The 144,179-nt window shown below is 35.1% G+C and overlaps 3 protein-coding genes and 1 long non-coding RNA gene across 5 annotated transcripts in view; 2 read left to right on the top strand and 2 right to left on the bottom strand.

Annotated features, from left to right (window-relative positions):
• The first annotated feature begins 33,844 nt into the window (after positions 1 to 33,844).
• ogfrl1 (opioid growth factor receptor-like 1) lies at positions 33,845 to 54,389 on the top strand. 2 transcript variants are annotated; one of them, XM_081351427.1, is made up of 8 exons: positions 33,845 to 36,464; positions 37,983 to 38,069; positions 38,277 to 38,355; positions 40,909 to 40,941; positions 41,442 to 41,520; positions 47,560 to 47,626; positions 48,141 to 48,286; positions 50,948 to 54,389. In XM_081351427.1, the coding sequence occupies exons 1-8, from the start codon at positions 36,270 to 36,272 to the stop codon at positions 51,432 to 51,434; spliced, it is 1,173 nt and encodes a 390-aa protein (XP_081207553.1). In that variant the 5' UTR covers positions 33,845 to 36,269; the 3' UTR covers positions 51,435 to 54,389. The 2 variants fall into 2 exon arrangements, with proteins under 2 accessions (XP_081207553.1, XP_081207554.1); XM_081351428.1 differs by lacking the exon at positions 40,909 to 40,941.
• Positions 54,390 to 58,910: 4,521 nt separating this feature from the next.
• Positions 58,911 to 75,909, bottom strand: LOC308682009. Its single transcript, XR_014029096.1, has 2 exons — positions 75,373 to 75,909; positions 58,911 to 61,648 (listed from the first exon to the last, which is right to left on the bottom strand). It is a non-coding gene; the product is annotated as an uncharacterized lncRNA (long non-coding RNA).
• Positions 75,910 to 77,881: 1,972 nt separating this feature from the next.
• Positions 77,882 to 85,597, bottom strand: asrgl1 (asparaginase and isoaspartyl peptidase 1). The gene is made up of 7 exons (XM_081350928.1): positions 85,470 to 85,597; positions 83,981 to 84,173; positions 83,733 to 83,875; positions 83,319 to 83,473; positions 81,942 to 82,063; positions 81,245 to 81,355; positions 77,882 to 78,234 (listed from the first exon to the last, which is right to left on the bottom strand). Exons 2-7 carry the CDS (start codon positions 84,165 to 84,167, stop codon positions 78,017 to 78,019), a joined length of 936 nt encoding a protein of 311 aa, XP_081207054.1. The 5' UTR covers positions 84,168 to 84,173; positions 85,470 to 85,597; the 3' UTR covers positions 77,882 to 78,016.
• A 1,745-nt stretch (positions 85,598 to 87,342) lies between these two features.
• rims1a (regulating synaptic membrane exocytosis 1a) overlaps positions 87,343 to 144,179 on the top strand; it is a gene marked incomplete at its 5' end in the record, with an annotated part of 74,652 nt that continues 17,815 nt past the window's right edge. Inside the window, 19 exon segments of the mRNA XM_081351651.1 lie at positions 87,343 to 87,509; positions 89,221 to 89,295; positions 108,328 to 108,559; positions 129,990 to 130,291; positions 130,460 to 131,280; positions 134,434 to 134,474; positions 135,356 to 135,466; positions 135,672 to 135,771; positions 137,305 to 137,428; positions 138,002 to 138,048; positions 138,177 to 138,292; positions 138,381 to 138,511; positions 139,078 to 139,249; positions 139,334 to 139,487; positions 140,810 to 140,866; positions 142,063 to 142,240; positions 142,322 to 142,417; positions 142,827 to 142,889; positions 143,511 to 143,588. Of these exon segments, the coding sequence (XP_081207777.1) occupies positions 87,343 to 87,509; positions 89,221 to 89,295; positions 108,328 to 108,559; positions 129,990 to 130,291; positions 130,460 to 131,280; positions 134,434 to 134,474; positions 135,356 to 135,466; positions 135,672 to 135,771; positions 137,305 to 137,428; positions 138,002 to 138,048; positions 138,177 to 138,292; positions 138,381 to 138,511; positions 139,078 to 139,249; positions 139,334 to 139,487; positions 140,810 to 140,866; positions 142,063 to 142,240; positions 142,322 to 142,417; positions 142,827 to 142,889; positions 143,511 to 143,588 (3,065 nt within the window).

A 144,179-nucleotide genomic window follows, 5' to 3' on the forward strand; every position in this document is an offset into this window, starting at 1 on the left:
GGTGGTAATGCGGTCACGACGCGAAGCGGAGTGGCCGTTCACCTCGGGTGTGCATTATTTTTCTAATAATTCAACGGCCTGAAGTCAATTATTCCGCTTATACTACAGTTACCACACCTCGAAACATTGTTCAGATTACGTATTTCAAGACGTTTGTAAAGTTTTTGTCATTAAAACGCTCTTGTATGTAGGACTAATTTCTTACGCATCTAGCAAACCAATGCCTCCGTTGCGAATTCCAAAACGTCATTTTAGAGTTAGTAACGGAGGTTTGAGCCACTGATAGCAGACTAATGCTGGGACACACGACTAGCTGACACATTCTCTGACTGTTTTCATCGACTGCAGCAGATTTTAAACAACGACTTTGAACACAGACTGAACGCGCTGAACACGCGTTTGGGCATGATCAGACATCAAATTACATTCATAACCGGCCTTAAAGTGTGTCCTCGGCTCGGCTTTATGCAGTTATTAGAGAGAGATGTTGCAATAATGAGACAGAAAAGCATGTGCGTCGATATTATTATTTATTTATTAATTCAATTCGTTTTAATTAATTCGTTCATTCTTTTTTTTTTTTCATTATTGACAGATGACAGTAGACTATAGCCAAAAAAAAAAAAAAAAAAAGCCTTTTAACAAGTAAGGCCTATCAATAATTATTTATTTGTTATAATATCTGCAATAAAAATCCGTGCTGCAGGACTATCCATTTATTTAGCCTATATTCAGTTTAATTTTCTATTGATTATAGATAGGAATGTCCTTTATTTATTAAAATTAAACTGCATGTTTCCATTGATTGTGAAGCTAGACATTGAAAATTGCAGATCAAGCGCATGCGGCTGCATGTTTTTTCTTGTTATGAATTGTATCCTATTTTCCGTTATTACCGTTAACTACGCGAAGTGATATGGAACTGTAATGCGGTCAAGACCTGCCTGGAACTACTTTAGCTGTGCGTTTCCCTGAAAATAATGCACACCTAAGAACGTTCATCAACCAATCAGATTCAAGCATTCAACGGCCCTGTAGTATAAAGTATAATAATACATTGTGTTATACCTTTATTACAGTATAATAATACATTGTGTAATTATACATTTATTACAATGTAATAATACATTGTTTTATTATACATTTATTACAATGTAATAATACATTGTGTTATTATACATTTATTACAATGTAATAATACATTGTGTTATTATACCTTTATTACAGTATAATAATACATTGTGAAATCATACCTTTACTACAATGTAATAATACATTGTGTAATTATACATTTATTACAGTTTAATAATATATTGTGTTATTATACATTTATTACAATGTACGAATACATTGTGTTATTATACCTTTATTACAGTATAATAATACATTGTGTTATACCTTTATTACAGTATAATAATACATTGTGTAATTATACATTTATTACAGTGTAATAATACATTGTGTTATTATACATTTATTACAATGTAATAATACATTGTGTTATTATACCTTTATTACAGTGTAATGATACATTTTCTTATAATACTTTATTACAGTGTAATAATACATTGTCTTATAATACCTTTATTACAGTGTAATAATACATTGTGTTATTATAAATTTATTACAATGTAATAATATATTCTTATTATACATTTATTACAGTCCCATAATACATTGTGTAATTCTACTTTTTTACAGTGTAATAATACATTGTCTTATAATACCTTTATTACAGTGTAATAATGCATTGTGTTATTATAACTTTATTACAGTATAATAATACATTGTGTTATTATACCTTTATTACAATGTAATAATACATTGTGTTATTATACATTTATTACAATGTAATAATACATTGTGTTATTATACCTTTATTACAGCATAATAATACATTGTGAAATTATACATTTATTACAGTTTAATAATATATTGTGTTATTATACATTTATTACACTGTACGAATACATTGTGTTATTATACCTTTATTACAGTATAATAATACATTGTGTTATACCTTTATTACAGTATAATAATACATTGTGTAATTATACATTTATTACAGTGTAATGATACATTTTCTTATAATACCTTTATTACAATGTAATAATACATTGTGTTATTATAAATTTATTACAATGTAATAATACATTCTTATTATACATTTATTACAGTCCCATAATACATTGTGTAATTCTACTTTTTTACAGTGCCATAATACATTGTGTTATTATACCTTTATTACAGTGTAATAATACATTGTGTTATTATACATTTATTACAATGTAATAATACATTGTGTTATTATACCTTTTTTACAATGTAATAATACATTGTGTTATTATACATTTATTACAATGTAATAATACATTGTGTAATTATACATTTATTACAATGTAATAATACATTGTTTTATTATACATTTATTACAATGTAATAATACATTGTGTTATTATACCTTTATTACAATGTAATAATACATTGTGTTATTATACATTTATTACAATGTAATAATACATTGTGTTATTGTACCTTTATTACATTATAATAATACATTGTGAAATTATACCTTTATTACAGTGTAATAATACATTGTGAAATTATACCTTTATTACAATGTAATAATGCATTGTGTTATTATATATTTATTACAATGTAATAATACATTGTGTTATCATACCTTTATTACAGTATAATAATACATTGTGAAATTATACCTTTATTACAATGTAATAATACATTGTGTAATTATACATTTATTACAGTTTAATAATATATTGTGTTATTGTACATTTATTACAATGTACGAATACATTGTGTTATTATACATTTATTACAGTATAATAATACATTGTGTTATACCTTTATTACAGTATAATAATACATTGTGTAATTATACATTTATTACAATGTAATAATACATTGTTTTATTATACATTTATTACAATGTAATAATACATTGTGTTATTATACATTTATTACAATGTAATAATACATTGTGTTATTATACCTTTATTACAGTATAATAATACATTGTGAAATCATACCTTTACTACAATGTAATAATACATTGTGTAATTATACATTTATTACAGTTTAATAATATATTGTGTTATTATACATTTATTACAATGTACGAATACATTGTGTTATTATACCTTTATTACAGTATAATAATACATTGTGTTATACCTTTATTACAGTATAATAATACATTGTGTAATTATACATTTATTACAGTGTAATAATACATTGTGTTATTATACATTTATTACAATGTAATAATACATTGTGTTATTATACCTTTATTACAGTGTAATGATACATTTTCTTATAATACTTTATTACAGTGTAATAATACATTGTCTTATAATACCTTTATTACAGTGTAATAATACATTGTGTTATTATAAATTTATTACAATGTAATAATACATTCTTATTATACATTTATTACAGTCCCATAATACATTGTGTAATTCTACTTTTTTACAGTGTAATAATACATTGCGGTATTATACCTTTATTACAGTGTAATAATACACTGTGTTATTATACCTTTATTACAGTGTAATAATACATTGTGTTATTATAACTTTATTACAATGTAATAATGCATTGTGTTATTATACATTTATTACAATGTAATAATACATTGTGTTATTATACCTTTATTACAATGTAATAATACATTGTGTTATTATACCTTTATTACAATGTAATAATACATTGTGTTATTATACCTTTATTACAATGTAATAATACATTGTGTTATTATAACTTTATTACAGTATAATAATACATTGTGAAATTATACCTTTATTACAATGTAATAATGCATTGTGTTATTATACATTTATTACAATGTAATAATACATTGTGTTATTATACCTTTATTACAATGTAATAATACATTGTGTTATTATACCTTTATTACAGTATAATAATACATTGTGTAATTATACATTTATTACAGTGTAATGATACATTTTCTTATAATACCTTTATTACAATGTAATAATACATTGTGTTATTATAAATTTATTACAATGTAATAATACATTCTTATTATACATTTATTACAGTCCCATAATACATTGTGTAATTCTACTTTATTACAGTGTAATAATACACTTCGGTATTATACCTTTATTACAGTGTAATAATACATTGTCTTATAATACCTTTATTACAGTGTAATAATACATTGTGAAATTATACCTTTATTACAATGTAATAATACATTGTGTAATTATACATTTATTACAATGTAATAATGCATTGTGTTATTATACCTTTATTACAATGTAATAATACATTGTGTTATAATACATTTATTACAATGTAATAATACATTGTGTTATTATACATTTATTACATTATAATAATACATTGTGAAATTATACCTTTATTACAGTGTAATAATACATTGTGAAATAATACCTTTATTACAATGTAATAATGCATTGTGTTATTATACATTCATTACAATGTAATAATACATTGTGTTATTATACCTTTATTACAATGTAATAATACATTGTGTTATAATACATTTATTACAATGTAATAATACATTGTGTTATTATACATTTATTACAATGTAATAATACATTGTGTTATTATACCTTTATTACATTATAATAATACATTGTGAAATTATACCTTTATTACAGTGTAATAATACATTGTGAAATTATACCTTTATTACAATGTAATAATGCATTGTGTTATTATACATTTATTACAATGTAATAATACATTGTGTTATTATACCTTTATTACAGTATAATAATACATTGTGAAATTATACCTTTATTACAATGTAATAATACATTTTCTTATAATACCTTTATTACAATGTAATAATACATTGTGTTATTATAAATTTATTACAATGTAATAATACATTCTTATTATACATTTATTACAGTCCCATAATACATTGTGTAATTCTACTTTTTTACAGTGCCATAATACACTGTGTTATTATACCTTTATTACAGTGTAATAATACATTGTCTTATAATACCTTTATTACAGTGTAATAATACATTGTATTATTATACATTTATTACAATGTAATAATACATTGTGTTATTATAACTTTATTACAATGTAATAATACATTGTGTTATAATACATTTATTACAATGTAATAATACATTGTATTATTATACATTTATTACAATGTAATAATACATTGTGTTATAATACATTTATTACAATGTAATAATACATTGTGTTATAATACATTTATTACAATGTAATAATACATTGTGTTATTATACATTTATTACAATGTAATAATACATTGTGTTATTATACATTTATTACAATGTAATAATACATTGTGTAATTACACATTTATTACAATGTAATAATACATTGTGTTATTATACCTTTATTATATTATAATAATACATTGTGAAATTATACCTTTATTACAATGTAATAATACATTGTGTAATTATACATTTATTACAATGTAATAATGCATTGTGTTATTATACCTTTATTACAATGTAATAATACATTGTGTTATAATACATTTATTACAATGTAATAATACATTGTGTTATTATACATTTATTACATTATAATAATACATTGTGAAATTATACCTTTATTACAGTGTAATAATACATTGTGAAATAATACCTTTATTACAATGTAATAATGCATTGTGTTATTATACATTCATTACAATGTAATAATACATTGTGTTATTATACCTTTATTACAGTATAATAATACATTGTGTTATACCTTTATTACAGTATAATAATACATTGTGTAATTATACCTTTATTACAGTGTAATAATACATTGTGTTATTATAAATTTATTACAATGTAATAATACATTCTTATTATACATTTATTACAGTCCCATAATACATTGTGTAATTCTACTTTATTACAGTGTAATAATACACTTCGGTATTATACCTTTATTACAGTGTAATAATACATTGTCTTATAATACCTTTATTACAGTGTAATAATACACTGCGGTATTATACCTTTATTACAGTGTAATAATACATTGTCTTATAATACCTTTATTACAGTGTAATAATACATTGTGAAATTATACCTTTATTACAATGTAATAATGCATTGTGTTATTATACATTTATTACAATGTAATAATACATTGTGTTATTATACCTTTATTACATTGTAACAGTTCTGAAAGGCTGTTCCATTTTTTTGTATTGTAATGCTACTCCCCACTTCAAGGGGGTCTAGGGAGGTTTCTATAGGAAGGGCTATCCTTTTAAAAGAGACAAGTAAGAATGTTTAGGAGGTATTGTCATGTCTTTGAGTGTTTGGCTCAACTGAGATCGACGCAAGAAACCCTATTATGAGGAACCTTATTGGTTCTACAGCTCAATGTAAGTTGTGTATATTTTGTAATTCTATGTTTATTGTATTTGTCAATTGCATATTTTGATTTGTGTTTGCCTGTTTATTTAGAGGGTTCTTTTTTGACTTCATTCTATTTGGACACTTCATCTGGACTTTGTTGTGCTCTAATTCTACGGCTACGCCTTTGTTTGTTTCCCGGACTGGTGGTTGATTTATGATTTGGACCCCTTATAAGTTGGACTTCTACTCATGGATTTCTATTGAACTTTTGGAACATTGTAAACACGCACCAGCTGCCTGGACTACTTCTGGTATTGTGAGAAATTGACTTTATTTCTGCCTGAACCTGAACTTGAGTTGAACTAAAAAGTTCTTGCATAAAGAATCCTCTTTCTTGTTGTATTGAGTTGCTGATAATATTGCTTTTGTGAATTATATAGTAATGGTTTGGGTTATCTCACAAAACTTTAAATACACTTAACTCTCATCTTAGATGAATGGATCCCCTTCATTTAGTGTGTAACCAAAATTAGAAATGTTACAACATTATAATAATACATTGTGAAATTATACCTTTATTACAATGTAATAATACATTGTGTTATTATACATTTATTACAATGTAATAATACATTGTGTTATTATACCTTTATTACAATGTAATAATACATTGTGTTATTATACATTTATTACAATGTAATAATACATTGTGTTATTATACATTTATTACAATGTAATAATACATTGTGTAATTATACATTTATTACAATGTAATAATACATTGTGTTATTATACATTTATTACAATGTAATAATACATTGTGTTATTATACCTTTATTACAATGTAATAATACATTGTGTTATTATACATTACTATGTATAATACATTGTGTAATTATACATTTATTACAATGTAATAATACATTGTTTTATTATACATTTATTACAATGTAATAATACATTGTGTTATTATACCTTTATTACAATGTAATAATACATTGTGTTATTATACATTTATTACAATGTAATAATACATTGTGTTATTATACATTTATTACAATGTAATAATACATTGTGTTATTATACATTTATTACAATGTAATAATACATTGTGTTATTATACCTTTATTACATTATAATAATACATTGTGAAATTATACCTTTATTACAGTGTAATAATACATTGTGAAATTATACCTTTATTACAATGTAATAATGCATTGTGTTATTATACATTTATTACAATGTAATAATACGTTGTGAAATTATACCTTTATTACAATGTAATAATACATTGTGTAATTATACATTTATTACAGTTTAATAATATTTTGTGTTATTATACATTTATTACAATGTACGAATACATTGTGTTATTATACCTTTATTACAGTATAATAATACATTGTGTTATACCTTTATTACAGTATAATAATACATTGTGTAATTATACATTTATTACAATGTAATAATACATTGTGTTATTATACATTTATTACAATGTAATAATACATTGTGTTATTATACCTTTATTACAGTATAATTATACATTGTGAAATTACAACTTTATTACAATGTAATAATACATTGTGTAATTATACATTTATTACAGTTTAATAATATATTGTGTTATTATACATTTATTACAATGTACGAATACATTGTGTTATTATACCTTTATTACAGTATAATAATACATTGTGTAATTACACATTTATTACAGTGTAATAATATATTGTGTTATTATACATTTATTACAATGTAATAATACATTGTGTTATTATACCTTTATTACAGTCCCATGATACATTTTCTTATAATACTTTATTACAGTGTAATAATACATTGTCTTATAATACCGTTATTACAGTTTTATAATACATTGTGTTATTATAAATTTATTACAATGTAATAATACATTCTTATTATACATTTATTACAGTCCCATAATACATTGTGTAATTCTACTTTTTTACAGTGTAATAATACATTGCGGTATTATACCTTTATTACAGTGTAATAATACACTGTGTTATTATACCTTTATTACAGTGTAATAATACATTGTCTTATAATACCTTTATTACAGTGTAATAATACATTGTGTTATTATAACGTTATTACTGTATAATAATACATTGTGAAATTATACCTTTATTACAATGTAATAATGCATTGTGTTATTATACATTTATTACAATGTAATAATACATTGTGTTATTATAAATTTATTACAATGTAATAATACATTCTTATTATACATTTATTACAGTCCCATAATACATTGTGTAATTCTACTTTATTACAGTGTAATAATACACTTCGGTATTATACCTTTATTACAGTGTAATAATACATTGTCTTATAATACCTTTATTACAGTGTAATAATACATTGTGAAATTATACCTTTATTACAATGTAATAATACATTGTGTAATTATACATTTATTACAATGTAATAATGCATTGTGTTATTATACCTTTATTACAATGTAATAATACATTGTGTTATAATACATTTATTACAATGTAATAATACATTGTGTTATTATACATTTATTACATTATAATAATACATTGTGAAATTATACCTTTATTACAGTGTAATAATACATTGTGAAATAATACCTTTATTACAATGTAATAATGCATTGTGTTATTATACATTCATTACAATGTAATAATACATTGTGTTATTATACCTTTATTACAATGTAATAATACATTGTGTTATAATACATTTATTACAATGTAATAATACATTGTGTTATTATACATTTATTACAATGTAATAATACATTGTGTTATTATACCTTTATTACATTATAATAATACATTGTGAAATTATACCTTTATTACAGTGTAATAATACATTGTGAAATTATACCTTTATTACAATGTAATAATGCATTGTGTTATTATACATTTATTACAATGTAATAATACATTGTGTTATTATACCTTTATTACAGTATAATAATACATTGTGAAATTATACCTTTATTACAATGTAATAATACATTTTCTTATAATACCTTTATTACAATGTAATAATACATTGTGTTATTATAAATTTATTACAATGTAATAATACATTCTTATTATACATTTATTACAGTCCCATAATACATTGTGTAATTCTACTTTTTTACAGTGCCATAATACACTGTGTTATTATACCTTTATTACAGTGTAATAATACATTGTCTTATAATACCTTTATTACAGTGTAATAATACATTGTATTATTATACATTTATTACAATGTAATAATACATTGTGTTATTATAACTTTATTACAATGTAATAATACATTGTGTTATAATACATTTATTACAATGTAATAATACATTGTATTATTATACATTTATTACAATGTAATAATACATTGTGTTATAATACATTTATTACAATGTAATAATACATTGTGTTATAATACATTTATTACAATGTAATAATACATTGTGTTATTATACATTTATTACAATGTAATAATACATTGTGTTATTATACATTTATTACAATGTAATAATACATTGTGTAATTACACATTTATTACAATGTAATAATACATTGTGTTATTATACCTTTATTATATTATAATAATACATTGTGAAATTATACCTTTATTACAATGTAATAATACATTGTGTAATTATACATTTATTACAATGTAATAATGCATTGTGTTATTATACCTTTATTACAATGTAATAATACATTGTGTTATAATACATTTATTACAATGTAATAATACATTGTGTTATTATACATTTATTACATTATAATAATACATTGTGAAATTATACCTTTATTACAGTGTAATAATACATTGTGAAATAATACCTTTATTACAATGTAATAATGCATTGTGTTATTATACATTCATTACAATGTAATAATACATTGTGTTATTATACCTTTATTACAGTATAATAATACATTGTGTTATACCTTTATTACAGTATAATAATACATTGTGTAATTATACCTTTATTACAGTGTAATAATACATTGTGTTATTATAAATTTATTACAATGTAATAATACATTCTTATTATACATTTATTACAGTCCCATAATACATTGTGTAATTCTACTTTATTACAGTGTAATAATACACTTCGGTATTATACCTTTATTACAGTGTAATAATACATTGTCTTATAATACCTTTATTACAGTGTAATAATACACTGCGGTATTATACCTTTATTACAGTGTAATAATACATTGTCTTATAATACCTTTATTACAGTGTAATAATACATTGTGAAATTATACCTTTATTACAATGTAATAATGCATTGTGTTATTATACATTTATTACAATGTAATAATACATTGTGTTATTATACCTTTATTACATTGTAACAGTTCTGAAAGGCTGTTCCATTTTTTTGTATTGTAATGCTACTCCCCACTTCAAGGGGGTCTAGGGAGGTTTCTATAGGAAGGGCTATCCTTTTAAAAGAGACAAGTAAGAATGTTTAGGAGGTATTGTCATGTCTTTGAGTGTTTGGCTCAACTGAGATCGACGCAAGAAACCCTATTATGAGGAACCTTATTGGTTCTACAGCTCAATGTAAGTTGTGTATATTTTGTAATTCTATGTTTATTGTATTTGTCAATTGCATATTTTGATTTGTGTTTGCCTGTTTATTTAGAGGGTTCTTTTTTGACTTCATTCTATTTGGACACTTCATCTGGACTTTGTTGTGCTCTAATTCTACGGCTACGCCTTTGTTTGTTTCCCGGACTGGTGGTTGATTTATGATTTGGACCCCTTATAAGTTGGACTTCTACTCATGGATTTCTATTGAACTTTTGGAACATTGTAAACACGCACCAGCTGCCTGGACTACTTCTGGTATTGTGAGAAATTGACTTTATTTCTGCCTGAACCTGAACTTGAGTTGAACTAAAAAGTTCTTGCATAAAGAATCCTCTTTCTTGTTGTATTGAGTTGCTGATAATATTGCTTTTGTGAATTATATAGTAATGGTTTGGGTTATCTCACAAAACTTTAAATACACTTAACTCTCATCTTAGATGAATGGATCCCCTTCATTTAGTGTGTAACCAAAATTAGAAATGTTACAACATTATAATAATACATTGTGAAATTATACCTTTATTACAATGTAATAATACATTGTGTTATTATACATTTATTACAATGTAATAATACATTGTGTTATTATACCTTTATTACAATGTAATAATACATTGTGTTATTATACATTTATTACAATGTAATAATACATTGTGTTATTATACATTTATTACAATGTAATAATACATTGTGTAATTATACATTTATTACAATGTAATAATACATTGTGTTATTATACATTTATTACAATGTAATAATACATTGTGTTATTATACCTTTATTACAATGTAATAATACATTGTGTAATTATACATTTATTACAATGTAATAATACATTGTTTTATTATACATTTATTACAATGTAATAATACATTGTGTTATTATACCTTTATTACAATGTAATAATACATTGTGTTATTATACATTTATTACAATGTAATAATACATTGTGTTATTATACATTTATTACAATGTAATAATACATTGTGTTATTATACATTTATTACAATGTAATAATACATTGTGTTATTATACCTTTATTACATTATAATAATACATTGTGAAATTATACCTTTATTACAGTGTAATAATACATTGTGAAATTATACCTTTATTACAATGTAATAATGCATTGTGTTATTATACATTTATTACAATGTAATAATACGTTGTGAAATTATACCTTTATTACAATGTAATAATACATTGTGTAATTATACATTTATTACAGTTTAATAATATTTTGTGTTATTATACATTTATTACAATGTACGAATACATTGTGTTATTATACCTTTATTACAGTATAATAATACATTGTGTTATACCTTTATTACAGTATAATAATACATTGTGTAATTATACATTTATTACAATGTAATAATACATTGTGTTATTATACATTTATTACAATGTAATAATACATTGTGTTATTATACCTTTATTACAGTATAATTATACATTGTGAAATTACAACTTTATTACAATGTAATAATACATTGTGTAATTATACATTTATTACAGTTTAATAATATATTGTGTTATTATACATTTATTACAATGTACGAATACATTGTGTTATTATACCTTTATTACAGTATAATAATACATTGTGTAATTACACATTTATTACAGTGTAATAATATATTGTGTTATTATACATTTATTACAATGTAATAATACATTGTGTTATTATACCTTTATTACAGTCCCATGATACATTTTCTTATAATACTTTATTACAGTGTAATAATACATTGTCTTATAATACCGTTATTACAGTTTTATAATACATTGTGTTATTATAAATTTATTACAATGTAATAATACATTCTTATTATACATTTATTACAGTCCCATAATACATTGTGTAATTCTACTTTTTTACAGTGTAATAATACATTGCGGTATTATACCTTTATTACAGTGTAATAATACACTGTGTTATTATACCTTTATTACAGTGTAATAATACATTGTCTTATAATACCTTTATTACAGTGTAATAATACATTGTGTTATTATAACTTTATTACTGTATAATAATACATTGTGAAATTATACCTTTATTACAATGTAATAATGCATTGTGTTATTATACATTTATTACAATGTAATAATACATTGTGTTATTATACCTTTATTACAATGTAATAATACATTGTGTTATTATACCTCTATTACATTATAATAATACATTGTGAAATTATACCTTTATTACAATGTAATAATACATTGTGTTATTATACCTTTATTACAGCATAATAATACATTGTGAAATTATACCTTTATTACAATGTAATAATACATTGTGTAATTATACATTTATTACAGTTTAATAATATATTGTGTTATTATACATTTATTACACTGTACGAATACATTGTGTTATTATACCTTTATTACAGTATAATAATACATTGTGTTATACCTTTATTACAGTATAATAATACATTGTGTAATTATACATTTATTACAGTGTAATGATACATTTTCTTATAATACCTTTATTACAATGTAATAATACATTGTGTTATTATAAATTTATTACAATGTAATAATACATTCTTATTATACATTTATTACAGTCCCATAATACATTGTGTAATTCTACTTTTTTACAGTGCCATAATACATTGTGTTATTATACCTTTATTACAGTGTAATAATACATTGTGTTATTATACATTTATTACAATGTAATAATACATTGTGTTATTATACCTTTTTTACAATGTAATAATACATTGTGTTATTATACATGTATTACAATGTAATAATACATTGTGTAATTATACATTTATTACAATGTAATAATACATTGTGTTATTATACCTTTATTACAATGTAATAATACATTGTGTTATTGTACCTTTATTACATTATAATAATACATTGTGAAATTATACCTTTATTACAGTGTAATAATACATTGTGTTATTATACATTTATTACAATGTAATAATACATTGTGTTATTATACCTTTTTTACAATGTAATAATACATTGTGTTATTATACATTTATTACAATGTAATAATACATTGTGTTATTATACATTTATTACAATGTAATAATACATTGTGTAATTATACATTACAATGTAATAATATATTGTGTTATTATACCTTTATTACAATGTAATAATACATTGTGTTATTATACATTTATTACAATGTAATAATACATTGTGTTATCATACCTTTATTACAGTATAATAATACATTGTGAAATTATACCTTTATTACAATGTAATAATACATTGTGTAATTATACATTTATTACAGTTTAATAATATATTGTGTTATTGTACATTTATTACAATGTACGAATACATTGTGTTATTATACCTTTATTACAGTATAATAATACATTGTGTTATACCTTTATTACAGTATAATAATACATTGTGTAATTATACATTTATTACAATGTAATAATACATTGTTTTATTATACATTTATTACAATGTAATAATACATTGTGTTATTATACATTTATTACAATGTAATAATACATTGTGTTATTATACCTTTATTACAGTATAATAATACATTGTGAAATCATACCTTTACTACAATGTAATAATACATTGTGTAATTATACATTTATTACAGTTTAATAATATATTGTGTTATTATACATTTATTACAATGTACGAATACATTGTGTTATTATACCTTTATTACAGTATAATAATACATTGTGTTATACCTTCATTACAGTATAATAATACATTGTGTAATTATACATTTATTACAGTGTAATAATACATTGTGTTATTATACATTTATTACAATGTAATAATACATTGTGTTATTATACCTTTATTACAGTGTAATGATACATTTTCTTATAATACTTTATTACAGTGTAATAATACATTGTCTTATAATACCTTTATTACAGTGTAATAATACATTGTGTTATTATAAATTTATTACAATGTAATAATACATTCTTATTATACATTTATTACAGTCCCATAATACATTGTGTAATTCTACTTTTTTACAGTGTAATAATACATTGCGGTATTATACCTTTATTACAGTGTAATAATACACTGTGTTATTATACCTTTATTACAGTGTAATAATACATTGTGTTATTATAACTTTATTACAATGTAATAATGCATTGTGTTATTATACATTTATTACAATGTAATAATACATTGTGTTATTATACCTTTATTACAATGTAATAATACATTGTGTTATTATACCTTTATTACAATGTAATAATACATTGTGTTATTATACCTTTATTACAATGTAATAATACATTGTGTTATTATAACTTTATTACAGTATAATAATACATTGTGAAATTATACCTTTATTACAATGTAATAATGCATTGTGTTATTATACATTTATTACAATGTAATAATACATTGTGTTATTATACCTTTATTACAATGTAATAATACATTGTGTTATTATACCTTTATTACAGTATAATAATACATTGTGTAATTATACATTTATTACAGTGTAATGATACATTTTCTTATAATACCTTTATTACAATGTAATAATACATTGTGTTATTATAAATTTATTACAATGTAATAATACATTCTTATTATACATTTATTACAGTCCCATAATACATTGTGTAATTCTACTTTTTTACAGTGCCATAATACATTGTGTTATTATACCTTTATTACAGTGTAATAATACATTGTGTTATTATACATTTATTACAATGTAATAATACATTGTGTTATTATACCTTTATTACAATGTAATAATACATTGTGTTATTATACATTTATTACAATGTAATAATACATTGTGTAATTATACATTTATTACAATGTAATAATACAATGTATTATTACATTTATTACAATGTAATAATACATTGTGTTATTATACCTTTATTACAATGTAATAATACATTGTGTTATTATACATTTATTACAATGTAATAATGCATTGTGTTATTATACATTTATTACAATGTAATAATACATTGTGTTATTGTACCTTTATTACATTATAATAATACATTGTGAAATTATACATTTATTACAGTGTAATAATACATTGTGAAATTATACCTTTATTACAATGTAATAATGCATTGTGTTATTATATATTTATTACAATGTAATAATACATTGTGTTATCATACCTTTAGTACAGTATAATAATACATTGTGAAATTATAACTTTATTACAATGTAATAATACATTGTGTTATCATACCTTTATTACAGTATAATAATACATTGTGTTATACCTTTATTACAGTATAATAATACATTGTGTAATTATACATTTATTACAATGTAATAATACATTGTTTTATTATACATTTATTACAATGTAATAATACATTGTGTTATTATACATTTATTACAATGTAATAATACATTGTGTTATTATACCTTTATTACAGTATAATAATACATTGTGAAATTATACCTTTATTACAATGTAATAATACATTGTGTAATTATACATTTATTACAGTTTAATAATATATTGTGTTATTATACATTTATTACAATGTACGAATACATTGTGTTATTATACCTTTATTACAGTATAATAATACATTGTGTTATACCTTTATTACAGTATAATAATACATTGTGTTATTATACATTTATTACAATGTAATAATACATTGTGTTATTATACCTTTATTACAGTGTAATGATACATTTTCTTATAATACTTTATTACAGTGTAATAATACACTGTGTTATTATACCTTTATTACAGTGTAATAATACATTGTGTTATTATAACTTTATTACAATGTAATAATGCATTGTGTTATTATACATTTATTATAATGTAATAATACATTGTGTTATTATACCTTTATTACAATGTAATAATACATTGTGTTATTATACCTTTATTACAATGTAATAATACATTGTGTTATTATACCTTTATTACAATGTAATAATACATTGTGTTATTATAACTTTATTACAGTATAATAATACATTGTGTTATACCTTTATTACAGTATAATAATACATTGTGTTATTATACATTTATTACAATGTAATAATACATTGTGTTATTATACCTTTATTACAGTGTAATGATACATTTTCTTATAATACTTTATTACAGTGTAATAATACACTGTGTTATTATACCTTTATTACAGTGTAATAATACATTGTGTTATTATAACTTTATTACAATGTAATAATGCATTGTGTTATTATACATTTATTATAATGTAATAATACATTGTGTTATTATACCTTTATTACAATGTAATAATACATTGTGTTATTATACCTTTATTACAATGTAATAATACATTGTGTTATTATACCTTTATTACAATGTAATAATACATTGTGTTATTATAACTTTATTACAGTATAATAATACATTGTGAAATTATACCTTTATTACAATGTAATAATGCATTGTGTTATTATACATTTATTGCAATGTAATAATACATTGTGTTATTATACCTTTATTACAATGTAATAATACATTGTGTTATTATACCTTTATTACATTATAATAATACATTGTGAAATTATACCTTTATTACAGTGTAATAATACATTGTGAAATTATACCTTTATTAAAATGTAATAATGCATTGTGTTATTATACATTTATTACAATGTAATAATACATTGTGTAATTATACATTTATTACAGTTTAATAATATATTGTGTTATTATACATTTATTAAAATGTACGAATACATTGTGTTATTATACCTTTATTACAGTATAATAATACATTGTGTTATACCTTTATTACAGTATAATAATACATTGTGTAATTATACATTTATTACAGTGTAATAATACATTGTGTTATTATACATTTATTACAATGTAATAATACATTGTGTTATTATACCTTTATTACAGTGTAATGATACATTTTCTTATAATACTTTATTACAGTGTAATAATACATTGTCTTATAATACCTTTATTACAATGTAATAATACATTGTGTTATTATAAATTTATTACAATGTAATAATACATTCTTATTATACATTTATTACAGTCCCATAATACATTGTGTAATTCTACTTTTTTACAGTGTAATAATACATTGCGGTATTATACCTTTATTACAGTGTAATAATACACTGTGTTATACCTTTATTACAGTGTAATAATACATTGTGTTATTATAACTTTATTATAATGTAATAATGCATTGTGTTATTATACATTTATTACAATGTAATAATACATTGTGTTATTATACCTTTATTACAATGTAATAATACATTGTGTTATTATACCTTTATTACAATGTAATAATACATAACTTTATTACAGTATAATAATACATTGTGAAATTATACCTTTATTACAATGTAATAATGCATTGTGTTATTATACATTTATTACAATGTAATAATACATTGTGTTATTATACCTTTATTACAATGTAATAATACATTGTGTTATTATACCTTTATTACATTATAATAATACATTGTGAAATTATACCTTTATTACAATGTAATAATACATTGTGTTATTATACCTTTATTACAATGTAATAATACATTGTGTTATTATACCTTTATTACAATGTAATAATACATAACTTTATTACAGTGTAATAATACATTGTGAAATTATACCTTTATTACAATGTAATAATGCATTTTGTTATTATACATTTATTACAATGTAATAATACATTGTGTTATTATACCTTTATTACAGTATAATAATACATTGTGAAATTATACCTTTTATTACAATGTAATAATACATTGTGTAATTATACATTTATTACAGTTTAATAATATATTGTGTTATTATACATTTTTTACAATGTACGAATACATTGTGTTATTATACCTTTATTACAGTATAATAATACATTGTGTTATACCTTTATTACAGTATAATAATACATTGTGTTATACCTTTATTACAGTGTAATAATACATTCTGTTATTATAACTTTATTACAGTATAATAATACATTGTGAAATTATACCTTTATTACAATGTAATAATGCATTGTGTTATTATACCTTTATTACATTATAATAATACATTGTGAAATTATACCTTTATTACAATGTAATAATACATTGTGTTATTATACCTTTATTACATTATAATAATACATTGTGAAATTATACCTTTATTACAATGTAATAATACATTGTGTTATTATACATTTATTACAATGTAATAATACATTGTGTTATTATACATTTATTACAATGTAATAATACATTGTGTAATTATACATTTATTACAGTGTAATAATACACTGTGCTATTATACCTTTATTACAGTGTAATAATACATTGTCTTATTATACATTTATTACAGTGTAATAATACATTGTGTTATTATACATTTATTACAATGTAATAATACATTGTGTTATTATACCTTTTTTACAGTGTAATAATACATTGTGTTATTATACATTATTACAATGTAATAATACATTGTGTTATTATGCATTTATTACTATGTAATAATACATTGTGTTATTATACCTTTATTACAGTGTAATAATACATTGTTTTATTATACATTTATTACAATGTAATAATACATTGTGTTATTATACCTTTATTACAATTTAATAATACATTGTGTTATTATACATTTATTACAGTGTAATAATACATTGTGTTAATATACATTTATTACAATGTAATAATGCATTGAGTTATTATACCTTTATTACAGTGTAATAATACACTGTGCTATTATACCTTTATTACAGTGTAATAATACATTGTCTTATTATACATTTATTACAGTGTAATAATACATTGTGTTATTATACATTTATTACAATGTATTATTATACCTTTTTTACAGTGTAATAATACATTGTGTTATTATACATTATTACAATGTAATAATACAATGTGTTATTATACATTTATTACTATGTAATAATACATTGTGTTATTATACCTTTATTACAGTGTAATAATACATTCTTATTATACATTTATTACAGTCCCATAATACATTGTGTAATTCTACCTTTTTACAGTGCCATAATACATTGTGAAATTATACCTTTATTACAGTATAATAATACATTGTGTAATTATACCTTTATTACAGTGTAAAAATACATTGTCTTATTACACCTTTATTACAGTGTAATAATACACTGTGTTATTATACCATTATTACAGTGTAATAATACATTGTCTTATAATACCTTTATTACAGTGTAATAATACATTGTGAAATTATATTTTTATTACAATAATACACTGTGTTATTATACCTTGAAATTAAACCTTTATTGTAATGTAATAATACATTGTGTAATTATACCTTTATTACAGTGTTAGTATACCTTTATTATATACCTTTATTACAGTGTTATTATGCCTTTATTACAGTGTAATTATACATTTATTTCAGTGTAATAATGCATTGTGTAATTATAGCTTTATTACAGTGTAATAATACATTGTGTACTTATACATTTATTACAATGTAATAATACATTGTTTTATTATACATTTATTACAATGTAATAATACATTGTGTTATTATACATTTATTACAATGTAATAATACATTGTGTTATTATACCTTTATTACAGTATAATAATACATTGTGAAATTATACCTTTATTACAATGTAATAATACATTGTGTAATTATACATTTATTACAGTTTAATAATATATTGTGTTATTATACATTTATTACAATGTACGAATACATTGTGTTATTATACCTTTATTACAGTATAATAATACATTGTGTTATACCTTTATTACAGTATAATAATACATTGTGTTATTATACATTTATTACAATGTAATAATACATTGTGTTATTATACCTTTATTACAGTGTAATGATACATTTTCTTATAATACTTTATTACAGTGTAATAATACACTGTGTTATTATACCTTTATTACAGTGTAATAATACATTGTGTTATTATAACTTTATTACAATGTAATAATGCATTGTGTTATTATACATTTATTATAATGTAATAATACATTGTGTTATTATACCTTTATTACAATGTAATAATACATTGTGTTATTATACCTTTATTACAATGTAATAATACATTGTGTTATTATACCTTTATTACAATGTAATAATACATTGTGTTATTATAACTTTATTACAGTATAATAATACATTGTGTTATACCTTTATTACAGTATAATAATACATTGTGTTATTATACATTTATTACAATGTAATAATACATTGTGTTATTATACCTTTATTACAGTGTAATGATACATTTTCTTATAATACTTTATTACAGTGTAATAATACACTGTGTTATTATACCTTTATTACAGTGTAATAATACATTGTGTTATTATAACTTTATTACAATGTAATAATGCATTGTGTTATTATACATTTATTATAATGTAATAATACATTGTGTTATTATACCTTTATTACAATGTAATAATACATTGTGTTATTATACCTTTATTACAATGTAATAATACATTGTGTTATTATACCTTTATTACAATGTAATAATACATTGTGTTATTATAACTTTATTACAGTATAATAATACATTGTGAAATTATACCTTTATTACAATGTAATAATGCATTGTGTTATTATACATTTATTGCAATGTAATAATACATTGTGTTATTATACCTTTATTACAATGTAATAATACATTGTGTTATTATACCTTTATTACATTATAATAATACATTGTGAAATTATACCTTTATTACAGTGTAATAATACATTGTGAAATTATACCTTTATTAAAATGTAATAATGCATTGTGTTATTATACATTTATTACAATGTAATAATACATTGTGTAATTATACATTTATTACAGTTTAATAATATATTGTGTTATTATACATTTATTAAAATGTACGAATACATTGTGTTATTATACCTTTATTACAGTATAATAATACATTGTGTTATACCTTTATTACAGTATAATAATACATTGTGTAATTATACATTTATTACAGTGTAATAATACATTGTGTTATTATACATTTATTACAATGTAATAATACATTGTGTTATTATACCTTTATTACAGTGTAATGATACATTTTCTTATAATACTTTATTACAGTGTAATAATACATTGTCTTATAATACCTTTATTACAATGTAATAATACATTGTGTTATTATAAATTTATTACAATGTAATAATACATTCTTATTATACATTTATTACAGTCCCATAATACATTGTGTAATTCTACTTTTTTACAGTGTAATAATACATTGCGGTATTATACCTTTATTACAGTGTAATAATACACTGTGTTATACCTTTATTACAGTGTAATAATACATTGTGTTATTATAACTTTATTATAATGTAATAATGCATTGTGTTATTATACATTTATTACAATGTAATAATACATTGTGTTATTATACCTTTATTACAATGTAATAATACATTGTGTTATTATACCTTTATTACAATGTAATAATACATAACTTTATTACAGTATAATAATACATTGTGAAATTATACCTTTATTACAATGTAATAATGCATTGTGTTATTATACATTTATTACAATGTAATAATACATTGTGTTATTATACCTTTATTACAATGTAATAATACATTGTGTTATTATACCTTTATTACATTATAATAATACATTGTGAAATTATACCTTTATTACAATGTAATAATACATTGTGTTATTATACCTTTATTACAATGTAATAATACATTGTGTTATTATACCTTTATTACAATGTAATAATACATAACTTTATTACAGTGTAATAATACATTGTGAAATTATACCTTTATTACAATGTAATAATGCATTTTGTTATTATACATTTATTACAATGTAATAATACATTGTGTTATTATACCTTTATTACAGTATAATAATACATTGTGAAATTATACCTTTTATTACAATGTAATAATACATTGTGTAATTATACATTTATTACAGTTTAATAATATATTGTGTTATTATACATTTTTTACAATGTACGAATACATTGTGTTATTATACCTTTATTACAGTATAATAATACATTGTGTTATACCTTTATTACAGTATAATAATACATTGTGTTATACCTTTATTACAGTGTAATAATACATTCTGTTATTATAACTTTATTACAGTATAATAATACATTGTGAAATTATACCTTTATTACAATGTAATAATGCATTGTGTTATTATACCTTTATTACATTATAATAATACATTGTGAAATTATACCTTTATTACAATGTAATAATACATTGTGTTATTATACCTTTATTACATTATAATAATACATTGTGAAATTATACCTTTATTACAATGTAATAATACATTGTGTTATTATACATTTATTACAATGTAATAATACATTGTGTTATTATACATTTATTACAATGTAATAATACATTGTGTAATTATACATTTATTACAGTGTAATAATACACTGTGCTATTATACCTTTATTACAGTGTAATAATACATTGTCTTATTATACATTTATTACAGTGTAATAATACATTGTGTTATTATACATTTATTACAATGTAATAATACATTGTGTTATTATACCTTTTTTACAGTGTAATAATACATTGTGTTATTATACATTATTACAATGTAATAATACATTGTGTTATTATGCATTTATTACTATGTAATAATACATTGTGTTATTATACCTTTATTACAGTGTAATAATACATTGTTTTATTATACATTTATTACAATGTAATAATACATTGTGTTATTATACCTTTATTACAATTTAATAATACATTGTGTTATTATACATTTATTACAGTGTAATAATACATTGTGTTAATATACATTTATTACAATGTAATAATGCATTGAGTTATTATACCTTTATTACAGTGTAATAATACACTGTGCTATTATACCTTTATTACAGTGTAATAATACATTGTCTTATTATACATTTATTACAGTGTAATAATACATTGTGTTATTATACATTTATTACAATGTATTATTATACCTTTTTTACAGTGTAATAATACATTGTGTTATTATACATTATTACAATGTAATAATACAATGTGTTATTATACATTTATTACTATGTAATAATACATTGTGTTATTATACCTTTATTACAGTGTAATAATACATTCTTATTATACATTTATTACAGTCCCATAATACATTGTGTAATTCTACCTTTTTACAGTGCCATAATACATTGTGAAATTATACCTTTATTACAGTATAATAATACATTGTGTAATTATACCTTTATTACAGTGTAAAAATACATTGTCTTATTACACCTTTATTACAGTGTAATAATACACTGTGTTATTATACCATTATTACAGTGTAATAATACATTGTCTTATAATACCTTTATTACAGTGTAATAATACATTGTGAAATTATATTTTTATTACAATAATACACTGTGTTATTATACCTTGAAATTAAACCTTTATTGTAATGTAATAATACATTGTGTAATTATACCTTTATTACAGTGTTAGTATACCTTTATTATATACCTTTATTACAGTGTTATTATGCCTTTATTACAGTGTAATTATACATTTATTTCAGTGTAATAATGCATTGTGTAATTATAGCTTTATTACAGTGTAATAATACATTGTGTACTTATACCTTCGTTACAGTGTAATAATATATTGTGTTATTATTAGTGCTGTCAAAGTTAGCGCGTTAATAACGCGTTAACGCAAAATCATATTAACGGCACAAATTTTTTTAATGGCTGATCAACGCAGCGCATATTTTCTGTTTGACCCGTTGCCCAACCCTTAGTTGAAGAAATGGAGATACACAGTCTTGCCAATTTAGCGACATTGCAGACCCCTTTAGCCATTTTTTCCCTTCAAAAAAGCGCCCAAACCTTATTTATTTTCTGAGAATCGCCGGTACTGCTCTCCCAGCACGCGCGCGCACCCCCCTCTCTCTCTCTCTCTCTCTCTCTCTCTCTCTCTCTCTCTCTCTCTCTCTCTCTCTCTGCGTCTCGTAGTATCTTTAATTCAGTTAAACACAGATATTATGTTGCTTCTCTAATTTTACATGCAAGTATAGCCGAAATCACAACACAAATATTGTCTTTATCTTATGTGTATTTGATTTCATCAGACGACAGCTCGATTATCAGGATTTTTGTGCAGATTAACGTCTTGGAAAGGAGAGCTGGTTATGTTTATTGGGTTGCATTTCAGTCACTATTTCATATTCATTCCGTTGTTTGACAAAAGAAACAGTAAAATATACCAATGAAAACAGTTTTATTCAGAATTTAGCTTCATTAAAATGGGCACATAGACAGACAAACTAATGTAATAATAAATAATAAATGTACATTTAGCAGTTTCAGAAGAGCTGCCCTGTCATGCAAAAATCTAAGCATATTTGTGTTAGTAAATTGCTCAGTGCAAAGAAAGAGAATAATTAGAATCTGGTATTTCTTTGTTCTTTCTACATGTGTCTAATAGAACAAGTTCTTTGAAAAACATCTATGACCTTTGAAACATGTCTTGTCTTCATGCTCTATGTTGACTATGGTTTCAATAATAAACATACATTTGCATAAAGCATCCATATTTATCCATGCCCATGTTGATTTAGAGTATTACAAACTTGAAAAGTTTTAATTTAAGGTACATTTAGAACAAATAAAAAATGTGCGATGAATTGCGATCCATCGCGAGTTAACTCATAACAATCATGCGATTAATCGCTATTAAATTTTTTTATCGATTGACAGCCCTAGTTATTATACCTTTATTACAATGTAATACATTGTGTAATTATACCTTTATTACAGTGTAATATATATGTGTAATTATACCTTTATTAAAGTGTGATAATACCTTTATTACAGTGAAATTATACATTGATCACCACATTTCTCAACACATTAAGTCATTTTACGATGCGATAAGGGCTCCCCCTCCCTACAAAAGCCAGTTTAACCACTGTTTGTAAAGGTAAACAACGCTGCGCAAGATGCTGAGGTGAACATGAATACGGAAAATGTGGAAACATTGTGGACCCTAAGTGTAGCAATTGTGGAGGAGCTCATAGTGCAGGGTACGGTGGGTGCCAGGTTAGGAAAGAGGCTTAACAATTTTAATTTGTAAAAGTAACAGATGGACTCACTTATGTGAAAGCAATCAAAAGTGTGTTGAGAGAAGATCAGCAGAAAGAACAAAACGATTCTTATAAAACAGTGATAAAGCCGTTTGATAATCACTGTAGAATGAATGACAAAACAATGGTAGTAGATACAATTATTCATTGCTTTTATGGCAGTAGTGATTAATTGCTCTGTGCAAACAGATAGCAGATCTGAAAGGATAAGAATGATAATAAGAGTGGCTGGGAAGTACTTGGAAATTGAAGGAATAACAGTCGAACATATAAATGAGATTCTTAATATACAGGCGAACAACTCGTAGGCACCATGTGGGACTGGTGGATCTTGATGGTTTTTATCCTACTGCAATGGAATGCAAGAAAGCTTAATAGGTAACGGGCAAGAGTTTATTGATGAATTAGAAATAAACCACATGTAATTTGTGTTCAAGAGTCATGGCTCAAACCTCACCTTAGTTTTGTTGTTCAGGGTTATACGGCTTTAGAAAAGTGAAATGGATTGTAGATATGGCATCAGGGAGAAGTTCAGTTTTAGATTAAACTTTTATGTCTCAAAATCTAGCTAGAATTAGTGATAGAGAGTATTGAATAATACTTGTAATGGGTGATCACTTTCCTATAATATGCAAATTAGGTGTTGAAGTGGATATAGCAAATAGAGAAATAATACAGGTGGAAATTTTAAAAAGCAGATTGGAATATTTTTAAGGACAAAAGTGAAGAAAAATGGCTTGCTTTAAATGATGTAAATGAAGACATTGAGGATCTGCAGAAGAGATTATTGGAAAAATACAGAAAAGTATTAGAAGAAAGCAGTCCCCTGGTGGACAGAAGAATGTAAAAAAGCAATAAGGGATAGAAACCGTGCAAAGTAAGGAAAACATTTGTATGCAAAGTAAGGAAAACATTTGTATTCGATGATTTTATTAAGTATATAGTAGAGTGCACAGGTTAAGGAAAGTGATAAAAGATGCTAAAAGAAAACTTTGGAGAGAATTCTGTGGTACTATAGGGGAAAAGACGGACATAAATGATTTATGGGGAATGATCAGAAAGATGGGTGGAATCCAGAGATGTAATAACCTTCCTGTTTTCATCAGTGATGGTAACAGTGAAAAACCCAGAAATTTTGAGGAGGAAAGATGTTTTTGGATCCGCTACGGATGTATTATTTTCTCTATTTGAATTGTGTTAGTGGGATTAGAAACCTATCGGATATATCATTGAGCATTATTTTAAGACTTTTTAACAGGATATGGATAGAAGGAAAGCTTCTGTCTATTTGGAAACATGGAGTCATTGTTCCAGTAGCGAAGCCTGGTAAGGATCAGTCTAACCCAATTAATTATAGGCCTATAGCCTTAACATCAAATCTCTGCAAGATAATTGAAAAAAATGGTTGCAAGTTTATGAGATTGAAAGTAAGAATATGATTTATCCTCACCAGAGTGGTTTCCAAAAAGGGAGAAATACATTGGATTCAGTTATATGCCTAGAAACAAATATAAGAAAAGCAATAGTAAATAAGGAAGTTTTAATTGGTGTATTCTTTGATATTGAGAAGGCATATGACATGATGTGGATGGAGGGCTTTTAAATGAAAATGGAGAAAATGGGATTTAAAGGAAGGATGTATAACTGGGTAATGGATTTTATGATGGATCATACTATTCAGGTTAGGGTGGGGTCATCATATTCGAAAGTTTACACAATTGATAACGTTAAGATAGTGTTAAAATATATAAAAAATTCACAGAGAACATATGTTCACATTCATGGCAAAATTCAAATGGGACCAGAAAATAATTATTTTCTCCCATTCACTTGCTTTGACGATTTTTCAACCTAGAGGTCCAGGGGGATTAGCAGAAGGGGCGGGACTTACCAGCTCTATAGGGGGCAACAATTGAAAATGGTTTACTGGATATCAGTAAAAGGACACAAGAATAGTCAACCTGTTAAATATGTTCTTAAGAACTGCTGGGAATATGAATATTACAAGTAGCCAGTTTTGGATGGGATGCTAATAATGAGGCACAAATAATGGTAATTATTGTAGCAATATCAGCTATACCTCCATGGTTATTTCTAAAGATTTGTTGAAACAATAATTACATCAAGAGTATCAGTGTTGTACTCAAATACTGACAGCTCAAAAGATCCTGCATCTGGGCATACAGCTGCAGCAGTAGTAATTCCACAGCTGGACTTTAAAATAGGTGAAAGAACATCTAATTTCTTACCTGTTTACTCATCAGTATTGATTGCTATTCAATTGCCACTTCATTGGGTGGAAGAGGTACATTTGCCTCAAGTTGTTATTTGTTCTGATTCTTTATCAAGACTTATAAGTCTGAAAAATGGAAAATCTAACTCAAAACAGGAATTCCTGCAGAAACTCTTCAGACCCTGTTTAGAATTGATCAGTCAGTAATAAAAGTCTTCTTTTTGTGGATTCCTGCTCATGTGAGCATTGTGGGAAAGGAAATAGAAGATGAGTTGGCAAAAAAGGCTTTAAAGTATACAAGAATTAATGTTAATGTCCCTCTGGGGAAAGCTGAAATGAAGGGCTTAATTAAAAAGATAATTAAGAATAGATGGCAAGAGTTGTGAACACAGGAAGGAAAGGGAAGCCACTTATATAAAATAAAGAAGTAGGATATGTGAGAGAAGTTTGTGGCATAAGAAGGGATGACACAATAATTTCATGACTTTGTATTGGACACACAGCTTTGAATCAGTCACTTTTTAAAATAATTGAACATAACACAGGATTGTGCAGTATATGTGGATTTCCAGAAACAGTCGGACATGTTCTTCTAAAGTGTGCTGGTTATAATGAAGAAAGATCTCAGCTCATAAAAGAGGTTAAGGCTGTAGGAATAAATAGGTTAACATTTATGGAACTTGCTGAACAATTATTAATAGGTGACTACTTCTTTATTAGAATATCTTAAGAAAAATAACCTAACCCTAACGTTTGATTAGAAGAATTAAGAATGTATTTTCCTTCAATGCTTCACACTCCACTCCAGTAGGTGGCGGAAACGCACCAAAGCTGGTTTGCTAACTGCCATTAAAATCAGAAGAAGGAAGATAGGGTGTTTCTGATTAAACCCACTGCCTATTGCTCAATTAAATAATCACATTGCTGAGTGTTTTTAAAAAGTTTTGTATTTTGTTTGGTTTAATAATTTACATTACATAGCATGACTCTTACTCGGCTTGTAAATTAGCAGAACTTGCACGCAACCACTTCAAAACTGTTCACAAGCTTCTATGGATTTGATTTTGGTCGGCATTTGTTGAAATAAATATCGTACGTATCGTAAACGGTATCATTTGCAGGGAAGAGAAGCTATTTTCAAAAGGTACAGGTAAGCAGGTATCCATATTCATTTCAGTATCAGCAGCTGCAAAATGGCATTAAAGGGATTAAAGGGATTCGCCCAAAAATGAAAATGCTGTCCTCATTTACTCACCCTCATGTTGTTCCAAACCTGTATGACTTTCTTTCTTCTGCTGAACACAAAAGAAGATATTTTGAAGAAAGTCGGTAACCAAACGACTGATGGACCCCACTGACTTCCATAGTAGGAAAAAAAATACTATGGAAGTCAATGGGGACCAGCAACTGTTTAATTACCAACCCTCTTTAAAATATCTTCTTTTATGTTCAGCAGAAGAAAGGAAATCATACAGGTTTGGAACAACATGAGGGTGAGTAAATTATGACAGCATTTTCATTTTTGGGCGAACTATCCCTTTAAAGGCAACAACTTTTACAATTTAAAAAAACGATCAAAGTTACGTAAATGATAATAGCTCCTTGTGGTTTCTCAGTTTGATCGATTTGAGCAACCAAACGACGCAAAACATAGGCATTTTGAGTTTGTGATAGTCCTTCCCATGTAGAAAATCGCTTCCTGCCCTCCATCTGCATTTCCCGCCACAGCAGTGACGTCATGTGCAAACAAGATGGTGTTGACTTATGACTTTGCACATGGTTTGTCTAATAAAAACACCACATAGACATATAAACATCATTAAAAACTTGATTTTCACCACAGGGGGTCTTTTATATTATTATTATATAAAGTTGTTGCAATGTTTGTCTAGCTATAGGTCAATTATTTTTGTTGTTGGACTGTTTTTCTTAGCAGAAACTTTAGGATATACAGTTTACAGGTAAGGTTATAAAACAATTTCCTCCGCTTATTATCCCTTACAGACTTATTTCATAACATAACCAGATGTGTCGCCATCATCATATTTTAAAATGATAAATCAACTCGTAATTAGTATTGTGTTTATGGCATCATCTTAATCACTCATTAGACCAACTAGCCTACTGAGCTTTGTGGTACAGTACAGTATAAGTTCAAGGGTCCCCAATCCTGACAGCTTCACTCAGGCCTGTAGCTTCTGTCAGACACAGCATTTGGTGAGGCAGGCAGTCATTGAGCTGCCAACAGCCGTCCGACCCATTTAAATTAGCTTTGGATGTCCACCAAGAGATTTAAGCTTTCTTCAGCAGGTCCTACATGCTGACTCATGCATGCTCCTTACGGTTCTATTAACCGATGTGAAGCCTAAGTCATTATTATTTTCGCCTCCTCTTTAAACTTCACCGCCCACCTTTCCTCATTCTGCTTGTTGCTTTGTTGTTTTCCTCTCACATAGCCTGGCACAAATGGCTTTTGTAATGAGAAAACAGCTATAAAATGCACAATGGCTCCCAAAAGTGTCAGGCAAGCAGTTTGCTATAAGTATGATTGTAAAATTGCTCAGAAACGCCTCTTGATTTCTTTCCTAACTCAATAGACATCCCTTCGGTGGATGGGATTGAACTGGTCTAAATGCCTGTTACACATGTACTGGCCATCAGGAGCACCAGGACTTCCCCGGTGGGCTTGTCGAATAGTGTGCGAAAGGCGAAACGAACGAGGGAGACCTCCTCGATATTAAGTGCTGTTTTTTAATTGCAGCTCATAGAAAAATCTAAAGGCATATACTTCAAAAGTGTGAGGAAACGGCACTTGCAGTTAGTGTTTTTCAATACACATTCCATATAGTTTATTATTACATTATTATTATAAAAAAACATTACGTAGTGAGGAGCATGATTTTACCTGAATTAGTAGATTTCAACTCTGTTCTAAGCATGAACTATATAACTTCTCATTAGGGCAACTAAAGGATAATTGAACAAAAGAGCTTTAAAACCTGCATTACATTAAAACCAAACTATCAATAAATTTAGTTCTGATTAATTTTAATTGAAGCAAACTTTTAATTCTATAAGATCCTGATGAAAGATCAGAATCAGTATCTTAAATAAATCATGATATTGTTGCAATAAATTTACTTTACTGCATCCTAGCTCAAATGCTTTAATTATTGTCAAATGTGAATTTATTTGACAAAAAGGGCAATATTAATTTTGTAAACCCTGTAATTTTATCCCTTAAAACTAATCTTTGATCACCAACATGGCATATATAAAAGTTTTTTTTTTCCTGTGAAAAATATTTATTCATGTCTTAAAATAGCTTTCTTCCTTTAGTATACGCGGGTCCACGAATATACAAATGAGCCCCGCCTCCACTCATCTACAAGTCGATGTATCAGAATGGTAATGCGTTTTATGAATCGCTCTCTACAACGTCGGACACAAAACACTAATTAAGATGATTAGCCCTTTGCTTGACTACGTTATCAAACAGCTAATAATGTGTTGCTAATGTTTCACAAAACATGTTCCCGTTCGCCATCTTAAGGCCAATTCACACCGCGCAGACAAACGCCAACAAACAAGTTGGCAGTTGGATTTAGAATTTGATGAAAAGCCACAACTGACGCCAACGAACACAGTCAGTCAGGTGAAAACCCTGACCAGCGCCAACAAATGCAGTTTGTGAGTGGATGAGTGAGTGAATGAATGAGAATGTCAGCTTGGTATGTCGACAAGCTTTCAGTAATCTCGAATCCCCTCTTGTACAGGCCTCAGAAACAGTTGCACTGATGGGCCTGTGTCTCCCAGCCCCCAACAGGCAGGAAGCAGCAGAGCATGACTTGTGATGAAGGATAATTACCCCACAGTCACTGGAGAGCATATCCACTTTGCTAAAGTCACACACACACACACACACACACACACACACACACACACACACACGATTCATGCTGAAAGGAGAACAGAAGGCAATGAGAGAGATCGAGAGGAAAACTAGATGGAAAGAGACAAGAAGAGGCAAAGTGATAAATTAATGATAAATGCTCTATAGCATGAACAATAGAGAGAGTGAACTGGGAATCAGTACGTCCATTATTTAGGATTGTGAGCGACGTGAAAGGAAAAAGATTTCAAGATCAAGATTTAGGTCTGCTGATGATCTTTAGTCATAATTGTTCTTCCAACCATTTAATGTAAAAAAGAAGTCGTCTTAAGAGGCTTGACTGTGATATTCTCCTCAGTCACTCAAGTCAACAAATGTAAGATACATCAAATCTGGCCTCTTTAGCCATGTTGAGTTGAGGTCTGATTTGAGATTGAAAGGACTGAACTTGCTCCTCACACATGATCATGCTTGACGTACTGTGCAAATGACTTGCAGTTGACCTTGTCACACCAGCTTCTGCAGCTCACTGCGCGTGCTTCATCTCAAGCCTTTTTACAAATGGTAGTGCCATCTAGAGGCCTTTTAAAAATGCATACATCTTCCTATAAATAGAAAATGTATGCATCCAACATCATGTAATTGATTTAGCCTTTGAAAATGTTTATGCAAGCTCTTATTTTCAAACTTTCAGGTTCATTTTGAATTGCTTACATTGAGTGGGCTGATGAATAGAAATTTGACAAGAGGAATTTCATGCATTGAGAATCTGGTGAATGATTCTGGTGATTTCTATTCGATAAGTTATCAAATCGAAAATATTGAGAGCGAGACACCTGACTGGTCTTGATTTGTTGATTACATTGGTTTCAAACCTTTTTGACTTTAAGGCACTCCCTGTTTGAGAACTACTGTTAGGGAAACATTATCTAATTTAGCCACTTAAAATGTTTGTGCAAGCATTCTAACAGAAAATATAAGGTTGTAAAACAGACAAGATTTGTATGATTTTCCCTTTCTTGACAAATAACTACACTAATGGATTTTGTAGATCCATGTTATTTGTAACAAGCATGTGAATTATTTGTGTGTATTCACTTGTTCAAAATCTATTAGCTTTTTTCAGATCTGTGACAATATGACAAACTTGAAATAATGCATCACTTATTTTAGTAGCTATAGTTTCAATAGATGCTTCTTCATTTGTATTATACCATCTACCATTGAAAAGTTTGAAGTTAGTAAACTTTTTTTTAAAGAAAGTAATAGTTTTATTTAGCAAGGATGCATGAAATTGATTAAAACAGACAATAAAGTTGTTTAATGTTATAAAAGATTCCTATTTCAAATAAAGGCTGTTCTTTCTTTTCTTCAAATAATCCTTAAAAACTCCACAACTTCAACATTGATAATAATAAGAAATGTTTCTTAAGCACCTAATCAGCATATTAGAATTATTTCTGAAGGATCATGTGACACTGAGGAGTATTGGCTGCTGAAACTTCAGATTTGTCATTACAGCAATACACAACATTTTAACAGTAACTATTTGTCACGTCGAGCTCTCAGGGACAAAAGAATGCAGGATCCAAGTGCAGAGAAAATTTTATAGAATAATAACAAATAAACAAAACAACCAAATACAAGAAAATCCAGATAACCAGGGAAAAGACCAGACAAAGAACACAGGAAACACAAGGGCTTATAGGGAAACATTAACCAGATAAGACACAGCTGAATGTTATCACAACACTCTAGAGCACAGGCAAAGGACACTGGGAAATGAAGTTTGCAATACAAAAATCCCCAAATCAGTGAAGAGGAGATCAAGAGCACTCCAGCGGGTGGATGTAACAATGTTACTGTTTTTATCCCTTTCATGCATGAATTATGATAACCTCAGTCAGGATTTTTTTTTCTTATGTGTTTTTATTGCTCTTGGGGCATGACAATTTTGAAATGAAAAATTTCAATTTTCAAAATTATGAAAAACATTCATGAAATGTTATTTTATTTTACACAGATTTTTCAAAGAGATTTTCAGCATGCGTTTATGGTTTAAACTGAAGAGATACTGTATTAAACAATACAGTAATAACACAGCAATATTGTGTGTATTTAACAAACCAATCCAATTATATAAAATCATGTGAACACTATAAAATATATACAAAAAATGTAAATGCGAAATATTGCAAAGGCAATCTTCCTACAAGTTGACCTTCACGTATCAGAACTCAGAACATGATATCAACATAAGAAGACTCGATTCAATCAGAGATCTCTACAGCTTCTCAACTAACCCAACTCAGATGCTCCCTCCAGTGTACCAGATTACATTTCTAGCGAGGTGTTTTCGATCTCATCTGAAATTAGTGTTACGAGTAAAGTAATGTATTAAGTAACATGCATTATATAATCAGATTACTTTTTGATCTAACAAGTTAAGTAATTAATTACAAGTATTACGTAATCAGATTACTTTTTGAAGTTACGAGTAAAGTAACGCATTACAAGTTACATGTATTACGTAATCAGATTACTTTTTAATCTGAGTAATGTAACGCATTACAAGTAACGCGCATTACATAATCAGATTACTTTTTGATGTTACGAGTAATGTATTGCATTAAAAGTAATGTGCATTACGTAATCAGATTACTTTTTGATGTATGTGTAAACTGTAAAGTAATGCATTACAAGTCACAGACATTATGTAATCACATTACTTTTTTGATGTTAATGCAAATTACATTCTAATAACACAAATATATTTATTTACAGTAAAAAAAAAAGAGTATATTTCAAAAACAACAGTCACAGTAATAGTATGAATTGTAGCTTAAATATGGCCATTGATGCATGAGGTCCAGATGATTAATCAGAATTTTCTCCCAATCTAAAATCAATACTTGGGAAAATTTAACTGTGATATGACTCATTTATTGCTTGATGCTACAACATTTTTTTTTACCTGCAAGAGTCTCCTAGGATAGAAGGAATGGATGGATTTCCTGGAGCAACTTGGCATTTCTGACTGACCATTGGCCATCTTGGTTTGGAGGGGGAAAACGACACACAACGGCTTGCTACTTGATGGCAATGTATAGGGTTATGCACCCATGGTCTAGTGTAGAAGTTGATGTGCAACAATGCCATAAAAACCCATGCAAATGCAAGAAAATGCTTTTTGAATAGCTGTCCACTGTAGTGACCTCTATGCACGAAAGGGATGGCTTTAATCAAATAAATGCAGCCTTAGTGAGCATAAGAGACATAAAAATAAATAAAAAATTAACATTTTTTTACAGGGCCCAAGAATTGAGTGTACAGTAAACCACAAAAAGGTATTTTACAGGATTAATGCTGCACAAACAGCATTATAATGCACTTAAAAAGATAACAACTATAAATAAAATATTATTTTATAACTTCAAAATACTTTTCATACAAATCCAAAAACATTAGCCTAATGTGTCCAAAAATGACACAAAAAACTTCGGTATTAAACATAATGCAATGTCATAGATCACAATTTTCCAAATACACAAAATTATATTAACTAAATCTCAAAAAAGTTAATATTCAGACGAAATGACAAAATAAAAAAATAGCGTTGCCATTCATTAAAACATGAGATTTTGTGTCATCTACGGTCACGGAAAAAAAAAAATTAAGGTGGGGAGGGGGGGGTGCATCTTACACCGACTTACCCTATGTATCGATTTTTTACACGTTGCAACGATACATCGTATATCGCTAATCTTTTGGTCGATGTATCGATCCATATTGATGTATTGTTACAACTTAAACCCCTAAGTGCGAGCACATCATCTTCTTCCTCATCATCATCTCGTGCTGATCTCTGGGCAGAAGGGGGTGTGTTCTCATCAGAGGGCTGGAAATCCCCCCATTAGTCACATAAAAGCGACCCGAACGGCAGCTTCACATCATATTAAAGCTCGATCCTGTGCCGAAAGAGGACTTTTAACTATGTAGGCACGGAGGACAGGGTTTAAATGGGCAATCTGACGGGCAGCTGGAGATATAAGGAGCCGAGCACAGTGGAAGAATGCGACTCGACGTGGGAAACGGACTCGGAGAGCGACGAGCATCAGCCGGGAGGAGAGGAGGAGGACAGCGGTATCTCCGAGTCTGTGAGCCCGGCGGATGCCGTCAGAGGAGCCGCACAGCTGGATCACGGACCACCGCAGGTGCCTCTCATCATTCACGAGCACTAAAAGATAACAAAAGAAAAAGGATAACAAGTGAAAACGGTCATTTGTCGCATCTGTAGGAATTGCAAGCGTATGACACTGTGGAGTAGCTTAGCCTAATAATTGGTTTGTCAACCTATTACCATTAACATATAATTATTCTAAAATTAGACATGTGCTGCCGTAAAGAACACAACGTTACACTGAAAAGTGTACATTTAGAGTAAAATATTGGCTAAATTCCGAACAGATGTATCCAAAATAGTTGGAGTTGTGATGGACTCTATGTCGTGTCGTTATTGTCCCGGTAGGACAAATGGGCTACCAATTAATTTTAGTTATCGGACGTTGGCTTTGTAACATTGGTAATTGTGCTAATATTAACACAATTAAAGAACATTATGTTAATAATAACTATTTTAAAAGTGTCCCACAAATTTGACCTATATTTGAAGAACCTTTTACTTTTGGCCTTTCAGCATTTTGGTCTATATATTTATGCCTATTTAATTTAGTCAGATGTATTAATCAAATTTGACCAAAACAGTTGAGCATTTTTTAGATTTAGTTCCTCATACATACTTTCCTCTATCATGGGGTACTGTGGTGACCCCTTGTAATTTTCTCCTAAAAAAAACTTGAAGTCAAAATAACCTCCCCTCCCTCTTGCACGAACAATGCTCTTGTTTCACTTGTATACACAGTAGATCACAATAGTGTAGTAGTAGTAGTAGTAGAAGAAAATAAAAAAATAATGCAGATGTATCATTATACATGAGATCATTTAAAACACCAAAATGATTGAAATTAACCAGAAAAAGGGAAGAAGTTGTGTCACAGTTGAGTTAACTTTGGTTAAAAGTGGGAGCATGGGTAAAATCTTTGCCCTTGTTAAAAGTCATTTGTTTTAAAATGGCTCATGTTCTCTCAATATTTCTGGATTTTAAGGCCACTGAGACTGTGACCTGTTCAATGTGACCTATTTCCTCAAGGTAAATTTGCTCTCTTGAATTTCCTGTCAGCAGAAGAAGGAAATTGGATTTTTATTCATTTGAAACTAAGATTTTGATAACAGTTTATCACACACCGTAATAGTTTTTTTTTAAACCATGCATCAAAGACCATTATTTAAAGCATTTACGTAAGTGAATATAATGTTATTAATTAATAAGCTTCACAGGCATTTCAGTATGTCATTGGTCCCAACAAGCAAACAGCTTCATGTTGTGTGTAGAGTGCAAGCCTTCTGTGCTGTGCTTTCACTCAACCGTAAAGATGTTCAGTGTTTGAACATTACAAGAGGCTGAGAGCTAAAAATGGTCATGAATTAGTTAGAAAAAAGTACATACAGTAGTCTACAAAATGGAGCTCCTCTCTCCCGTCTAGAAGCATTTGCATCCCAGTGGGGAAGAGCAGTGACAATGTAGCTCAGATGCTGATGAGTGAAGTCATTCATACTCTCTTTCACTGCCTATGTAACCGTTCCATTCCTCTCACTCTCTTCCTCTCACACAGTTTGGTGACATAATGGAGTCTTCCACTAGGATGAAGAGGAGCTTTTATGCCGCAAAGGACTTGTACAAGTATCGCCACAGTTATCCGGTAAAGAATCACATCTACTCTCTTTAGATTTCTCATGCAGAGCTCGGAGGCCGATCATCTTTGAATATGAACGTTTCCAGTAAATATTGCCGTATGGTCAGAAGAAAAAATAGTTGAGACTAGATGTACAATTGTTTTTGTTTTTTTGCTCTCTCACTCTCTCTGTATCTTTTTGTCCTGTTTTTATTCTGGGATTTTGTTGCTCAGAACTACAAGGAGCCTCGTCAGCCGAATGAATATCTCAATCTGAGATTCTATCTGAATAAGATCCCCCTGGTGCCAGACGGTGAGTGTGTGTTTGCTTATATATTTTAATGAAAGAAGCATAAGACTGTACAGTGGGATCTGGACTGAAAAGCAGGCTATCACTTACACTATATTGCCAAAAGTTTTGGGACATCTGCCTTTAACATTCCATGTTAATCTGTAGGGTTTAATATTGAGTTGGCCCACCCTTTGCTGCTAAAACAGCTTCAACTCTTCTGGGAAGGCTTTCCACAAGGTTTAGGAGTGTGTTTATTGGAATTTTTGACCATTCTTCTAGAAGCACATCTGTGAGGTCAGGCACTGATGTTGGATGAGAAGGTGTTCTATCGGGTTGAGGTCAGGACTCTGCGCAGGCCAGTCAAGTTCATCCACACCAAACTCGCTCATCCATGTCTTTATGGACCTTGCTTTGTGCACTGGTGCGCAGTCATGTTGGAACAGGAAGGGGCCATCCCCAAACTGTTCCCACAAAGTTGGGAGCATGAAATTGTCCAAAATTTCTTGGTATGCTGAAACATTAAGAGTTCCTTTCACTGGAACTAAGGGGCCAAGCCCAACCCTTGAAAAACAACACCACACCATAATCCCCCCTCCACCAAACTTTACACTTGACACAATGCAGTGGCCTACCACTTCGTGGCTGAGTTGCTGTTGTTCCCAAATGCTTTCCCAATTGTTTGTAGAAGCAGTCTGCGTGCCTAGGTGCTTGATTTTATACAACTGTGGCCATATAAGTGATTGGAACACCTGAATTCAATTATTTGAAGGGGTGTACCAATACTTTTGGCAATATAGTGGTATGTTTCTTACAATTCCTTCATATGTGTGCATTTTACTTCATCCTCTGAATGTGTCAGGAGTGATATGCTCTAAATGTTCACTGCATTGTACCATAGTTGAGGGATTTTTTTTTTCACAAGAGCAAGTCTGTTTCCTGTATTCTTTAATAATTAACTAATATTATTGCTATTCTTTCCATGACAGCATTGTATGGTGTTCAAAATGTTTGCCAAACAAATTTGCTTTATTGTTTTTAAATCACCATTATATTAAAGGAACTTCCTCTCTGGAAGTCCCTTGATTCTCATAATAAGACTGTGAGACCTTAATTGTTACTTGGGGAAATTTTGTTCACAGTAATAACAAGCAGCCACTTCAGGAAAAGAAGCATTGGTGGAAATAATGATCTGGGCTGGTAATTCAGCAAGATTCAAACCATGGATCCTTGATCCAGAGAGTCATCTTAAAAAAAAACATTTTACCCATGATTATTATAACGCTTCAAGGAATAGTTCAGCCAGAAAATGAAAATTCATTCATATAAGTCATTATTTATTTGTTCCAAATTTGTGTGCTGTTATAATGTACATAATCCACTTTTTACAGTACCTACAGATGTCTGTTATGAGATTGAATCATTATTTTGAGTAATTCCTTATCAATTAATTGGTTTATGTGATTTACAAAACCATTCTGAATCATTTGTTCAGTTCAAAGACAGATCTTGCTGGATTGGCTGATTAATGAAAACAGTTTAAATTGAAAAAAATAATAAAACATTTTATACTTTAATACTGCTGGATTGGATCTTATTACCCGTGGTCAATATGACCTGGCATTATTTACAGAAAAGTGTATCCTTCTGTTTTCTGTATCCATGGTTTTGAACAACATTAGGTCTGGGTGAGTAAATAGTGACTGAATTAAACATTTTGGTTGATCTATTGCTTTAACCTCCATGTTGCACTGGACATGTTCTGAAAATTGCTGTAGAATAAATGTGTCGGTCTAAAAAGAGATTTTGCTAAAGGCAAAAAGTGTTGTCAGTCCCACCTACAATATTTTATCTGCCAACACAAGAATATTACAGTACACAAAGACATGGACATACATACTGCAAGAACATTTTTACCTAGACAAACATAAAGCAGTTTTTACAACTGAATACACATGCCAGCTGGTGTGAAGGAAGAACATGGGTTCTGGAGTGCTTCATTAGCTGAATGTTTTCCCTGCGGGCCACTTTAAGCAGGCAGACAGTGAAGACATCTCAGAGGAGCCATTTATTGGTTATTGTGGGCATGTTTGAGAATTAACTGAATCTGTTGTGCAAGCATTTAATGGCAGCAACTGCTTCACTGCTGTTTGTGTAGGACACACACGCACTCTCACACACACACACACACACACACACACACACACACACACACACACACACACACACACACACACACACACACACACACACACACACACTCACAAACACAACGTGCCGTTCTCTGTGTCCCCCAGAGATTTCAGTGTTTCCATGTCACAGATGACCTACACCTCTATTTACACTCTGAAACAACACACAGTCCTGTGTGTCTTCTTAAAGTGATAGTTCACCCAAAAATGAAAATTCTGTCGTCATTTACTCACCCTTTTGTCATAAAAATCAAAGCTGATATAAGCTTTGACTTCCTTTATTTCTGTGGAACATTAAAAGAAGATATGTTGATATGTCAAAAGGTTTTTTCTCCATAAAATGGTCACCAACATTCTTCAAAATACCTTCTTTTGTGTTCCACAGAAGAAAGAAAGTCAAGCAGGTTTGGAACAAATGGTGAGTAAATTATGACAGAATTTTCTCATTAGCATGTTAATGTGTTCATTAGAGAATAAGTGATGTCTGACATGAGAATGAATCATTTTTCACAACGTTCATAAAATAGACCTGAATGATTTGATCACAAATTTCACTTATTTGTACAACTTAAATGATCAAGGTTCCAGTAATTCTCAAGTTAAGAGCTTGTTGGAAGAGAAGACAAATCAATAACCACTTAAATTTTGGTATGCTCATTGTAAAAAATCTTTTGGACTACAGATTTGATGGCGCTTTTGCATTCTTTTTGAGACTGTCTGCATGAAAAAGAATTACCAGGACATTATTCACAGTTTGACCTTTGATTTTCCATGGAAGAAATAAAGTCATAGGCATTAGAAAAAATCTTGACAGAATTGTAATTTTTGGGTGAACAGTCTCTTCATTAGAGTTTTAAGAGACTAATTCTGAGCTTGGCCCTTTGTGATGATTTATTCTTTTTCTCTTTGTCCCCCCAGGTATTTATATTGAAGAAATCCTCACTAAATGGAGGGGAGACTATGAAAAACTAGAGCACAATCATACATACATTCAGTGGTAAGACATTTCATCAATATTCAATCATCAATATTGCTTGACGAGCAATAAAGTGCATAGTCAGTAATTGCTTAATAAGGCTTAATGACTTATTATTAGACTTCACAAATTGTTATTGGCCAGACACTTATTATTAAATTATTATTATTGCTTGTTGAAAGAACATAGACAGTCACATGCTAATATGCATGAGGGATTTTTGGAGGGGGGATTAGATATGTTTTTCAACTTCATCTTCTTTAGATGCAAATCCTGTAGATCAAGGCAAAAGCGAACAAAAGCATGAAAGTAGACAAAGGCAGTGATAAAGACAAAATCAGCACAATTGTGGTATCTGCAGGTCAAGGGGTCAGTAACATCCTCTTTGGCGACAAAGGATGGTCTTAGGACTACATTGGATAAAAAAATTCTTTAATGTTTAACGTTGCTTAAATATTCATGGACCGCTTTGGCTGACATCATCTCTTTAGTAACTGAAGAAGCTTTGGGGAATGTCTATGACTTGAGGGCATTTTTTGATTAAATGGTCCATTTTCCTAACATTGAAGAGGCAAACGATAAAGGTTTAATCTTAATGGCAGAAGAAAAGTGCAACCCACATTATAGGAAAGAATGTATGTAAGCTTTTCTAAGAATTTGAGATTAAATCAAGCATGATTAATTTAACATCTTGCAAGCACTTTAGTGAAACAGCATCCAGCTGCTTGGGTGCATCATAGCTTCGGAGACATGAAAATGCATATTTCATATTCGTCTTTTAAAGCTGTTGGTATCAGAGAAATACCCAACATTTGGATTTCGATGATGATTATATCATTGAGGAAAAAGAGGAAATTAATCTTATTCAAACTGCAGTTTGTGCATAAGATAAGGTCTAATGTGTGAATTGTTGAAGTACAATACGTGCCTGTATTCGCCTTTTGCTTCTGTTGGCCAAACAATACAAATTGCTTTCTTTTGGCCTTATCAGATCTTTAAAGCTGTTCTGTTTGTAGTCCTAAAACCTGGAAGAGAATTACCATTCGCGGGGTAGAAGAGACTTTTCAACATGACTAATGTCATTTTTTAAATCAATATGGGCTTAAAAAATTATTTTTTGTTAAATAATGATTTAAGTTACCACAAGCATGTTCTTGACCAACTGCTGATATTAGCAACATTTTCAAAGCACACAACAGGTTCAGTATTCACACTTGAGGTATAAATGTGTGTAATGGATTTATGTATCTCAAGTAAAGTTAAAGCTGCAGTCCATAACTTTTTTTAAATTATTAACTTTTTTTTTTTTTTTTACTTTTTAAAAATGATCCAAAATCATTTTTTTTTAGCAAGTACATAACCAGCCGGTGTTCCAAACTATCTGCTTGCCTTAGCTGGATTCAAAACGGTAAACTTATAATAATGTTTTTAATTCCAGTGGTACTGGTGGATTTCGGCGGGAAATTTGAGCATGTCTTTGCGTCATTACGTCACATCTGTACACATTTTAAGGTGTCTCGGCTAAGACCAACTTTTTTCCCTTAGTTGGTCAGAACAAAAGTGGATGTTACTTACTTGTTCAGATGACATTTTCTGGTAAAAATTCTTATGTTGGTCATAGTTCCAAAAAGTGGAATCGGACAGTATCCACACCGGCGCTGTCACTGACAGCCGCACATTCTCCTCAAAACATTGGATTCATCTGCGCTGTGCCGTGCCGAGGCACAACCCACGTAAAGTTGATAATTCCGCGAATAACTGCAATTGCAGATTTCGAACAGAGATTGCGACAAAGAGGAAAAACTATGGACTGCAGCTTTAACCACAGACCTTATTCTAATCAGTAAAAAAACTGCTAAAATTAGCCTTTAAATTGACGTCATGTCATTTGCTTTTTTGTTTAATGCCTTAGTCATCCTACTGTATTTCATCCTCTAATTCTTTAAAAAAAAATATTATACAATACCTATGACACTAATGAAGAAACATGTAAACAGTAATGAATTAGAATCTGCTCACAAGGTGATTTTCAGCTAACTTTGAAGGCCGTATGAAGGTTGAACAGTGGTTCTACAGTACGTCATGTGCTCTTGTAAAGCTCTTAGCTGGGTGTCGTTACATCTCACACACTCTTATAGCTGAAGCTCCAGTTCGTTCTTGTCTGTGCTGTGAGGGTGAGGAAGAGGGGGAGGACATGATGCCCCGAGCCTGCGTGAAATAACAACACGGTTCTAAAATCAGGCTTCGCACATATGCTGCCAATCGTACCTCGGCACTCCCTCCTGCCGAGGAAAAAGTGATTAGCTTCTCTCATTCCCCCTTACTAATTTTTTCACACTCTGCATGCTTGCAGGGCTATTTGCATAATATCAATTAGCGAATGTAAAAACACATAAACGGTGAGTGATTGTAAGCAGACAGGTTGCTAGCATTTTGCCTCTTTAAGTAAATAAAGACGAGATGACAGTGAAAGCAGAGTTGCCAATTCCACTTATTATATGCAGGGGTGCAAACAGCGCGCTTTTCGGCGCCTCCCGCTTTTTTCTCGTCAGTTTGGGTGACTTGTGTGAATCGTGCAGATCCGAAGAGTTTTTTTTTAAGGAGGAGGGGGGGGGGGTTCGGGGGGGTTGAGAGGGTCTGATTATAATTTAACCAACAGTAATTCTGGATTGCGTCCACCAACAAGTAAATAGGAAATAAGCGAATCAGAACACTGCGCGCCAAACCAGCATTATGTGCGCAAGCGCGAACCACTAACGTTAGTGTTTCTGTCTCACTCTGGATCTGCCACTGCATCACATTTCTCTCTGCGTGGCGTGGAGTATCCGTTTTTATGTCGGCTCTCATGTTAACTGGTTAGAGCTTGTGTTAGAGCACAATGCCTGCGTGACACACACACTTCTCGAGCCGCGCCGAAACCGCGTGCTAGAAATAGAACCGCAACCGACGCCTATTTTTCACGCGACACGCAAGAGTGTTGGAAGTTTTCAGACAAAATAGAAGGCGCAAAATACATATTAATAAATTACATTTTGATGCTTGAAAGTCTCTCGGTTTTGACAAATGCATATATAATTGTAATTTAAAAAATAGGCCTAATTATCGATTTTCAAATATTGCCCCTGTCAATAGGCCTACAGAACGAAATATTCTGTAGCCTATTTTGCCGTCAATACTGCCGACGTTGTCTTTGCTGTATCAGGCTATATATATTATGTTTAACATCCAAATGTAGATCATCTGTCGGCGCACAGAGCCACGCAGTCGCAGACAGCACGTGAAGTTCGTGAACACCGAATTCCCTTTTCTTTCTTATCTATTTGTGTTTGAACAGACATGTGCACGAAAAAATAAGCCAGTGTCCGTCGCTCAACGAGTTTCCCCGTAAACGCAATCAAAATAAAATGGATGCGTGTCATTACCGGTATTAATATGTATATTTGGCCTTGTTTTTTTAAGAAGTCGCTTATAGATTTGGGTAATCGTGGGTAGGCTCTTTTTTTGTAAATAATATCTTATCAGATAGACAAGGACAAGTTGGCTTGTGTACAGTACGTGTTTTATGAGTTTTGAGGACAATAAAATCACCATTTGCCAGGGAAGGGACTTCATTTAGGCCTATTTCATATAAAAATTTAAAAAAGTATTTTTGTGCATTTTTAATAACAATAAACGTTAAACTTTTTTTTACTCTGCCAAGTGTCGTCTTTGAAAAGAGATCAAACTTAAGTCTGTGCTCTACAGCGTTCAAGATTTACGACAGTTTAAATTTGGAAATTGAATTTTCAGGTCTATGCTCAAAAAGTGAATAAATGGATTTTAAATACAGTGTAAATATAATTTAGTACCATAAAATCCCCTAAAAATACAAAATACGAAATAAAAAAAAACATGATCGAACTAAAATATAGTAGGCCTACATTAATTTCATTGAGAAAATTTTTTGGTCATTTTTGACCGACACGTGAAGAGCAACAGAGGGTTAAAGAATAAAAGAGGATCTATGTTTTTGACAGAACATAATAGAAAACATGAACTAAATCCCTTAAAAATGGTTCCCTGTGCAGACTGCGTGATGTGTCATCCGTCCTTCGGATGAGACGTTAAACCGAGGTCCTGACTCTCTGTGGTCATTAAAATTTCCAGGATTTCCTTCTGAAAAAAGAGTAGGGGTTTAACCCCGGCATCCTGGCCAAATTTGCCCATTGGCCTCTGTACATCTGTAAGCTGGTGTGTGATGGGTGTTCTGGTGCAATATGGCTGGCGTCGCATCATCCAGGTGGATGCTGCACACTGGTAATTGTTGAGGAGATTCACCACTTCTATGTACCCAGAAAAGCGCTATATAAATGTAACAAATTATTATTATTATTATGTGCGTATGCCCCACCAACCAAAATCAGGGGTCGCTTATTTTGGGCTTGTTTTTTCAGGCCAGGTCACTTTTTCTCTAGCAAAATTTGACAACACTAAGCGAAAGCTTAACTGCTGTAGCAAGCATCCGGCCAGGACTTCATGGCTTCAGAGAGAGAAAAGAAACAAGGGAATGTTGTAGATCAGGGTTCACCAATCTCTGTCCTGGAGGGCCGCTGTCCCTGCAGAGTTTAGCTCCAACCAGCTCCAACACACCTGTTTGAAAGTTTCTAGTTTGCCTAGTGAGACCTTGATTAGCTGGTTCAGGTGTGTTTAATTGGGGTTGGAGATAAACTCTGCAGGACAGCGGCCCTCCAGGACTGAGATTGGTGAACCCTGTAAATGTAGATGAAGAGTAGAAGGGAAAAGAAAGATGTGCCAAGGTTTGCGGGTTGTCCTTCGCTAGTGGCCAGCAAGATGTAGGATCAAACTGCTGACGGAGAGAAATTTACCCTTTATTGAATTTGTGTGTGTGTGTGTGTGTGTGTGTGTGTGTGTGTGTGTGTGTGTGTGTGTGTGTGTGTGTGTGTCCTTTTTCTTTTTCTCTTTCTTTTTCCTTGATATGAGTTTGTCAATGGTCGGTGCCAATACTGATATCTAGGGAACTTTGTATGGTTGATATACTGTACAGCTAATATATGATGTAGGCTAATACAATGAAATTCTAGCAAATTACTATATTCCTGTAGTTCAAACAGTAGAGCATAGCACTATTAACGTCAAGGTCATGGGTTCAATTCCCAGGGTAAAATGTACACCTTCAGTGAAATGTAAGTCTCTATGGATAAATGCATACAGTATATATTTAATATATTTCTTTTACTTCGTCTCGCGGTCCTACCCCAAAGCAACAAATAAAATAAAATTCCTTATCAAAATTTATAAGGAAAGACAAGTATTTTATTTAGGCTTGGCTTGTAGGGAATTCCAAACCTGCGTATATTCAAACGCACATAACTATAGAACCCATTCTAAATGCTCATGTGAACGCCATCAGCGTTTCTCACAGGTTCGCGTTTAAAGTCTGTGTAGAGAGAATGGTGTCGTCTTAGCGGCCCCTAATTTAATAACAAATGATCATTGCGACGGAAGCAAATCAATTAAAACTAACTTTAGATGGAAATAACTCTGCTGTAAAGCCGAAACAATCTCTGTTACCTTAAATTATACGCTTATCTCTGTAAAGCTGCTTTGAGACAATCTACATTGTTAAAAGCGCTATATAAATGAAGATGACTTGACTTGACTTGACTACTTACTCGAAATTAATCAAAATGTTGCCTGTAATACCAAAAATGTTTGCAGATGTTTATTGTCCAATGTTGTCAGTTGTTTCTGTAATTGATAAGTGAAGTTCACAACGTAATTTCGGGAGGAGTGAACCCATCTAATCTTTCAATTAACTGCCGGACCATATAAGCAGCCGCACCTTGCTCTGGTATCAGCTGTTTTTGCATCCCTCCACCTCCACCAATATAATTTAGGCATCTTGCTACCATACTCATCATCCAAGCATTAGTAGTCCCACTGGGGGGTATATCTAAGCTTAACACCTTATTAGCTTAAAGATTATATGGGCAAAGGAACTTGTGAAATAATAATTAATTCTGAGGCAGATCCTAACCTGTTTCTTGACTGCTGTTACAGGCTCTTCCCACTCAGAGAACAGGGCCTGAATTTTTATGCTCAAGAACTCACTCAGGATGAGATAAAGGTATGTTTCTAAAGTCAAACACCTCCTTTCAAGATCTGAAAGAACAGTCAAGTCATATACTGTACATTCTTAAAAATAAAGGTTCTTCAGTGGTTCTTCGTATCAAAGAACTTTCTTCTTTGTAAGAATTTTTTATTTTATTTTGCTGTTTAAACCAGAGAACCATATTGCCAACTCAAGACCTTAAAAAAGTTATTTTAGACAGAGTTTAAGATATAAAATTTGAAGTACTTTAAAGTTCTGGTACATAGAATAAACAACTAAAGAATAAAATGTTTTTATATATATATATAATATATTAAGCTGTAAAATCCTTTGGTTCTAATTGGAACCTTTATTTTTAATAGTGTGTTATCATCTAGTCAAAGGTGTCAGAACATCTAAAAATAGGGTTTCAGGCAGTGGCACGTTGTGTTTTAGTGTCGTCCTGCCTCTTTTTGTATTTGCCCTTAAATAACCTGCTGCAGTCATTGTGCAGATCACCTTTTACAGAGTGACTTTTTGATGTCAACAGGAATTCCAAAGCACTCGAGAAGCCAAGAGACGCTTCCTCCTAGCATATACGATCATGTTGGATTTCTTTGGAATCAAACTCCTGGATAAAAATGGGAATGTGGCTCGGGCCCCAAACTGGCAGGATCGCTTCCAGCACCTGAATGAGTGAGTTTTCTTTTCGGTTTGCTGTTTTTAAGTCCTTTTTACTCTATAATTCCTTTCCTCTGATCTTTATGTTCTACTCCACTTGCACCAGTTCTCTTTACATTCCCTAATCTTAGTCTCCTGTCTCCTGCCATATTTAGCGTGCTTCAGTCCAGGGAGTCAGCATCCTTAGTCTCCAATCCCTAAAACACAATTTTGGTCATGACCCTGACTGTACCGGCATGTGACCATCTCATGCATGGGCCAGAGAAATGGGTCAGGTGCACAGAGGAGGATGAATAGAGAAGAACTGAATAGAACTTTTACATTTAGAGAGATGGTGAATGTGAGTGGGGAAAGAAATGTAGAGACAGTTGGAAAGGAGAGTTGAAAATGAGTTTGATGAACGCATGATAAGCAAGGAGGGAGCGAAAGAAAATCCGCAGTGCAGCGCGCTGAGTGGTAGACATAGATGACTGTGCGTATCTGTCTGTGTGTCATTGCCCCAGGACTGTGCCATAGAGGACACATATGTGACCCTGGACCACAAAACCAGTCTTATGTGTAATTTTTTTAAAATTGAGATTTAGACATCATCTGAAAGCTGAATACATAATCTTTCCATTGATGTATGGTTTGTTAGGATAGGGCAATATTTGGCCGAGATACAACTATTTGAAAATCTGGAATCTGAGGGTACAGAAAAATCGAATTATTGAGAAAATCGCCTTTAAAGTTGTCCATTTCTATTGGCGATTGTGCTGCCTCCATTCACAAAAATAAATGTTTTATATATTTAAGGTGGGAAATTTACAAAATATCTTCATGGAACATGATCTTTACTTAATATCCTAATGATTTTTGGCATAAAAGTAAAATCTATAATTTTGACCCATACAATGTTTTGTTGGCTATTGCCACAAATATACCCGTGCAACATAAGACTGGTTTTGTGATCCAGGGTCACATATTACATTACAGAGAGGCACCGCTTGATGAACTTTGTCTGCAGTGTGAATGGGCCCGTACCAAAAGCTATCATTTTGAGAACGCTGAGTTTATTATCTTACACTGGATCTTAAAAATGACTCCTTAATGAGTTTTTATTTAAAATAGCAATCCATTTCAGATCAATTTACTTGAGAAGCAACACTGCATAAGATATTTAGGCCTGTTTTCAAGTAATGCCATTTAAATGTAATTGTTTTTGGATATACTGCACTGTCAGATGTTTTAACTTATTTTAATCTTGTTTATACTTTAAACAAGTAAAAAATCTGCCTGCACTTTGCAACTACATGTCAACTAACTTTTAATGAGGTTTTATTAACAAAGTTCGGGAGGAGCACATTCAGATAATTAACACAAGTGGAGAGCACTCAGCAATCAATGGTAAGAGGTATATATACACTCAGCAGTCTCACCTCAATCCATTGACAATTTTGCAGCATCCCCCCACCACCTCTTCTCCACGCTTCTAGTCCTAAACACTTACATACAGGGGGAGTACTCTGGGTTCAGGCCGAACTCCGAGCTCGGAGCTCTCCCCCTGGACAGCACGCCACATACAGTACGCATTAAATTTTACCCCCTCAAATTGTATGTACTGTATGTGTGAACTCGTGAATTAGAGTATTAGTAGACTCCCTGCTTAATATCTGCTAACTCTTTATTGTGATGGTCCTCCAACAGACAATCTACTAACTATAAGTAACTTTGCAAGTACATGTCAACTGATTCTAACCCTAACCCTACCAGTCTACTAATACTCTACTAACACTCTAATGAGTGTTAGTAGACATGTACAGTAGGTGCAATGTTACTTATAATCAACAGAATGTGTTAAAAGGACCATAGATTAGCCAAAACAACTTAAGTAATGTCAAATAAATGTCAGTATCCCAAAGTTAATTGGTACAGTGTCCTATTAATTAATTAATTTGTAAAGTGTATATAATATGGAGGGTTCTTAATACTTAAAACTAGGTCACATAAGTAAATATTTTGTGTATTTTTTTTAATATATGGTATATTTTATTATTTTGTATTGAGCAAGTTATATTGTTAATACAATTAAAGTGTGTCAAGGCATGCAATATACTATCAAATCAAATCAAATCAAATTTTATTTATAAAGCACATTCAAAATCAACCATGGTTGGCCAAAGTGCTGTACATCAAAGAAAAAAAAAAGATAAATTAGATAGAAATAGACTATGGCCTTGGGCACCTTTTGTATTATGGTTACTTTAGAAAAGCACCCAAGAAAACCCTACAACAGACCAGCTTTTGTTTTTACTAAATATATTTAGTAAATATGGTCATTTTTATTGCAGAAATAGGGACCATTCACACAGAACATGTTTTTGGGGGTTAAAAACGTGGGACGCAGGTCAGTGAAATGGAAAAAAATGCTATCTTCTTTTAGCTTGAGGTCCGCATTTTAAGAATTTTTTTGCAAAACACTGCAAAAGAAGCAAGACGTGAGAGCAATAATCTCATTCTGTGTGAACGACCCCTTAATATGCTTGGACCCTTTTCCACTATTCCTGACAAACTCCAATGACCAAAAATAAAATGTCATAAAATGTTCTCTTTTGTCAACAACCAACATTACTTTATTGAAAATGTTGAACATTGTGTTAAACGTATTTTTTGTACTATGACCTCTTGTCTTTCCAGATCACAGCACAACTACTTGCGTATCACTCGCATTCTGAAAAGCCTTGGTGAGCTGGGCTTTGAAAGCTTCAAGCTGCCCTTGGTGCATCTGCTTTTGGAGGAGGCGCTGGTGGAGGGCACATTACCCAACATGCGTCACAGCGCACTGGAATACTTTGTCTACACACTGCGGCACCACGCTCAGAGACGTGCCCTGCTTCGCTTCGCTCAGCGCCACTACCACCCGCCCGAGAACTTTATCTGGGGGCCACCCAGGAAGAAACGCATTCCGGCCTCTGGATCCACAGGGACAAGAGTGGGAAAAAACGAGGCAGTGGAGAGGAGTGCGGGCAAAGCCAGGTCACCCAGGGAGGGCAGAAATCATTTTGAGAGGGAGGTGGAGGACAAGAATGGAGAGTGGAAAACAGCAAAAGGGTCCAAGGTTGTTCTGCAGGAGTGCAAGGGGAGGGTAGATCTAGAAGAATATATTGAGACCATTCCTCTGTAAGAATAGAAAGAGAGGGATTCTGGGAATGCTCAAGTAGCCTAAGATGAGCTTCAAGTTAGGCAAAGGAATGGCACAGCAATATTATTCCATACTATTGCCTTTTAGAGACTTGTTTTGTGAACAACTTGACTGTTTGACTTTTTGAAATACGAAGTGTTTTTTCTTAACTCTGAATACTTTTCAAAGTGTTAGCGGATGAATTTCTCTGCTGTAATTCTTACTTGCAGCCCTCTGGAGAGTTCTTAGCACATGTACAAGTGTTAGTATATATATATATATATATATATATATAAGTGCTACCTGAGCACATTGTGTGAAATATTGCACTTTTTGTGTATTCAGTCTTCCCCTGTGAGAGAATATTATCTTAATCTACAGGCTTTGAGAATAGGCTTTATTTTCTAATCTTAAGGCCGACTCTCAGACAGACGTGTCTTTTCTGTGTTTAGAGCTTGCTGAAGTTTCTTGTTATGGATACTCGTAGCTCCTTGCAACAGATCATAATAATGTGTAGTCAGTGTGAATATACTTGCAGGAATTTTCAGGTAATTGATCTTCCATGTTTTTATAGGTACGTGTGATACTTTAATCCAGTTTTCTCAAAAACGTCTTGCAATATAAAGTGCCTCTTCTTCCGTTTGTTACAGCATGCGTCGCGCTCTATCATTTTGAGTCTGAAGTAGTGTGCCGTGTGTGGAAAAACGATAGGCTACGCAAAACGAACTTGAATTTTGTTTTTTGATTAAACAAAGTATCATCTATCAAATTATGTAAATTTTTTATGAAACTTGAAAAGATAAATTCCGTTATGACAGCATTAAATATGAGCGTGGTGTGACAGGTCGTAGGTTTGAGTAATGGGCGTTGCAAAAGGTCTGCATGAACACAGTTTAAATATATTTAATGATTGTACTGTGAGAGTTTTACAATGGATGCTCGCTGAAGAAGTGTATTTTGGATAAGTATGTGAGGATCGGTGGTGGGCATCAGACTTGTAGTATTGATTCGGAGAGGAAGGGGGCCTTGGAGTAAAAAAGGTTGGGAGCCACTGGGTTAGGGGTTATGTTTTGTTATAGCAATTCACCTTTTCTGCACGCCCATTACTGCAGCCCTTTCTCGATCATGGTGTGACAGAGCGTGCGCGTTAACCGATCTTCTATTCCTACTACTAGTTAAAGCACAAAATAAACATAAATGGACTTCCAAAGGTCTATTTAAAAATAAAGTACAACTTACTAAAATGTATCATTTCTCATGTAATCGGTGAAGAAGAGTTCAAACGGCGGAAAGACGTCAATAAAACAGCTTGCGAACATGGTAACGTTACATTTACCTCAGGAAAGCCATTCAGTGGCCATAGCGTTAGCTAGCTGGAGAAGTAAAATTATAGTTTATATATGCACTGCACACTATTATAAATAAACTTTATACTTAGCCTGTTATTGTCTAAATTATAAGAATGAACTTACTAATTCTGACAGGAACTGTGGAATCTTTAGACGTAATTTTCTCAAAAACAGCTTTTTATGACAGCCACATATTAAATGATGATAGTTATCTTGACGGCGGTTTGAAAGATAATGGTAGTGTAATATTATACAGCAAAAACGTTGCTTTTTCATTTAGTGCATATAGCCTAACTTAAAACTAATCAAAGTGATGGAGCATATCACATATTGTCTCCTCTGTGTGAGAGTGTATGCTGCCTTTCTCTCATCATACTTAGTGTTTATGTGTGGACAATCAGGGGCAGTGCCACATAGAATACAAATAGCCTACATTTATATTAATGGATCAAGTGTGCATGTTACTGTATATGTGTGTTTGTTCCACACTGCTGTTTCAGAGTGTACCTAGAGGTCTAGCCATACCTCCACAGCACAGATGCTTTCAGGAAAGACCCCTTTCTTCAGTAATAGTGGCTGAAGTTCATCTTCCTTTCTTTTTCATTAAACGATGAAGGCTCTCTGTCCTCTTCTTGTTTTTCTCGCAGCCTCATTCCCTCAGTCAATATTTGGATTGAGCACACTTTTCTGTTTGCCGTCTAACCCAGTTCGTACCCTGGGGTTCATTAAACCCCGTCTCTCTGAATGTGTTTGAGTCTCATTCCAAATGGACAGATAACGCTTGTGTCTAAAAGATGCCTTCATCTGATCATTTTTTGAATGCAGAAATACATGTGGTATGGCAGTTTGTGAAAAGAAAAAAGACAGCTGATGGGGAGATTGAAAGAAGTAAATTTGTTCATAAATGTCTTCTTCAACTTCTACTAAGAAGAAATAAGTATTAAATATTTGCTTGCTTATCTCTTAAGTTCACTTGAATTTGTTGTTAATTTTTAGTTGTGAAGTTATAATGCTTTGGAAGCCAGTCTGAAACCAGTTTTTTTAGGAGACAGGCTACTTTTATACAAAAACATTGCCTTTAAGTCAAGCAACGAGACTTCAGTTTCAGACATAGCTAGTGACTGGGAAACAAATAGCCATCTTCTCTTTGTCCATCTTGGTCTAAAAGACTGTTGAATCCACATTTTAGTGTTTCTTGTGCCATAATTGTTGGAAACAGTTTGACTGGCCTAATGTAAGGCACTATAAGTGTTTTAACTGTTGGGAAGTGATCATTTGTTATCAAAGGAAGTGTGACGTTTATATTGTGGCCTACTGTATAATAAAGTGCAGATCTTTGACGAATTGTAAGTGTGTGAGCGTGTAAATGTGGCTACTGAATTTTGATGTTTTGCAAACTTGGCACAACTGCTATTATGCATCTGTACATAATTCAATTGAATTCAACTGAATTAAACTATGGGGCCAGTTGTCAGAGGAGAAATGGGTATGTTATTATTATGACTTTTCAAATATATATTTATGCACTTTAAGAAGATAAATGCACATATAAAACAGTTCTTTGTGATAAAAAAAAATGCTGAATAAATAAATCGAACCACAGACTTACCACATTAATTTCATCAACTTTTTTTATTACACAGCACCTTTGAATACTTCTGATTGGTCAATCACAGCATTATGTGTTAAAATCATTTATAATTAAATATATAATTGAAACTAGAATAATATAATTTGAAATATTTGTATTTATTTATTTGTTAAGGAGCAGTGTAATTAGCAGAGTAAAATACTTGGCTGGCCATAAAATGAACCTCAGGGTGATACGAGACAACTTTTGGGCCCCTATTTGGGTTTGTTTTGCAATTGCAACCAACTAACTGAAGGTCATCGCTTACATATGTCATTTCAAAACAATCTCTCAGCTTAAGATAAAGCAGCCCAGTGTGTTGTGTCTTTGACAGAGGACAAGTTGAATATCACGCTGTCCCCTTCCATAATCCATACCGCTCGGTTGAGAGGATTTTTAAGTCAGGGAACACAGTTAAAACTGTGACAAAATCACAGAAGAGCGGTAGGCCTACCATATGGTCTGTTCAGGCAGCCTGGTCCCATGTGGGCTTAAGGAGACCATGTTTGCTGTAATCAGCTTGAGCCTTGCTGTTGCTTGTCAAACTGTCAGTGTGTTCAGTCAAAGAGTTGTCAGACACAAACCTGGCCCGCCTCTCCTGGTGCGCTCCTGCACATCTTCTCCTGTGGTTTTCTTTGACTACCAGTTAGTAGAACATGCTCATGTTCAATCGCAAACAAACATGATTATGCCATGTTTTTAGAGTAATATTGTGAAATATTGTGAATGTCATATAAATATGATGGTATGTGTATGGTAATCATTCAGCTATGGTATATGGGTGATCTTTTCAACTTCGGTAATATATAAAAAAACTATTTAAAGTTTGTTGTTGGTAAGATTTTTACAAATATTTTTAAAATAAATCTTTTTATTTCTTTTTTAATCTAATTGCAGCAAAATCATTTTTAAAAAAAACAAACAGACAGGATACGAAAATGCAACATCTTAATAAACATGCAAAGACAACGTGTTTAAGTATGATTTAACAGACACGGTTTTAATTTTGTTTGTTTACTGACTCAATATGCATCAGTTAGCAGTTAGTAAAACACTGTTTTACTCCAGTACTGTGGTTGCTGTGGTTTCTCTGTGTTAAATGTGCTGAGTGGAAGGCAGCGTGGCCGTACTGATCAGGAGTGACAGAATGAGGTGGAGGGGTTGTGTGTGTTGGAGAGTGGATACTTCCCATGACTCACTGCTCTAGTTTGTGTATGTGTGTGTGTGCGTGTATCTCTCTTGCTGTGCTGTATAGTCTCATTCAATTAGAAGCTTTAAAGCTTCATGCCATGAACATACAACACAAAAAGACCGGTATCAACCACAGGTCAGGCATGAATGAATCAGTCAGCGTGTTTAGATGAGGCCTATTGAATGATGCAGAGCCAAACTGTTCACATGGCCCAAGCAACTGTGATATCCCAGCAGTCATTGCGCCTTTAGCTTACTACTTGCTGAATACTACGCATTATTTACTGTATACTGTATTTTTTTGTTTAAAATAGAAAGTAAACATTTCTTTAGATATATTTCCTATTGAAAATTATAGTGCAGAAAAATTTAGAATGCTTGTTACCATTTCATTTAGTTTAGTGCAACCCCATACAGACACAAACCTTGACTTTCTACAAACCTTGATTTGCTATTGGTATTCGATGGTATTAAGGGGAGGGAACATTCTAGAGAGAATATGATTGGATAAAAAATAAATGCTGTTCTTTTGAACTTTCTATTCATCAAAGAATCCAGAAAATGGTATGGTTTCCACAAAAATATTAAGCAGCACAACTGTTTTCATCATTGTCGATAATAATTTGAAATGTTTCTTGAGCAGCAAATCATCAGAATGATTTCTGAAGGATCATGTGACACTGAAGACTGGAGTAATGATGCTTAAAATTCAGCTTTGCATCACAGGAATAAATTACATTTTAATTACAAGGAAAATAGTTATTTTTAATTGTAATAATATTTTACAACATTACTGTTTTTACTGTATTTCATTGCTCAAATAAAGGCCATCTTGGTGAGCATAAGAGACTTATTTAAAAAAATGTAAATCAACCCCAAACATTTGAACGGAATAAGATGAGTATAGCCTGTTTGTGGTTTATTTCCCAATTTTTCAATTTTGAATGTGTATATTTGCTCAAAGTATGTGTCAGATTAATATCCGACTGACATATTAATGCTTTCAAAGTTAACAGACTTCAACCCACAAAATTGTGGTTTCATGGGGTCTTAAAGGAGCAATGTTCATTTAATCCTGCTGACCGCAATGATAAGAGTATAAGCAGCTGTTTACCTCACCTCTTCCAGAAACTCTATCATCAGCTCTCTCTCTCTCTCCCTAGTGATATCATGTTGAAAATTTGACCTTGAGTCGAGTCTATCTTCTGAGCTCCACTGAACAGCTAGATAAACATGTTTTGCCAACATCTCTTTCAGAAATTATAGTAAATGTTTTCCTCCCTGGTATTTTATTGTGAAATTATATTCTCAACTAAAGACAAGTACTTTATTAATACCATGATCATGAATATGCATTCATGCTTCAGGCTATCAGGGTTTATTTGTCATGCCTACTGGTTTATAAGCCTGTCCAGTCCATTACGACTGAGGTTGCAGGGTTGGTAGTGTCATATATCTATAGCGCAGATGGGTTTTTACATAAGTCTAGGGACTGTACGTTCCACACTATTTTAAATTTTGTCCAGCTGACAAATACGAGTGACTTCTCCTTTTAGAGTGTTTTTCTTTCTGTCAGCTTCACTGAACTTCTGAACCCTATACTGTAAATGAAAGTCTTGTGATAGATCGAACTGTTTGTGTTCTCACTTTGATTCCCCATTGGGATGAGGGTAACTTGAAACCCCAGATGTTCTTTGAGGGAAACTTATGTTTTCTGTAAAGAGGAAGTGCTGATAGGACTCATAGCAGTGCGTGTAATGAAACGGCCAGTTATGTCAACTCAGTTCTTCACTGTTAGCAGCCGTGTGGCTTCAGATGACCTTCCTTCAGCCATGAAATGACAATGCCTTTGTCCAGGATATTATCCAGCCATTACACAGCTGTTCCCATGCAAGCTTAATACACAGAGTGTGTAAAAATGAGTCACAATTTGCCAGTAAGCTTACTTACATCTTGGTTAATTCCCTGTTTACACCAAGGTTTGTGCATTGACCCCTGCCAATACACTACAGTTCAAAACGTTTGGGTCGGTAAGATACTTTTAATGTTGCACTCTAAAAAATGCTGGGTTGTTTCAATCCATGTTTGGGTCAAATATGGACAAACCTAACTGTTGGTTTAATTTTTTTTTTTTAAATAAAATTTTACAACAAAGTGGTTGAAAGAAGTGTCTTCATGCTCACAAAGGCTACATTTATTTGATCAAAAATATATTTTATTACATTTTAAAATAACTTTTCTATTTGAATATATTTTAAATTGTAATTTATTACTGTGATGGCAAAGCTTAATTTTCAGTAGTCATCACTCCAGTCTTTAGTGTCACATAATCCTTCAGAAATCATTCTAATAATTTGGTGCTTAAGTAACATTTCTTATTATTTTCAAAGTTGAAAGCACTTAATATGAAAAATTGCTGCTTAATATTTATTTGGAAACTGATCTTTTTTTTTTCTTTGAAGAACAGCATTTATTTGAAATAGATTTTTTTTTGCAATTTTAGACTGTAAATGTTTATTGTCGCACAAATTAACGCACCTTTACTGAATAAAATTATTCTTTTTTTTTTTTCACAAAAAAACACCAAAACAAATCTCATTGACCCCAAACTTCTCAACGGTAACATATTTAAATGATAATATATATGTTACCGGCAAAGTGTGAAATCCCGGTATTGTATAGAATGCCTAGGCAATGTATAGAATGCCTGATGGTTTTTGGCAAAAATACATTACCTAATTCTATACATTACCTAGGCATTCTATAGAATGCCGGATTACACACTTTGCCGGTAACATATATATTATTTCTGTTTGTTTGCAGATTTGTTGTTCCCTATTTTTAAAGTTGGACCCTATTTCATTTAATAGCAATTCTAGCATTTGTTAGCATGTTTTCCCATCTTTAATGCAATTTTTAAACTTAAACTGTGTATTTCAGAAAAAAATAAGGTACATAAGATTTGTGTTATGAACATTTTGACATCTTACAAGGTCAGATGAGCTGGGTAGTTCCACATTACTGTACAACATGCATTATATTGAAATGTTTTTATTTGATTTAACTTTACACAGTCGCTGCTTTTGTCACAGCTGCTAATGTGTATGCTGAGAGCAAATTATCTCTGAACACACTGAAATGTTTCAGTTCCTTGTGTGGTCGAGAGTGTTAACATCCCCCGAAACTAAGTATTATTATACATACAAAAACTAAATACGGGGTTTCGACTGACTGTCGTAATGTTGTGTTAATGAGGAAACATTTAGCTGAGGACGACTGATCAAAAAGGCCACAACAATAACAAAAAAGTCAGAGTCAAACAGTCAGCTCTTTATTAAAAGGAACAACAGTCACAATAGATTCCTCCTGATGTGTGTTCATTGCTGACAATGTTGTTTTTACTTTACATATAACACATACCAAATAGCTTGCTTCAACTTCCCATTGCTGTGCCACCATGGGGCGAGATTATTGTTTGAAACATTTGAAAGGAATTTGCTGTAAATTCAATAGCTCTATTGCAGTTAGATGGAGAAAAGCTCTGGCAACATAACCATCTCAGTGAATTCAGTTCAAAGAGCATGACAGGAAGGGAAAAAGTAAAACTAATAATGAATGATGTCCTTGTTATCATACTTCACTTGTTTTGACTCCTCCAGTTGACAGGAAGAGCTTGATCAGAGGGTGTCAGTTGGTTTTAACATATACCGTTTTTACTCGCTCAGATTGACTAGAGCAGGAAAATGCGCTGCGGGGTGAATGAGTTCAAAAATGTCACTGAACTCTTTTCACTTTGTACTTGCTATCATTTCCAACATAGCCATCAAAAGTGATTCCCAAGGATACTTGGAAAGAAAATTTATAATGGAATAAAATGAAAAATCTAAAATTAGCAAAAATATTTTAATATTTCATTTTTAAAAATATATTAGTGCTGTCAATCATTTAAAAAAGCAAATTTTAAAAAAAATCTGTCAATTATCAATTATTATTAATACATGTGTGTGCGAAACTAATAATTCTGATGTTGAATTATAAATTATACGTTTAATGTTAGTAAAATAAATACATCTCTGGTTTGGTGTCGTTGAATTACGGGCACATAAGAAAAGCAAAGGATGTAAAAAAAGAAGAATATGCCTACAAGTTTTGTAGTGGATAATTGTAATATTTTTCAAAAAAGTGGCCAGAGAACAGAAGCATTTATTTAATTATGTCTACTATCTTTCCAAGCAAGGCATTAGCATTAGGGATTTTCTGGAGTTAGTCTGCCACCTAGTGGCCCTATATGAGAAATGCTCAAGTTATGACATCAAGCAAAAGTGCATAAAGGTCATTGCAGCAGAAGAGAATGGAAACCAAACCATGGTTAGGCGTTTACACAGATACCATTGAGAGCACTGGATGTTGTGCATATCTTCGTGGAGTTGGAGTTGGGTTTAGCTTTCATGAGAGCAGTCCTAACATTTTTGTCAAAGGAAGCAAGAGAAGAGACGCCCATCGGAAGGGTGCCTCTCTCTGTTCCTTCATGGGTATAAATAGTCACTTCCTCTCAGGCAATTCCATCGGCAGCTCTGTCTGGGTGGAGGCACTTGCAGTCGGACAGAGGGGTCAGAAAGCTTCAAAGAGACCTAAAGTTCAGCCTCAACATCTTAATGACAGGCTACTCACCCTCAGAGCCCTTACAATGCACACAATGGAGTTCACTTCCTGTGTGCGTTACAAAGCTCCCATATCCACTTCAAAATCTATCCACAAAGTCCAGGAAGTACATACTTTACATAAAGTATGCACTATGCACATAATGTAAATACGTTTATAATGATAAGGGGCTTTCACAGCTGAATTGAGAATGCGAAAATGTTGCAACCTGGAAAGTTTAAAAAGGTTTTAAATGCCTAAAGATAGATAGATAGACAGATCGATAAGTGCTCATTTTCAATTTCAGGTCTACTGCGATTAAAAAAAGAGAACATTTGAACAACTTTCTGAACAAGCTTTTCCCCTCCACAGTGGAGCCGTAGTGAGCTGTGGCGTTCCTGAGCCAGAGAGCGCAAACATCCCACTCCCGGCCACGGGCTGGGCTCCAGCTGAGAGTGTAGGATGTTTACACTCCCTGAAAGCTCAGGCTGTGGTGGAGAGATCTGGCCATGACTTCATAGCAAAGAATTCTTGACCCAAGCATACCTGAATATCACGTTTCGATCAACACGTTATTTACTTGCAAACTTATCATTTCTTTTAGTTGAACTTTTAGGGCTGCCAAAGTTAATGTGTTAAATATCTCAGCTCAGCCTGGTGTTATTGCTCATAATGTGCATGTATCAAAAACTAAAATTTGTGGCCATATTTTTATTTTGTATTTTAGTTTTTTCCGGTTATTTTAATTTCAGTTATTTTGGTTTACTTCACTTTTCTTGCATGTTAATTGCTAATAAATAAAAAAGTCTGCTAAATTAACTCATTAACGATAAATAAGTACAACATTTTAAAAAGTGAACCGTCCATGAGTTAAATTCATAGAATATCAGAGGAAATGAGATCATTGGCAATGAATGAGGAGCGGTGGATGAGAGTATGTCACTGCCGTGTCTTTCAGGAATCTGGACATGCCAGTCATTAGTCTTTGAGATAATCTAACCGCTCTATTAATAGAGACACATTCTTCACGCTGCAGCCTACTGGTTCTCTTAGGGGAGAGTTTGTTTGTGCGAGTAAATAGAATGTGAGGGGTCCGGAGTCGATGTCCTAAGGGACAGAGGAGAGGCGGAGACACTGGACGCTCCCACGGACCAGCGTCATCTGAGGAGCCTTTGCATCGCTCCTGGCCCCTTTCCAGGATCCCTAGCCCACCCGCCCGAAAGCAGCAACCCCTCCTCCCTCCTGAGGATGTGGCCGCTCCCAGCCCCTCTGAACTGGCCTGAATGGGAGCTTTTCACATTCTTCAGTCCCCTTTTCTCTTATTGGACAAGAAGGCTCTCTTTCTGCCCCCTCTCTCTATGTCTTCACTGAATCTTCTGGGAAAAGTCATCAGACTTGGTGCCAGCCTATGGGCATAAAGAGGGGTGGAGGACAAGAAACACACAGAGAAAGAGTGATTGAGTTTACCAGGAAGGGGAACAAGAGGGGACAGAGCGATTAAACTGGTGGGGCTGGAAAAAGACAAGAATGATTTTTATAAAAGGCTTATTGAATACAGGCATACAAAACTGCAACATAGATGCTATTGTAATAAGTAAATGTACTGTGTTCTTCCATTTTGTTTTTTATTCACAAAATATTTACACTAGTATTCTAGTTAGTGACTGTTGGCATCTGGAATGCATTAGACATGATTTGGAAGCAAAACTTAATGACGTTCTGCCACTTTATCAATTGTAGTCTACGCAGAAACTTTGCATCATTTTTGATAAATTGTTAATACATTTTAAACTAAGAATGACTTTAAAATATTTTTAAATATTAATTTGCCAATCTCTGTGATCTTACCCAGCATTTTAATGTCAAATTTAAATACAAAAGATCAATTTACAGCTTATTCAACAATTCAGCAGTTTATCATTACCCCATTTTTATTGAAGAACTAGGTACTTCGTATAATATTCAATTATAGACACTATAAAGGAGTTGTTCTCAACTCCGGTCCTGGTGCCCCACCGCTCTGCACATTTTGTATGTCTCTTTTATTTAACACACCTGATTCAGATCATCAGCTTTTTAGGAGATCAGAGAAGAGATCAGAGTCAGATAAGAGAGACATATAAAATGTGCAGAGAGGTGGGGCACCAGGAACTAGAGTTGAGAACCATTGATATAAAGAAACAATAAAAGGAAGATCAAAATGTCATTTGAGAATAACATAAAGCTTTATTTATTTTTCAATTATTGAACTTTACTGTATCACATTAAAGATGTCCCAGAGGACTGTCTCACCCCTAGGACAGGGTGTCTGCAGGTTCAACCTAAGAGAGCTGTCCAGAGTGCTGAAACTGGGTGCTCATTAAATCTGTCATTTTGATTAAAGGGATACTTCACCTCTGGGAAGATGAATGTGTATTTAAAATAGGTCATTTAAGTAGAAGAAATGTGGAGAAATTTTTGAATTTGGAGCTTTCTAGACTGAGAAAAGCCAGAAAATGTATTTTTGGCTTATGTGGATGAAAGACAACAACTCCCAGAATGCACTTGCTTCGCTGCCTTAGGAGGCCACGCCTACCGGTTAGAGAGCACAGTTGAAAACAACAAGGCTAGCCTAAGTAAGTGATGAGTTTGCCAGGGATTTTGAGACCCAAAATGTCCGGGATTCGGCTTTTGCGTTCTACAGTCGCCATTCATCATGTTTACTGTGGCGAGCAGGACGAGGCTGACGGCCGCGGGAGAACGGCGCGAGGCCGGTGGCTTCATTACTGAGACGCGCCGGGTCTCGCATCTCTCACGGAGGAGCGGGAATTTTCTTAGCAATGTTAAAACGCACATCAACCTATCCTAACCTTGTTTAGCGTTCATGTAAACACTACAGTCAGATTCACCGATCGGAATTAATTCAGCTAGATTGAAACGAGAGGTGTGCATGTAAACAATGAATGGCGACCGCAGAACGCAAAAGCCGAATCCCGGACATTTTTAACGATCTCGCCCGCCGGACAAGTCCGGGAAAAAGATGGTAACCCCTACTTACTCAGCTTTCTCCTATTATTCAGCTTTCTCCACAGAACAAGAGCATGCTAGCTTAGCTTCCAAAGAAAGACGGCTGATACTGTGTACATTCTGTGAGTGAGATCCCACCCTCTATGGGCGGGTTGAAAACATGCGGAACAACGCCATCTACTGGCTGTAGTCTTTAGCCTCTGGCCAGAAAATCCTCCGATGACGCAAAATGACGATTTTTGCGTCATCGGAGGATTTTTTCCAGACAAAAAATACATAAATCTCTCCTCTCAGGGGGATATGAGGGGGGAAAGCATGGTAATTCGAAAATACTACAGGTTTTCTACTAATACAAAGCTTAATGCTAAATCCTGAAGTAACCCTTTAAGTGATAACCAACCAAAGCTAGAAACCCTTGTTAACATTATGAGGAAAATGTTATAGACCAGTGAAATCAAGTCTTTAACCCTGCTCCTGGGAACCCACCTGCTGTATCCTAATTCAGTGGCTGCATCCTTCGAAGGATGCAGACTTCAAAGGCCACAACTTCGAAGTCCACAAAGGTCAAACCGAGCGTTGTTAAATGGGACGGTCTAGCCTAGGGGGATTTTTTTTTGCTGCTTAGCAACTGTGACAGTTGCCATTGATACTGGGCTTTTTAAAATGTTATATTTAACTGTCTGAAAACAAAACAGGGTTCACAACTTGTCTAAGTATGCACCTTGGTCTATTTATGTACATAATAAAGATGATAAACTATATTAAATCACATCTTAGTAAACGTTAACGTTTTTATTTTTGCATTTGTATCGTTAGATATTAGAGTACGTTGAAACTCAATTTTCTTGCATTTAAAAGTATAATCCAGCAATTTTTCTCATCCTGTTGTCAGCGGCGCATTGAATTCTAGGGTAGGCTAGGCTGCGAAGGATCCAACTGTTGTGTCCTTCATTGCCCGGAAAACGAAGGACACATTTCAAGGCCGCATTTGAAAAAGCCCTTCGAATTTGGACAGCTTTCGTCTTGCCGCTGTGATGCAATTGGCCTTCGAATGCGGCCTTCAAAGGATGCAGCCTCTGAATTGGGACGCAGCTACTGTCCTGCAGAGTTCAGCTCCAACCTTGATCAAACACACCTGATCCAGCTAATCAAGGTCTTCATGATTGCTTGAAAAATATTACATGCAAGTCTGTTGAACCAGGTTGGAAATAAACTTTGCAGGACAGTAGGTCTCCAGAAGCAGGGTTTAAGACCAAGGCCACATGTGTCAAACTCCGCTCTTGAAGGGCCACTGTCCTGCAGAGTGTACAGTAGCTCCAAACAGCTCTAAAACACCTGCCTGGAAGTTTATAGTAATCCTAAAGAGCTTGACTAGCTGGTTCAGGTGTCTTCAATTAAGTTTGAGCTAAACTCTGAACAGTTTGACACCCTGCTCATAGACTTCATACATACATTTTTGTATAGCAACTGACTGAATTTTAAGGTGATGTAAGTAAGTCACCTTGCATCACCTTTCCTATCACAAATTAATATGTAAAGACCACCAAGGCACACTGGCTCAGCTAATGGTGAGAGTTTGGGAGGTGGGACTATTTGTTTGTCCAACCAATTGCAGATGGAGGAAGTGTTCAGGAAACTTGTTAGTCAACATCCATTATTTTTTCTCTTTGGTGATGCAGAAATGACACATTTCACTTTTAAAGGTATATTTTCGGTAAAATTGTAAACATCCACGACTATAAACAACTGCTCTCAACAGAACGTTTATAAACTGTTATTTAACTTAATGTTTTATTTCATAAAAAAAAATTTTCAGCATACAGAGCTTATTGACAACCAATAACACAACCATGACAGTGTTTTTTTTTTTTTTTTTTACCAGCTCATTGGAAAAACTTGCCTCAACTTTCTGCAAAACTCCAGAATATACAAAACTACAAATTACTGTAGATTCCAGCCGAAATGAAGACTATAATCAATAATCAAGGCAATAATCACCAAGAACTTTTGTTCCTTTTCACATGTATTACGATTATAGGGGCAGATTATAGATTGATAAAGACTTATTTTTGCACTGTTTCTTGCACAATACTATGTTATGAACTCAAAACACTTCAAATTTTGATGTTTGCATCACATAAGCAGCTCCAAATGAATGACTTTTCTGATGTAGTAGCCTAAACTTATCTAAAATGTCACCACAGGCATGTATGAGCCTGGGCTGTTTTTTACATTTACAGTGTTAAACGAACAGTACATTTTTACATTACATTACATCATAAGTACTAGTCAAAACTGCTACACTCCAAACATGGTTCACAATACTAAAAATATAGGTCTTAACTTAAATAATGTATCTGTAGTGATATTATTGTTTAAGATAAGCATTTAGCAGTGTTGTCCGATAATTTGCAAAGCTTGTAGTCTGAATATAAGAAATGGTCAAACAAATAGCAAAATCCTACAAATTTAAAAAAGTAGCGTTTATATTTTTGACAGTGCTAATGTTGTTTCAGTGAATGGACTTTGTAGGCTTGAAAGTTTTCACTTTGCTGACCCAAAGCTGTTCTTCAGGATCACATTTCTGTGCTTTTCATTGCACGCCCTGTGGGAGCCTTCATGCAGGAGGTGGGAAAGCGAGAGTCCTGTGCTCTCTGTATCTGTGTTACAGGCCTTTGAAACTCTGAGAGGGAGTGACCCAGAGCAGGGGCAGCTCAGCTAATCTAGGTCTTAGCGCTCCACAGGTGTTGGGGCTGAATGTGTTTTACATGATTGAATGTGTTAATCTGACACAAATGGCAACCCTTGGCTTCTGATGTTGACATTCGGACTCTGGAGACAGTGTCCTCTCTCGCCAGAGCCTGTGAAGCAGACCCTCGACCTGATTCGCTCTCAAACCGCTGTTTGCTCTTTACATGCCAAAGAGGGATCCATTTCAGCCTGTCTCAGTTCACACAGCTACGCTGTTGCAGCTGCTGTAGATCGAAAGCAACATGGCTGAAACAGTTAGCTGTTGTAGTTCACTGTTTTGTGTATACCATAAAAAACACAGGAAGACGTGAAAACCTTTCATAGTTTACTGTCAGAAGTGGCTTAGGTTGTGTTCACACTTATAGTTCGGTTCGCTTGGTTCGTTTGGTCTGAAAACCCCCAAAAACATTTAGTCCTGGTGCGCTTAGCGTTCACATTGACATTTTTAACACCAAACCTAAAGGGATTAGTTCACAACCTGATATTTTCACAGACTATATATTGAGACTCAGAATATGGCTGAGAGGGCTATTCACAGACTATATTTTGAGACAGAATTTACCAAACATCCAAAACAATACTGTGTGCTGGGCTAAATGCGCTTGTGTGTGTAGCCTAACGGTATTTTGACCAACTGAGAACTCGTGAAGAGCTTATAAAATGTGCAAAGGAGTCAAAACAGCGGAAGAAATCCCTGTCACACACACAAACGAAAATCTGCTGCGAGGAGATGCAGTTCTGATGGCTGTACTGAACTGTGATGGGCAGCATCACAACTATCACAAGAAAAAACAGGTATGCGTGAGCATTCTGCCCTTTTTAGGGTCTCATCTTCCGTATTTGGCCCGTGTTGCATTCATATTTCAATCGAACCGCAACAGAGTTTTTTTGGAAGCGGACCGAGACCTATCTTTTCAGCGGTCTAACTATTGTAGGCTTCTTGTTTGGCACTATTTTCTCAGTGCTTTCTAGTTTTGTGTACAATGTGCATCAGATGGCCAGTGAATGGACTTTGGGTGGCTCTTCAGAGAGTGGGACTAGAAGTAATTGGACCACCTCAACAATCTGAACATTAAAATCAGAAGCTTTGTTCCAGTGGGTGTGTTCCATGTTCTCCTGATGCAGGTTTCCGGGTGAGAGTAACAGCAGTTGGCTGCTGCAAACATCCGACTGAAAGCTCCATCTTAAGCACCAGCTTCCAGTCAAGGATGTTTACAGTAGCCCGTACTGCCAGCTGTTTTTTGCCCATGCAGTCGATACCTAAACCTGACACTGACTGTAACCCCAATACACTGAATCAGATGAAAAACTTGAAAACTTGACAAAAACCTTTCAGCACTCCTATCTCTGTGTCCATGGAGAGACAGTCATTCAGGCAAGGTTTGGCTCACCTTGTGACACTATGAGGGCTGGTAACCATGACAGAAGAGAAATGTCATATTTACATTGAAAACACTGGAAACTCGGCGGCTGCCGTTTGTTTTGCCAAGACTCTCCCACAAAGAGCCAATCTGATGAAGCTTCACATGCAACATATCCCTGCTGACTGCAAACATCTCCTAAACACAAACACCAGAGCAGCTTCCTGCCAACCCCCTCCAATCACAAAGAGTCCATCTCTGTTTACTCTTTAAACGAAGCTGTTAGGACCCCTGTGTTGTGAGGGCTGAGATGGCAGATTTCCTCAAGACCATCTCAACTCCCTTCAGCACTAGACTCAAGCCTGCAGCTCTGAGAGAAGTGCCCATTACACATGGAACGCCAACTTAAAATCAATAAATAAGCATAATTTTCTGTCATCAGTTGTACTTTCCCGTCAATGTTTCCACTCAACTGGCCTCTAAAACTGGAAATGTGTTTAAGTTAGAAAAGCTACGTGTCTATTTTGACAAAGTGACAATGGGAATTTGGAATGTGTCTCATCTCTCTTTCATGCATCTTCTTTTCTCTGGAAGAAATGATTTCTGCATATAAAGCCCTCATGTATATGCATTCAGAAACTGATTTTCAGCTAGGGAAATGTTTTGTTTAGGATATTCATTGATTTATTAAATGTGTTGCATCATTCATTGACATTGTCCAATTATTCAACTCTTTACAAAATAGCTATGCTTAAGTGACGTTAAGAAAAAGATAGGCTACATCATGACGCACTGGGACACATTGTATCCTAGGGTCATTGGGTGTTTTGGGTCTTTCAACATCAGACACACTCGCCCAGCTGACCCGGCCGGAGTTCATCAGACCCCGGCCTGTGTCCCAAGAGCATTAAAATCAAAATTAATATTAAAATAATAATAATGCATTATTTTTTACACTTTATATTTTAATAAAATATTTTATTTTCCATTAATGCATATTTTTTAGCATGTAGCTATCTTTGTAAAAAAAAAAAAAACATAGCTGTCATTGAACATAACCATAATTAGTATTATCTCAGTTAGAAGCATTTTTACAAGTGGTCTCAGAGTTTTAGACTTCACTGTTAAGGCTTACATTTTACTTCTAGCTTGTGTCTTAAGTTTATCTGTCTGATAAACAATTCTGGCTGAATGGAGTAAGACCAGAGGGATGTCAATTTTCACAAATTCCTATGATCGATCGTCATTTAAATTAACGATCAATTAATCGATTAATCGTTAGCCGTAATACTGCGATATGCGTCTACTGCAGTGGCTATGGCCAACAGCATGACAGGGTGTGCAAATGCTGCTCAGAACGCTATAATCCTCACCAAATCAATGAGAATGGTTTTAAATATAAATAAAGGGCTAATAGGATTGTAAAATGTTTCGATGTGATTGATAATTAAATTAATTATTTAATAATCAAATATAACTACTAATACAACGTGTCACCAACGCCGCCTCATATGCGCTTAAGCCTGTTTTATACTTCTGCGTCGAACTGCCGCCGTAGCTACGTCGTAGGCTGTGTGTAGCGCGCGTACCCTACGGCGTACCCTGACGTGCACCTCTCCAAAAATGTAACAACGCGTCAATTCTACGCGGACACAAGCGCGGTGATTGGTCTGCCAGAACCCCTCCCTCGGGGTTTCACATGCTCCCTAGGTGCGCGTCAACGCGGACAACGACACAGAAGTATAAATTAAAACCAACACGTTGCCTACGGCGTATAGGCTCCGGCGTCGGTTCGACGCAGAAGTATAATGAGGCCTTTAAGCCTGTTTTATACTTCTGCGTCGAACTGCCGCCGTAGCTACGTCGTAGGCTTTGTGTAGCGCGCGTACCCTACGGCGTACCCTGACGTGCACCTCTCCAAAAATGTAACAACGCGTCAATTCTACGCGGACACAAGCGCGGTGATTGGTCTGCCAGAACCCCTCCCTCGGGGTTTCACATGCTCCCTAGGTGCGCGTCAACGCGGACAACGACACAGAAGTATAAATTAAAACCAACACGTTGCCTACGGCGTATAGGCTCCGGCGTAGGTCCGACGCAGAAGTATAATGAGGCCTTTAGAATGTGTGACGCGCTCTTCCTGGAACAACTGCACGGGCTGAATGAATCTGCTACCGTTTCAACTGGAGCACTTTGCTAGCACGTTATTTATCTAAAAGAAACGCATCCTATATGAGATTAATCAGATATATTAAAAATAATCATAATATTACAAATTACATCTGCACAAAATGACGCAAATTCATGCACAAGTGATCTTGAACTAAGTTAACGTTACGTGCTATTCATTCAGAACTACTCATGTTGTGGACGCGCGCTTCCTGAGCAATGCGACACGGCAACTAAACCCAAATAATTCACAATGTTTTATTACAATATTGTTCTCTTTATAATGTTATGTAATATTACAGTCCCAATAGTCATTATTAGTCGTGCACTGCCGTTTGAGCTGCGCGCGCTGAAGCTGACGCTTTACTACAGAGTTAATTCTTAACCAAATGCATCCAATATGAGATAAATCAGATATAGATAGGCCTACACAAAATAAAAAGTATTACAACTTACATTTGCACAAAACAAAAGGCTGCGAATGCACACGCAAACTTATAGTCATGATGAAGGTGTAAAATGTCAAACATAACTCCGGCGCGCTCGCTTTACATGTTTCGCGGTTGAGCAGCGCACACGCGCATGAAGACCTGCTTAATCGATGATCGATAAGTTTTATCGATTAAATGTATTATCGACAATTAATCGATCGTCGATTAATCGTTGACATCCCTAGACCAGACCATATAAAAACCTTCTGTTTTTGGAGAATTACATGAATTACATGCCCTGCCTACAAAAGCTATATATGCATACAGATTTGTGTGTATGTAAATTCAATTTGTAACATGCATCCCCATGACATCCTATCCACACACCAGCAGTCAGTAGCATGTGCTGTAAGATACATAACAGGTTGCTAATGAGAGGTAGCTAAAAGTGTGTGTGTGTGTGTGTGTGTGCTTAAAAGTGTGTTGAGAATGGGTGCAGGGTCTGATCTACAGTGCACTAGAGCTGCATGATTCACGATTTCTTTGTTTCAAACAGAGATTATGATTCTCACACGATTCTGAACAGACACCAAACAAAACATGTAATTTACCAGAGGTTATGACAAAATTTTAATTGCAGCAGTCTATTTAAAATGTTTAACTAATATGAATGAATTATAAAAAACAAATTGAAAAAAAAAAAAACCTGTTTGAATGAATGATTCAATGACTCGTTTCAATACTGGATTTAATCAGTGGCTGCATCCAAAATCACATACTTCCCTATAGTAGGTGAAAAACAGTATGTCACAAAAGGAGTATGTCCGAATTCACAGTACTAATAAAAGAGTAGGCAAAAAGCACCCGGATGAAGAGTCTGAAGGCAAGATTCTGAAGCGTGCATACGAATGACACTACTTTACTATCCTATGAGGACACTGGAGAGGATTCGTGAATGGCAGTGATGTGAAGCAACTGATGCTGTTGGTCACTTGATAAGGGCAACATGGTGAATGTAGTACGTCCAAATTACATTCATACTATATACAATGCACTTTTTTTAGCGAAGTAATTACTTATTCAAAATAAGCACCAACTCAAGAGGGTGTGTGATTTCGGATGCAGCCAGCATTTTTGAACGAATCTCTTGAATAAATGATTCAATGACAAATACTTTTTTATCAGTCACTTGTCGCCACCTTGTGGTGGCAATCACCTTACATTGTTAATCGATACAATAGTTATTTGAAGAGCCAAGTTACTTTCAAAAGGTGATTTGCTCTATTTTGATCGCTACCATAGACAGCAGTGTTTATATCTGAATTATAAACTTTTATCCCATTACTTCTATGATAATTTGAATATTTGTAGCACAGAAATAATGATACTGTGTAGTTGAAAAGACTTTGTGAAGCTGTTTTCTACCTATACATGATAACTGCTTTCTCTGGGTCAGCAGCAGCACCAACGCAGATTTGAATGTTGCGGTTTGATTTTGTCAAAGGTTTAATAGACACAGGAGAATCGTCGTCATTTAGGAATAAGATCATGTGGGTGTTTGAATCGAGATTGCGATCTTTTAACGATTAATCGTGCAGCTCTACAGTGCACTGACTCTGGTGAAACTCCCAGGGTCCCATATCCCTCCCAGCGTTCAGGTCACGGCGGGAACAAAGCAAACTTTATCAGACCACAGCAATCCCACATTCCGCAGATTCTTAGCACTTGGCAACCGCATAGCATGTAGTAAGACAGAGACGTAGGGAGAGGGAATTGGGGGAAGGGGTGGAGAGCAAGGAAAGAAAGCGAGACTAAATGAAAAAAGGAAGGGATCTGGCTGACACGGCCTCCACCCAAACAAGGCCTCTGATCACATCAATAATTGGCTATGGTTTTGTTCACCCTGGTTTTAGTTACCGTTAGCTTTGATCTATTTTTTTGATGGTGCACAAGCAGCAGTCTTAGTTTATTTGATGCTCGCAGAAAGATAAAAAGTCCCCTAAGTTGTCAAATATTTGGAACATAATAAAATGAAAAAAAAAAAAAAAAAAAAAAAAAATCCATGTCATGACCCCTTTAAATAGTCAAAATATATGTATATTTTTAATAAACTGAAAATTGTAGGGCTGCCCCCTAATAGTCCAATAAACATTAGTCAACGAGAGGAGGCTTGGTCGACTATATTTTAATTAGTCGGTTAGTCGCAAAAAAAATAAAAACAAAAAAAAATGCCCCACAGGAATTGGAAACAGAAAAACCACAGTGTGGGAACATTTCGAGAGAGCAAAGATGACCACAAAAAGGTGACGTGTGACCTCAAACATGATTTATCAGCCACTTCACATGGCCGGCAGCTCACTCTAACGTTAACATTAACCTTGATAAATGTGAGGTAATATTAGGCGGATATCCAATTGTTCTTGCGGTGTGTAGAAGCTAAATTAGTATTGTGTTTACAGCACAACATGTTTAATTTAAATTCTACAGTATATCCACACCATCAGAGCGCATCTTCGCAAAGCCCGGCTTCATTGTGAGCAAGACAGAGCTCACTTCTTCCCGACAACGTGGATAAACTCATGTTCCTTTCTCTTCTCATAAGACTGAGATTGAAGGAAAAACATTGTGACGTGAGTCAGGTATAGCTTAATTGTCCATATTGTTTTAGTGTTTCAGATGCTGCTATATATTTTATTTATCAGTTTTTATATAGGACTAATGTATAATTATTTTGTTTGTGTTCTGATCTCAGAAAAGTTTATGGCATGTTTGCCGGTGTCGCTGAGGCACGCTTGAGCACTTCATGCTTATTATTATGGTTAAGTATTTCTCTCCTGACTAATCGACTAATAGCTTAAATGAACGACTAACAGTTGAATAGAAAAATCTTTAGTCGGGGGCAGCCCTACGAAATTGACAATGCATTTTTCATCATATGGAAAAGAGCAGCATTGACATTTATGATAATAACTCTTTACATAATGCACAGGAAACACATTTCGAATTGCATGAGGGTGGGTGGATGATGTCATAGATTTTAGTTTAAAGCTAATGATTGAGACATGTAAATTACTTATGCCACAGCATTTTACACTTTTTAACCTAAAATAGTCAATTAACTTACTTATCACAGGTACAAATACTTATTTCTTTAAGTTCCAAACTCAACACCGGGACTCGACTTCTGACTGCTGAGTTTGACTAGTTATGATGCTGTGTTATGCTAACACAAACAGATTTTCATTCCCAGACAAGGCAAAGTCACGGTAAGGTAACCTTCTCAAATAGAGGCTGAATACATTGGTCCTGATGGCTGTGATTTTCTGATCGTCCTGTTCTCCCTGAGACTGTAAAAAATACCACCCTTGTGAGCGGTACTCTGATTAGATCAAGGGCCTCATCAAAGCATTCCTTCCCTAACACTGACTTAAACTGCATTTCTCATGATGCCCTATGGGACAAACTGGTTGTGGAGCAGATGAGGTTAAGTCAATGTCTAGAGTAACCGCAACTTGTTACCTATTAAACACATTTGTCAAGTCAAGTCAAGTTCAGAGGGCATTTGCTATGCATTTGACTGTTTTGTGAAAATGTTCTTCAATTAACTGAATTACTGTTAAGTCTACACTAACAAATAAAAATATAGCTATGGATAAAACAAACAGAGACATGGCAAATATGTCAGGCTATTCGCTTGATCTTTTCCTGTTGATTTTCCATTTTGTGCGTTTCCTATAGTTTAAACGAAAAAAACAAAAAAAAAAACACACTGTCCCATTTCTATTTTAATGGCATGCACTTGAGATGTGAGAAAACATATCGATTTTGTACCTGTTCCATCACTTGTTTCCATTCACTTTAACTTTCTCTCTCCTTTATTTTTTTTTTTCCAGGAACCCAAAACTGCCCGAAGCTGAATCAGATGAGCGAAGGCCTCTCTGACCTTGCTGAAGGTCACACTTCTTTGCACTCTACGAGCAGTTAAACACAGCTCGCTGATTCCAGGCACGAAACTCACAGCAAGAGAACAAGTCATCTGTGTCACCAGAACACTGATTAACAGAAAACACTAAGTTCGCTAACTTTTAGAGGTCAACAGGAAGTCATGCCACCCGACACTTAGCCTACACTCTACCGGCTGTTTTGCGTCACTGAATTAGAAGTGATAAAACAGACATGGAACGAAGACGAAAAAGACCACATTTAAAGTGTTAAATGCAATAATGAAGGTTAATGAATGGGTCTCGACACGTTGTCCTCCATTCATGCCAACTCACCCAAGTACAATGCCAACACAAAATCTGATTTTCAAATCATCTTTGTGCAATAATGAATGAGCAAGGTTACTTTTGAATTTCACTGATGCAAAGAAAAAAAAACGTCGATCAAATTAAATTTGACTGACAAAGCTGCCTTCCAAATGTGCTGATTTCACCTCTGTGTTCATGGCATGTTCCCGAGCAGATTAAGGCTACCTAGGAGCCTCTTTCTTTTTTTTTCTTTGGAAAGCTAGAGCATCTGTGTTTCTCTCTCTCAAATAGTCACGGTAGTGGCCATATGTAATTTTTAAGGGATAAAAACGAGGAAGTGAGGAATAGAAGTACACTTTATTTAATGAGTTGCACTGTAGTTGAACAACAGGCCAGTTGTTCAGCTGACGAAACATCTTTCCAAAGAAACTCTCAGTAGACACAAAATAAAAAATAAAAACAAATTAAAAACTTGCAGCCTACCTTTTTACAGTACGTAATGGTCTATCCCTCACAGTATAAAATTTAATATGGCGTCTTGTCTGCCATGATAAAGACTACGGAACCGGAGTTCTGATTTTACCTGAACAGAGCAGCCGTTATTGAAAGTCAGGGCGTTGATGTTTTCTCGCGCGCGCCCGCTGATCTCTCTGATTGGGTTTCTCTCACTACTGAGCAGAAAATGGAAAACCCGGACACGGAATACTCTGACCGACTCCGCTCCACTCATTCACTCCGCTCCAGGCCGGCTTTTAGTGTGCGAGTTGCTTGTTAACACAAAAGCTTGATTGGCAGAGAAAACATATAGAAACCGGAAAACTATAATATGAATTACTTGTTTATGTACCTTAATTATTAAAATACTTACAATCTACCTGTAGTGTTGGTAATTAGCACAAGTGATTACCTGCGGCCTTGTGCTTACAGGCAAATAACAGTGTTGATATTAATCTCCTGTGTCATATATTGCTCGGTTATATACCTTACATCGATTAAATGAATAGGCTATATTGTCCTTCATTTCATAACTTGTTTTTCATTACTGAGCCATTTCCTGGACACAGCTGTGCAGACTTGCACTGCCTGCTCAGTGCTCTGCCATGCAGAATTGCTTTATTATTAAATACAGACACTTAATGCAGACTATTAACTGAACACTCACCGAAGTTAGAGTCAGAATGCATGTATTTCTAAGAAAGATCCGTCCGATGAACTTTCTTACTCAAACTTCTTCGCAGAATGTCCGTGACTTTTCCTCCAGCGCTGACAGCAAAGATGCCTAGTGAGAAAATGCATAAATGTCCAGAAAGGATGTCCTCTCTACTTCGACTGATAATCGCCGCGTTCGTCGTCTTCATAATGACTTTATCAAGTCTTCAACTTCACAAAAAAACCGTCCTCAAGTCATTTAAAGTTCTTGGTCAAAGCAGACATGTAGAACGTATTTGCATAAGCTGTTGGCAATCGCGAAAACAAGTGCGTAATTATCGCACGCGACGCGACAAAAATAGAAAGCGACCGTTATAATCAACTTAATATTATAGTGGTTACGTTGAAGTTTTGTAGCGTCTCGTCGCTCTTTTGCAGTGTAGATACGGCGTTAGAGTCTATAATAAAGCTTTGTAAGATGGCAACTGTAAGAATTCGGGGCTGCTTGACTTCGTCCGAGCGCACTGTAAAGCTGTCACCCACTCCGGGCAATCTGTCACTCCTGACTTTTTCTATGCGGATTCCTGCGCTTCGGCCCGCCCCTTTTCTGTCATCGCTGTCGAGTCCTGACCAATCAACAGGCGAAGCGCTGTCATCTATGATGGTGCCAGCTTTTACCATCACTGAATGACCTCTTGACCGCAGTACTTTTCAGTTTTCTTATTATTATTTTTTGTCCATATCTATTTGAGTATTTTTACGTTTAACAAAAATCTGTTGTATAATGAATGGATTTACATTTACACAGGTTAATTTAAAATAGACACATTGCTACTGATTCTGTACCAACCATATGCTTGGATACTTTTATTTCTCTTTTTTAAATCTCTCTGGATATCTGTTTGCTTTTAACAACAGTGTATTGCATATGCTGATATAATCAAAATCAATGGACTGTATTGACAATCAAAATCGACAAATCGACACGCCATCTGAAATGCTTGGACGTTTAAAAAAAAAAATGATTAAAACTAGACTTTAACCTGGGTTTTGAGAAGAAAAAAAAACATCCCTTTATTCTGGAGGGACAGTGATTAAGTAGACACAATTTCAGTGAAAAATATAGAAAATTAGGTCTATGCAACTACTTAGGTTAAGTGAATTGGTATAAAAATTGTGGCATCAACTCACCGTCTTTATCTAAAAGTATACATGGCACCACACTGACCTTGAGGTAAATGTTGCTCTTTCTTACACTATTTTCATAGGATATTAAAACTTTAAACCTGAACATAAACTGTATTTTTATGTACAACTTAAAATTGTATTATTTGATATACACTTAATAAATATAATAATTTTTTAAGTTCCTGCCCATTTAAGAGTTAAATAAGACACAAAAGGACAGAGAGGTCATGACTTGTCGGTCATGTCTTTGAGAGGACAAAAGTTGATGTTGTTTTGCATGCTCCCATGTGGAATATTTTGAACACAAACTGACCGCCGAGGGCAGAAGAACTGGTTTTGGGGTTTTAGATCATTATGAAGACAATTCACAGTTGGAACTTGCAAGCTGGCCTACGTGTTGACACAATAAGCAGGAGCTTGTGTTCTTAAACTGTCATAAGGGCCACGTCACCTCACTATACTGTACATGAAAACAACAGAACTGATGTTATCTGTATCTGGGCTGTCAACTTAAAATAGCACACAAGTGACCCACACCAACAAGTTTATTTTCTGCATGTTTTCACCTTCCAAAAGAATCAGTAAAACACCATTCAAAACATGTTACAAAGTTTACTCTGACACACACGGTCTCACAAAAGATTATGAACTGCTGCATTGTTGATGTACATGTCAAAATCATTTATAGGTTAAAAATCTGTAAATATAGTTACTTTCTCTTTTAGTCTTTTGAAGAAAAAGATACACTGAACTACTTCAGGAATGAATCATGATTTCCATTCTTCAAAAAAATAGTCTGGTAATTTATTTAAGATATTCTGACTTTTTAGGTGCCATTTACAGTACATGTAAAACACTTTTATCTCTTCTATTTTGTAAATTATTATTAAATGTGAACTGCACCTTCAAATTTCACTCACTTGACTCCAAAGAACAAAATTTATCTCCATCAAGTGGAGAACATGCAGTACTACCACTTGAGACAGTTACACTAAGACTAATAAGGAGTGTTATAATACTGATGTTTTCTTTTCAGTGTAAGACTTACATTGTTTTACTTTTAAGTGTAAAGATGATCAACTTCAAAACACTTAATAGATGCACAATATCACTGCCATGAGGAATGTATGTATTTACACTAACACTGATTTACACATTTCCCTTTCTATTCAATACTGATTGTAAAAATATAATCAACATATACATACATACATACATACATACATACATATATATATATATATATATATATATATATATATATATATATATAAATGCAAATTAATTACTTAAAAATCATACAATGTGATTTTCTGGATTTTTGTTTTAGATTCCGTCACTCACAGTTGAAGAGTACCTATGATAAAAATTACAGACTTCTACATGCTTTGTAAGTGGGAAAACCTGCAAAATCAGCAGTGTATCAAATACTTGTTCTCCCCACTGTATGTGTGTGTGCACGCATGTGTTCATTTTGTGTGCTCTTGTACAGGCTCTACCAAGTCTTCACCATGGTACAGCCCAAAGTGGAGTTCACCCTGCTGGGCAGCAGCCCATGACATCTGTAAACTGCTGAAGCGAGCTGCCCAGGTCCCTTTGGGATCTACCACCACCACCCCGCCGAGACCCTCCACCCGCTCCTTCATATATGCAAGAGCCAGGTCACTCGCTTCCTCTGGGGTCTTCCCTAGAGAACATACAGTAGAAGAATATACACTTAACTATATTATCAAGCTAGTGCATTGTATTATCATTCCAGATCTCTCTGCCAGATGTAGGTGACCATAAAGTGCACAATAAGGAAGGTGAACATGAAAATGGTTAAAATGCTATGGAATGGATCTCAGGTGAGACCAAATAAATCTTATCAACACCCCGCTCATTTAAACACATATTTAAAAAAAGGCGAGTTCAGCAAAAACACTTGCCGTTGTGTTTCCACACACACAAGGCAAAAGCATGCACACTCAAATCACCTCAACAGAAAACAAAGGCTAACTCACACTACAAAAGATACTGGCTGGATAAAAAGGCCATGTTATATGAAATGTCTGTTCTGAGGATGTACAGACTGGTTAATCTTCACTTTACTGCTCAGACAGCTCTACACCTCTGACTTCCATGTGTCTACTCATTGCAAGTGGTGCTGGAGGAGGTTTTACGAAACACTCCATAAAAGACTGGCTCAAATTGTTTTTGCTCAGTCCCATGAAGTGAGCAATGTTTACCTAAACAGACTTGAGGTCAAGCATCTTAATGAGGCCCTCAATCTCAGTTAATGTGTAGCTGAAGTAATTCAAGCTGTTTATTCACTGGCTAAAATGCTGCTAGGAATCATTCTCAAAGCTATTCATGAACACATGCGAACAGTCGATTTGAGCTCATGTCAATATACCAGTTGCTTCTAAATCTGTATTACAATGCAGATTGACTTATGGTCCAAGATGTGACATTTATAGATGCCATGCCGTAAAAATACTAAAACTGCCGATTACAAGCGCACAGTATACAGGAAGAGAGATATCAGTTGGCCATATGGCTAGTTTAACTTTTCTTTATATATTACGATAATTGTGTCTAGTATAATGTACTATAGGACAGGCATTATAAACCCCGACAGGTTTATTTTGACCCCAAACTTATGCAAAGCACAGTATTATTAATCTGTAGTTACAGTTACTTTTGAAGTATTAAACTAGTTTTAAATTAACCTTTTTAATTACAATCTTACGTGTCTTTGTCTAATTTTAAGTCAAGTCAAGTCAAGTCAACTTTATTTATATAGCGCTTTTCACAATACAGATTGTATCAAAGCAGCTTCACAGTATTAAATAAAATAGTACATCAGTGTATGTTTCTGGTGTAAAACATCCACGTTTGGTAATGCAGATCAATAGCACTGTTGAATCGATTAATCAAATTAAGTATCCCCAACTGAGCAAGCCAAAGGCAACAGTGGCAAGGAACCGAAAAACTCCATTAGGTGACCTAATGGAGAAAAAAAACCTTGGGAGAACCCAGGCTCAGTCGGGGGCCAGTTCTCCTCTGGCGTTTATGAAGTAGAGACCGGATTTAACTGTAAGATTAAAATATTATATGAATGCCTGGCTGAAGAGATGCGTCTTTAATCTAGTTTTAAACTGGGAGAGCGAATCTGAGCAACGAACAGTATCAGGAAGGCTATTCCAGAGTTTTGGTGCTAAATGTGAAAATGCTCTCCCTCCTTTGGTGGATCTGGATATCCTAGGTATGACCAGAAGCCTCGAATTTAGTGATCTTAAAGAGCGCGATGGATTATAGGGCGATAGAAGATCCGTTAAATAAACTGGAGCTAAGCCGTTTAGGGCTTTATAAGTCAGTAGCAATACCTTGTAATTAATACGGAACTTTATAGGTAACCAATGTAGTGATGATAAAATTGGTGTTATATGGTCAAACTTTCTTGATCTAGTAAGAACTCTAGCGGCGGCATTTTGGACTAACTGTAGCTTGTTTATTGAGGATGCAGGACAACCAGCTAATAAAGCATTACAGTAATCTAGTCTCGAGGTCATGAATGCATGAACTAGCTTTTCTGCATCAGAAACAGATAGCATGTTACGTAATTTAGCAATATTTCTAAGGTGAAAAAAGGCTGTTTTTGTAACATATGAAATATGATTTTCAAAAGACAAGTTACAATCTAATATAACACCCAGGTCTTTTACTGTAGAGGATAAAGTAACAGGACACCCTACTATGTTAAAGTTGTATTGAAGGAGGTTTTGTGGGCGGTTTTTTGAACCGATAAGTATTACCTCTGTCTTATCTGGATTTAATAAAAGAAAATTGTGCGTCATCCAATCTTTTATATCTTTAACACACTCTGTCAATTTGGATAATTTAGCGTTTTCATCCGGCCGTGATGAAATATATAGTTGAGTGTCATCAGCATAACTTTAAGTTTAAGTTCTCTGCAATCCAGCTCTAGCTGTCTTTCACAAGTTCCTAGTAATTCCAAATAAAACTGTGGACTCCTATGCTTCGTGCTTACCATACTGTATATTAAAATGAAGTCCTTCAAGATTATTTTAAAATACATTTCGTAGTCATTTGTTTAGATACTCAGCTTTTATAACTTGTGTTAATATGAAAAAAAGCAATAAAATGGGAGACATGAAATGTATTTCACTATTGCCATAGACAATGATGAAATACACTACCGTTTAAAAGTTGAGGTACGATTTTTGTATATTTCTGAAGGAAATCTCTTTTGAACTGGTGGAGCGCATTTATTTGGTAAAAAAATACAGTAAAAACAGCAATATTTTGAAACAATATTACAATTCAAACTAACCATTTTCTATTTTCTTTTACATTTTTATCAATGTTGAAAACATATAAGTGCCTTTACCGTCACTTTCGATCAATTTAATGTGTCCTTGCAGAAAAAAAAAATAGTTTTAAATAGTATACTGGTCCCAAACTTTTGAACGGTAGTGTATACAGTTTAGCAGTCATTATAAAAAATACATGGCCACCTGATACAACTGACCAAACAGAATCAAGTATTACAGATAGTGAAAAGTTTAATGTTCATAGTTAAAATAAATATTTGTGTAAAAACTATGGTAATTCTGTTTGTGAAAAATGAGAAAAAGATCCCAAAGCTTTGTTGGTTTATGCTAAATAGGTTGTGCTGATCTTGTAACACATGCCTTGCTCCATGTGAAAGAGAACCAGTCTGGACAGAGTGACCTTCATAATGGCTTCCCCATGGCCTGTGGGTGAGACAGCCCCAATCTTGTTATCTGCATAGCCACCACATCCTGAGAATCAGAGATAAAAACAAAGATCCTGAGGGAGATCTTTCCAACACACACACACTCATCAAACCTGTTGCTCCAGATAACCATCCACCTATTTAAGACAAACCCTGATAATAATCACTGCATAACAGAGAATAAAGCATCTGTCTTTTTTCAATTTTGTTTATTTACTTATTAAGCAGACAATAGCAGCTCTTTTATCTATCATTAACTAGTGTGTGTGTGATTCCCACAGGTTAAAGTGTGTCCTGAGCGAATGTATGTGGATGGTGCTGTGCTGAGCTAGGGATTAAATCTGTGGTTTGAATATTAACTCAGCAGGCAACAAGCTCTCATGAGCAGCTGAAATGTACCCACACTACAGCATGTCCACAGGTCAAAGTTCAATCCCTGTCACACCAGCTGCTTAGGGTTAGTCAAATTAAATGTTTCATTTTTCAACTATTTAAAAATGTTCTTCTATTTCAGCTCAATATAAAGAAACAGCAATAAGTAAGCAATTGTAGGCTGATTCCTCCCAACTTTGTAAACACAAATCAAATCAACGCCCCTTACATACACTACAAAACAGCAGGTTTGGATTTACCAACACACGGCGTGTCTCCCACACGACCCTCCATTTTATTAATCATTCCACCAGTGGATGTAGCACAAGCAATGTTTCCGTCTATGTCCACAGCTACTGCACCTACTGTTCCCATCTTGCCCCTGAAACACACGCACAAAAAAATGGCTTTAAAAACACAAACAAACAAAATGGCCAACTTACTGGTAGCAAAGGAATGAATTAGATAAAGTCGATAAACAATTATGTAATTTCTAATTTATTTCTGTCATGACAACTTTAGGAGTGTTTAGCATGTGACAAAGTTAATGTTTTATCTTGGTAGAATAGATCTCCTACTCTGCTGCTGCAGAGCAAATATACGGGACTTGCTACTGACAATACATACACGACACACTGATGTGAGCAAGAAAGACATGCTGCTGCTGTACAATATAGAAAATGCGAATTCCCCATAGCAGATCTATACAGGTGGAGCTGGGGAAGGTGGAGGGTTTCTGAAAGTGTACTGCAAACTGCTTAAGCAAATGCTGACCAAGTATTTGAAAGTTGAGCAGCAAGCTCATGGCTACTGATACAGCAGGAACCAATCAGCTGTGTCCTATAGAAAATTACTGCAAACAGATTGAAGAGAACTCAATGCTGAACTTCCACACTGTGATGGATCGTTTCTGAGTGTGCATACACCTGAAGCGCGCACACAGACAGCAGACTCTCAGACAGCACCCGAGTACCAAACTGAGTTCCGTGTATATTTACATTATACAGTAAGAGTTTTCACAAGCACTATAAAGTACTTTTTATTTAATTTGCATGTTTGTGCTATTGTATTGTGCTATTGCTTACTGATTTGAACTGTAGTGCAGCGAGACTGGTATCATTATATAATTTATAAAATGTTTGTATTAACTTGCAACCAATTTAAAATGTAGGCTACTTTTGACTTAATATATAGTAACATAGTGGAGCCAATTTACAAAATTCTCTTGCAACACATTCTCACTGAGCACTAAGCTCCCTTGAGAATCGCCTTCTAGAGTTTCATGACAAAACTTTGTATATAATGTACATTTGAAATTAATGCACAAAATACTATGCAAAACCACTGACTTTCCTTTAACATTTTTCTTTTTCAATGGACACATATGTACTGCATGTATGTGTGTTTGTGCTTGTGTTGACTGTTGACATAATATGGATATTACAAGCAAGCAAGAAAGTCACAGGTTTGAAGCAACATGAAGGTAAATGATGAAAGAATTTTCATTTTAGGGTGAACAATCCCTTTAACTATTGTTGCGACTTTTTTTCTTAGTATAAGTTCTAGACATTAGACATCTTATGCCAAAAACATAATGTCAGCACTTTGTACCAGTTTTCATTACATAAAAGCTTTACATTTGGCATTCCACAGGGTTGGCATCTGGCTTCAGGTTCTTCTTCCAGCGCATCTTGGCATAGTCTGTGATCAATGACTCCTCAGGCACTTCCGGTACACCCATGCTTCTGGCAAACTTAGAGGCCCCTTCAGCTGTCAGACACAAGTGGTTGGTCTCCAGAGAGAAGACAGACATCATTCAAATTATTAATTTGACTATTTGTAATGTAAAGTGTTCTTAAATCATCTAATGGTTGTATTCAATGTATACAAAAAGCAGTTGATAGCATATAGCCTAGTATTCCTTAATTATTGTGTACTGTGTATCACGTTTTTAATCTTCGAAACTGTAGATTACTCAAAACTAAATCTCCCATGGTGATCATGTACAGTATTTTGGGAATACAGGTATATGATGAATTTTACAAGAATACCTTCTCCATGACAAGCCTGGCCAGTTTCACAGGGTTAGCCACTCTTCTGACTGCTGACACAGCCCCGCTAGCTAGTGACTTGCCATCCATCACAATTGCATCCATCTCTACCTCCCCCTTCACGTTTAGCACTGAACCGCAACCTATGACATACAGGCATTACCCAAGTTTTCAACTTATTCTGGATGTAGTATTAGGTATTAGACATGAAATATATCAAATGAATTAAACATGAATATTATGAGTACCTGCATTGAATCTTGGGTTGTTCTCCATGAAGGTCACTGCTTCAACCACAGCATCCATGGCACTTCCACCCCTCTGGAGGATGGCATACCCAATCCTGGCTGCCTCTTTCACACCGATAGTAGAGAGTTCAACTCTTTCTTTAGGAATATGACCAGCACCTCCATGCACCACCACTACAGGCAGCATATCGGTCTACAAATACATAAATAGCAAATATTCTTGGCATAGCACAATCCTTAACGTCACCATGAAATCAAAATTTACTATTCTTATTTTTTTTATGGAATATTGCAGTATTTATTAATAATGATTTATCTGTGCACATCATTATTGTTTTTAAATTCATATCCCTTAGTAATCTTTAATCAAAGTAACTTCCCATTCTTGCAATGACATCTCTTTTCTTATTACGGGTTTACTGGACCGTTTCACTCAGATATACCTCATTCAATTCTGCTGACTTTGTTTAGAACTACTTTCGGCACATGATTCAAGAATTACATTTAAAAATTCTTTATAGCGTATATTTGGTTATAACTTGTAAAGGTGTTTTTAGATATTTTGAATTTTTTTTTTTTGGGGCGGATATTATGATTTTATATGGTAAATTTAAATTTACATAAGTAAAAAAAGTAACTTTAAACCATGTTTTAAGGTCATTATGTTTGAATTTCAAATTTTTGAGTGTTTTGATAAAAAATCTGGTTATACAATTATTGCAGCTGAAGAGTTAAAGTTAATTAAAAAAATAAAAAATTAATGCAGTCTGTTTTATTCAATTATTATATTTTAAATGTATTTTTATTTGATTAATTTCATTTTTTTGTAAATCTTATGTTTGCTATATTTATTTGGATTGTATCTATTTGTATATTTTATTTATTAAATAAAAAATACTTTAAGTGAAAAAAAAAAAAGTATGCTACTCTATATTAACTTGTGTGTTTAGCTGTTGTATAAAAGCAATACAACACTCGCAATCGTTCTGTTGGTTTGAATATTTTTTTTTTCAGTATGATCGTTTGACCCATAGACTGGGTTTGACCTAACGTAAAACCAGCTTCAAAACACACATAATATTTAGCTTTTCTTTACGTAGCACATGGCTAAACTGTATGACTATTAAACCAAGATGTCATACACATTTACATACATACAGTAATAAGTAAGTACAAATCAGTGTTTTTTAAAATCCTTTAACTATCACCATAAATCTGTCCACAAGTAGGCTACTGCATTTCAGCATGTTCAATCCAAATACTGAACGGCTATAATGTAAATTAATTTACAATGCCTCTTCAAATTGCGTTACTAATTTAGTTTACAAGTTGTTATCACCCAAACTGACATCCCATCGTCAAATAAAGTGCAAGGAGAGTGTAATTGTTTTTTAAACTGTCAACAGATCAACAAATCCAAATGGAGCGTTTTTGTCATTCTGTGACACGTGTGCGTGCCCACATGCATAACATTAAAAATGATATTTACCAAGGGTTCCTCGCATTAACGACAGGAACATAAAAATCGGAGATCCCAGGAGTGTATTGAAAGTGACGGAAGCTGCAGATTGTATCACGAGGAAATATGAGCCTAAACACACCATGCTTGCTACAGAGAAAACACCAAAATAAAAGTCCTCTCATGAATGCCATCACCTCAGGGGTGCAAAATTCGGTTCCTGAGGGGCCACACGCCACAGTCCTGCAGAGTTTAGTTCTGCTTTAACACACATCCCTGTAGTTTTAAGGGAACTACAAATAAGCCTAAAGGACTTGATTAGCTGGATCAGGTGCATTTAGAGTTGAAGCTAAACTCTGCATGGCTGTGGCCTTCAAGTAACTAAGGAAGTCATTCCATGTGAACACAGTCAGATTAAATGCATCTTTAGCTTTAATACAGACAATATGAAAGGTCTGTTTTTAAAATGTATAAGCTAGGTCCTAGGCTATACATATTTTTACTCGCACAGCAACTTTGGAGACTTTGTCGATTTTTTAACAGTAGACTACCCAGATATTAATGGGCAGCATCTGATTAAACAAATTATTTATTTATAAGTTGTTTAAAATATGCTCACATCTCTAGTGTCAAAGCTGGACACCGCACTGTAAAAATATGTTGTATTCATTTTTAAAACTTAAGTATTCATGAAGTTTAGTCAACTTGAATTTTTAAATTCTATTAACTGGAAACCTGGATATTCAAGTTCAACCCAGAGAAGTTATTCTAAATTTAAGTTGTGATAGCTGATTGCAACAATCGTATTTGCACGATCTTTTTTTAATAGGCCTACAACAACATTTAACAATACAGTTGCTCAGGTTATGAACTGTGGTTTTATTATGGTACAAATAGAATGCGTTCCCTTTAATATGACTGAAATGTCCTACATGCATTGGAGGACAGTGTTGTATGAAAATTATTTGATATTTTTTTATTTGTTATATTCCATATAAAAACTAAATCACAGTCACAAATTACCCTCACATTTTGTCACATAATGTATTGTCATTTTACATTACGTGACTGTTACGCAAATGTGTTATGAAACACTCCCTGAAATAATGCCGGAACTAAACCCATTGCCATCCCATACTATAGGGTGTGAACTGTGAACTAAAAAGGTTTTAAAGAATATAAATTAATGATAATTTTTTGCTTAAGTGTCCCAGTTGTCCCAATTTACTATTTGTTTCTAAGAGAAGACACTCCTCTGTTGCGTCCTGAATTTACACGACTTGTAGCCTACTTGCAACGCGGTGTTCTTGATCTCATGGTGAATCTCAAAGCGTCTGCTGCTGGTGGATGATGCGCGTCATCAGCGCGCTGTGATTGGAGAGCGAAAATAGGATGCTGTGCGCGCGTGCAGTGAGCCCCCATTCTCAAATGAGATGCGCGCGGCCGTCTGGAGGAGGCGTGCGCGCGCTTGAGGGGCTGCGGTCCCATTGACTATTCCGTCTCCCTGACAGCGGCAGCATCAGCAGCAGCGCGAGCTCGGTAAACAGAGCGAGCGCCGCGCGGACTCCGCCTTTGCTCCCATCATCCCACCCGAGAGCCCGAGCTCCGAGGCGGCTTCATCAACAAGCGCAAGACCCCCCTCGTCGACTCGTACTTATCCCGCGGATCAGATATGGACTACCCTTAACTGGACCTGGAGGGGAGAGGCAGGCGGGCGGGCGGGGGGTGGGGGGGAGAGAAACAGAAGAAAAAGCCGTATAGGAAGAGAAGCACAACCGTGGGTGCCTGCCGCAACGATGAACGGTTCGCCACGCTCGCGACAACCGCAGATAAGCCATCGGACTATGGCCTGAATAGCGGTTTACATAGCTGGGATTGTGCACCGATCATACAGGGGTAAAATATGTCCGCCTCGGTGGGGCCCCGCGGTGGCCCTCGCCCACCCACAACGCAGAGCTCCATGCCCGATCTACCGGACCTCAGTCACCTCACCGAGGAGGAGAGGAAAATTATCATGGCTGTGATGCTTCGGCAGAAGGAAGAAGAGGAGAAGGATGAGGCCATGCTCAAGTAAGACATCACGCTTTATAGGGAGCCTGTAGTATTCGTGCTGCTTCTGGAGACCAAAAGGCAAACAGCTTGTGATGGTTTCTGTAGGTGCATCTGTTTGCCATAGCCTACTAATAAAGCCATCCGGCTGTACGCCTGCACCTGAGCTCCAGTGTGTGTGTGTGTGTGAGTGTTAAGAGTGGGTGGGTGAGTCTGGCCATGTCCACTTTTTTCCAACCTTATGGACACTTGTCATGGATGAGCACTGCTATGTGTGTATTATACACATCACTATGAAACAAGCCTGTTAGATGTCTGATAAATTGCAATGAACAGCCAGGTGAATGGTCGCAGGTGTAGCTGTTAAAAAGAGAGAGGGGTGTGTCGACATGCAAGAACTAAATGTCTACAAATCGCTACACCCTGTTGTTTTACACCTCACTGTGTGATGGATTAATTTCAGGCAGCACACATGTCATGCCACATTATTAGTATATTTATTTGACTCATACATTTTTAATAATAGTTTAGTGAACGTTTTTTCTGCACTATTCACCAGTGTCAGGATTCCTGCCTGGTCACGACAATATTTCCGTGCCTCGTCATCATGACTGTCAGGATCCTTAACCCATTCATTGAAATCTTCACTGATTGTAGTGTGAGCACCACTTACAGCTTGGGTAAGGGCAGTAGTCATAGCTTTGCGTTTTATTAGATCCTCTTAATAATACTATCCTCTTAATAACTATTGTATAGCATCTTTCATACAAAGAATTCAGCTCAAAGTGTGAAAAAATAACTTATTACAATAGGGACCATATACTTCATGTGAAAACTAGAAAAAATACCTTCTGAAGAGATCTGATTTATGACAGGCACTTGTCAGGAATTTATATGTAGTATGGATTATAAAGATTTGTTCTGAATTGTGGTTCACCAGTGTTGTTTTGTTGAGTGTAAAGATGTTTCTTGGCTTCCTGTCCACCTGCCATTTAAAGGCCATCATTGCTCATATTACATTAGTTGTTGGCCACCTTGAGATTTGAAATCAGATTTATGCATCTTAAATTGGTTTACTGAGCAGCTACGATCAATAACTTAACCACTCCTATATTTCTCATAGGAAATTATTATGCAATTATTTAATTTCTCAGCCCTTGTGTATCTTTGTCACTAAATCGTCAAGATAAATGCATTGTTTTCAAATGGTTAGTACAGGTCCAATCAATGATATACAGTTTCAGTCACACAATATTTCTTATAGAGATGAGAAAAAGACCAACATAATAAACATAATATGATAAACGACCTCTCATTTTCATTTACTGTGTTTGTTATGAGACAGTTTGAATGGTGAGCAGTTCCTCAATCTCAAAGAAACTTCTGTCCTGAAGCAGAAGCTAGAGGTCGACCTCACAACGCTTTTGAGGCATTCAGTGGTACAACAATACTTTGTGTGCTTGCTTAAAGGGACAGTTCACCCAAAAATGTCATCATTTACCCATGGCATTACAAACCTGAATTACAATACTTTCTTCTGTGGAATATAATAGAAGATAAGTTTGGATTTTTTTAAAATTTTATTCCTCTTTTGTGTTCCGCTGACAGAATGTTCATTTTTGGGTGTTCATGTGTTTTGATGATGTATGTTTGGAGAGGATAAAAAAAAAAAAAAAACACAGCTAAGATTTCTGAGAGATTTACTGTCACTGTCTAAAATGTGTTTGTACAGAGAGGAGAAGCCCATACAAGCAAAAACAGTGAACCTGGTCGGGAACAAGAAACCACCTCAGCAGAACGACATCAGGTAAACATCTCAACAAAGTTTACCTGCAGTGAGTTAAGCAGTCAAATGTTATGCTAGTCATTTTATGTTCTGACTGATAGTGTATGACTGCGGTTTCTATAAATGTCAGACAATGAAGCCTTGAAAACTCTGCCACAAAATGTAGGACTTATACATGATAGTGAATGAAAGGTCAAGCTTTACCTCAAGGAGGTGTTCGATGCTGGTACTTTCTTGCAGCTGGTAGTGTTTGTAAAGAATGAAGTTGGAGAGCATTGTCTAAAAATGAGACTACAGTATTGTGCATGCTGTTGTGACATTGTTTAATACTTTAAATGACTGCTTTATATGTTTTCAATCTTTTCTTTTAACTTGCTCGTTGGGGTCACGCTGAAGTTTGCGAGAGTGGCACTGTGTTGTAAATCAAAGCCTTTCTCACAGTCGCATTATTTTTCCCTGTAAAAACAAGAAAATAAATCCTGGCACCTGTGGTGGTGCTTTAGAGTGCTGACAGAGTAATATTTATGCTATGTTAAATTATTTATGCACACCAGTATTGCCCTGGTTCTCTCAGCCGAAGAATAAGAGAACTGCGGTGTGGTTCATATCAACAGAAAGAGTATTTCTCTCACAATCACTCTCTGTGGTCTCTGGAGGGGTCAGAGGATCATAAAAGGGGCAAGCTGGCCAAAGCACATCTGTTTCTGTGTGGACTTCCCGGATGTGGTCACTTGTGGTGTCATCAGCCTGACCAATAACTCGCTTCAATAGAGCTCTGCAGTGATTATGTATTTTTGTAGGCCGACCCGGAAGTTAGCATCACCATTGGCCACATGACTTCATCGTCACCACCATTAAGCACAGATCTTATTTCAGGCATTTAATAATGATAATAACAAAACATTGACTTCAAGACAATGGAACCAGTAAAATGCTAAATAGTTCGTCCCACGTTTTAACATACAAAAATAATCCCTGCAGCATTCTATTGAAATGCAGTTGTGCTGTTTATCATTATCATTGCACCCTACCAATAGGCAGAATGTATTCGATCAGTTATACCTACCAGAGACCTCTGGCCTAGAAATGTTGTAGTTGAGCAAGGGATTTAGAAGATGGGGTGTATTTGAGTCAGGTCTATTCTACTAAAGATCAAACAGAGAGTTGCTCTTATTGTAATCTTATTCTCTTGAGCCCCACTCCTCCTCTAGCCTTTGCTTCTGGCTTAGACACAAGAACTGACAAAAAGACTTTAAAAAGAGGAGGAATACATGAATAGATAAATAATTAAATGCACAGGCATATCACACAGTAGTGACTTTTAATAGCGCCCAAGTCCATACATTAGCACCCACTGGAGAACAAGCCTTCCGAATCCATTTGCTCTCACCCACCAGCAGACCTCAGAAGGATGAGCTTGAGCTCACGGGTTGGCATGTGCTAAAGTCATGCTCCTAATTCTCCCGCTCCCACTCAATTACTCTCTCACTTGTTTAGTCAGTGGCCCGACTGCATTACACAGCGTGTCTTTCGCAGACCTCTGCATACAGATGCTGGAGTGGTCGTGGGTTTGATTGCTGTGCGTTTTATGTGACCTACTCAAACTGAGCTGCTTAAACTGAGTGATGCAGCCTAACTCTGAACTGCATTGGCATAATGCTAGCTGGGTTAGCAAGCAAGCTAACTTTCAATACTGTAATAAAAACTTGAGCAGCCTAGTTCATTTTCTGTGATGTTGCAATTTCTGCTGATTTAAATATACCACCAAGGTAACGTTATCTACAGCTTACTAACATTGATGAGGTTTTATTGAAGAATATGTTTTTTCTCTGATATTTAATGTGTCATATATTTATATTGATACATTTGACATAGATAGAAAGATAGATACTGTAGATAGAAAGATTACAGTGCATCAGATAATGAGCGCTCTGAAACAAATGTTGTTTGAGTATTCTAATTAAATGTATGAATAGGCCCACATAAACATGTCAGCATATCCTGTTTAGAGTTGAATGCTGCTCTGAGAGGTGTGTGTGTGTTTGTGTGTGTGTAAATGCTGTGTGTCTTCACAACAAGGAGAGTGGGGAGTCCATCTGTTCCTCCAGTTGGTTAACTGTGCTAGGACACACACATTCACACAAACACACACACACACACACACACACACACACGCACACGCGCACACACACTCACGCTCATTTCCTCACCAACTCACAGAAATATGCAGTCAAGTTGACAGGGACCCTTCACCATGCACTGCGATATTACACCCATCCTTGCATCCTTGTGTCAGCGACTCAGGCTGTTTAGAGCACAAATGTTTTGGTGGATAATCAGTCAGCGAGGGAAGTTAGACCTTTTAACATATAGAAACACAGAAAAGTAAGGGAAATTACAGCTGGCATCTGTCTCCGTTTGTTGGGGAGTATGTTGCGAGCCAATTACACACACACATCGGGTGTAGAACTTTCCCATAGCAGGGTCAGAGGGCACTTTTCTGCGGTTTAGGTTATGTTACACCAACAAATACTCTCTTGACATAATGGATCTGCTCCTGGCATTGGGTGGGACGAACTGGAACTACTGTAACTGTTATATTGTTTAGCACATAATGTATGTATTCTGGAAATTATTTAATATTTCAGAAAGCAATAATTAGATTTTAAGGATGATGATTATTTGATCCTTAAATGACTGGAGAGATGCAGGCAGCGGTGAAGAGGGAAGCATCGTTTGCTGTCTGGACGATATTTCCAGATCAGCAATGTGTCATGATCATTACTGCCAACCCTCCTGTGAGAACTTGTCCCATGGAGATGCCAACATGTAGCATGTGTAGGCATGCTGGGACACTTTCTTTGCCCAACACCTCCACTCATCTCAATTTCATCTCATTGTTTTTTTTTTTTTTTTGCTAAAATTATCTATCTTCTATCCAATGTCTGTCCTCTAAATGAGAGCTTTTGAAATTGAGAATTGATGGCAATGTCTCTAGATAGCATTCTGTAATTGTTGGATCCAAATATATATATATATATAATTACAATTAAATCTAAGTACTGTAATTAACCTGTCTATAAATATATTTAATCCAGTACAAAGTATATTTGTGTGTGCTTTGTATTTATTTAGAACTTTGTGGTTGCCAGAACGTTACTATGCAGTCGCTAAAGTGTTCTGATTATCTGAAGTTTTAGCATGTTGATGGTTGCTAGGTGGTCGACAGATTGTTTTGGTTGGTTTCTAGGTTCATTCTTTCTTTACTGGGCCAATTTAAAAGAAACCACACCCAAGTATATTCTGACCTATAAATATTTTTGGATTTCCATTTATTTGGAAGTCCTTGAGAGTTTTCAACCATTTTATCTGCCACAAAATGTACATGCTATTGCTTAATATGATGTAACATCACATGTTTGATTGTTATGATATTGGCAGAGAGCTAACATCTCCATTACCTCAGAAGTTTCTGAAGAATGAGTCATGTATAAAGTGTAGATTTAATTTGCAAATAAAAACAGACACTAAGCTCCACAACTGTGGTGAACTGTCAGATTCAAGTCGTCTTTTTACTGCGTCTGCTTCTTCTGTCAGTCGTATGTTTTTTTTAATTAGCAGAGTCTTCAGTTAGTCAGTCAGTCAGACAGTCAGTCAGTGAAGTGTGGCACCAACACCTGGAGCTTCAGTTACACAGCACTCCCATGGAGGAATGTGCATTCCGGGCTGTTCTGTAGGCACTGTTCTCTCTGTTTTCCTCGGTAGAGTGTCACTTTCCTCAAGCATCATCAGTTTTACTCCTGAGCTGGCCAAAAAGCTGTGGCTCTGTGTTCCTTTTGCATCAATGATTTTTGTAATCGCCCAGAGAGTTTATGCATCCATGCATTTGTGTAAAAACAGCATAAGCAGTTAATGCATGGCCTGATTAGAAAGTAACATCATTGACGTGTTTAGCCGACTGCGTCCACAGCCATGTTTTTTTTTTTTTTTTGCAGAGGGTTGTGTATTTAAGAGGGTTTTAGAAGAGCCATAATGTCTTGGATGAAGAATTGGTTGTCTATTTATGGAAGTGTTTTGTGTTAAATGACATGGCTGCCGCGCGTGCGGATAGGCATATGGACGTTGTTCCTTCTTTTCTCTCTATTTGCTTGTTTTTACCAACCCACATGGGACTGCTCCATCTGAGAGTGGATTCTGTCAGAGATTTACAGTCAGCCTAAACTGCTTTGCTATTGAAGAGTGTCCATTCTACCTTTAACACATCAATTCTGATATTTAGACAGTAGTAGTGAGATGTTTCACTGTATCACTCTACATGTTTCAGAAAGCAGAATTGCTCTTTAGTTTACACGGATGCATACTCTTATATCCAGACTCAAATTGATTATTTTGTGATTTGTCTATCCTCTAAATGTATTGAACTTTTGAAAGTTGGTGAACAGAAAGCTGTTGGACATCAGCACTCAAATAGGTAACACATGTTCGAAACTGGGATAAGAAGGCAAAAATATGTATTAAATGTATTTTAAGTTGCTTTGTGAAATGTATAACAAATATGTAAATAAATGTAAATGTACATTAACATGCAAACATTTGGGGTTTGTGATTTTTTTTTAAAGATATAAATTTACTCAGCTAATACTTTTATTCAGCAATGATGCATTAGATAATAATAAGAAATGTTTCTTGAGCATATTATAATTATTTCTAAAGGATCATGTGACACATGGAGTAATGATGCTGAAATCTAAGCTTTGCGATCACAGGAATAAATTACATTTTAAAATATTAAAAGACAAAACCGTTATTTTAAAATGTAATAATATTTCACAATATTACTATTTTTACTGTATTTTTGATCAAATAAATCACATTTTGATCACATGATCCTTTAGAAATCATTCTAATATGCTGCTTTGGTGCTCAATAAACATTTCTTATTATTATCAATGTTAAACAGTCGTGCTGCTTTTTTGATGAATAGAAAGTTCAACATAATTTATTAGAAATAAATGTCTTTACTTCTTTCAAAAATATTAATAAACTTTTGAATGATATGGCTCATGTTACAACCAGTTGCAGAGATGGAGGAAGCAGGATCTATGTGCAGCAGCTTAATTAAACAAAAAACAAACTTAAACTTTAACAAACGGATACTCAGGGACAAGATCAAGAGCAAATTAACAAGACACACCTGAACTGATATAACAATCAATCGAACACCATCAAACAGGCAGGGGGTGGAGAAAGAGGAGACGCTGACAGTTCAGGGGGCCAGGGCGGATCCGACCGTTCAGGGGTGCTGGGGGAATCGGCCTTCGTGGCCTTGCCATCATAGCCAGGCTTGGCCACTACGGCCAGGGACCCATAGCCGCACTATGGGTTTAAGGTTTGGAGAAGACTCAGAAACAGGTTTAGGAACAGGCTCAGGCTCAAACTCAGGAACAGGCTTAGCCTTTTAGGAACAGGCTCAGACTAAGGAACAGTCTCAGGTGGAGTGGCGGCGGCCATCTTGTCCAAGGGCGCAGGCGGTGTAGCGGTGGCCATCTTGTCCGAGGGCTCAGGCGACGTGGTGGCGACCATCTTGTCCGAGGGCTCAGGCGGCGTAGCGGCGGCCATCTTGTCCGTAGACACAGGCGTAGCGACAGCCATCTTGTCCGAGGGCTCTGGAAGGGCAGCCATGATGGGACGAGGCTCTGGAAGGGCAGCCATCTTGACAGGAAGCTGAGGCTCGGCAGACATGACTTGAAGAAGCTCAGGCTCGGCAGGCATGTTCACTGGACATGGTGGTGAACTTGGTGGGCCAAGTTCCATGGCCACCAGAGCTTGGTGCATACTGCCCCCTCCCAAAAAATGTCTAAGGGAAACGTCCTCCTCAAACTCCCCGACAGTGAAGGAGGAACCAGTCAAATGAAGGGCGTAATCTAGGAAGTCACTGAACGACCCTTCAAGGAGCATCGTGTATTAGTTTGTCCTTGAGCGGACGGTTAAGCCTGTAACAGAAAAAGTCGATGAGAGCACAATCTAGCAGTTCAGAAATATTTGCAATTTCCAGGAAAATATGAATGTGCTCTTCTTGGCGCATGCAGACTAACTCAACTGCTGGATCCATATTTGCGAAGTCTTCTGTCAGCTTGGTTCTTTCCAAAAGTTGCAAAAATTTTGAGAAGTTTCTTTTAATTTGATGTGTCATTCAAGTCTGTAGCATATAAGATATGCATGGAAATGTAAGGTTTATTCAGATCTCTAATGCTAAGATTAGTAATAGTGATGCTTGCCTTAGCACCCCGAAAAATAATGCATTAGGCTACATATACAAATGCAATGGCAATGCCTAAAATCGTATAAATTTAATGCTTAGGTATCAAGCAAAGGACATAGAAAGGACATTGAGAACTCATAGACATACAAGGTTGATCTGTACTTACTAAAAGGGACCAAATATTGCTCCACTTGAACTTTAGATGCTTACTAGTGTGTTTTGAGGCATATTTGAGTGTCAGACTGGAGCAGCGGTGACGTCCCTCCCGTTTCTTCCTCCATGTGTCTCTCAGCAGAAAGGAGAAAATGTCATTAGCGAGGCCTGGAGGCTCCTCTTGTCTGCTCACAGACTCGCTCTCTCCATAATGTCCTCTTCCTGCTCCACAGGGTTAGGGCTCAGACTCATGGGATGGCTTGGGTGACAACCAGACTCAGGGTGGAGACATTAGGAAGCGGGTTGGGGCTGTAACCATGGTGTCTGTCAAGTACCCAGGGAGCGCTGACAAGCTCTGAAGACTTTATATAGATGTACCCTATGTGTTCCTTCTGTCATTCTCAAACACTCTTATGTTTTTTGAGTCTGCATAATGGAAATTGTAGCCTCAGGTCAATGTTACTGTGTTAAAATATAATTTGATATCATCGCCAAGCTTATTAAAAAAGCCTGCATAGACCTTTTATTGAAATGACTGGCCAGGTATGAAGTCAGCAAAGCAACTGCAATACCTGACAGAACAGGAAAATGCAAATAACACAATGAGTGATGCGATAACCACTAAATAATAAAGAACAACAAAGATAAAGTGAGATTATAAATGCACACTTGCAAAGTATGAGGCAGAATGGAGTTTAAAGCCTATAACTAACTTATGGAACTAAAAAGCCCAGTGATGCTATTACATTATAAGGGTTTAGCAATTAGGATTTCAAATGTACTGTATAAAAATATATTAAATGACTAAATGGCTAAAAATGACTATTTATCATATTTGTGTAAAGGCAAATAAAAATCTGAACTATGGTCTGGTATTTCTATGGTTTATGTAAAGTTAAATCATTATTAAAAATATATTCTTGAGTATTTGCTTCTATAATTAGTTCCTATTCTCATATTTGATTGCCTGAGAGGCATTCCACATCGAGGACCATCTCATGATTTTGGAAGGATTTAGAAACTTATGTTAACAGAAAACTGGGGTGTATGATAGAAATGTGTGTATTCACCATGACATTTTTGAATGTAAAAAACAATACATGATGCAATTATTTATTTTAGTAGGAAAATACCATATACAGTCTAAGAAGTGTGCTCTTCGCAAACCAATTTACTTACATTTTGTAAATTACTTTAAATTATACATAAACCTATTGAGCCCTGCAAAAATATTGTGGCCTCGAATTAAGAATTAGTTAGTTAGTAAATAGTGGCCATGATTTACTCATTCGTTCACTCGTTTTAGTCAATCGTGGCCGAATTAGTAAAACGTGCTGTTGTGTTAGTTAGTGTAAGTTGTGGGAACTAATTGTTAATATGTGGCCACGATATACCATATAAACCTTTTGGAACAAACTTAAAACAATAACATGCACTATGCTGAAAACGTAATATTTTAAAAGCACTCAAATCTATGTAGGCCTATATGCTATCTTTTTTGTCTGGCAGTTAATGATGTGATTAATGTAATACCTCTTGCTCTTGTGGCATTGAATATAAATTCTTATATACAGTCTGTGCATCAGTGGTGGTGAATTTTCAAGCTTCGGAGTCATTGGAATAGTTATATGACTTTTTTCAGGTTGAATGGTGGTCGTCTCGCACCCCCCAAGCGCCTGTGAGTCGAAAAACCACCCTTGCAACTTTGGGCCGGCGGGCGAATACGAAATGCTTTACGGCAAAAAAATCTGCTAAAATTCTGTCATTATTGCGCTCCCTCACGCTGTTCGAACCCGAATGAAGAAGACGTTTTAAAGAATGTCCCATCTGCTTTGATGTCGTTGATCTATAGCCTCTGGTATCTGAGAGTCGCCTACGAGTTTTTCGACAGTGTTGTCAAATATCTATTCCGAAGCTGTAGGGGGAGCTCTATAGAGAAACCTGTGAGCAAAAAGCAAGAATACAGTGAAGAAATTCCCGAAACTGCATAGCCCTGCTTTAAGTGACTCTTTATGCAGGTTACATCGTTACGCCATTAGATGGCGACATGTGACAGTCATTTGAATCATTCAGTCAAACGATTCGTTAACAGAACTAATTCAGTCAGTAACGAATCAAGTGTCTTTTTTATGAGCGAGTCATTGAATCATTCACTCAACCGATTTGTTAAAAAACATTGATTCATTCAGCAATGCCTCTGCTGTGTGTTGCTCTGAGACGTGGCGCAAACATTAGTTTGAATTTGACTTATTTGGAACTATTTTCGAACAACATATAAGTAGTAACTGGCATTATTGTTTGTGTTGAAATGTAAGTAACTCTATTTGAAGTTTTTGTTTATTGAACTGTTGTATTGTGCTCTTGCGCATGTGAAATTGTTCAAATTTGATCCAGTGTTTATGCCGTTGCTGGTTTTGTATAAGTGTGTGTGTGTGTGTGTGTGTGTGTGTGTGTATGCTGGCATGGGTTCTGCTCAAACTGGCTGCTGCCTGATATTACTATAATGCCAACTGGTGCTGCATGTGCATTTGTGAGTATTTGCACAGCTTGGGTTTACATGTGTGTGTTTAGCTTTATCATGCTATAGCCTGGTGTGTGTTTAATGCTGAGCCTCCGCTGGGCTGATCCTGTAGATGCACAGCTAGGCCATATGGATACCTTTATCAGGAGATCCCAGCATCCACCACTCCATTGCTACAGCTACTGCACATATTCTCCATCTGTTTCTTTCTTCCCACTTCTCTCCCCGCATCCCTCCATCTCACACCTCCCTTTTTCCACCCACTCTAATCTGTTTGTAAATGGGTAATTCACAGCAGGGTAAAAATAGACATCATCATCATATCATGTACCACCCTAATTAACAATGGGTCTCTATTTTGCCAGGGGGCTTTAAAAGCCAACAGGTTTATTAAGTGTTTTCATGAGGTTAGTTAACTGAAACACTAGCCGGTCAAAGCTAATGCGAGTGTCACAGAGACTGTTTAAGGGGAAAAAGTAATAAGTTGGATTATTGACAGAAGAGAGTGGACACTCGAGTTGATGCCTCAGTAAACCCTACTAAGCTCACACATTTGTTTCATTATCCCATTCCCACTTATTATTTTCTGTCTTTGTTGAGTACAAGCTCTCAAGTTCGCGTTCATTATTGCATTACTGTAACCCTTGGAAAAATATGACCATATCTTTATTCCTTTCAGTTCACTTTCTCGTGTAATGTTTCTTGCTTGTAAATTTGAAGCTCGGCTCCATTCATTATTAAAAGGATGCTGTCTAATTGGCACAGAGTTGCTGCCGTCACCAGGGGGTTCTGGGAAATGCTATTGTCCTGGTGGCACTGTACAACTCCTCCACTTGGCGCGGCCGTGGATGAAAGGCCTGCTGCTGATCAGGCCAGTTACGCTTTTGGAAACAAAGCTTTCTGAAAAAGAACAAGTTATTTAGCAAAAATTATATAAAGAAAAATTATAAATTTGAACTGTGAGCTTTTTGGAAAGTCCATACAAAAATGTTCTGTTGTCATTTATCTGCCCTCATGTCATTCCAAATCTGTGTCTCTTTCTTTATTCTGTTAAAACTAAAAGGAGACATTTTGAGTTAAGCAAAAATTGAAACAATTGTTCTTGTTGAATGTGAATATGCATGAAATTAAAATAAATAAGTCTGGAGCTTTTAAAGCTTAAAATTATGCACAGGCATACAAAAAATTACAAAAGTGGTCCATATGACTTTCAGGTTTTCTGAAGCCATATTTTAGCTTTTATTTATTGATAATCTTAAAATTCGTCCTTGCTCTCCTTGGTGTATTAATTAGAGAGGTATGTATGGTTTGCAACTGAATTGTTCTTTTGAGTTCTTTTCAATGAATCATTTACACAAACCAACATTTGGTTAAAAAAGATCTGAATGATTGATTTGTTCATGAATCAGACTTATTCGGTTATTGAGTTCACTCACTGATGATCTGGTTACAGCAGTTCTGTAGGATCATCAATGAATAGCCATTTTTTATTATAAGGACAATTAAAGAACCTTTTATAGAGTTATGTATACAAAATGTAATTGTATTTTATTAAATTATTGTATTTAATGAATGTAAAATCTGTATCTGCCTTGAGCTTATGAAGCTGATATGGCAATACAACAACAACAAAAACAACAACATGAGTGAATAACTGTATGACTTTAAAATTATGTAACACAGAGTGCATGGACCATGGTGCTTTTGTTTCTTTCTTTTTTTTTGTTAGATTGAAAGCTCTTGCCGCCTTTATTCATTGTAATTGCATGGAAAAAGAGTGGCCTTCAAAATTTCTCTTTTTTTGTGCAAGAAAAGAATTCTTATGAGTGTGGAATGACATGAGGATGAGTAAACAATGACAGAATTTTCATTGTGAACGTATCCCTTTAAATATGTAAATCACAGTGATGGATTCATGTAACAGCTGCAGATTTCCACTCACTCGCTCACAGTAAAGGCTCTTGACAGCAAAAAGCTTTTAGTTACAAAGGGCTAGAATGAAACCCCAATAGGGAATCTGTGAAGGGGATTGGAAACTTCCTTTGGAAACAAAAAAAGGAAGTGAACTTGAAATAATAAACGGGCAAAAGACAAGAGTGTGAAGGAAAGAATATTGAAGTTGGCTGGGACTGGCTTACTGGACTTTAGTGTTACTGTAGCCTTAAGAGCGCAGAAAGGACGTAACACCTCTCCCCTGACTCTCTGCTGCATCTCCAGTTTGGCATAATGAGGACACCGCTGTACACTTGCTTCTCTCTACCTGTCCTATGGGAGGCAGCGGCTGGTCATGTGACGTGCACAACACTCTTCTATGTGCTCATCATTTTTGTCATGTGACCTTCTCTGTGTTCTGTAACATCTAGTATCTCCACTGGGCATGTGATTGAGAGCACTGATATTTCATAATGCTCTAGAGCTGGTGATTTGGCTTTCATATCAATGAGGTGTCTGTTGTGTGTATCTTGGCTTTAGCAGATTTGCATAGTCTTTGATTAAAAATGTAAACTCTTGTATTTAATTTAATTTGCAAGTCTTGTCATATAATGTATTGAAATGTATTTTTCCTGCAGTATGTATATTTGTCTGTCTCTTTATAAATGGGTGGACTGTACTATTTATATTCATAAACCCGTAGACAAAACTATTTTTCCATTGTTTAAATAGTGCTTAAATTAAATTTGTACACTATTAATGTCCAATAGTAGGCCTATATATATGTATATGACAGGAGAATTTCTGAAATTTTTTCTTAAAGGCACAATATGTAACTTTTTTGCTTTAAAAATAGCAAAAATCACTATATCTATGTTATATATTTTTTTTAGTTGTGTACTTACATTATCCCGACTGTTTCAAAGAACTTTCAAACCAGGAGAAATTTGTAATTTAATTCGAAGACACGGCACGTTTCTTTATTTCCGTTTTGTCGCAGTCAATGGCGTCATATGTCCCTGGTTTCCGCTTGTACTGCCATAGCAACCAGAGCCGTCTGATTGTAACCAAAGCGACAGACGTGGACAAATGTGTAGTTCGCAATGTCTATTTGCACGCTGTTGTTGTTGTTTCGTTCAAACATTATGGACCATGGCAAGCAGACTTTGGATAAAAAAGGAGAACTAAAACGAGAATCAATATCAGCGCGGTGTTTTCGAGATGCCTAGAGCTCCCATAGACAGTAGGCTATATAAACGAGAGCTCCACGTCCGAGACTTTGACCGCTCCTACATGTAGCCTACTTTATTAAACAGGTGAGCACATTTACATAAAACTAATTAATGTTATATAGTTCAACAATGATAAAATGTCAGAATATGATCTGTATGTTATTCTAATGTTGATCTAGCTTACTGCTAGTCTCATACAGACAAACTAACACATACATTTCAACACACTCAAATGCAGTTAAGTGTGATAGTGTAATGTTAGACCAAGTGAAACAGCGCTGCGTTACCTCACAAGTTTAATTTGTCTAATAAACTGACCTGTGAGTAGTAATTCTGCGTGTAGTTCGGTAGAATGAAATGTCCATATTCCTTTTATATCCGCGGGACTCGCGTCGCGTGTGGAGCTGATAGCTGTCTCTTAGCAATCCCGAACTGCTTCATATCACAGTCATGATAAAAGCATCGATGTATTCAGTCATCCATAAACATTATTAGATCGGTCGGCTTGACGTTGATGACAAGATCCATAATTCTTAGCAAATGTTGCGTCATCAATCTACACCTTTGTCATTGTAAATAGGTTAGCGGCCCCTAGTGGCGAAAAATGCCATACTGTACGTTTAACATAATGAACATTTCAACCACAGTGTCTTATAATAATTTCTTATATAATCTCTAATTATTTATTGTATTTAATATTGTTCCGTGGTGGAAATTACATTTAAAACACCCTTTTAATAAAGTGGTAGAATCTTTTGTATTTATAAGGTTAATTTCATAGCAGGCATTTTAGTTTGGAAATTGCGTATTTCATATGTTTCATGTCTCTTTTGCTCCCTATAGGTAACCAAGTAAACTAACTTTTGATATAAATTTGATTGGGGCAATTAGTGTGAAGAACAGTTATAATTTGTGTAAAAAAAAGAAAAGAAAAGCTTTTTAAGCTTAAAATTATGCAAAAGCATTAAAAAAGTCACACAAGTGGTCCTTATGACTTTCAGGTTTTCACCTTATGTACACAATAATAGATATTGATCATAGTTCATAAATGTAATTATTCATTTGTGATAGATTTTCAGATTGTAAGTAGAAAGCTGGGTCTAGGACAAAGGTAATACAAAAAAAAAATCTATAGATAAAAGACATTTGAAGAGTAGCAAAAACATTTAAAGTAGTTTCCAGAACAGCTGTAATTGTGACCAACACAAAGAAAAAAATAAATCTGTTAGTTTTACTAAAAATCAACCCATGATTCATAAGTCACCATAGTTGAATGAACTAGATAATTTTCTATTTAAGAGGAAACACATGCTGTATAGATCTAAATCTAAACATGAAAAAGTGAAATATGAAAGATCTCAAGAACAGCACAGCCAAGTACTCAAAACCTTGTGTGAGCAAGAACAGGAGAGCTCTTACTCGTGGATGCTTGTGTGTGTTTTAGCTGGAGACAAAAGCTAGTTAAAATCAGGTAATCTTCACCATTACAAGCATATGAAACGAAAAAAAAGAACAAGGCACAATGCTGTAGAAAGTGCTGAAAGGGATATGGGAGGGAAACGGTACCGTAGCCTTGCCACATGGCTGGTCTGTGAGGTGAGCAGGGGGCATCGCTGTCAACACTCTCCACAGTGGGGAAGTTCCGGTGGAGGCAGGACTCAGCCATGGCACTGCTCATGGTACCATATGGTGCCACTCAGAGGATGGCAACCCTCATCCTCAGTCTCAGTGCCTGACTGTGTAGAAATAATGGCAAACTGTACTGCAGCCAGTTCTGGAGAGCCAGACCTTGAGAATCCATGGCATTATCTGGAAAACTGTCAGAACCGGATATTTAAACATCAGACAGAGAGGTAGGAAACTGTGAAGAGGAAGTCAGTGCTATATAATCTCAAAATGAATATCCATTTTTCATTCTGTACTTGTGATACATACTTCACTTGTAGCTTTTGAAATGCTTGATTTTAGTTTTTAGTGTTTTATTTTTAAGTGAAGTGAAGTGACATGAAGGCCCATACTCAAATTTTCTCCTGCATTTAACCCATCCAAGTTAGTGCACACACATTAGGGGCATTGAGACACACACTGCATGCCTTGGACACATACAGCCGGAGCAGTGGGCAGCCATTTTTGCTATGGCACCCAGGGAGCGATTGGGGGTTAGGTGCCAGTCGTTTCAACAGACAAAATATTAATTTAGACAAAATATGATATACTATTATACTGGTCGTTTATCGTTTAACAGCCATAATATAAAAAAGGTTCCCTAAACTTGAAGAAAATATTCAGAGTCACTCAAGAAATGGAGTAACATTTTGTTTTAGTCTTCTCTCGCAATGGATATTTCCCTTTTTAAACCCTCACTGGGCCAAACAGATGCATTTCCATTTTGGTGACTGTTTTTCAATGTGAGAACAGCAAAATCAAAACCCCAAATAATTCAGTTAATTTGAACCCCATTTATTTTAAGGTGTTTGTCTGCAGAAATCAATGCATGGATCTGGAAGGGGGGCTTAATTTCTAAATTGGAAGGGAGTGATTTTCTCACTATGTTCCTGATGCTGTCATACGGGATACTTTGATGGATTTCCGCTCACTTTCAAACATTGATCTCCAGGTGATGAGATAAATTATTCTAGTTTGGCCTTGGTGACTTTGGTCCCCTTGCGAGAAGTGGAAGTCAGCCATTGCTGGATTTATAAGCAAAAGCCTTTTAAAAAAATGCAGTTAAACAGCTGTTAAATGCAAAACATGAGCGGCTGCCATATCGTAAGAAGCCTTTAAATTCATTGAACCAATAGAGTGAAAGTGCTTCGTTCATTTAAGAGGCTAAATTTAGCCCATTTTTATCAAGACTTCAGACCGTTTCTTTCTCATAGGTACTTACGATAGGTACTTATGCCTGGCAGCATAAAGTGCTGCCCTGTTTGTCATTCAAGAAAATGTTAGGAGAGGGAAGAGCTGTTTTTTACTTTGGGGTTTCCTTGTCTTTCATGCTATACACTACAGTATATAATAACATATGTTTGTCCACAGCTATCCATGTTCTCAAAATATTTATATACAAACATATACGTACATGTAGGCTATACAGTAGTTCATGTACCTGATTATTGACAGACCATTTTTTTTTATATTTCATGTATAATTAATACTTTTATTCAGCAAGGATGCATTAAAAAGGTAAAGACAGAAATAATATTACAAACAATCTAAGTTAAGCTTGCACAAAAATATTAAACAGCTCAAGTGTTTTCAACAATGTTAATAAAAAGAAATGTTTCTTGAGCACCGCATTAGTATATTATAATGATTTCTGGAGGACCCTGTGACACGGGAATAAATTACATATTAAAATATGGTGATTTTAAATTGTAATAATATTTATTTACACTATTTACTGTACTTTTAATCAAATAAATTTAGCCTTGGTGAGCATAAAAGACCCTTCAAAAACATGAATGGAGCTGCTAGTGCTTGTAAACTGCATTTATGGCTCCACCACAGGCTGCCAACGTGCGCTGTTCCCTCATAAATGCACGTTTGTCCCGGTGTTCGCTGTGAATGATGTTGAATTTACACTGACTCAACCTCAGCAGTACTTTCACTACATCTCTGTCCCTCGTCTTTCCTTTCATACAACATCCTGGCACAGATAGGGTGGATTTATGCCCATGTAGGGAGCCGTGGGGCCTAGCGGACATGATAAATGGGCCAGCGTGTATAGGCCCAACCAAAGCCTCCGCAGGAACGCTGCGCACAGCCAATGAGTTACAGTTGTGGCTCCTGTCATGGTGTGCGTTAGTACGAGCGACTGCTGACAGCTGTTTAATCACAGACGTTTCCATGTGCTCGCCCGACGACATAAGCAGCCTCTGAGACCAGCTGTCATGAAGTAGGGGAGAACTCGGCAAAACTGCGCCCCACCTCCCGCATCTCCAAGCCAGCTCTCCGCCGTGTCCCCACACTTTACCACATTAATTAGAGCTTCCTCATACCTTAATTACTCCAAGTTCTATGCTAATGCTGGAGTCCTGTGTGAATTGCCCGTCGTTTCTTGCAGACTCTCTGCCTGATTTGCATTTCACAAAAGGTTTACTTCTATTCCTGGATGAAAGGGAGAGAGAGAGAAGCAAATGATTTGTGATGGGGAAGAGGGGTTTGTGCTAGTAAAGTAAAGCTGTGGTTCACTTTCATATAACCTTGTGCTTCACTTATGGGTCTTTGTTTTATGTGCTGTCTCAATTATGGCAAGCCTGGGCTGCTTTCCTGAATATCATTTCCTCTTCAGAATACAAAGCACTTTCATATGTTCTTTTACAGTGCCAAGCTCAATGTTTGTCTCGGTTTCTCATAAAAGTATTAAAAGATTATTATTTTTCTTTAAATAGTCCTGCTCAATTTCATCTCAATTTTGATTTTGTGCTACAGTAGCTATCAGAGCTACTGTAAATGAAAGCTTTAGCGTAAGTTCTGGCAGGAAGACTCAATTGTTACGTCACTTATTTCTTCTCATCTAACCAATCGTGATCTAATACTCGTAGTATTAAAGATCGGTACTTACACATGTCTGAGTTCGCAGATGCTGACGCCAACATTCACCAACATCCTCCCCACCACCACCAGGATGATCCCTTCCTAATACCTCCCAGGGGGTCGGCTGCACCCCTGCCTTCATCTTTAGGCAGGATATGCAGATTCCGTTACCCTCGGATTGCGAGCTACGGACGGGGCCTACCCAAAGAACTTTATAACTCAATATTTGCTTGCTGGGCTGTTAATAAATGTATGCTTTGCTACATTATTTTGCCTCCCGAGTCTTTCTGGTAGAACTAAAGGTCATTGTGGTCTGAAAATTTGAAAGAGTCTACATCTTAATACTGAACAGAGAAGAGCACTTTTTTGTTAGATTGCAACCCATTTCAAGCCATTGGGAATTATAATGTAGCCTTTTAACAATTATACCTTTAGCAAAGAAAAACATTTTTTATTACATTTTTGAAATATCTTGTTTGTTTCTCCTAAACAGTAATGATAATTAACTGAGGTCTCATGGAGGCTCTTTTGGTTCACAGCTTTTCACCATTGTTATTATTTCAAATTGTAAGATGGTTGATATTGTTAGTATTGATGCCTATTTGTCTATTAGTTTTGTCTTTTGTTTTAATTTTCCTTTCGTCATTCCATTAAAGAAATAGCAATAGATATATAGATAGATTAGGAGATAAAATAAAGGAGGGAAAATTAAGTATAAATTAGAAGATATAAATGTCCTATTTAATATAATTATATTAATATTTTATAGATATTTAGATATGTTTTTTTTTTGTTTTTACACACTACTGTATATATTCTTTTAATACAAACAGTTACGCACAACTTTTTCATTTGTTTGTCTGTTGCATTCTGTTTTCCCAAAATAAAATGGCTTCTTTGCTAAAGTAATGTATAGTATTGAACTCTATTAAGTCTCATTGGCTGTGAAAAAGCAACCTCTGAGACACTTATTTTGTTTCGTAATTGGAACATCTTGCGTGCACCTTGTTGCTTCTGTGTTGGAGCTTGTCCTTTATGTTAATCTTTGACCCATAGGACACGTCTGCTGGTGCCGGTGTTGAGGAACAGGAGAGCAGTAGGGGTGCACAGGGGGAGGGAGACCGGGGTTAGGGCTGGGGGCAGGTGTTGAAATCATCTCGTCTTTCTCTGGGGCACGTTCTGCATGGCTGGTCACGCATTCATCACCTTCCGTAGGTAGCATATTCTTTTAACTCTCTATGTAGGTTGCTTATTTTTATATACGTCATATCGTCATGGCGGAGGAGTCTGTGAAGAAGACCTCTTTAGCGTAAGTAAAGCTATGGATAGATTCCTGCTTGAGACCTTTGTGCTGTTTAGACGGGGAATTGCTGGATATATGTTGAATGTTTCATGTCGCTAAATAAAGGTCTTATTTTGTATATTACTTACTGTTTTGTTTAGATTGTCTTTTTTTGGAAGGCGTTCATGTAGTCTGCAAGCATTCTGTGAGGGAATGCTTGAGATGACCCTACATGGTGGAAAGAACATTAGACTGAAAGAAAGATTGAGAGAGCTGGAGTGTGAAGGAAATATGAGTTTTTAGTCAGTTCATTAGCTTCAGAATAAAACTGCCTACTAACAACATACTCTCCCAACATACCTTAAATTTGGATTTGGGTTTTGGGATTTCGTCAGAGCTATATAGGCTATATGTTTTATTTGGTTCTGTCCTGTGAGCTAAAAAAGTAGATCAATCATTGAACTTGCTGACAGGTCAGTTTTAACATAACTAGCAAAGAAATGTTGCCTTGTGGGAGAAATATAAAAGTTTAAGAATTAGTAATTGAAAAACCCATATCGACCATTATTATGAATAAATAATATTGGAATTATTTTAGGAAAAGCAAAAATAAAATAAAATAAAATTGTGGGTTATTGTTTTCTTTTTATTTATTTATTTAAATATTTAATAATTTAATTTTTAATTAAATTTTAATTTCTTTTATTTGCTGGTGAAATGTTACAAATGTTACAATGTTTAAGTAAAATTTGCAAAAAAATAAAAATAATTAGACAGTGTTCTGGTGAAATGTTAAAAATTGGGGTTTATAAGATAAAAATGTAAAAAAAAAAAATCAGGGTTATGAGGAAAAAATGTTAAATCTGGTAAAATGTTAAAAGTGGGGCTTATTAAATAATTATTTAATAATTTAATTTGCTGGTAAAATTCAGGGAGATGGGGGTAAACATGTTAGTTTTTTGGGTTAAAATGTTCAAATTTGAGTGTTATTGGGTAAAAATGTTAAATTTGCTGGTAAAATTAGGAAGCTATTAGGTAAAAATGTTTAAATTGGCTAATATTGATTTTGAAACTAAATTATACTCACAGTCGATCATGTCCTCTTTCTTTTTCTTCATCTCCCCTCCCCTCCCAGTTTGCACCAGCAAGTTGCCAACTACAAGGAGCAGGTGAGGCGGATTGGGCCGGAGCCCCCCCAACAGAGGCAGCAGGGCCAACACAAGGATGACGCCCCCACCTGTGGCATCTGCCACAAGACCAAGTTTGCTGATGGCTGCGGAAACCTGTGCTCATACTGCCAGACTAAGTTCTGTGCCCGGTGCGGGGGAAGGGTCTCTCTGCGTTCCAATAACGTAAGTAACTCCTACATCGTGTGAGTGGCCAGACCGTTTTCCGTGCTTCTTTCGACCTGCATCTGCAAACGTTAGGAAGAGACAGGGAGTGAAGAGCACTGGGTGGATGAGAGAAAGGTTAATTGGGCATTAGTCATAGGAGATGACGCTGCTGGTCACCAGGGGGTCGCCGCACACCCATGCTGGGATGCCCAAGTCGGCACTGAGTCTCCACAGGGGCAGCCTTATCACGCAAAGGGAAGCACCTGAAATGGTGGGCCACCTCCTGGAGTGTGATATTTACCTTCGCTTTATATTCCTTCCACTGCATCCAGAGTGCTAATTAGTGTTCACTTATAATGAATAGTGTTGGGAGTCAACAGAAGGAGAGTAGGGAGTGAGGTCAGTGAGGTGAAGATTGGGGTAAATGTAATTATTAATAACACACTGACTTAGTTATGGATGTATCCACTTGTGCATTTGTAGTAAATATGTACATTTCTATGGTTACACAATGAAGCCAGGCCATTTCTACTGGAACCATTGTCCAAAAGTAACTTTTTGCCATACCCATTTTTTGTATACTTTTTTGTTGTTGTTGTATAATTTAATGAGAAGTATTTGTTATTGTGCCTATGAAAAATGAATAATCTGTATTTTTGTCATGACCAATTTGAAAATGGATATTTAGTTGAATATGCTTATTTCCCCTACTTTTACATTTAAATTACCTTTGCCATCATCCAAACACTCACTGTGAGTTATTTTAAAAATCGCTAATAATTTCAACACTGTTAACTCTTTATAATGTTGTGATACCTAAATTCAGTTGGAACAATAATATTTAATTATAGTTAGTGTTTTATTTTTAATTTAGACAATATAGTATAGAATTTGGTTATCATCTTAAATAATATCTGCTTATTGGAATCAGCCAAATTTTAATGTCATCTCTAATTTTAAGTACATTTTCCACTGAGATCATCTGGTGTCAGTCAGGGTCTGACTGTCACCTTGTATTGAGATGTAACTCCTGTATCATTACATTGCAATTCTACTGCAAGTATACTTGCGAAGGCTAATTTTGCTTACATTTGGCACTTGATGAAATTAACTTCTTAACCCTGTCATTTAGATTTGAGAATGGATGTGAGAAAGCTCAAATAGGGCCAGTGTTGGTTTTGGTGTTCAGCTGCTCTTGTCTGTGTCCAAGAAGGAGGCAGAAATCACATATGTTCTGCAATGAAAGTGAAGTCTCCATTGGTATCGGATGGGTGCTGCCCTTAGGTTAGTTTTGCTGAAATGAGCGCATGTTGTTTCTCGGATTCCTTTGGCGCGTGCTATTAATAAGAGTGGCAGGCTTGATAATGGAGTCGCTAGATGCCTGTAGGTTAAACATGGAGAGCTACACCTACTCAATCTGGTGGATTGGAAAGAGTAGCTAAAAGCGATGAAGTACACTTAATAATTCTGTTGCTATGAGTATAGCATGAGTTGGTCCGAGTGAACAGACTTGAAAAAGTTCAATGCACCTTTTACGAAAATGTGTACGAAAGTGTAACTTCGCTGATTTTCAACCCGCTTTGTTTTGTTACAATATTGGTAGTATATGTAAATGACCAATACTTAATACTAAGAATGCTTATTATCAGAGAATGATCGTTCTCCATGCTACTTGGACCGAGAAATTCATGCTTACTTGTCAGAAAATTGCGTCATCCGGCGGACTTTTGACAGCTCTGGAGCTTTCGTCAAAACTACAGATTTTTACCTCCATTTGATTTTACGTTTTTGTATCCCCACTTACGTATAGTGGGATCGACAGAGTAATTAACAACAGTTATTGTTAGATATAGGTTATCAGCAGAGGTGTAAAGAGTACCTTATACCATACTGAACAACAGTAGACTACAGATGTACAACAAAAATGACACCAGTACAATTTACAAGTCACCAAATCCAATACGACTTGAGTAAAAGTCTTATATTATCTGATTTTAACAGTACTTAAGTATTTTACTTGTACTGAATGTAGGCTTAAAGAGACATGTCAGTGAAAAATAAGAAACAGTTGAATTGAGAGAAGAGCAATAACGTTTATTTTCACCTCAACACCTCAATATTGCAATAAATCAAGGTCGACACAGCAGCCTCTTAAACGTCTACAGACAATCAAGACTATGTTAAGCTCAAGTGCTCAAACAAGGCATTAGTAAACCTTCAAAAGGTCTCTTCAATATAACGGATAAATAAAATCATGGTAAGTAAAATTAAAGAGTCAAAGACTCCTCGCACTGGATGTGCTTTTTGTTTGGCTGCAGGCATGTCCTCATCTCATATATGAAACACCTGCGATTCAGCAACTACCTGCTAATGCACTCACATTTATGTAAGTAGCTATGTTGACAAGTTTGGATGAGTAAGGGCAAAACTCACAAGAAATAGTACCTTCAATGCCTTATAGATGGCGATTTCACTTCTTTTGTAGCAGAAATAAACTGCTGGAGAAAAAGTTAGGTGCCATGCAAAATGTAATGAGTAATTGCATTACTCTTCACAAATGTATTGGAGGAAAGAGTACATATTATTTTTTCAAAAATGTATTCAAGTAGAGTAAAAGTTGCAAATATATTTGATACTCTGTAAAACTACAAAGTTGCCAAAAAGATACTTAAGTACAGTAACTAATTACATTTACTCAAATAATTTACACAACTGGTTATCAGTGAAAATTGTACCGTCTTCAAACAGCATTATGGTAAATGGCAAGAAAGTGGTTTTGTTCACTATGAACAATGAGCAATCTACAAATTCTGTAAAGGAATGAAAAAATCATACAGTGTGCACACCTGCCTTGATTGTGCATTTGTTTTTCAGTGTACAGGTGTATTAAGCTATAATACAATAGTAGCATGTTAGTGTCTGTGTGTATGTAAGTATGGTGGCTCTGAAGCAGTAGGACCTACAGTACTTAGCAGAATGTTGTGTTCTCGTTTTCAGTGACCCATGAACTACCTTTATTCTCACTGGGAATTATTCATGGGGAAATTTAGAGTAAATATCAGTGCAAAAGGCTGCACCTCCAAGGTTTGCCCTGTGGGTGGCAACATACCTGCAAATTTACACCATCATAAAGTGCACACTTGCATGATCTCTCCTTAAAAATTAGTCAGGAAAAAGTGAATAATAAATCCAAAATATTTAATGTAAAACTTTCCAAGACATTTTTGTTTTGTAACTGGACAATACAAGTGGTATTTTGACGGCTGTGATGCTGCTGATGCCAATGTAGATGGATCTAAATGGTTTGTTTTCATATCTGATTGTCATTTCATACTTTTCTCTCTTGTTCTTTCCCACCATCGACTGACCATCCTGTTTCTCTCTCACTGTGATGCCCTGTGATGCTGGAGAAGAAGGAGGACAAAGTGGTTAGCATTTTCTATTCTCTTTGTCACTGTGCAGTTTGAACTCTTATCTTTTCTTTCCCTCGCTCCCCTCATTCACACACAAGCTCCTCAATGCCTCTATGTTCTTTTGAGTTTTACTATGTTAATTAGTAAAAACTTCGTTATGGCTTATTGTCATGCTACCTGCACAAGTTTCATGTGTATGGAAGCACGTGCAACTTGATTCTGTACAAAAAATGTTGGAGCTAATCTGCTTTCTTACTCTCATGAGGATTGTGTTTAAAGTTTTAAATTGATCAAAAGTAAAGACATTTATAATGTTACAAAATATTCACAAGCACCAAATCGGAGCACCAAATCAGCATATTAGAATGATTTCTGAAGGATCGTGTGACACTCAAGACTGGAGTAATGATGCTGAAAATTCAGCTTTGCCATCACAGAAATAAATTGCATTTTAAAACGTATGAAAATAGAAAACAGCTAGTTTAAATTGTAATAATATTTCACAATGTTACAGTTTTTTTGATGGGCTTGGTGACGTCTTTCAAGAACATAAAAAATCTTACGGATCAAAAACGCTAGTGTATATTATTTATTTAATTATATATTTTTTGTCATATAGGCCTATATATTTTATAGGTATGGAGTAAATGTCATACTTGAATTCCCCAGGTATGTTGTGAAAGCTTCATGGCTAAAATTGGCTCACAATTACACATGCAGAAGCTTCCTTTAAATATGGACATGTGTAACCTATGTATACAATTATTGTTTATAAATCACCCACAATACGCATTTTATGCAGTTTGTTACATTTCTCAAGCAAACTAGCACCCTTTATTTGTGATCTCAGGGCCTGAGAATGTGTTAAAAGAATGCATGTCCTGCTTGGCCTGCTATACTAAAATGTCCATGCACTGTGCCTTCTCCCATAGAGCTGCATTTGTTAATCAGAACAGTGCCATACACTTCAGTGCTGCAAAAAGATCCCTGTAAATTCAATCTAGAGCTCATTATCCCAATGATTATCAGGCCTCTTGGTAATATCTGTATTTTCTTCTTTAGCCAAGCGTTTCTTTCTGAGTGCTGCTGTTTTTGAAGTCAAGATTCTTTTCCCTAGGCGGTACACTCGCCTCTCTTGTTCTCTCATGCTTTCTTTCTTTTCCAAGGATCCATTTTAGACTATGGTCAGCCAAGCTGGGCTTTGGTGCTGTTTTTTTTTAACACTAGAACTTCAGTGCTACTGGAAAACACCAGCAATGTGTCATTCCACTGCCCACCACCTCAAAGCGACACCATGAAATGATTAGTATTGATCTTTCTGCTCTTCCTTTGCTTCTGGTTTGTGGATGCTTCATTGACAGGGACATTTGACCAAAGTCTTTCGGTGAGAACCACTGCTGTTTTAGTGTATCACTGGGATACTATTATAGTATTTATTAATATATATATTTTTTTTTTATATTTAGTTTTCATTTTCATTTTAAAGTTTTAGTCATTTTGTTGTGTAGTTTTGTAAATTTTTGTACAGTGTAAAAAAACTGTTTTTACGTTACTTTTACTCATCAAAATAAGTTAAGCAATTTTCAACTTTTGTTTTATATAAGATGATATAAGTTATTTATTTTTAAAAAATTTGATGAACGAACCCGGTGAAGTTTTTCAATTGGATTGGCATTTATTCTCTTTGACATGCAGTTTGAAGTATTTCACTCAGTTTCTTTAACATTCCGAGTCAATTTCTGTGAGTAAAGAGCAAATTTATACTCACGTGCGTTAAGTGTTACTTAATCACTTTGAATTAATCACAGGCTTAATCACGCCATACTCCTCCTCTCCTATCGTCTCTGACAGACAGCATGTTGAAGCCGCTCAGGCCGCCATGTTCACCCTCTTCTTGGAAAGCGATTTAGTCAAAACATCCGGCATTGTGGGTTTTCCAGAAAATGCATGCACTCACTGGACCTCTGCTTCTCGTAAATACTACCGGGTATTGTGCGCGTTATTTATTTTTCGACAGACATCGATGTTGTGATATTCAAATGATGTGAATTTGAAAACAGATGGATTTGTAAGGTCATAATTATTTATTTCTTAGCCGGCTATTCAGTGAAGTGATTGATGCCTATGAGTGTGTTAGAGTATGTCAATGTTTTTAGTTCTAATATTCCAACCGACAGATAGGCCAAGTTTTTGACGGACATAACGTGTGTAAGGGGTGAACTATGTTTGATTTTTCAAATGCTTTTTGAGTTGTTCATTATACTTTTTTTACAGATTGAAGTTTATTTTGTGGCTTAAATAAATTACATGTTACTCAGAAGACTGTCAAAAATGTTACATTCAGTTGTTGCAAATTCGTTGACTTTTGAAAATCAAGTTAATTTTTTACCTGGAAAGGTGAGGTTTTGATGCACAATTTTTTTTTGACTGTCTCTTATACCAAAAATCTTTTATTTAAACACATGAAAATGCAGATCCTTTGGTAAATAATAGTGGAAAATCACTTTTTAAAACTGTCATTCCATTATGTATGTATGTGTGTGTGTGTGTGTGTGTTTCAATAATTTTTGTTATTTTAGTACATAAAGCTAAACTAAATAAAATGAGAAATGTTGTCTTGGCAAGTTAAAATGTATATTTTTTTACTTCAGTTAATCTTTACTAGTTAACTACAATAACCCTGGTGAGAACGACTGTCTTTTTAAACTGCCTTTTGTCAGGCCTCCAGCAGGACTTTTTTGTAGTGAAAATACGAGACAGATCCAGCCAGTGGGGATTTGAGTTTGAGGTCTACAGGGACGAGTAATGTGACAATGAAATGCACATACGCACAAATGGCTGTCGGTACCATGGGAGGCGTTGTATTCATAGACCTCATCAATCTGCTTAATTCAGAGAAGGTCCGATGTTTGAAGAGGAAGTAGAGCTAAACTTATCACTGCATCGATCCGCAGATGGCTTGTCAAGCACGAGATGTATGTCTCGGTGACGAAAGAGTGAAAGTTGGTTTTGTAACATCAGCAGGGAGATGAAATAGATTATTTACACTATTGATCCCATATTTAACAATCAGAATAGTCTTTGTACGAGGGACGGGTGAAGAAGTGTTTTGCGAGAGGGCTGGTGGGTGAGCGTCTCCAGGCGCTGATGTACTGGCTCATTAGATGGAATGGACAGTAATGTCTTTTGTGGCAGTCTTTCATCCTTATCCGGGATTTATAACATGCTGAATTATGGGTCTAGCTCTGCCTGTTGCCGCCCCAATTCATCAAGCTGTCGGAGGTGGAAGCGTGAATTGCGTTCTCCCTTTTCCTCCACTCACAGAACTCAAGCACTCCCATTTATTCATCCCGTTTGCGTGGACCTGACACCGACGGATGACCATGCCTGTCCGCATCTCGCTGAGAGATGGAAATTAAATGATATTAACAAGGAGGAAGAGGCGGAGTCTGGTGATGAATGGCAGGCCTTCAGTTGCTCGTCAAACACAGCCAGCCGGAGTGAGATGATGGCTCGGTGGAAAATTAAGATGCTCAGCAGTTGTTTAGCATTTACATGATGTAAAGGAAATTCAGACCTGGTTAAGGTAAATCTTCTCAGTTGGTTCCCAACACAGTACCAAAATTGTTTATCATACATAAGAAAAACAATGCTGTTAAAATCATTGATTTTTACATTTAATTTGATCTTTATTGACGACCTTTAATTTTAATAACAAAAGACATTAAGGATTTTTTTTTTTTTAAGTGTTTTATACGCACTAAGGCTGCATTTATTTGATCACAAATATAGCCGTAATATTGTGAAATATTATTACACTTATTAAAATAGATTTATTCCTGATGCAAAGTTGAATTTTTCTTCAGTGTAACATGATTCTTCAGAAATCATCCTATGCTGATTTGGTGCTCAAGAAACATTTCCTATTATTATAATTGTTGAAAACAGTTGTGCTGTTTAATATTTTTGTGGAAACTGAGATAATTTTTTTCAGGAAAGTATATTAATGCCTCGGTTATGACTGTAACCTCGGTTCCCTGAAGAGGGAACGAGACGTTGCATCGAGATGACGCTGTGGGACCGCTCTGCGTGATTGCGTCATGAAGCACTTGTGAAATCAGTCCAATGGCGTATAGGTGGGTGACTTCATGGTAGGAAGCTATAAAAGCGCACCCAGACCAAACATTGTCAACTTCTGTTGGTCGAAGCAAGTCGATCATAGGCATGCCGGAAGTATGGCAGAGTGACGCAACATGACGTTCCCTTTCAAGGGAACTCGCGTTGCGTCGAGATGACGCTGTGGGAACGTCTATACCAGCACCACCATAGTGACCAGTGTCTGTCTTGTATGAAATCAGGCAAGCACAACAAAGACAGAATCACCTGGGGCCCAGGAGTGAAGCCCAAAACTAGGTTGTAAACTCGACGAGTTTCTGCGGAAAGGAACAGCCTGCCGCATCACACACCTCTTGAAGGGATACCCCTAATACAAGGCTAGAAAGCCGCCATACTCCTCCTGCTCCAACCCACCACGGAAGTAGAACAATCAGGGAAACCACGTACAGACACCGTACAGCCACGTTTGCAACTCCATATGAGTTCCACCAGTCTTCCTTCCCTGGGCCTCAGCCCCTGCCTCTACAGATGGTGACCCATCCATGGGAAACGAGCGACCATCCATGAACGCTCCCCAGCCTGTAAGCGACGACAATGAGCTCCCAGCACAGGACCCTGGGACAAGAACCAAGGCTTATTCCACATAACTAGGACACGTAAGCATCGCCGCGTGACCCTGATTATGCGAAAGGGGTTGCCCCTTGGGGAAAACCCTTTGGTCCTAAGCCACCACTGCAAGGGTCGCAGACGCTCTGCTATTGTTGAGATATGTTTGGCAGAAGTTCCCACGCTGCCAAAAAACCTACTAAGAGAACCAGTCTCTCAAGACTGGTCTAGGTGTTACTTGAGCGACCAATTCGGTGCCCTGAAGCGGCGCACCGGCAGGGAACAGCCAAACTGATTGCTCTGAGACCCTCCTTGGAGGGGGAGAGAATCCCTGCGCCGCTACGTTTCCGGGCGGACACTGAGATAAGGGCTTGCCTGAGACTAGAACTCGCTGGCGACCGTTGCGCCCCAAAGCATAGAAGATGATGGGGTTGGCAGAATGGCCCCTGAGGGCACCGAAGGGAGATGGGCACCGTATAATGAGGTGTTATTCATTTCCTCCCAGGAATTTCACCATTTATTTCCTCAGAATTGAATGCAGCCAAAGATCAACCAGACAAGTAAGCACGATCTGGATGAAAGGCTGAATAGTATATTAATACCGACATCTAAATCCTCAAAGATCAGATGAGTACATATTTAATTTTCTTAAAAATGAAATGCAGCCAAATATCAACCAGACAAGTAAACACGGTCTGGATGAAAGGCTGAATACTATATTGATACAGACATCTAACTCCTCAGAGATCAGATAAGTACTGTACATATTTAATTTTCTCAAAAATTAAATGCAGTCAAATATCAACCAGACAAGTAGAAACAGTCTAGGTGAAAGGCTGAATATAGTGTATTAATACAGACATCAACTCAGATGAGTATTTAACATTTAATTTCATCACAATTAAATGCAGCCAGAAATCAATCAGATAGAGAACTCAGATAGAGAACTTGGTCTGGATGAAAGGTTGAATATATTATTTTCATACATAGACTCTAATGCACTATTTTGCAGCCCCGTAATCTATGCACTGCCTCAGCACATGCAAGATCTGAGATTGAGTCACAGAATCTTTATTGCAGACCCGTAATCTACGGACTCTTATGCAGCCCCAGAATCTACACGCTGCCTCGGCACATGCGAGATCCAAGATCGAGTCACAGAATCTTTATTGCTAACCCATAATACGTGCTGCCTCGGCAAACGCGCGATCCGGGCCAAATAATCTTTATTGACTTTCTTCCCTCGAGAAGAAAGCCAACAGGAACAGAGCTAAAACTCTAAATAGTGCATATGTTGTACATACTCCCCCTTTTACTAGAGTTTATGCTCTATTCCCAAACAAACAACACATACATCGCGTGTATACCCACTCGTAATGAAGCGAGGGCAAGGAGGAACACACGATCCAAAATGCTGTTTGCTCGCCATTATATTCCTGTCTAGATATATAATATGCTTGTGGACAAACAACAATAAATAGACAGAGACAGTTTCACACAGAGCGCTTGCTGAAGACACAGAAGCTGACATTGTTTGGTCTGGGTGCGCTTAATAGCTTCCTGCCATGACATCACCCGCCTATACGCCATTGGACTAATTTCTCAAGTGCTTCACGACGCAATCACGCAGAGCGTTCCCACAGCGTCATCTCCACGCAACGCGAGTTGCCTTGAAAGGGAACAGTAATAATAGCATATATTTAAAAAAGTCAATGATGTAAAAGTCTTTAATGTTACCTTTGATCATTTTAATGCATCCTTGCTGAATAAAAATATTTATCTAAAAAAATTATTTAAAAAAACCATACTGGCCCCAAACTTTTGTACGGTAGTGTACAGTTTCTCCTACCTTTTAAAAGTGTATTTATTTTGCTATCCTATCCCAGCTATGCATTATATTATATAGTTGCTTGCATTTTATTACTTACTTCTAGCTCAGGTTTTACCTTGACTCCAACAGAACAGACTTGTAAAACACCTTTTTGTTGCAACCCACCAGATGTGAACCACAGCTGTTGAGTGTGCTCAGTGATTTAGACAGAGAAACCATACAAACAAGTGTTGCATCGGATTTTCGATTGAGAGGAATGTATCAGCAGAGCCTTTGTGAAACTGGAGTTCAGGAGTTTGTTCCAGTGAGATGTGAGGGGCACATTGTGGTGCTGCATGGAGAAGAGCCACTGGAGATATTCATGATATTTTGATGATCAATCGATTAGTCAATTTCAACATATACACATTTGTAAATCTCCTTCTAACGAGAGGTTCTGGATCTATTCACAACAAACATCTTTTGCATGCACACTCAAGTACTGTTCATGCATATGTAAACTTCCACAAGAACTGAGACTTAGACACATTTTTCTTGCATCTCAAAAGCATGGACAGAGTTCGGTTTTACACAAACAAAAATCTTTTGCACACATACATGCAGATGGGCAGTCCACTGAAGAATGTCTCTGACATGTAATGTGTTGATATTGTTCATTTATTGCGCTTTTATCTAAAATAAATAAATAATATATCATATATTTTAGTAATGTAATATTTAATATATATGTATACTTACAGTCTCGGTGCTCCCTATGGCTGCTTCATGGTTACAAATAGACAGAATTTGACAGATTTATTTCAAATCCACTGTCCCACTCAAACAGCAACACAGAGCTTTAACACCTTGGAAAAAGACGTGTTTCTCTGCTGTTTTCACACTGATCCTTGGAGAATGAAAAGCGAGGTGGTGAGAGAGAGGATGCTGTAGCAGGTTTTCCTATTTAAACTGAATTTTGCACCTATCCTGTAATCCTAATCCTTACACCTATCCTGTAGCCTAATTGTACTTTTCTTTCTCTTTATTAATCTTAAATTGATTTGAACAGGATATCTGTAGAGTTTTAATTTCTTTTGGGTCTGATGAGATTTGTTCATGTGATGGTTGTCTTGAGATTTGGGTGAAGCTGTAGTTATTGTTTTATCTGAAGTTGAAATCAGCTGAGAGAAAGAGAGATTAGGCTTGTTTGAGATGCGCCTTGCCTCGCCTGAAATGTAGTCGAGAGTTGGCGGCTGCAGTGAGGGGAGGAGTGAAAAAAGTGCAGGCAAGACGTACAGATCTTTCTTCACTCAGCGGATCCTACACCTGCGAGATCAAAGGCGGATATCTCAGGATTCACGATCATGCACAGTGTTGCTAATAAACTTGATGCAATTTAAGTTCTATTGCTTTTATATGAAAATAAATATAATGAACAAGACACCCAAAGTACCTTTTATTTAATTCCATTCCAAATACGTGTTTATCAATATTTTTTACTTTTATACAGACATATGTTTATATATAAACCCATATAGACATCACACTGTCAGAAAGTTTGGGAATATTTGCTCATAATTTATACACATAAAAACATGATATCAGAGTTTTAAAATCAAACGTTTTAAGAGAACAAGACATCACGGTTGTTTAAACCAATGAGCATTAAGCTGTGTTGTCAGCAAGTTGTTTCCCATCATGCGTTTGATCAGCGCAGTCGGTGGAGAGCAACTGCAGAATCCAAGGACCAGGACCACACTAGGACACATTTCTAACCGGCATGCATCTCGCGCTGATCACCAGTGATCGGTTCTGCGCAGATTTTGCTCATCTCAAACAATCCTATTCTGGACATAGAGCCTCACAGGTACAAGGGCCTTTTCTGATCATTAGCAGATGTTAATTAGCTTGATAATTAGCCCAATTAGCTGCAAGGGTGAGACTGACCCTCTCATGGCCTCGGTCTCTATCTTTCTCTCACAGACCCCTGGGATTGTTGTTTGTAATAATATAGAGCATATAGCCACTATTTTTGTTTTACGAAGTTGAAGCTGGAACCAGATTTTTGCTATATAAGAATTATGCTATTATTGGTTAAATCGAACCAATTGTCACACTTAGGCACGCACAATGTCATTCTAGTTTTTGTTTGAATTAAAATCTCTAATGGTCTGTCTGTCTTATGCCAAATATCAGTGGAAAATATCTGTAGAAAAAATGGATACAGTACTGTTCATTTTCTGCCAGCTATTATCCGTAAATTCCTTTAACCTTAAAACACAAAACAATGCAATGTGTATCAAAATGTGTGTAAAACACCTGTGAAAAATCAATTAACAAACAAAACACAGTATGGTACCCTATTTTTAAGGATTTTTCTTAGAGTTTAACAGATTCCACAACAACCATAAAAATCAGGATGTTGATGTTCTCTTTCAGTTCGTTCACATTCGACGTAATAAAACGAGTCAATGCACATTGGCATGCGATAACTGCATCAGCTGCTCTGCCTCGCAGTGCGAGCATATAATGAGCAGCATGTGCGTCACATCTTTGCTTTTCGCTTCGGAGCCGAGCGGTTGTACTGTTCCTGCTCTGCAATCTTATCTGAGAGTGTTTTAACTTCAAAAAGAAGAAAACAAGTCTGCTTCTTTGGGAGAACGTCTCCAAAGCTGGTGTTGGATTAAACAGCGAAGGACAGCGCTGGCCGCGATCTCACAGAGAGCAAAACAGCTGTTTTCACAGCTTGAACGTTGCGCCTTCAATGAGAATTTGAGTGCTCACATCAGGCTTGCACTATCATCCTTTTTGTGTAGCCGCAACCATGACCCTGTACACTCGGCACAAGAGAGAGCAGTTTCCTGAAAGAGCATACACATGTGTTTCTGGATATGGTCGTTTCCTATCCTCATTTGATGGCCACGATCACTATTTCACATGCCTGGGCTTAAAGCATGCTGAGACTGTGTTCGTGGGTGGTTCATGTTCTCATGAGAGCATGACCACGTCGGCACGTTATTCGTCTCACCTTTCTTAAGCCGTTGAGCTGCCAGCTGACAGCGCGGGTTGTCACAGCAACCCAGCATGTGTTGTTCGGCGCTCTTGATGCACAGTCTAGACTCAATTGCCTCAAACGAGGTGTCATCAAACGAGTCCCGTCATCTATACCCCGATCTAGTTCCTCTTCTGGTGCACCAGAAAAGGGCTATTTCGCCGAATAGACAGGGTGACCTGAGGATTACAGTGAGGGATTCCCCACCCAGTAACCAATCTAACCAATCTAAGGAACCTCTATCGCATCGCAAACATGCTGAGACTGTGTTCGTGGGTGGTTCCTGTTGTCTCATGAGAGCATGACCACGTCGACACGTTGTTTGTCTTGTCTTTCTCATAATGGCTTGAGCTTCAGCGTGCCATGTGCCGTTGAGTTTGATGGCCACGTTCATGTGAGACAGTGAACGTAGCATGCCTGGCAGCTTCCGGATGGGATTGCTGGTCCTTCTCATGAGGGACCTAGCATTTCATTCGGGGCTCCAGGGTGAGGATTAGATGTCGATCGCTGCATCAGAGAGAGGGCTGTTACGCTCTGGAAATGAAGGTGATGCTGAGCTGCCCCATAATGGTGTGTGTGCCCATGCTGAATTGGATTCAGACTTGACGGCCATGCTTTCCCGGGTTACTCTGGGGGCACAGTGCGACGCGTAACTGCCTTGCCCTGCCCCCATGCCTTCCCAGATGTGTGTGAAAAACTTTGGCTATATGGAAGCATATTGGCGCCAATATGGCAAGCCAAACATGCCTAAATCTGCAGAAAAAGTTTTTCCTCTCATTACCCTCAATGATGGGGCGGCTGTGCTACTGCAGACCACCTCTTCCCTGCATGTGATGGCCATCCTGCAAGTACAGTGGAAGGCCAAAAAACTTATAATGCATGAGGGTAGTTCTGAGTCGGGGTTGAGCTGTGCATGGTGAATAACCATGATTAAAGTCACAGCGCTGGCCCTCAGCCAGACGGTGTCCACCCTGGTGGTCCAGGAGCGCCCCCTGGCTAAACCTTGCAGAGGTGCGAGACATCGGCGAAGTTCTCTTTTTCGATGCTCCCATCTGACTAGGTGGCCTTTTTCGGCGACACTGTTGGAGACTGTGCCCAGCGGTTCTCCACAGTTCAGAAGCAGGCTGAGGTAATCAAGAGCTTTCCCCGATGTGCTGCTTGAGTCACTTGGGGGCTGCCCCTCAGTCTATTCATCGCCAAGGGTGTCTGTCCCCTGCGGAACCCCCCCCCCCCAAAAAAAAACTCTGCCACAGCCAGCTCTACTGTGACGTTGAGCCTTCGCCGGAAGATGGCGCCACCCGTCACAGCAGCCCTGAAACGAGTGACCCAGAGTCAGCTGCTCTTCCCCGGAGGAGGGCCGGGCAGAGAAACCTTTGTTGAATCTATTCTGTTCCGCCACTGGCGTCTCAGCAAGCGGTACCCAAATTCTCAGTAAGAGCAGCTTCTCTATCTCTGGGTCCCAAGAGGGTCAGACTGGTGGTGTGGGACTCTGCTAAGCCTTACCACCCTCAGCCCCCTCTTGTATCGCCAGCCGGCAGCCAGGTGTGGTTCGAGGACCCGACTACATCTTCTCACGCACCCCCTGCTGACCTGTGGAGACAGGTTAGTGTTGCACCGCACACTTCGGGCCAACTTCGGGCCGCCCCCAGGCCTTCCGAGTCCCCCTGGCTCAGTTTCTGGAAGCCTGGAAAGCGCTTCCCAGTCTGTCCAGCTGGCTCCTCCGCTAGGGCTGTGCAAAAATATCGATACAGCCAACTATCGCGATATTTCTTTTCACGATCGTGTATTGGTACTCCAACCTCTAGTATCGATACTTTACTTTTTTTTTAAATCATGTTTTAAACAGATTTAAAATGACGTTAACATTTCATGAAATCCAAGTTTGTTTAATGACCTCCTCAGTTTCAGTAGATTGCTGACTCGCTGTCTACAGTACGTTGCCTGTCGTACATTCACACTGGCAATGTCTCAGAGGTAAGCGGAAGCGAGCATGGCGGAAAATACAATGGATAATAACGCCAAAAAGCTTCCGTCTACCTCAGCTCGTGCATAGAAGATAACCGAGTCGGTGGCGCAAGGCGCATTTCATTTGTAAGGATTTGCGGCCGTGTAGTGTGGTTGAAAACCCCGGCTTAAGGCATATGGTGAACACTGGATGCACGCGCTATGATCGTGATTCGCAGATAAGTTATCAAATTATCAAATATCAAAAAATTGTTTGCAGCTTAATAGAGCATTGTCAAGTCACCTTTATTTATATTGCGCCCTTTGCAAAACAGAGATTGTTTCAAAGCAGCTTTACAGTGATAACAGGAAAATAATGCAACAATGTTTGTGATAATGCAAATAATGCAAAAACAGTGATGTCATCGATCAGTTCAGTTCTCAGACAATGGTGTCAAGGCCGGCAGATCAATGATATTGTTGAATATTAAGCATACAGACTATTTCAGTTTTATGAATGTTTACTTAATGCACTTCATTTTTTATTTACAACATACTATTTCAGTTTTATAAATTGTGGCATCTACATTTTAAACAGAGAATATTTGTTTTCGTTTTGAATTAGGTAATTTAAAAGTAGACACTTAAATGATTATAAAGATATATTGCTCTTGCCTGTGTGACTAGTATTCTCTGAGTTTTAAGTTTAGAGACGTGCTCCAGAAAAAAGTTCACGAAGACGGAGAGGCAGAAAGCACACCCTGTTTATTTTCTTTATTTTAAAAAAAGCACAATGTTTTGTTTCGATTGTAAGCAGACACATAAACAAGTAGACATTTTACAGTTTGTTTGTTTTTTTTCACATTTCTTAAGTCTGTATTTCTTAAGACTCGGTTACGTATGTAACCCTCGTTCCCTGAAGGAGGGAACGGAGACATAGTCCCGTCGCCACTATTGCTGGACCACTGCTGAAAAACAAAGATGCAACGCACCTTCTGCTCATTCTATTCTCGCGCAGAGCAGCTGATGCAATTATCGCATGCCAATGTGCATTGGCTCGTTTTATTACACTCTAAGTAGATTGGTCTCTCAAAGCGATCCCAATCAGTATGGTACGTCAGACTACGTCTCCTTTCCCTCCTTCAGGGAACGAAGGTTACATACATAACCGAGACATTTTGTTTCATGCTCATGTCTTTTATTTTGAAGTTTAGACACAGTCATGGCCTGTGTCCCAATGTGCTTACTATGCATCCTAAATAGTATGTGACAGTAATTTTCAATACTATTTAGGGTGGATGGTATGTACATTGGGATGCAGGGATGGGTTCCTGTTTGTCATGTGATTCCCTTGTCCTCATGTGATTGTGTCATGTGCTTCCCTAGTCTCATTTGTAACGTTCTTATTGGTTCATTGTTTTCAGGTGTGTCTTGTTAAGTCATTAGTCTTTGTGTATATCTTACCCTCATGTTACCATTGTCTCTTGCTTAGCTTGTTTGTGTATTCACTGTTTGGTGAGTGTCATGTCAATTAGTCGCTGGTACCAATGCCACTCAAATTTCATGGTTCTCTGTACCAATTTCGGTACCATAGCAAAAGCTTTTGTAATTATTTTGTTTGTTTTTTCTTTATATTGAACCATTTGAAAATATATTAAATAAATTAAGTTTGTTCAGTTAAATAAACATGGCATTAAAAAAAATCTAATGAAAAGTCTGTGAAAAAAGAAAATCAATCACATTAATCATTACGGGTTACAGAACAAGAGGCAGGTCTATTTCACTTACACTTTAAGACTTAATGCACAGGGCTATTTTGCCTTTGATGGCTCTTGGCTCTTCACAGAGACCTTACACAAATACATACGGGAGCGTTTGAAAGCAGTGCCTATCCGCGGGTACTGGATTGACCCAGTACACTGTACTACCGGTACTGCAGCAAAACTGGTAATGTTACGTTTAAAATTTTAAATATAGACTTTGTACCGGTACTTTTGACAAACCTATAGTCTTTCATTTTAAAAGATTCAGAAAAAAATTATTCCTTGTGACCCATTTAATATCTAACTTCAATTTTAAAGGGTCACCCCTCCCAGGGATTGAACCTTCCACTGTATTGCTTGCAGCACCGACTGTCACAACTGTCTTGTGCTTTTACAGTTCTTGCAAGTAAAAATTTCTTGGGAAAACTCAGTTTGTTGAATTACTAAGCAATTGCTGAATTAACACATTCTATAAAATTGTAAAGCTGTGCATTACAGTATTACATTTTTATTGTCTGTACACAGGAACACAATCTGAACGCAGTTTGTCTTGATTAAAATGGCTGCCTCCTCCTGTCTTGTCTATAAGTGATCTGAGAGCAAGTGTCTCTCTCTAACACTCACACTGTACAGTGTTGGAGGAGAGGTGGCTGGTATTTGATTGTTGTAATCCGTGTGAGGAGGGTCGGGTCTGTGCCTGACAGCTGGGGATTCTGCTGCTGATTTACTTTAGATTAGTTTGGAGCTCAGCCAGCACTGTTCAATCACAACATAATGCTTTTTCATTGTAAGAGTGCTGCCCCTCTTGCCACTCTCTGCCCTGTACACACCATGCCATCTCTTTACCAACACCACTCCCACCATGCCTACATTATGTCATGCATGTATGTTTTTTTTTTTTTTTTTTTAATTGGATATAATTGGATATAATTAGCCATGTGCGTAGAGTAGTGTCACAAACTGCTCTAAGACACGAAGGTTGAGGATCCAAATGCAGTATTTATTGAACAGGGTAATCCAGAGATGTAATCCAAAGTACAGACAAGGTCAAACACAGGCAGTCCATACAAACAAACACAAGGCAGGGAACACGGGCAAAAAAGTAATCCACAGAACAGGCAAGAAATCCAAAAACCAAGAGACATGAAACCAGGAAGAAATTGGCAGCAATGCAAGTTTGAGAGGTGACGCCCCAGTCAAATCTCGAGAGAATCACGTCTTGCTTTAGGGCACGACGTCACTTACATCAACAGCATATGAAGCAGTCTCTATGGAAGACACTTGCACACATTTCAGACATGAATAATGGCAGAGTCGACGAAGAAAGCGCGGTCGGAAGAGTGCAGAGACGGCTCTGCGTGAGTGGTATTTACGACAGTAACGTTAAAAACAAGTACTCCACAGCGACTCTAGGGGTCGCTGTATGAGAAAAACGGAAACTGCATAGTGTGCCTTTAATGTCTGACTTATACAGAGTGATGATAGGTCTCAATAAAGATGATTGAGCGTTTGAATTACATGAGATGAGGGCTTTATCACCCCCGTCCTGTCATAGATGTGGAGATGGTGTCTGCTTACTGTGTGTGAATGTTACTTTTCACTTTTTAAAATTTTTGTGTGCTATTAAAATGTTAAAAAAATTGTGTTGATTTGTTTAGTTTATGGTTCCAGTGCAGCAAAATCATGTGCATTTTGATTTTGAGTTTAGATTTATTAAATAAGTTAGTTGAGTGACAAAGTAAAAGAAGAAAGAAAAAGAAACGGAAACTAGGACAGGAGTTCTGGTAGCAGGTGGCACATTTGAACATTTCGTTTTCCGACTATAACCACAGAGCGTGTTTGTCTGGCAAGGACATTAACAACAGAAGGCTGTGTGTGTGTGCGTAAGCTCGTGCGTGTATATGTTTGCGTCTCTCTGTGTGTGTGTTTGAGCTGTGTAAGATCACTTGTTTGGCCTTGCATCCGCAGGATCAATGGCAGTCTTCACTGAGTAAAGTTATGCAGTGAGCTGAGGAATTTTTTAACATATCCCCAATGGTGCTGGGCGGCTGCCTGGATAAATATAGATGTGTTGATGCGTGTCTCTCCCTCGCTTACTCTCTCGCTCAACCTCCCAAGCTTTTAATCAAAAGCAATCTGGAGGAGGGAAGTGGAAAAAGGGAGAAAAAATTTGGAATGTGCCAAGATCTTTTGTGTTCCTCGCTCCTGATCCTCCTGCTAAAGGAATCAGCAGGCTGGTTTTCTGTGTGTGGAGGAGGGTGATGGATAGCGCTGCTAATGTTTGCGTGTAGCACGGCCCGACCCTCCATGCTTTTCCCCACAGTTCCTGCGAATCTTCCCACAGTGACCATGGTCAATGCCTTTGCTCTGTGGGCATGTGATTACATCCCACGGTCCACGCAATTTCAAGTTTCAACCTCTTGTTTCAACAACACCCACCTTCTGTCAGCTAACATTAGTACCTTATATGCATTGTTTGTCTTTACATTTATCCCTGCTAGCACAACAGTTTCCTTTCTGTCTCATTTTTTTTTCAGTTCACACCTCCTCCTGCCTACATTATTCCTTATAGCGAGCTGCCGTTTTGTCTGTCAGACCTGAGTCACGTATCGCAGGGTTTCAGTCTCTGCCAGATTAGCTCTTTTTTAACGCCTCAGCTTTTATTTTTGGTCTTTACATGATTAAGAACAGTTAACTGACAACCTTGGCAACGTACAGGCTTTCATCTGTAGCTATGTCAGTGAAGACATGTTTTATTGGAACATACGGTTACATGTACAGTAATTTATTTTTGGGGTTATTTAAAACGAGGGCCCATTTGTTAACATTATTTAACTACATTAGTTAACTCAGCTAACAATTAAACTGATTATAAATATATAGATCAGCTTTCAAAATTAACTGGTCTTGGTCCTACTCCATGGTCTTGCCCCCAACTATATTTCTGATCTCATCCATACCTACTCCCCTGTACGCACACTTAGATCTTCCGATACCGGTCTGTTGATGATCCCTTGGCACAAACTATCATCGTTTTGTGGAAAGGCATTTTGTACCGCTGCCCCAACTCTCTGGAATTCTATTCCCCGACATATCCACGACCTTTCATCACTTCTTGACTTCAAAACCTACATTAAAACATATCTTTTTGTCACTTGTTTCCCTGACCCCTGACTCTATGTTCTGATTTCTATATGTACCTCTTTCTATTATGCTACCCTTCTTAGTTTATTTGTATCGTTTCTATGTCATGTTTATTTGTACTTCATTGTAAAGCGACCTTGAGTTTTCTGAAAGGCGCTATATAAAATAAACATATTATATTATTATTATTAACTGTAGCAAAATTAATTTTAAATTTACTGATCTGTTCGTCCACTGAACCGACAATCAGAGCTGTCCGACAATCTTCTGTCAACTATTATAAAAAGATTATTCTTCTGGCCAAGAAGGATAACTTTCTTATTATATTAATAAAACTGAACAGTACAAAAGCATGTAGCAAGATCAAATGTTTTAGTGACTTTGATTTGTGAGCCTCAAATACAGACACAATCAGGCATGGATATAATGGGTTTAATAAATGAAACTACGGGTAAATACAATTAAACTAAGCTAAGTGTATATTCAGAATAAAGAAAAGTAAAGAAAAAGAGATTTACAATCAGTTAACCACAACCTAATGAGAGCCATAAGATAATCAAAATCACCTTCTTAAAAGGGATTAAAGCTTAGAGATGCATCTAAAGATTGATCAAATGATTACTTGTATTGGCTTTGGTGCTGAACAAGGGTCCTTATTCTTGGAAAATACGGATATTCTTCATTAGTTCATTAGGAGTGAGCTGAAGCGTTCGTTGAATTCTTCCAGAGATCGGTTGTCCGCGAGAAGTTTGAACTAAGTTAACTTGAAAGTAAGTTGCCGAAAAAAGTCAGAAAGTGTCCATCTCACAAGAGAATGAGCAGGCCCTGCTAGTCACACCCATATTTGGTGAAGTGGCCAATCAGAGGTGCGAGTTTTGAGCGGGAGAAAGTTACTTTGTTCTCCCTTCGCACTTTATTTGCATGTTCATGTTGGTCTGAAGAATTTGTGCAGTTTTACACATAGGGATAGGGATAATTTTCATACCTGCCTGGTTTGGGACAACATTAAAGCCGTGATACATTCACAAATCTGAAAACAAGCATTTGAAGTTACCCTAACATAACTGAAGAATCGTAATTAGGCTAATATAGTATGATTATGGGTTAAATATTCCTATGTGTATTGTGCATTCAAAGTGTCCTCTGTACCACATGGCATTTGGTGCCTGGTCATGGGGGTGTCACCCCCTCTCCTCCCTGGAATGCTTTCGGAGAAGCTTGAGGAAAAAGTTGGGAACTGTTCTGTTTAATGTTATCAGTGCCAAAAAAAGGTGATAATGGCTTTCAATGTATTTGAAGTGTTGTTTTTTAGAAACCATATGAAGCCAACCTGATTCCTTTTCTTTATCATGGACATAACTGATGTCATTGACCCAGAAACATGAATTGCATGAATGTTCCATCCTTATTTTGTCTGTCTTTTCCCCCCTAGTATTATATTTTACACACAGGTGAAGTGTGCAATTGTTTTCCATGTCAAAACACTTTCACGTATCCCAGATTAAAATAAATAAATAAATTAATTAATGAATAAGCCACTTGTACAGTAGGTTGATTAATTTGTTGCCAACCACCCTCACACAGCATTTGAAATGTGATATTTCTTCTACCCCAGGTAATGTGGGTATGTAACCAGTGCCGAAAGCAACAGGATATACTCACTAAATCAGGAGAATGGTTTCCCAGCCATGGGCCCAAACCTGGAGAGCTGGGGTCTGCAGTGAGTGAACCAGCCATGTGTGGAGACCCCATTGGAGAGAAGAAGATGCGCTCTAGGTCTCAGAACCCTCTCGACTCCTCCGTTTCTACTGCCCGTGACACCCAGTCACCTGCCCCAAACGACCCCAGAAAAGGTCCCTCTACAGGGTCAGCCGACACGCCGTCATCGCGCTCACGCAGTGAGCCTCCACAAGATAGGTACACTTCAACCTCTCTCTCAATACAACATCTAGAATGTCCCAGTTAATATGTATATCATTTTGGTAATATATGACATTCTACTTGACACTTATCATATTGTGCCTGCTTAATATAAGGTGTGCAACTGTCTGAATCTCTGATGCTGTGTGATTATTTGACCTCTAGAAAAAAGCCACCAGCAGCCTCTGATCAGAATGGCAAGTCGGGGCCAAGAGGAGAGAGGCGGCGAGGGCTATCCAAAATCCACTCCCAGGGTTCCGAAGAGCGAGTGTCCGGAGAAAATCGGAGAGAAAGTCGAAGACTGATGAAGGCTCGCTCTCAGGAGCACGACAGTCCTGAAACTAGGAGGACTGAGGGGGAGCAGAAACCACCCAGGGAACAGTGCAGGACTGACCCAAATGCTCCACATCATCCGGCCAAACTCCGGCCTGCGGAGCCTGATGGACGTGTGCATCCTAAGGTGAGGGAAGCGGGGGAGATGGTGCAGGACAACAGAGGTGCACGGAGATGGGCAGATGGGCGGCAGACCTCGCTGGATGGCCAGCAACAGGCCTACGTTCCAGAGAGGACCGCGGGGGGTACAGGTTTGCAGGGTGCACCGGCTGTGCAGGGTCCTCCTGCTAAAACGAACCACACCCCACAGCCGCCTGCTCCGGGGTTCAGGGTGGGTCCTGCCATGCCCGCAGGTCCCCCTGAATTTAGGGAGCCTCAGGAATGGGACAGGAAGTTGCAGCCGAGCCACCTGGACCCTGGCTCGGCTGCACTACTGCGCAAATCGAAACGTCAAAAAGAGAGCATGTTGCGCAACGATTCGCTCAGCTCTGACCAATCGGAGTCTCTACGACCACCCCCGCCCCGCCCGTATAAGAGCAAACGGGGTGGCAACAAGAGACAGATGTCCGTCAGCAGCTCTGAGGAAGAGGGCGGTTCAACACCGGAGTACACCAGCTGTGAAGATGTGGAGATCGAGAGCGTCAGCGAGAGAGGTTGGTCAGGTGGATACTTGCTTTTCTATAATTTTATACATTTTATGAGTTTGCATAAACACGCTCCTCCATAAATCAGAAAAGGAAACCAGCATCAAACATATACTTTATAGATCACACACATTTCTTTAAAACAATTATTTGACATTAAATATATACAGTACTGTTCAAAAGTTTGGGGTTGGTAAGATTTTTTAAATGCTTCAGAAATCATTTCTAATATGCTGATTTGGTGCTCAATTTGGTGCTTTCTTATTATTATCCTGGATCCATGGATATCTTTATAAACATTGTAATTATTATAATTTTCTTTACTGTCACTTTGTGCGATTAAATGCATCCTTTCTGAATAAAAGTAATACTTTTATTAAATAAAATATTACTGACAGACCCCAAACTTTGAAATGGTAGTGTATTGTAAAATAATACTATAATAACATAATTAATAAAATAATATATTATATTATATTAAAAAAAATATTTCTTTATTTTATTTTTTATGGGTGCATACAAACCTCATGTCAAAAACAGTATTATACAGTGTATTTACAGAGTACATGTAAAGGTTGAAGCTTATTCACGTGGCACTGTGTTGTTAGCCTGGCAAACTGACTAAACACAGACTTAAAAGGTCAGTGTAAAATGCAAGCCAGGGGTGAAATGTAAACATTGTGGGGTGAATATGAAAGACAGACTATGTTAGAAGGAATGAGAGACTAAAAATAGGAGAACAGGAGATTGAGAGGAGGTTGAGCAGAACATAAGCTCGCTCTTATCAGTGGAACAACATTTCATCAGGTTCAACAATCTCACAAAAACAACAGGTAAGAGACTCGACTCTTTCTCCTAAATAATAGGAATAGAACAATTCAAGTTGACACCTTGTACTTTTGTTATGTTGAACTTTATTTAATTGTGATATATTGGTTGTTAAAGGCCAAAGAATGGATTTATAATTTCAATTTTAAAAATTGCCCCCGCCCCAAGCTTTCATCATTTGTTTGTATTTTTCATATGCATTTCATCTATATATTTTATCTTTTACACTTGTGCCAGGCCTTCAGTAGACTTTCAGTCTTAATATACAAAAATATTAATTGAATTTAATTAAGATCCAATCAAGATTCAAAATAAAGTAAAAATCGACAATATTATGTATTTCGGCAACATAAATGTTAACTATCAAATGATAAAGGTAAAGCAGGTGGCCAATTTAATTCCAAAATGTTTTTTTCCATCACTGTTATAATCATCATCATATAATGCTATTAAACACAATACATTTTTTAGATGTGGTGTAAATTACACTGTGGAGTAAATGTTCGTGATTTCCAGAATTCTTTTTTTTTGTGTGTGATGTGTGTATGTCTACTGTTGGGCATTGGACAAATTAAATTAAATACACCAGAAGTGCCTATGGAAACACCCATCTATCATCCAGAGTAGCATAGTTGTGTAACAATGCATACAGTATGTTTCAATGTGGAAGTATTTACTCATGAAATATTTATTCGCTAAGTAGGTCATGTGAATGAGAAGTAATGAGAAGTGGAGACACTTCAGTACAAGGCTTAGATAAAAGCCCACACAGGGGACCAATCCACCGTACAACAAGCAATATTAAACATTTATACCTCGAGACATCTACTTAATATTACTTTATGCAGACCTGTGGCATTTGGTTTTGATTTATACATGTTGCTTTTGTAAGTTGTTCATTGCTTTTTGCTGAAAATGTGTGTTATGTTTTAGTTACTAATACTTTTTCAGGAGTGATAGTTCAATTTTGCTGCTTTCCAGAGCTTAACATTTTTATTTAGAGTAACTTTTATAGGACAACCCTGCTCAGAACTGGGTTAGACAGTGAAGAAGCAGCCTTCTTTTAAAAAGTAACCTATGAAGATTCCCTGGCATACTTGTAAGTAATCTATCCAGGTCTAAAGTTTTTTTTAGTTATTTTTTTTAAGCCCTGAACCTTTTTTAATCAGATACTTCAGCTGAAGATATTTTATAAAATGAATAGTTTTTAAAAATCTGATCGGATTAACCATGTTCAAAGTAGTTGTAAAATAACGATATCTGTATACAATATGTAAATCTAAGATAAATGTGCGTGTGTGTGTGTGTTGCTAAGGTGTTAGTAGTTGCTTGGTGATTTTTTTTTCTGTACCAAGTCAGAAGAGCCCATCCCCAAATCTAAATTTATATATAGTTTTCAATGCAAATCTGTTTAAATCTGGCGGGGTTCATTTTTCGCATGGTGAAAATCTCAGTAATATTTCTAAGAAAAGCAATAGCATACCTCTCAATTAACCGCATGGTTTTGAGTTTAGTTATGTGCCAAAGTTTAATACTTAATTTAGTTCAAAGTTTGTTCAAAATCCTAACATTGTTCAATTATGATAAAGTATAAGCAAGAATAAAAGTGATGCTTCCCTTAGCAAATACCACACATTATTTATTGACTATTGGTTTATATAAAAGCAATTAGCCACCCAAGAGTGCATTACACTTTTATTTTACTTAAAACTACATTTTAAGATATTTTAAATATTTAAAACACTAAAGCATTTTAACAGCATACCAAAAGTAATTACAAGTTTGCACAATCTATTTTTGTTTTTTGGAAGAAAATTTCAGCACTCCTCACCCTCTCTGTGCGTCATGTTCAAGATGCCCCAGGTGCTAAAAAATAACCGGAAAACCGCCCAGAAACCCGTATGCACATGGCATGGCACTCATCCATATAACATGCCAACAGTAAATAGAAGGCCAACATCACGGAAAGCGCTGAGACTGTCCCTTGGTGCCTGTGTGTTTGTTTGTGTCCATGTGGCAGAGTGCATTCAGCTTTGCGTGTCATCATTGCTTCCTCTGTCTGGGGACTAAATGTAGCTCTTAAACACAAATTCACGAACACAGCGGCCACTTTAATCCCAGTTCTCAGTCTTTCTCTGCTGGTGGGTCAAAGCAGAACATATTTTAATGTGAGATCTTGGCTGCAAGTGCCCCTCTGGGGCTCAAATATTCAAGCGTAAACAGAGCGGGTTTAGAGATGGACTCTGGCTAGTGTAAGGTGGCAGCTCACATAGTCAACATGTGTATAAACTTGATGAACTTTTATGTGTGTGTGTGTGTGTGTGTGTGTTTTAGGGGACTGGGAGTGCTGTCCACTGGACCCCACCGCATGGCATGTACGTTTTTTTCCCACCTTGTTCTATAATCAGTATATTTAGTCAACGTGAATTGATGTTCACAGAACATTTTACCTACAGAATGTGATATTTATCAAGAAGAAAACTAAGAGCTTGATTTTATCCATTGCAAACTAATTGGATTAAAGCATTGCGCTAGCAATGCCAAGGTTATGGTTTTGATTGCTATGAAATGCATGAACTTATAAAATGCATAGCTTAAATGCAGTGTAAGTTGCTTTGGATAAAAGCATCTGCTAAATGCATAAATGTAAATGTACAGTAACACCATAGTTGAGCAATACGAATAAAATTTTTGCTAGACAATTTCTAAATAGATATTTAAGTGAAAATATCTTTTTTTTAAGTGAAAATGTCTTAAGTGATATAGGCAAAAAAAATAAAGTTCTGAATAAAGATTTAGAAAAACATTTTCTTTTGCAATAATTTCCAGTTAAATCAGGAAGGTGCATTAAAAAGGTAAATTAGGGCAATTTTGTATTTTCTGTTAAATTTTGTATTTTCTGTATTTTTTATATTTTTATATTTTCCATTTCATTTTAATTTTAGGAAAAGTTTTAGTAATTTTGTTGTGTTCTTGTAATTTAATTAAATTTTTTTTTAAACATGTTATATAGTTATATATTTTTTTTATTAATTATTTTAGAACATCAAGTTAAACTAACTTAAAATGAGAAATGTTATTTTAGTTCATATTTATTTTAAAGTAATGAAAATGTTTCCTTTGGTTTTAGTTTTAGTTAACTATAACAACCCTGCTTGTGTCTCTGTGTGAATGCGATTGAGTGTGAAGGTGAGATTTATGTGTAATGTATATGTTCTTTCTCTGATGGGATTAATCTCTGCCTTGTTCTCTTTAGCATCCGGTTACATGGCAGCCCTCCAAGGAAGGTGATCATTTAATTGGCCGAATCACTTTGAGTAAGCGAACAGCCATGCCAAAAGAGGCTGGGGCTCTGCTTGGACTAAAGGTGAGGCGAGAGCTAAACATACTGTATTAACACTAGTGTTCCTCTCCTCACTGTAATGAAGTCAACAACTACATGTCATGAACCATGTACAAAAAAGAAAAAAAAAGAACAATACTCAAAATACAGGATATCCGCAATACATGTTGTGGCATTTATTAATTCTCTGTAGACTTTACCCATCTTTAATTGATTTGTATCGGTACAGGTGGTCGGGGGGAAGATTACAGAAACTGGGAGACTTGGGGCCTTCATCACCAAAGTCAAGAAAGGAAGTCTAGCTGATGTGGTGGGTCATCTAAGGGCCGGTGAGTCCAGCTCTTCTCTCAGTTTGAAGCTTAAAGAACTAGAGCTGTCAATTGAGTACACAATGCAATTAAATTACATCATACACCGATTACAACATTAAGCATATGAATCACACATAAATGTGTATATCAGTGGTTCTCAAAACTTCTAAGAGGGCCTTAAGATGACTTTAAAATAAGATTTAAACGTAAACGTAATTTTAAAACTCTGACTTAAAAAGTCAGATAAATGTAATAAAATCTTAAAACATCATCTACATTTTGTAGATATGCCAAGCATGAGTGCAAATTTTTTTTTAAATAGAAATAAAAAATTACTTATCCAGTGAATCACAAATGACTGAAGAATCATGTAAATTCATCGGTTGAAAAGAATGGGAAACCTGTAGAACATTCAGCTCCTACTGTAAAACTTCTAGAATCCTGAAATGTAACTTTTAATTATAATTATTTTAGTTACTTTACGTACAGAAGCTAGGGGTGCCCATAGATAAAACAAGTTTTTAAAACAAAACTAAGGCTGGGGGTCCTTGGAGTCAAAAAGGTTGAGAACCACTGGTATATATCAATATTTGCAAAGAAAAGCCTCCAAATGAAGACATTCAATTATTGTTGTAGATGAGTGCAAATAGACAAAAAGTGTCTTTAGAAGTCAGTATATTATTTCCATATTGTCTATATTCTTTTCTCAAAAAATGAGGTTGTATTACAAGCTTAAATTGCTCTGATGGTTTGAAAATTTCTGATTTAATTGACTTTACCAGCAGGTCAGGGCAGAGTCCTACACGCAGATGGGTACCCGACGGGTGAACCGCTAATATTCGATGTAACGGGTGGAATAATATTTACGTTGTCATACAGTATGTCATATGTTCAACCTCTGTAGTCTGAAGACCGTCAGGTTTCTAATTATAACATGATTTGCAGCGTGCAACTTAAGTGATTGACAGCTTCAGTCATTAAGGGAGTGCTCTTTGCGTGCTTTCTGTATATAATCTATTCACAATTTGGATAAAAGTTTTATTTTTCATGCTACTTAGAGGACCAACGGCTGCAGAGTTTCAGGAGTGACAACTGCATTTAAATGCAGAGTGAATCCGCTAAAATATCCCTGATATTATATGGCAATAATGGCTCATATTTGGCTATATGTTCTTTTAATTTATGGAGACCTCTAAGCATCAGTATAGCCTATTTATACACATTTGTTCAAAATAGCCTGTATGGGCAGATTGTACACATGATGTGCGGTTCAGGTTGCGGTCTTTGTCAAACGGGTCGAGTACGAAATTAAGTTAGGTATTCTGTTAAGTACTGCGGGTGCGGGTTTACCAAACACGACCCGTGCAGGACCCTGGGTCAGAGGGCATGTGAAAAAATAACACATTTAATTTACAGTCCTTATTTTAATTGAATTCAATAATGTATTTAGTCCTCAGATATTTTGAAAATCTATTTTAAGAATGTAACTGTGGATGTTCTCAGATGTATACAGGAATTTAATGTGACAACATACATTTTGGCTGTTTGCAGGTGATGAAGTGCTTCAGTGGAATGGTAAATCATTACCAGGATTAACCAAGAAAGAAGTTTACAATATCATCTTGAATTCTCAAACAGAACCAAAAGTTGAATTAATAGTATCAAGGCCAATTGGGTAAGTCATCCATCACATGCCTTGGGTATCTGACTCTTGAGTAACAAACGGCAAAGCACCCAATTTTATTATAGTCCGGACAAAGTCAAATAACTAAATAAGAGTGTTTGAATAGTCTGTATTGTGTTTAGTTTTCACTTTGAACCATTATATTCTCCTCTGCTCTGTCCTCCTACCTCTTTAAAAAGATGTATTCTTTGATTTCTCTCCAAACTCTTGCAATGGGTGTATAAATCTAAGCAGCCAGTAAAACAAAGTCTAACAGATGATTTTAGGAGCTCATCTCTGAATTCCCTACTCATTTGCTTCTGTCAGCTTTTTTTTTTTTTTTTTTTTTATCTCTAAGAATGAACTTGTGATGTATTGTACACACCTCCCTTCTGTCCTCTGTACATAACCTCTGGCTGATGATGTTTGACTAGAAACCAGATGTCACCATGCACAGAGTATTTGGACACTTATGTCACACTTAAAAATGCCTTCTGAAAAAATCTTACTGACCCAAACATGTAAACGGTAGTGTTGTTTTAATGTTGACAACTAATGTATGGATATGTGATCTCTTTCTTTCAGTGATATTCCACGAATACCAGAAACATCGCATCCTCCATTAGAATCTAGTACGTACTGAATCAAATGAATCAATAATCTGAGCAAATGTGAACTCTTAAATCTCTTAAATATATTTTATATATATAAACATTATTGTGATGTTATCAGCTTTTGTTTTTTCCTTGTCCCTCTGCAGCAGGTTCAAGTTCCTTCGAATCACAGAAGATGGAAAGACCCTCTATATCTGTCCTGTCCCCATCCAGCCCAAGTGGTCTTCGAGATGCCCCTCAGCTACTGCCTGGACAGCTGTCGGTCAGTAAATACTGAAGAAAACAAGGGCAATTCACCATGTTGTGCTTAGAGTTTTAGCTTATTAGCTGTGTGTGTATTTGTCTTGCAGGTGAAAATGTGGTATGACAAGGTCGGCCATCAGCTGATAGTGAACGTATTGCAAGCTATAGACCTGGCGCCCAGATCGGATGGACGACCCAGAAACCCCTATGTCAAAATGTACTTCCTGCCCGATAGAAGGTATTCATAGTTGTTTATTAGCATATTCGATTTTTCTTGTGGTGTCAATTTTGGTATCAAGTAATTTGTTATTGTATCGACTAGGGACTATTCACTACCGTTCAAATGTTTGTGGTCAGTAAGATTTTTTAAAATACGTATATTTAGCAAGGTTGCATTAAATGTAACTTTCTATTCATCTAGCATTATGGTTTCTGCAAAAATATAATAAGAAATATTTCTTGAGTAGCAAATCAGCATATTTATGTTAGACATTAATAGAATAAATCACATTTTAAAATATATTCAGATAGAATTTTAAATTACAATAATATTTCACAATATTACTGTATTACTGTTTTTCAAAAAGGTGTATTTGATCAAATAAATGCAGCCTTGGTGAGCATAAGAGAAACGTTACAACGTTTTACAGACCCCAAACTTTTGAATGGTAGAGTAGATCAAACACTAAATAACCAATTTTCCAAAAAATATATGAATTTATGTGCATCAAGCAGTTGAGACTCAAGTAGCTGAGTTTTAATGTTCTCATTTTATTTTTAATCTGTATATTTGTTTTACTTTAGTGATAAGAGCAAGAGAAGAACGAAAACAGTAAAGAAAAGTCTGGAACCCAAGTGGAACCAGACGTTTGTGTACTCTCATGTCCATCGCCGGGATTTCAGGGAACACATGCTGGAGATTACAGTATGGGACCAACCCAGAATACAAGAGGAGGAGAGTGACTTTCTGGGAGAGGTACGAAGCATATGTTGTCATTGTCCATTTATTCACAACTTGAATTCACAACAGAGTATTTCACCTGACTGTCTTTGAACCTAGATCCTGATCGAGCTGGAGACTGCCCTGCTGGATGACAAACCTCACTGGTACAAGCTGCAGGCACATGACGTCTCTTCCATCCCACTGCCGCACCCGTCGCCATACCTGCCCCGTAGACACGGCCAAACAGAAACACCCACCAAAAAGCTGCAGCGTAAGTAGAGGGCCACGCTGGTGGGGGTGTGATCTGAAAGTGTTTACATAGTAAATCACTTTGTGTTTAAGTGCTTATTCTCTAACAGGGAGGAATTTGCTTAGAATAAATTCAGTTACTTGCAACCATTGATGTCACTGTTTATTTGCCGGCACCGTCTGCGCAGTTTTAGGACCCGATAACTGGATATGTACCCAATTATAACACACTTCTCCATCATGTGATCATAAATTTGATCAATTATAGTGAGCACAAACAGTTGTACCACAAGTTTTCCATGAATGGTAATAGTTCAACGGTGACTGGCCCCTGTAATTAGCATCATTTGCATAGAAAGCAGATGTGTTTGCCCAAAAACGAATGACATTGACTTGTGCTACATCAGTTTGTATACAAAGGTTTGGGGTCAATAAGATTTTTGTAAGTTTTGGAAAGATCTTATGCTCATTTATTTGACCAAAAATACAGTAAAAACTGTCATTTTGTGAAATGTTAATCCTTTTTAAAATAACTATTTTCTATTTTAATATATTTTAAAATGTAATTTATTCTTGTGATAGCAAAGCTGAATTTTCAGCAGCCATTGCTGCAATCTTCAGTGTCACATGATCCTTCAAAATCTAACATGATTTGCTGCTCAAGAAACATTTATTAATATTATCAATGTTGAAAACAGTTAACATTTTTGTGGAAACTGTGATACATTTTTTCAGGACTGAACGGTAGTGTACATTCTGCTTAATAGTGAGTGGTATACAGTATACTAAAATACTGCTCAATTGAGTGCCACAATCGTTTTGTGAATTCGCCCCCTCAGTGTTTCACAGAATTACAGAAAGCTGAAGAGTATGTGGGCAGTTCGATTAAAATAGATGAAGTTTGCCTTTACTTTCCAAGATGATATGTCAAACCAGGGAAATTATCATAATTTACAAATTTACAAAATGATATGCAGTATACTGTAAGTAGGTGAAGGAAAATCATCAAATATTAGTTAAACATCAACATATCTTTTAGCTCAAGGTCCTGGAAATCATCCAGTCTCATTAATATGTTTGGCTTTGTGTTGCACTTTTTTGTCTGTTTTGTCTGTACGTTATGTTTTTTGAACCGTGCTGCATGTGAGTTAGTGTGTAGGAGTGTGTGGCCCATGGGTACAGTATGTCCACAGGACATATTTTAGTATGCTAGGTTATTTCTGTATACCTTTGCTTTCCTAACCATGGCTTATTCCAACAGTGCTTTGTGTGCATTCGTTTACGTCTTTATCTCGTGTCTGTCTGTACATCTATCCCTGTGTATATCTGTATCTGTCTGTGCAGGCTCGCAGCGTATTACAGAAACTGATTATGATGATGCTATTGGTGTAGTCGCCACAGGTGGGTGGGAGGGGCCAAGGCATTCGCCACCTTGGCACTTCTTTGTGCTTTGTGAATTAGAGTACCCCAAGATAGAAGCATCCAATAGCAGGTCTTCCCTTCCTTTGGAAGTCACCACTGTTGTGCTGGAGACAAGGCACCAATCACCGACATTACACATCTGGCATGTTTCATTCTTCCCATACTAATAAAATAACTGATTTGTTACTATAAAGTGCTTAAAACATAAAAGTGGTGCTTTTTCTATATTGGGAGAATGTGTTTATAGACATTGACTTTCCGGGGTGTTCTGTCTCCAGTACTTTTCTCTGTAGTATAGTAGTGTAGACTTGCAGCATAACGCACACTATAACACATGCATGATCACAATGGGGAAGGTGATGATGGAGAATTTGGGAACGGGAGGACTGCTTCCTCTCGGTAGTGCTCAACCTTTGATTTTGCCTCTGCATGGTAGAAGTTAGAAAATGACACGGTTTTGTGGAACACTGCCTTTGTGAGATACCTTGACATTCTCCAAACCATTAGGCATATGTTTGTGCAATTATGAGAATAGTGGATGTTGTCTTAGGGCAGTGGTTATCATTTTTCTTCTTCTTTTTCTTCTTTTTTTTATCATGCTCACCTTTGAATTTGTTATTCATTGTGACTTAAAAATTAGTTATTATAATATAATATATCATATTTATAATAGTTTTGTTAAACGGTTTTATTAGAAAAATAAAATAAAAATAAATATATTAATTAATATATAAAATATATTATATATAAATATATATAAATATAATATGTTCAGCTTTCAGTGTTCATTGCTTTGCTAAATAATAAAAAGGTAAATTTTTTCACTGTATACTTGGTGTGTTGTAAAAATACATAAACATTTCATTGTAGGAAACAGATTTTTAAATAACCAAAAATAGACAAATAAATGAATTGAATATAATGTAGAACTCAAATGGTGATTCCAACTGTCTAAAGCACACATTGGTAAAGAAAAAGGAGAATGAACAAGGTATTTTAATTGTCTGGCATGTTTTGTTAGATATGATCTAACATATTATGTCGATCCTTTTATTTTTGGATGGGTTCTAACATAGGGAATGTGATTTGTTACAACCAATGACTGCATAAGCAGTGCATCTGAATTGTCCAGACAGGCTTTACATTTTTTTTTTGGTGTGTGTGTATGATCACAGCTACAGAAAACCGATCAAGAGAAAGAGAAAGGGACAGAGACAGAGACAGAGATCGAGCAACGACTTTAGAGGTTCCTGATCAGCAGAGGCCAACTCAGTATCGCTCACGGTCCGTGTCTCCACACAGAGACGAAGAAAGCAGGGGGAGGTCCCGCCCTCCCAACGTCCCCGCACAGAGGTATGTCCCTACCTATTCAGGATTTATCATGTAGGAAATAATTGCAACCTGCATTAAAAGGGGCACATCTTTCTCTCTAAGGAGTCTGGATGAGGTTCAGCACACCCGGCGATCCCGTTCCCCAACACGCTACCATGACCGTGCCCGTGTGCAAGAGAGAGAGTACGTAGACGACAGGTAAATAGAAACGTGTGCGTCCAAGCAAGTGTGTATAAGTGTGCCATAGTGTGTGTTAAAAAAATCACTTCCACATGCCTTCATTTTCTTCCATTAAAATACTGTGTTTGGGAAGAGAAATTGTGCTTATCTACAAAGGTCTCCATTTTCAGAAGGTGGGTTATAGCCAAAACACATGTGATTGAATGATTCACAGAAGGTTTGTTTTTGAAAGGACTGAGCACCATTGAAGGGTTTGTATGGACAGAGATGATCGTACAGAAAGACTTTGTATTGTACTGGCTTTAAGGATTGTTACTGGTCCTCTTCTAAATCACTTACTGGTGCCCATTTTTTCCTTTATGTTTGCTTTTTTTATTGGTCTATTTTGTTTATTTTCCTGTGTCATCCATCTCCATGGTAATTGCAGTGAGGTCATCTTGATACACAGATCAATGCGGGGTCGAAGCGCAGAGTGTCTGCACACCCAAAGGTAAAGAAAAGTCCAGAATCGAACCACCAATCTGTGAATTATAGTACTGTTGTATTCAGATTACTATGTGAATCAATATCACTATTTTGGTGTCATAAGCACTGGTAATATCATTTTCATTTTGAAAAGACTCCTCGTATCTGTTTCGTTCGCCTAGCCTGAAGTTTATTCCATTTAATTAAAACAGAACTGAGTGTTGATGCCAGTTTCTCTCCCTCGAACGCTTCTTGTCAAGCTCTTCGCCTCTCAACTCTAATATTTCCGAGCAGCTAGTTGACAAGAAACATTACAAGCAGAACTTTCCACTTGCTTTTGGCTTACAGCCTAAAAGACGAATACCTCGTCACGACAACCGTTTGCTTTCTCAAAATAACAATCTCATTCTGCTCAAGTGTTATTCTGACACGTTTATTTTTATTCCGCTTGTCACTGACCTTGATTATGAGCGCGGGGGAAAAGGATGATCTAGAATGAAGGAGTTGCCCCTGGAGTGATCTTTGCATGTTTGCTCAAGTGACTTTTGACATTCTTTTGCTGTTTGAGTGGACTAACTACAGCTCTGATGTTGAAACATCTTTTGTTTCCCTTTTGCATGCTTGCATGTTAATGTAATGTTGCCAGGAGTTCATCTAAGTACAGTAGCACACTGCCTCCTAAGATGCCTTTATTAGTCAATGGAATTCATAAGGATATTTACAGGTAAGGCAGCCAAAACTGAACTCTTGAGCCATCCTTTCTGACTAATTAGTATTTTATAGCATCTGTGAACCTCAAATTCCAGAGCACTTAGCTAATGCAATATGTAGTATGCTGGTGCATATATTTTTGATTATTGTCAAAGGACACATTTATCATTTAACAAAACCATTAAACTGGATGTTCATGACAATGTTGTACATTTACTGTAATATTAGAATAATATAGAGTAATATTGTTGGCTCTTGTGAAAAAGTGCACTTATTTCTATTGAATGTGCATTTGTACTGTACTTCAAATCTTATACTTTAAAAAAAATGTAATAATGAAATAAAATGCCACTGTACTTAAATGGAGTACACATTCACGACACACTTAAGTACACCTTTACATTTTCTTTTACAAAAAAAAAGTATAATAATAATATCAGAAGTTTTCAGTAGGAATGAATTCAAAGTTATTTTAGTTTACCATAAATGCTTGTCAATACATTCGGCGGCACACTTTAACCACAATGTACTTCAGTCCTATTTAAACGGGTCAAAAAGTACTCTAAAGTTCAGCTAATTGCATTTAATGTAAATTTAAACTATA

This window comes from Scardinius erythrophthalmus, assembly GCF_964197995.2.
Source record: "Scardinius erythrophthalmus genome assembly, chromosome: 21".
Taxonomy (NCBI): Eukaryota; Metazoa; Chordata; class Actinopteri; order Cypriniformes; family Leuciscidae; genus Scardinius; species Scardinius erythrophthalmus.

Bases quoted from the DNA above. Each gene is read 5' to 3' on its own strand.
- ogfrl1 (XM_081351427.1), top strand. From the start codon at position 36,270: ATGGGCAATCTGACGGGCAGCTGGAGATATAAGGAGCCGAGCACAGTG. The intron at 41,521-47,559 runs GTAAGACATTTC...CTGCTGTTACAG, and splicing joins AATCATACATACATTCAGTG to GCTCTTCCCACTCAGAGAAC. The intron at 48,287-50,947 runs GTGAGTTTTCTT...TTGTCTTTCCAG, and splicing joins CGCTTCCAGCACCTGAATGA to ATCACAGCACAACTACTTGC.
- asrgl1 (XM_081350928.1), bottom strand. From the start codon at position 84,167: ATGCTGCCTGTAGTGGTGGTGCATGGAGGTGCTGGTCATATTCCTAAA. The intron at 82,064-83,318 runs GTAAAGCTTTTA...CGTGTGTTTCAG, and splicing joins AACCCTGTGGAATGCCAAAT to GGGCAAGATGGGAACAGTAG. The intron at 81,356-81,941 runs GTAAATCCAAAC...TCTGATTCTCAG, and splicing joins GGGAGACACGCCGTGTGTTG to GATGTGGTGGCTATGCAGAT.